At 40.2% G+C, this 144179-nt stretch overlaps 2 protein-coding genes and 3 pseudogenes across 11 annotated transcripts; 4 read left to right on the top strand and 1 right to left on the bottom strand.

Annotated features, from left to right (window-relative positions):
* The first annotated feature begins 4722 nt into the window (after positions 1-4722).
* Positions 4723-9193, top strand: LOC116540499 (cancer/testis antigen family 45 member A10-like). 2 transcript variants are annotated; one of them, XM_032264014.1, is made up of 4 exons: positions 4723-5045; positions 7005-7253; positions 7642-7735; positions 8944-9193. In XM_032264014.1, the coding sequence occupies exons 1-4, from the start codon at positions 4850-4852 to the stop codon at positions 9041-9043; spliced, it is 639 nt and encodes a 212-aa protein (XP_032119905.1). In that variant the 5' UTR covers positions 4723-4849; the 3' UTR covers positions 9044-9193. The 2 variants fall into 2 exon arrangements, 1 of the variants encoding a protein (XP_032119905.1); XR_004264472.1 differs by lacking the exons at positions 7005-7253; positions 7642-7735 and having other exon boundaries at positions 4735-5045; positions 8944-9178.
* A 17788-nt stretch (positions 9194-26981) lies between these two features.
* On the top strand, positions 26982-28853 carry LOC116540515 (annotated as a pseudogene).
* A 6463-nt stretch (positions 28854-35316) lies between these two features.
* Positions 35317-35936, top strand: LOC116540498 (annotated as a pseudogene). Its single transcript, XR_004264471.1, has one exon. The product of XR_004264471.1 is annotated as a 39S ribosomal protein L30, mitochondrial pseudogene (transcript).
* Positions 35937-57330: 21394 nt separating this feature from the next.
* Positions 57331-58861, top strand: LOC116540537 (annotated as a pseudogene).
* A 1102-nt stretch (positions 58862-59963) lies between these two features.
* INTS6L (integrator complex subunit 6 like) lies at positions 59964-120877 on the bottom strand. Of its 8 annotated transcripts, none has more exons than XM_032264060.1 (18): positions 120375-120858; positions 120161-120238; positions 95641-95790; positions 94741-94830; positions 94309-94492; positions 93925-94053; positions 91261-91424; positions 88925-89077; positions 84485-84617; positions 73623-73717; positions 72508-72618; positions 70054-70272; positions 68997-69120; positions 67510-67652; positions 65319-65553; positions 62291-62665; positions 61322-61415; positions 59964-60948 (listed from the first exon to the last, which is right to left on the bottom strand). In XM_032264060.1, the coding sequence occupies exons 1-18, from the start codon at positions 120483-120485 to the stop codon at positions 60840-60842; spliced, it is 2697 nt and encodes an 898-aa protein (XP_032119951.1). In that variant the 5' UTR covers positions 120486-120858; the 3' UTR covers positions 59964-60839. The 8 variants fall into 8 exon arrangements, 6 of the variants coding, with proteins under 6 accessions (XP_032119951.1, XP_032119953.1, XP_032119952.1 ...); XM_032264062.1 differs by having other exon boundaries at positions 65451-65553; XM_032264064.1 differs by lacking the exon at positions 72508-72618 and having other exon boundaries at positions 59966-60234; positions 60912-60948; positions 120375-120859.
* Positions 120878-144179: the final 23302 nt, after the last annotated feature.

Here is a 144179-nt window from a genome sequence, read left to right as displayed (position 1 = left end):
CTGCTGTGTGCGAGTCTTCTCCTCTGGACTGTGGCGCCCCCAACAGGTTCCCAGTGGCCGGCCGCTTACCTTCCTTCTATCTCCCTGAGGCACTACGGGATTGGTGCTTCCGGTGAGACGGGTCCCGTGCACATCACTCCCAGGTGCCCTAGGGGGCCCATTTCCCACAACTCCCAGAGGCACTTTTCTAGAAAGTTCAACCGGGGGGAGGTGCCACAGCAGTTTCACTGCCATTTTGTGATGTGACGCTTCCGCTTCTCCGGCAAGGTCAGGACTTCAGGACTGTGAGTGGAGCAGTTTTTCCCTGAATGCTTTCATTTCACCCTGGAAAGTGTCCTTTGTCCTAGGAAAGCCTCTTTTCTGGGGTGCTCTCCGTCGGGTGTGTGGTATGGATCACTGGGCTATGTGTTCCCACTCTGAGGACACCGCCGTGGGAGCCTGTGTTGGCTGTGGGGGAACATTTTCCTTGGGCACCCCGTCTCAGCTATGTTGTGGGACTGGGGGGGTTTTCTCGGGGGCTCCCTCTAGGTGATGCGAGGGACTTTTCCTGCTGAAATGACCTGAACCAGGACGTAGGGATCCTGCCTTGGTTGTCTGTGTCAGCCTTGGGTTCCGGGGTGTGTCTTCCCCCGCTCAGTCACAGCCCTGAGGGGAGACTCTGCCTTCTGGACTCTGCCTGTGCTCATGGGCCAGGGTGGGGGTGGCTGTGCCCCGGACGCACTATCACCGCTCTGTGGGGTCACTGTCGTGGGCTTTATCTCACTCCACGAGGAGCTCTTCTTTGGGTGCTGATGTCCTCTGTGGGGCGCATTTGTCTTTGGATGTTGCTCATGCTCAGCTAGGATGTGTTGGCCTCTCTTTGGTTCTGCTTGTTCCTGATGGGGATGCTTACCAAATGCTTTCTCTTGGTGCTGGGTTTTTAAATTATCTGTGGGTGCTGTCTCCCGGTGCTGCGGGGGAGTGAGGTGCTGTTCCTTGGATTCTCGAAGCCTATGGTGGGACTCGGGGAGCTCTATGTCCGCCATGATGGAGGCCACCTGACCCTGGGAGCTCTGTCTCGCCCCGGGTTGGAGTGCTTTTCCTCCGTTGGTTGATCTCAGTTCTGAAGGAGCTCTTCCCCGGGGTACTATCTGACCTTTCAACCACAGCCTGGGGTGTCTGTGTGGGAATCGGTGTACAGAAATATTCGAAGATTCCAGCTGTGCCACATTCACACACTCACTGTACAGTTAGTTTTTCATTCCAGTTGCTCTGATGGGTGTGCAGTGATCTCTCCTTATGTCTACACTTGCATTTCTCTGCTGATTAATGAGATTGAGCACATCTTTTTAAAAATTGTTTTTATTTATTTATTTATTGTTTACTTATTGATTGATACTTGTTTGTGTTTTGAAGTGGGGTCTCCCCCTGTATCCCAGGCTGGAGTACAGCGGCACTTCGACCTCCCGGGCTCGAGGAATTCTCGTGCCTCAACCTCCGGAGTTCGTACCTGGGACTACAAGCATGCACCACCATGCCCAGCTAATTTTTGTATTTTTTTTTCGTAGAGAGGGGGTTTTGCCAAGTTGCCCTGGCTGGTCTCGAACTTCTGGCTTAAGCGATTCACCCACCTCGGCCTCTCAAAATACTGGGATTACAGGTATGAGCCACCGATTCCAGCTATTTATTGATGGTTTTGGAGCACGTTTTTATGTATTTATTGGTCATTTAACTGTGCCCTTTAGGAAGTTCCTTTTCAGGCCTCTACTCCCAGATTTTACTGAGATGTTTGTACTTTAAAAATGGATTTGTAGTTTACATATATTCTGGATTTCAGTTATACACACATACACACAGGCATATATGTACATATATAAAATACATATGTAATTTTAATGTCTTCTATAAATCTGTTTTGCTTTTACACTGTCTCCATAAAATGTTTTCGACGAACAGACTCTCTTAATTTTATTAGTCAGTGTATTATTTATGGCTATTGCTTTTTATTATTTTAAGAAAAATCTTTGCCTTACCCAATGCCATGACGATTATATTGTTTTCTTCTAGGTCTCAAATTCATCTCAAATAAATTTTCGTTGAATGGAGTAAAGTCAGAGTCTGGGTGTGTTTTATGTGTTTATTAAAGTCATATTTGAGTATGACTGTTATGAAGTGTGTATTCAGCTTTCCCCCTCAAATTTTATTGGGATGTTTGTTTCTTAAAAATTGATGTGTAGTTCTGGATATGTTATGTATTCCACTCACTTTTTGTCATATATACGTACATACATACATATGTATATATATATGTGTGTGTGTGAGCTTGTGTGAGTGTGGTTAATATATATTTTTACATATAACCTATACAATCTAATCTATGATATATAATCTACAAATATGCTTTGCATTTTCACTGTCTTAATAGTGTCTTTGGAGGAACAGAAATTTTCCATTTAATTATGTCAAATTAAACAATTCATTCTTTATGGTTAGTGCTTTTGTATCCTCATTAGAAACATCTTTCCCAGTTCTATAGTTATGAAGATAATATCTCAAGTGTTTTACTAGATTGTCTATCCATCTTTAATAATGTTTTTTGGAGTGGATAAGAGTCAAGGTTTATATTTTCCCTGCATTTATAAAGTGTATTTATTAAAAGCACAGCCCTTTCCACAATGATTTACAGAATCTCTTCTGTGGTAATTCTAGCTCTTTTGTGTTTCCAGATTGTTTCCAGACTCTGTCCTCTTCCTTTGGTGCATTTGTCTGTCATTGCTCCAATACTACACTGTTTTAATTACTCTACCCTTACAGTAAATCTCATATTTAGTAGTGTATATCTACCAAATTAGTTATTCTTCTTAAAAATTGTCCTGGCTTGGCCGGGCGCGGTGGCTCAAGCCTGTAATCCCAGCACTTTGGGAGGCCGAGGCGGGTGGATCACGAGGTCAAGAGATCGAGACCATCCTGGTCAACATGGTGAAACCCCGTCTCTACTAAAAATACAAAAAATTAGCTGGGCATGGTGGTGCGTGCCTGTAATCCCAGCTACTCAGGAGGCTGAGGCAGGAGAATTGCCTGAACCCAGGAGACGGAGGTTGCGGTGAGCCGAGATCGCGCCCTTCCACCCCAGCCTGGGCAAAAAAACGAAAACCCGTCCCAAAAAAAAAAAAAAAAAAAAAAAAAATTGTCCTGGCTTTTCCAAATCTTTAATTACCATATACTATTTAAAAAAATTTTTTTTAGACAAAGTCTCACTCTGTCGCACAGGCTGGAATGCAGTGGCACAATCGTGGCTTACTGCAACCTCTGCCTCCTGAGTTCAAGTGCTTCTCCTGCCTCAGCCTCCTGAGTAGCTGGGACTACAGGCATGAGCCAGCACGCCCAACTGATTTTTCTGTTTTTAGTAGAGACGGGGTTTCACTACGTTGGCCAGTATGGTCTCAATCTCTTGATGTCGTGATCAGCCTGCCTCAGCCTCCCAAAGTGCTGGGATTACAGGCTTGAGCCACCGTGCTGGCAATTCCCATATACTTTTTAAAAAACTATCAGCTTGTCAGTTTTTGGAAAATTTATTTTACATAGTGTAATTTTAAGTAAGATTGCCATGATCATTCACGGAGAATTAACAGTAATATCTCTTAATAATGTCTTCCATTCCGTGTAAAGAATATTTTTTCCATTTACTGCAGCCTTGAATTTCTCTCAGTGATGTTTTGTAATTATTGTGTAGTGCTCCAGCACATGTTCATTAGATTTATTCCTAAGTATTTGATGTTTCTGGTACTGTTTTTAATGACATTTGAAATTTCATATTCTAATTATTTGTTTCTATTAATTATAAAGAAATACCGGTGGTTTTTATTATATCTAGTAACTTGACTAAGTTTGTTTATTAACCCTAATGATTTTATTCTTTTACATTGTCTATGTACAGAACATTGTTGTATGTGAATAATAACAGTTTCATTTCTTTCCAGTTTTTAAACCTATTATGTCTTCCTGATGCCACTGCACTTCTTAGACCCTCCAGTAAATTGTTGAATGGATAGTTGATATTTTTGTCGTGTTTCCAAACTCAGGGAGAAAATACTGATATGTCACTATTAAGTATGGTTTTTACCATGATTTTTTTGTGCATACGCTTACCACCATTAGAAAGTTGCCTTCTTTTCTAAGTTACTGATGGTTTTTGTCATGAATAAATGTTAAACATTGACCCCCCCATCTATGAAAATAATCCTGTGGTGTATCCCTGTTTTTTTTTTTTTTTACTTTTTGTTAATGTGGTGCATTATATTTATTGATTTTCAAATGTGAAATCAATCTTGCCTTTCTGCAATATGTTTGACAATGGTTGATGTATGTTGTTTTTAAGTACTATTGCATTTTGTTTGCTAAACTTTTGTTTAGAATTCTTGTGTTTAAATTCAGGGTGATCTTAGCTTGTAGTTTTGTCTTGATCTTATCATTTATTTTTTTCTAAAGTCCTTGTCAGATGTTGTTACCAGGTTTGTATGAATCTCCTAAAATGAGGACAAAGAAAAGGAATTATTTTTTCTAACAAGGGTTGATACAAATTGGTTTATAATCTTCAAAGAGTTAATAATAGTTTAATCTACATTTGATTGATGGTCGCTGCCTATTCTGCAATCATTTTGATTGATTTTGATTAAACTATTCTTCCTTCTTTTTAACTTAGCATGCATTAAAATTAGGTTTCTTTTCATGAGAACAGAGTGTTTGTTGGGGCTTGGTAAATTTTGGCTCATGATTATACGTCAAATTAATGATTCACATTCTTGGTTGGATACACATATGCAGACTGTTTGCCATTTTGTGATTGTTAGATTTTTGTCATGAGTGGGATATGTTCATTGATGTATTTCAGGAAACCATGACCGATAAAGGAGAGAAGGTGGCTGTAGAACCTGAAAATGTGTTTAAACGTCCCAGGGAATCTGACAGTCCTTCATATCAGAAAAGGCAGAAGATGGCCCTGTTGGCATGGACAAAAGGAGCAAGAGGTGGTGGTACTGGACACTCCGCCATGTCTATGGAAAAGGGTAAGTTGGCCTGACCTCATGTCCTCTTCATGCTATATCCAGTGCAGCTGGCCTCCTGCCTCTTACCTTCCAGATAAACTGTCCTTGTCAAGGTCAACAGTTTCGGCTGGCATTGCCATTAATTTCACAACAGCATTTGACAGTTGTTTACTTGCTCCTTCGTGGAAACCTTCTAGGATTTCCATTTTCCACAACGTGTATTTTTAAAAATTTCTTGTCCTTACTAGTGAATCCCTCTTTTCTTTTTTCTTTCTTTCTTTTTTTTTTTTTTTTGAGACAGTTTCACTCTTGTCAGCAAGGCTGGAGTGCAGTAGTGCAATCTTGGCTCACTGCAAACTCTGTCTCCCAGTTCAAGTGATTCTCCTGCCTCAGCCTCCCGGGTAGCTGAGATTACAGGCGCCTGCCAGCATAATCAGAAAAATTTTGTATTATTAGTAAATATGGGGTCTCACCATGTTGGCCAAACTTGTCTTGAACTCCTCTCCTCAGGTGATCCACCGATCTCGGCCTCCCAAAGTGCTGGGATTACAGGCATGAGCCACAACTTCCAGCCCCTATCATTCTTTTTTTCTACCTTTCTTTTTCTTCTCTTCTCTAAATACTATAAACATTTTCTGAATCCCAGCATTTCTCTCTCCTTCTATTCCACTCTGCCATGATGAGTCACTGAGCTACTGTGATGTCTCCATGTCTCCCATTATTGCCCCCATCTAACACACACCCTCCAATCCTGCAGCCAGGTCATCGTGTTGGCATGTAAATGACATCACGCCACGTCACTCCTGAAAATCCATCCTCAACTCTACTAAGCGCTCAGAACAGACCGTAAACCAGCTTTGGTCTGCGAGGCTCTACATGGCCTGGCCTTCTTCACCCTCTACTAACACAAGTCTCATCCATCTCCTGGCTCTCTCTGCTTATCTCCTTCACCCCATAGTGCCCGGTCCATCCTCACTACAGCCCATACCCTTAGACTCATTGCAGCCTGTAAATCCCCCTCTGCCTCTGCACAGGTAGCCCCATGTCTTTCTCCAATCCCTGCCCAAGGGCACCTCCTCAGAAGGCCCTGCCCAACCGGCGGCAGCTCCTGGGGCTCCCTCTGCTGCTGTCTCCCACAGGCCTGTGGATTGCTTCCCCAACACCAGTCCAACGCTGCTTTCTTTGATTTTCTCACTATGTATGTCCTGTCTGACTGCCCCTTGAGGGTGTGAGCTCCACAAGGGCAGACGATATTGCTCTCTGGGCTGTTTACTGCTGATCCCTAGCTCCTGGCATGCTGCCTGCCACAGACAATGAAGAAATGAAAGAGATGACAGACCTGGAATGAAAGGAAAGTCACTTTTCTGAGGCAGAAAAGAAGAAAGAGGAAGATCATATGCTAAAAGGGATTTTAGGTGATGAGTGGGTATAGAACTTTCAGCATTAATGGCTGCCTATATTTTCTCAGAATATATTTGATATAGAGAGGAGGCAGGTTGAGGTATATCCGAGTTTTCCGGCTTCCAGCTGAATAAAGCATGGTGGGTTGTATGTGAACTTGAAAAATCATGATATCAAGTGAGACTTGCTGCTTTCAACTTATAAAGCATAACAAGCTGACACTAACAGTTGACTACCAGGGACCTGTGAATATTTGTTAGAGTTATACTGTCTTACTTGGTTTCCATATGTATTTATAGAGCCAGAAACTAAGAGATGGTTTTATCATTTTATGTGTCCTGGCCTCAATTTGTCAGGTCTGGGATTTCCCCCTGGTATATCCTCCCATTTATGAAATAAATAATTCCCTAGAAACTGAGGAGCACATAGATGTACCCAGAGGTGTGATGAAAGACACATATCCCACAGCTCAACTTCTCAGTTTGGTTTCCAGATCTGTCATTCATGATGTCTATGTGGAGGGTAAAGAACGTGGTGAAACTCCAACTGATGGCTTTTTGTCAAAATTTGTTTCACCAGAGCTTAAGGCAGGAGATAGTATTCCACCCAGCCAATTGGATTCTTGGACTGATGACTTCACTGGCTTCAGCAAAGATGGGCTGATGCAGAAACCTGGTAGAAATGCACCTGTAGGAGTCATCGTTACCAGCAATTTCTCTGCAGATGACCTAAAATGCAGAGAAATACTCCCTTTTCTAAAAAGCCAAGAAGAAATTAATGCTGATATAAAATATCAGTTAGTGAAGGAAATTCAATGCTTTGGACAAAGTAAGTAGTATAAGAATGTCTGTTTTAAAAAACTAGAGGAAGTCTCCCTTTCTATAATTCAGAAGATATCTATGTTATCTGTTGAGGCTAATTCCTTGCCAGAGTTGAGTTTACCCATAATTTATGATAATTCGTCTTTTCTTTGACTAAAAAATAGTACACCTTTTTTTTTTCTTTTCTCACTGGGTTATGGTTTACAAGACTTTCATTCGTAGGTAGGTGCAGGTGTCTTTTTTTATTTTTTAGGTTTTGTATGTGCAGGTATCTTGATTTAAGGATTTAAAACATTTTAGCCCATGAAGCATGATTAATGAGGTATAGGTTAAGCAAGATTCATTTCTATTCTTCTTTGTGTTTGATAATATTGAAGTTTTTTTAACATCTTCAGATTATGAAGAAATCTTCAAATTGCTTGAAGGAGTGCAAGGACCTATAGAAGTCAAGAAACAATTTTTTGAATCCATCATCAAGGAAGCAGCAAGGTGGGTAGAGATAGGAACTGTCCAATTTCTTTAAGCATTTGGGTCCAACACATACTGGCGGTGAGTGTGGGGGCCTCTGTCTTGAATTTCTCAAACCTTGGCCCTCACTTATAGTTACGTCTGTCTCCACAGTTACTTAGGTTAATGTCGTCTGAATCTAACTCATTCTTTTAAGCCTATGGAGAATTCCATTCTCACCATAGTCTGAGGTAGACATTGTCCCTCAATTGACACTCTTTGTCTTTGCTAGATTACCTCTTTTTAAGAAATTTGTGTAGGTACATAGCAGATGCATACATTTCTGTGGTATATGAGACATTGTGATACAGACAACAATGTGTAATAAACACATCAAAGTAAATGGGGTATCTATCACCTCAAGCATTTATCTTTTGTGTTACAGATAATCCAATTATACTCTTGTTATTTTTTAATGTATAATTAAATTATTACTGACTATAGTCACCCTGTCATGCTATCAAATACTACATCTTACTCATTCCATTTTTGTACGTATTAATCATCTGCACTTCCCCCCACCCCCACTAACCTTCCCAGCCTCCGGTAACTGTCATTCTACTCTCTATCTCCATTAGTTCAGTTGTTTAAAATTTTTTGCTACCACTAATAAGTGAGAACATGCGAAGTTTGTCTTCTGTGCCTTGCTTATTGCACTTAACATAATGACCTTTGTTCCATCCATGTTGTTGCAAATGACTAAATCTCATTCTTTTTTATAGTTGAATGGCACTCCGTTGTGTATATGTACCACATTTTCTTTACCCATTCATCTGTTGGTGGACACTTAGGTTCCTTCTAAATCTTGGCTACTGTGAATGGTGCTGCAACAAACATGGGAGTGCAGTTATCTCTAAGGTATACTGACTTCCTTCCTCTTGGGAGTATACCCAGCAGGAGGATTTCTGGATCATATGATAGCTCCATTTTCAGGTTTTCGAGGAACCTCCAAACTCTTCTTCATAGTTGTTGTAGTAATTTATATTCCCAACAATAATGTATGAAATTTCCCTTTTCTCCATACCCTCGCCAGCATTTGTTATTGCCTGGCTAGACTACCTCTTACCATGCAGATGCATTTCTGTCTCCATGCTGACTGTTAAACTTCATCCTTCTATCTCCCACAGTGCTTCCTACAGCATAGGTTCTTTGGCTCTCTTCTGGTTAATGACACGTCTCTTTCTTTTCAGTTATATGAGAGGAGACTTAATTCTGCACCTTGAGAAGAAACTGGAAGAAATAACTTCTGGCTACTTGTCCAAGAAGGAACCTCACACCCTAAATGCATAATCTCTTTAATGATTGAGGAGAAAAGAGGATCAGATTGCTGTTTTCTACAATGGAGCAGGATATTGCCGAAGTCTTCTAGCGTGTGTTAGTGAATAAGATGGCCTTCCAGAGGCTAAGAAATTTCTGTTAGTAAAAGTTGGTCTTTTTCCCTAAGCATTTCATTTGAAAGGATAACTTGTTTGTTGATTGATTTTTTTTCCCTCCTGTGCTGGCAGATACTGTTAACCCATTAGGTAAATACTATTACAGTCATGGTTTCTGCAGCAGCCCACATTGTTGTAGCTGGTATTTATAACTGCCTTCTTTCACTACTCATTTCTCATTCCCTTTGCCCTGGGGAAAGCATGTCAGCTGGTCATGGTGCTTGGCCTGGCAGGATGACTCAAACCTTCATTACTGAAGAGTCTGAACCATTAGATGTCCTGCCTAGATGGGGTTGCTTTAATTTTTCATTAACTCTAATCATAAAACATAGGAGTACTAAGAAGCTCTCTAGACATATCAGACATGCTGTTCCTTAGCCCCTGGTGTAGTAGGAACCCAATATCCATTTTTCTTTCCATCACCTGAGCCAGTAGCAGGCCCCCTATTTTGTCTCTTGGTTGAGAGGAATGAAGAGTTCAAAGTGGTCAGCTTGCAGACACAACTTTCATTTGCTGTAATTTCCATTAATTCTAATCGCAAAACATGGGAGGACTAAGAAGCTCTGTAGACATATAAGACATACTCTTTCTTAGGTGTAGTAGGAACCCCATCTCCCTTTCTCTGGTGTAGTAGGAACCCCATCTCCCTTTGATTGTCATTTTCCATCACCCCAGACACTAGCGGACCTCCTTCTTTGTCTCTTGTTTGAGAATAAACTTTCCAAAGTGGTCAGCTTGCAGACACAACTTTCATTTCAATGGAATGATTTTTGGATCTGCTGTTGAAAAAAAATATTTCAATTTGTAACTAAGATCTCTAGTCCAGCAGAGCCAAATGTTTGCAAGAAGCAAAATTTTACTACTAGATACCCAGAAGTAATAGTGAGAGGAGGCCCTCATCTTGCCTCTTTCATTCTTGAAGACACAGATGTGGCTACAATAAATAGTTCCATTGAGCCTCACTCAGTCGATGTCGCCCTTTACTTCTCAGGACAGGACATCCAACCGAAAAGACCTCACCCACTTTGTGAAATGGCCCCGTTGTATCAGGTTGCAGCGGCAGAGAGCCATCCTTTATAGGTGGCTGAAAGTGCCTTCTGCCATTAACCAGTTCACCCAGGCCCTGGAACGCCAAACAGGTGAGGTTCTGTGGCGTGGAAAGGAGTTTCTCAGGCAGAGACTTGACTCTGACAGTTCTAGATCTGAGGCTTTCCGGGTGAGGGGGGCTTTTGAAGTTGATCAGTTTATTAAAATCAGTGATTCCTTATTTCATCCAGAACATGAAGGTGAATGGCCTTCGGTTTCTTGAACTGCAGTTGTCATTACATTACAGTCCTTATATATCAGGACAGCGATCTAGCATTTATATTGAGTGATAAGGATTATTATTTTTTAAATTTTATTTAAAAAAAAAAGAAAAATAGTTCCATATACTTGATGCTGGGATACAGCATTGCCACCTCCTAGATTGTTAGCCAAGACCCTTAAGGCACTACCACAAAGCTAGAATTACAAGTCAGGCTTTAGAAGATCATTCCACGGTTCTATTGAGCCAGCCACTTCAGGATGGTGAAGTACATCACAAGACTAGCCTAATTGGCTAGCATGAGCCTATTGCCATACTTCATTTCCTGTAAAGTGAGTTTCCTGTTTAAAACTGGTACAGTGTGGGATACCATGATGGTGGACACAGCCTTTCCTAATACCACAGTGTTTGTTTTCTTGAAGTACCATGGGTGAGAATGAAAATCCATATCCAGAATAAGTGTCCATTTGAGCAAGATCAAAGTGATGCTCCTTCAATTGTGGAAGCAGACCCAAGTAATCACCGTGTCACCTGGAAGCTGACTGATCACTCTGGGACATGGTGCCATATTGGGGAATCAGTGTTGGTCTCTGCAGCTAGCAGAGTTGATATAAGCTTGAAATGGGAGGTGATAGTGCTTTGCCAGCCTTTCCAGCTAAACCCAAACTCTTGCTTGTGACAATTACTGAAAGAAAAAAAAAACACATTCACCTACTCACCATTTTATATGAGATTCCCAGGGATGCCACAGTTGCTAAAGGAACAAAACCACCTGTGGTACAGCAGCTGCAGTTGGAAAAACAATTTAATTAAGTTCATGGTGCAATCACAGCTCATGGCAACATCACCTCCCCAGTTCAAGCAATTCTCTTGCCTCATCCTCCTGAGTACCTGGAACTATAGGTGCACACCATCACACCTGGCTAATTGTTTGTCTTTTTTAGTAGAGACAGGGTTTCACCATCTTAGCCAGGCTGGTCTTGAACTCCTGACCCCAAATTATCTGCCCATCTTGGCTTCCCAAAGTTCTAGGGTTACGGGCTTGAGCCACCATGTCTGGCCCAAAATCCATTTATTTCTGCGCAGGACAAATAGTTCAGTTGAAACGGATGGCTGAAGAATCACCTGTCTGTGTCTTTCAAATGCTTGGTATTACCACCAGTTACTACAGTCCCTCCAGGAAAGTAGTACTGCCTGTGAATCACAATTTTCATAAGTAGGGCAGTTTTAGTGGCTTCTACTTGGCCTTCCCATCCATAGCAGCCCTCACTCCACAGGTCAGGGGTATTCTGTGGGTATTCTGCCAGTCACTGAGTATGTCTCCAACTATGCATTCTGAAACTGGGGAACACCCAGAGGGTGGATTCACAGAACGACTCAGTCCACTGTACATTGGAACCAGTGTAAAACCACATGGATTACCTGATGTAAAACCACATGATTACCAGAAACTACAGCTCTTATTATAAGAGTTGACATTCTAATAGTGACATTTTGGGTTCCTGGAATTAGTACCAGTTCAAAGTCATTATCAAGTGATCCCTGAGAATTCTGATTATTTACTTTTCCATCATGCACTGCCGCTCTAATAACTGGCCACAGGTCTGTTGAGGAAGGTCGGGACAACAATTAACAGCGTAGTTGTTTGGTAGTGTAGCATGATCTTTCCTCAAGGGCAAGAAATGTCTCACTAAAGAAGAGAGCCAACACAAAGCTCCTCACAGATTTCTGTGCTCCCCTTACAAAGTAATTTCTCACTGCCTTGGTGAAAGTCACAACCTCTGGACCTACCAGCATGTCTGAGCAGTTGTTCCATGATAAATTCACTCTAACATTCCAATGTCTTAAAGCCATTGGATTATATGAAGAAAGTCCTTGAATTTCTCCTTAATTGACAATAGTTAACAATTGCTTCCTTATTTTAGTTAATGAACCAAGCAAACTGCTAGAGTCATCTTTAACCTCTCAGACAAAGGCACTGAATCCACAGCCTTCGCTTAATGACTCTATATCAATAAATTTGGTGTGACTTGAATTTATTTTTCTTCTACCATCATACCCCACCCTCAAGAACCATTTCCACACAAAGTCTCTAGGCTTCTGCCTATTAGCATTGGGGAAAAAAAATCAGTAGTTGTTGTAGTAAATTCTACCCCTACTAATGGGTCACACTCATGTACCTTCCAGTTTGGGGCTGGTGGAAACCTGAGTCTTACAGGGTTTTGAAGGAAGTAAACGTGGTGGGTGCAGTTTCTCAGGAGGATCAACAGTGTCTTGCAAGGCCACTATCTCAGATGAGACTACTGCAGGTCCTTCAGGCAGAGGAGAAATAAACTCTTCAGGCAGGAGCGAAGTTGTTTTTTAACCTAAAAATGTATCTCACAGAATTTAGGGATTCAAGGTACCCAACTTCATCAAAGTCTGCATATATGTCCCATTCAAATATTCAGGATCCCATTCATTCTCAATCAGTGCTCTAACATGAAGAGAAGATACCTTGAGAGAGTAGGAATTGCATTTGTGTTGTAATTCAGCCAACCACTAGATTCGACTGTGGATCTGGTTTTCCCAAATCTCAGTCCTGTGGCTACAGGAGATTACTGGTTCTTTCATGGATGTTTTATATTCTTATCTGATGATTTGGACATTTCTAATTTCTCTGCTTTTCGGTTCCCTACATTTTCAAATTAAGGAAGTTCATTCATTTATCTTGTCAACCTTTTACCTCCATCAAACATACTTTCAAAGATGCTTTCTTCCACTTTCTGTAAGTAAAGGTAGCTTTGCTTTTTTGTATGTACAGTTACAGGGTTTTTTGGAGACAGGGTCTTGCTCTGTTGCCCAGGTTGGAATGCAGTGGCACAATCACAACTCACTGTAACTTTGACCTCTTAGGCTTAAGCGCTTCTCCTACCTCAGCCTCTCTAATAGCTGGGATTACATGTGTGCACCAGCATACCTGGCTAATACATATATATATTTTTAGAGACGGTGTTTCACCATGTCGTCCAGACTGGTCTTGAACACCTGGGCTCAAGGGATCTAAGCGTTTCAGCCTCCCAAAGTGCTGGGGTTACAGGCATGAGCCACTGCACCTGGCCTAGTTATGTTTTAAAAAAATTATAGGGCTGGGACAGGCGTGGTGGTTCACGCCTTTAATCCCAGCACTTTGGGAGGCCGAGGTGGGCGGATCACCTGAGCTTGGGAGTTCAAGACCAGCCTGACCAACATGGAGAAAACCCATCTCTACTAAAAATACAAAATTAGCCAAGTGTGGTGGTGGATGCCTGTAATCCCAGCTTAGCTACCCGGAGGCTGAGACAGGAGAATCGCTTGAACCCAGAAGGTGGAGATTGTGGTGAACTGAGATCATGCCATTGCACTCCAGCCTGGGCAACAAGAGTGAAATTCCTTCTCAAAAAAAAAAAAAATTATAAAGCTTTATTAACTGTTTCTACTTGGCAGAAAATATTATTAAACAAAAAAGTTACACAAACATTTGTAATCTACATGTGACAAGCCACTTGGTGCTTGGCATAATGTTTTATGTCATTTCATGTTATGTGTTTTAATAGTTGATAACCATCTTTAGTTTCTAGTGTCTCGATTGCATGTTATCTTGATGCCCAGTATATCTTCACATAAATATATGTTTTCCAGACATACTTTAATGTATTCTTAGGAACAGACACAAGAATTTCCCTGTACTCATTGAAATCATGTAAAAAATGGACCCAATGAGTCTCAAATTTGGCATAATTACTTTTGCATAAATTCTGGCAGGTATGTACTCTTGGATACACCTGCCATAAGTGTTCTGTTATCATAGCCCTGGCTCTGAGTACTTTTATGCCAATAGTATCTTCTAATTTGTTAATCATTTTATAAGCTAGACCCTACCCAGCCTTCCTCTTTTCATTTCAATGAAGTTAAAAAAATTCTTCTATTGTTATAATATTATTGTTAATGTAAATATACTTAATCATCTGAAACATGTATTCAGGATTGGCTACATCTGGTGTACAATCAAGAAGTGAGAATACACAGTTTGCTTGTTTGGTTCTCACAAGATTTAACACGATTTCGCAGAAGCATTAAATTTTTGTTTTGAATTTTTGAGACCAATAAGACCCATGATGGCCTATGGTTAGCTATAACAACATTATACACACCTGTAAGTTCACCTAAATTTAGAAATTTAAAGCATTTGGACGTTCAATAATTTCCTGTGATCTTTCATGAGATAAATTCTTTTATATACAAATGTATGATACCTAATCACACTGAGGCAGGATAGGGAGTCAAGGAAGTGACCATGTTCTGGGACACAGCAATCGTGGTGACCATACAATCAACACCAATAAGGCTCAGCATCCCCACTGTAGTTAAGCACATTCAGGCAAAGCTATCTTCATTCGGAAATTTCCTCTGTGTTTTGATTTTATCTGTCCTCATACTGACCCTTTGCTCATGATAATAATCAAAAACACAACCCTGGTGGAGAGTTAACATCCTAATGAGACCTGTGATGTATGAACAAGCATGGGCAGCTACTGCAAATGTGCACCCAGAGGACCACCCTGAACATGCCTGCTAGCTACACCTTTTCCCACCTCCTTATGAATATTCATAGAAGACTCCCATAAAGGGAATTTCCCCAGTATTAATCAGTGCTGTCTCATGCTTTCAAGCAGTCCACCCTGAATTCTCTCTGTCTCAGGATGTACTCTCTATTCTGCACTTAAATTCGAAAATATTCTTTCACCTTTGCAATAAATTGCTCTATGCTGCATCTCCTTTGCTGTGTGTCTCTTGCTTAAATTCTTTAAGAAAATAAGAACCGAGGTCTCACATTTAGCTGCCAACATTTCTGGTGCTGTGACACAGATAGAGGTTTGTCTGCTTCACTGACTTCAGTTTCCTTTCACCTGTGGTGTGTCCTGTGGCAGTCCCAGACTACCTTGTTGCGTATCACTACTTTTTCCACTGCTGTTTCAGTGAAGTTGTGGGGAAAAAGTTTTTAAGTCGCCTACGTTCTTTATGTGAATATATGTGCTGCTGTCCTTTTAGCTGCTACTTCTGTACTATTCATAACTACACTAACTGTGTGGGTTGCCCTCAATAGTCAATACTCAAGCTATTTTGCTGCTTAGTGTCACATTCTTCTGACCACATTTGAGACTCAGCGGCTTTGCTGTTCCTCTGGCAATACTTGACTGCCACTTAGTGGCTATCGTGATTTATTTTCTAATCTGGTTTTCTGTTTACAAAATTTTCTGTTTTGAGGGGCACATTAAGAGTCCCTATCCCTCCAGGCTTTATGCATTTTCATACTCCTTCAGATTGTCCTTCAACAAACTTTCTATGCTGAAAAAAAGGTGTGCAGTCATGTAGATGCCTGGTTGCAGGGATCGTATCCAGGTATTCTAGGTATTATAATTGGGCATCACAAATGGTAAACCAGTGAGGTAGGGAAATTCTTGTCACTGAGATATCTGGGCCCCCAGCTGGCAATGGGGGCCACCTCAGTTAAGCCTGCAGATGTCCAGTTCTGGGGAGACCTAGGATGATGCATGGCAAACACCTGTGACCTTCTAGGACCTCAGTCACATGGGAATTCAAGCAAGTGCCCAGTACCACTTTGTGGTCTAGATTGGCTCATGGGGACACCCACAACCTCCTGGACTTTGGTGTATGTGTCTGTCATTGAACAATTCTCTTGGTTCCCTGGGACCCATCTCCCCTACTTGCACTAAAAATATCCCTGGGATGTATGTTTTAAAAACTGGAATGCCACTTGGTTAGGTGTGTTAAAAAAGAAAAAAAAAACTTACCTTGTTTTGTAACACTGTTTTGCCTGGATACAATTCAGCTAACAATGAAAAAGGGTCAGAGAGCTGAAATGTGAACTTTAGCATTATCCTACAGCTTGATGTTTTCTGTACAAATCAGGAAAGCGGTCTGATGTTCCCTACGTGCAAGTCTTCATGGCCTTAGAACACAACCCAGCTCTATGCAGCACCTGTGGACTTAAACCCAGTAAGACAGAAAACCATGCAGATGCACTAGAAAATCATCTTTTATTAAGGGGAAGGGACACCAGGACCCACAGTCCAACACTAGCTTCACATAGGGGCCCTCAGGGGCCCATACCTCCTTCTAAGTCCCCAGCACACCCATCCTATCCGAGTCTTCTGTAGAAGGTAATACCACTTCAACCGCCCCTTATGCTCCTCTTTATTCTCATTTGCCATGTACAGTAGGAACTAGCCCAGTTGGAATAACCTGCAGTGGGACTTCATACCATCCAGGGCCAGAGAAACTGCTCCCTTTACGGGAAGTCTAAATGAAGAAGGGACCATTAGAGTACATGCTCCATTCTCAGTGAATGTTCTAATCCAGTGCAAGCAAAACCTCAGCCGGTTCTCAGAGGAACACGGTGCAATTACCGTCGCATTCAAAGCTCTCATTTTGGCCTTTGACTTAACGTGGAAGGGTATGCAAGCTGTCCTTTCCCTTGCTACACTCCACAGAAACAACAGAGAGTCTGAGTAGCCAGTCAGGGATACATGAATAGCAAGGCAGGTGACCAGCCTGCTACCCATGAAGTGGCAGCTATTTCTAATCTCTCCCAGGACTCAGATTGGGATTACAACATGTCTGCAGGAATAAAGAATAGGGACAGACTCCACGGTCCAATGCCTCCTGGCAGGGCCAGAGGATGTCTTTAAAAACCTGTTAACTATGAGAAAGTCGAAGTAGTCACACAGGGAAAAGGTGAAAACCCTGCCCTCTTTCAGGGGTGCTTAAAGGAGGCCTCCCTAAAGTATGCTAACATAGACCCTACCTCTGCTGAAAGCCAAATGTTACCAAGACACAACTTTATTAGCCAGTCTACTCCAGATATCAGGAGAAAACCGCAGAAATTATAATTAGGGTCACAAACGCCTGTGTCTCAATTGATAGAAATGGCTTTTTGAGTATTTCATAATAGGAATCTGGCTGAGGAGGAAGGCAGAGTCCAGTGCAAGAACAGGTGAGACAAGGCCCGGGCTAAAACGATAGCTCTTTCTGTCAGTAGTGACTTGCAACCTTCAAGTCACCCCCAGGAACCTTGAGGCTTGGAAACCGATCACCAACAGGGTAACAGCCATCAAGGAGCCCGCCTTCAATCCAAGCAATCAGAGCACCAGGACAGAATACACACAGCTGCCCCCGGGCCATGCCCAGTCTGTAAACAAGACAGCCACTGGGGAATGGATTTTCCTTTTTTCCGAAGGGGCAAGCGGATATCCTCCCTCGAGATGGCACTAACTCAAGACTGAGGAGGCCCAGGGATCCAGACAGCCCCCACTGAAGGGAACATTCCAGTCACCAATCTGGAACCCTGGTTGACCCTTGATGTGGCAGGTAAGAATACTGATTTTTTAAATGATAATCTAGCCTCCTACTGTGTATTAACTACTCACGCTGGGCCACTTACCTCCAAAAGTTGTGCTATAACTGGGGTCAATAATCTACCCCGTTCTTACTAGTTTACTTCCTTACTCACATGTCAGTATCGATATCAGTTTATGGCACACTCTTTCTAACTTATTCCTGAGTGTCCTACCCTGCTCTTAGGCAGAGAATTATTAAACAAGATAGAAGCCATCATACCACTCAAAGGCACCAGTCCCTCCCAAATGGTCCTCACTGTAGGACCAACAGATCACCTCTCTATGTCTGTCAATCTTAGAACAAGTAAATCCTGCATCTGTAATGACAGGGTGATCACAAGAGCCCTTTGGGCTCAACCTGTGGTCATTAAACTATAGGATTCCAATAGGTACCCCAATAAAAAGAAATATTCCCTAATGTTAGAAGCAAAGAAAGGATTGGAGTCCTAAATTTCTAGATTCTTATAGCATGGCTATTAGTATCCTGACAATCACCTTGTAATACTCCCATTCTAACAGTCATAAAACCAAATGGGGAATATTAACCGGCACAAAACTTGAGAATCATAAACGAGGCAGTAACCCTCTTCATTCCTTAGTAGAGAACTCTTATACCTTGTGAACCCAAATTCTGGGACATTGCCAATGGTTTAGTGTACTAGACATAAAAGATGTTGTATTTTTTTTTTTTATCCCAGTGCATCTGTCCTTTCAGTTTCTATTTGCCTTTGAGTGGACAGATCCAAATACAGGGAACACCCACAGTACACCTGGGTGTTACAGCTCCTGGGCTTTTAAGATAGCCCTCATCTGTTTGCACTAGCCCTAGGCAAAGATCTTTGAAAGTTACCACTTAGGGAAGGCAGTGTCCTACACTATGCAGATGACATCTTAATATGTAGCCCTACTGAGGAAACACCTGACAAGAATACCATCACAGTCTTAAACTTTCTTGGAACAAGCAGATATAAAGTTTCAAATAAAAGGGCACAATTAACCAAACAAAGAGTAACTTACTTAGGGTACATTATAATCCCTGGGATAAGGCAGCTCTCAGGAAAAAGAAAACAGGCTATACTAGAGTTGCCTAGTTCCCAAACCAAGAGACAACACAGAACTTTGCTTGGAATGTATGGTTCTGTAGAATCCTGATTCCTGGATTTGGACCAATGGCTCATCCTTTCTCTGAGATCACTAAAGGGACTGACACTGAGCTCTTACAATGGGAAGAAGAACGAACAAGGGCATTTCAAGACATAAAAAAGGCCCTTATTGAGGCTCCTGCCCTGGAAATTCCTGACTTGGAAAATCCATGCACTTTATATGTGGCAGAGAAACAGGGCCTCCTCACCAAAAACTGGGAGAACCACCTCATCCAGTTGGCTGTGTTTCGAAGCACATGGACTTCGTGGCCTGTGGATAGCCTGGTTGACCTAGGGCAATCACAGCCACTGCCATTCTTGTGGAGGAAACCCTAAAGCTGACTTTTAGACACACCTTAGAGGTCCTCATCTCCCATCAAGTGCAGCTAGTTTCAGAAACTCGGTCACGTTGGGCAATGGAAAGGCTGGCAGGGAAGTTAGGAGGTCAGCTACGAAAGCTATAGCCCAGCTGGCCTTATTCCTCTCTGCCCATTCCCTTTATTTCTTATTTTTTATTTTTTTGAGATGGAGTCTTGCTCTGTTGCTTAGGCTGGAGTACAGTGGTGCACTCTTAACTCACTGCAATCTGCACCTCTCTCACTCAAGCAATTCTCCTGCCTCAGCCTCCGGAGTAGCTGGTATTACAGGCTCATGCCACCACACCTGTCTAATTTTTATATTTTCAGTAAAGACAGGGTTTTGTCATATTGGCCAGGCTGGTCTTGAACTCCTGACCACAAGTGACCCACTGGCCTTCGCCTCCCAAAGTGGTGAATTATACAAATGCGAGTTACCATGCTTGGCTCGATTATTCTGATATAAATATATCCTATACTATAGAAAACAAGCATGGGCTAAAGAAAATCAGAAGACCCTAAATCCTGAGGGTTGCAGGATCATAGATTTGAAACTCTTGCAATGCTACCCATGAAAAATTGTTAAAAATTTACGTAATTCCCTCCAAGTGGGGCAGGATGCTATGATCATCTGGATGGACCATGTGTTTACAGGTAAACGCCTGGCAACCACAATAAGAAGGTGACTCAGGCCTGTGAACTTTGCTTTCAAAATTCCCATGTGGGCAAACAAAACAGGTCCCCTCCTTTATTAACCTCAGTCCAGTGGCGAGGAACGTATCCTGGTGAGGACTGGCAAATTCACTGCACACAAAGGCCCTCCTTCCAGGTTTTTAAATACCTTTTAGTTTCTGTAGACACCTTTACGGAATGGGTAGAAGCTTTCCCCACCAGAACAGAGAAAGCTACAGGAGTGGCCAAGGCACTGCCAAAAGAGTTCATAACAGGATTTGGCCTCCCCTGCTCCTTCCGGAGCGACAGAGGGCCCTGTTTTCTTGCAACTATGACCCAATAGATAGCCCAAGCTTTGGAAATTAAATTTCATCTCCACTCCTCATGGAGGCCACACTCCTCACGCAAGGTTAATGGGACTAATCAAACTTTAAGGCAGACCCTGGCGAAACTGTGCCAGGGAACTTCTGGATCTTGGTATACTCTGTTGCCTATAGCCCTCATGAGAATACAAGTGGCACCCAAAGAAAAGACAAAACTTCGTCCGTTTGAAAAGACTTCTGGGAGACCCTTCCTTACCTTAGGCCTGTTAATCAAACCAGAAACCCAGTCTAATTTACAATATATTCAAAATCTAAGCCAGGGGGCAGGCGCGGTGATTCACAGCTGCACTCTTATCACTTTGGGAGACGAGGGGGCAGATCACATGAAGTCAGGAGTTCAAGGCCAGACTGGGCAACACGGTAAAACCCTTGTAATACAAAAATGCCCCGGGTGTGTTGACACGGGCCTTAAATCCCAGCTACTCGGGTGGCTGAGGCAGGAGAATCGCTTGAACCTGGGAGACGGAGTTTACAGTGAGCTGAGATTGCACTTCTGCACTCCGGCCTGGGCCACAGAGGGACACTCTGCTGGAAACAAACAAGCAAAAACAACAACAACAACAAAAAGCTGAAAAACACTAAGCCCTGTACAACAGGCTATCCAGGAATCCAGCAACACAGTGCTGCCCTCACCTGGACAAGTGAAAAACATCCCCCAAATCCTGCCTGGAGACAGGGTCCTATTAAAAATTTGAAAGGCTCCCCAGCAGATCAACTTCTTCCTAAATGGAAGGGACCTTAGTAAGTACTACTAACCACCCCAATGGCTGTCAAGCTGCAAGGAATAGCCAGTGAGGTTCACACGAGCAGAATTAAACTTTGCAATAAGCCTTTACAGGAACCAGAGGAAGCTACTAATTACACCCGCCAGTCCATAGAGGCTCTAAAGCTTCTATTCAAGAACACAATTCCAGATAAAGCCAATCTGGAAGACAAGCAACATCTTCGTTTTCTTGGCACGTGCCTGCCATACTCTAATGGCTTTTAGAGATACTGGCCTGTCTGCTGGGGAAGTAATTAACCATAGTGTTAGTCTATTAAACTTAACTCACCGCTGGGCGCAGTGGCTCGCCCCATAATACCAGCACTTGGGGAGGCTGAGGCAGGTGGATCACCTGAGGTCAGGAGTTTTGACACCAGCCTGACCAACATGGTAAAACGCCGTCTCTACTAAAAACACAAAATTAGCCAGGCGTGGTGGTGCATGCCTGTAGTCCCAGCTACTTCAGAGGCTGAGGTAGGAGAATCACTTGAACCCAGGAGGCAGAGGTTGCAATGAGGCGAGTTTATATCACTGCGCTCCAGCCTTGGCAACAAGAGCAAAATTACATCTCAAAAATACAATTTTGAAAAAATAACTCAACCTCGTTGACTTTGCGTAACTACCAAAAGTTGGGGATATGCCAGACCTGGGCATTTAGACGACTGGCCTGGCATCCCAGCACATCTCCATGGACAAACTCATTGGGCCAAAAAATAGGGATGTCAGGCCCAACGGTCAACAAAAAGGGATTTTATTGGGTCAGGTCCTAAGTTACTTATCAACAGCAGTTCAAATGTCCCAAACAGAAAAAAAAAATGCTTTCTTATCACTTTTATTCACAGCAATTCCCTTTCTGCCTTTATAATAATCACGCCAGTGCTGCCACTTTCGTAGAATTCCAGGAGAGACAGTGTAGCTGAAACTTTGTCACTGGGTCACCTATCTGAGTCAATAGCTCTGCAGGAAATAAATTAATAAACGGACACCTCACCCAGGAAACCAATTTTTTCGCTCTATGATGTCCCTGGACTGGCGCCACCTCTATTTCCTGTCAACAGAGCTACAACCTCTAGGTTTTGCTGAGGCCATCCTCTCACAGAAAGCCCTTATTCACTTTCTCTCAATATATCTCCCAGGGACTGTCAACATATCCTATCGAAAGATAACTGCCTTGCGGTCGAACCCTAAAGGAGGTATTAATGCCGCTGCCCAACTCTAGCATTCATTAATCGACCCCGTAACCACTGCCAACTTGGATGCACATAACCTTTCACTTATAGCCACCAAACAGGAGACCCCTTTTATAGGCCCTCCACTGCTTTCACCACTTTAATGCAAAATATTTTGCAGCAGAAATTTCATCATCAAACAAATTTTGGAGGTTTGCGGATCTTCGGCATATCTATAATTACCCACTATGGAAGGGGCGATGCTCGATCGCTTAGGTTTCCCTTATCTAACTTTCACATGAGCTAACACATCTCTCCCTTTCCCCATGTACCAGCATAGCAAGATTCGGCTCCCAGCAAGACCCTGTATTCCCTTAAGTTGACTACTGCCCTCTCTATTGGGATTTTCATGGTCAGCTACGGGAGGTAGAGCCTCGACATCCAGCATAACCCATTTTAGGAGACGACGGTGGCCCTCCCACAAACGGCAGAGGGCCTCCCTACACTTCAACAGCAGCTGGACTCCCTAGCCTTTATAGTCCTACAAAACCGAAAAGCCTTCAATCTCACAGTCTGTCAAAGAGAAACATGTTTGTGTCTGAAAGATGAATGCTCTTTTTATGTCAATCAATCAGTCTGGTTTAGTCCAAGAAAACATCAGAAATGTCATCACCAAGGCAAACAAAATTAACACTTTAGGAACTTCCATGGGAACTGGAAGCATTAGCTATTGTCTGCTCTGCTCCCTTTAACAGTGTCAGTTGTTAACACGCTTTTAGTTTTGACTTTTGGTCCCACTGTGTTTAAAATGCTGATTTCCTAGTCTCTTGCTTACAGCTTCTCCAGGTCCATATGATGGTTTTGCAAGGCTTTCAACCTTGGGCTGCTAATGAGCTATCTCATGTCTTGCCCACAGTCCTGTGAACAACGTGGTTCATACCCCGTTGGATCAGGCAGGAAGAGACTTTAGGGCCCAGGCTAGGCAGGAAGAATGCCCCACTCAGCAGGAAGCAGCTTTAGAAGAACATTGAGCGGCCTAAAACAACACACGTGTATTATCCACAGTTCTGCAAGTCAAGACCAGGAAGGCTCAACCAGCCTGTCTGCTGAGTGTCTCCCAAGGCCAACTCAAAATGGGCCGGCTGGGTGCTAAAGTGGAGACTGTGGAATAATCCACTTCTGAGCTTATTCAGACTATTGCTCATTTAGATCTAGTTCCTTAAGGTGGTAGGAGTGTGGTTCCCATTTTTTGGCTGGCTGTCATCCAGGGACTGCTCTAAATGCCTAGAGCCACCCTACACCTTCTCGGGAGCACTGCTTTATCCTCAGAGAGGGCCTGCTGTGTCACATCCTTCTTGTGCTTTGACTCTTAGCTCTTCTTCTGCTCCTGGGTGAGGAAAATGCTCTGCTTTTCGAGGATTCCCCTGCCAGGTCTGGCCCACCCACACCACATTCGTGTCTCAAGGTTAAGTGACTTGAGACCTTAATTCTCCTGCAAAATCCCACCATAGCAGTATTAGGATTAGTGACTGAGTATACAGGAGATGGGAATCTGGGGGATCAGACTACAGCTGTCTCAGTCAGCTCCAGCTGCTATCACAGAATGCCACAGACTGGGTGGCTTCATCATCAGGCATTTCTTTCTCAGGGTTCTGGACGCCAGAAGTCCAAGATCAGGGTGCCAGCATGCTCAAATTCTGATGAGGGTCATCTTCCTGGCTTGCAGTCAGCCACCTTGCCATATCCTCACATGTTGAAGAGGCATGGAAGAAAAAATTCTCTTTTCTCTAATTAGGACATTAATCTAATCACAGGGACCCAACCATCATGACCACATCAAAACCTAATTACCTCCCAAACAGTCTACCTCCAAATATCATCCCATTGGAGTCAGGGTTTCATTGTCTGAATCCTCAGAGAACACAAATATTTAGTCTGTTCATAATGCCTACCTACTACAAAAGGCAGAAGTGGAGAGCTGCATCCCTGGTACCCATGCCTGGAATAGCAGCTCCTGCCATATTAATAAACCCTGGTGGATCATGTGAGAAGATGTTATCTCATTGGCATTGGCCGTTTTCCACCCTCTCTTCGTGGACATTGTGAGTAAAGGTAGCATCTGGAAACTAAATGAAGAGGTTGATATGTGAGGTAAGTGTACTGTGGTAACCCCACAGGTATATCCCTCTAATTCTCAGTTTCTAGGGAATTATCTCATAAAGCAGGAGGATATATCAAGTGGCGATCTGAGACCTCTCAAATTGAGGCCCAGAAAGATAATACACCAAAATCACCTTCTTCCCCACTTGACCTTCTTCCCTACTCATGTATACGGAAAACAAGTAGGAAAGTACAACTAATAAACAAACATGCATAGATTCCTGGTACTCATGCATGTAATACCCTCTGCTTCTGTGTTAATGAGCCCTGGTAGAACAGTTGACAAGACATTATCAGGTACTGGTTGCCCATTTTCCATCTTCTCTTCATGGACATTGTGAGTGAAGGTAGCATCTAGACATTGTGAATGGAGGTAGCACCTGGAAACCAAATGAAGAGGCTGAACTGTGAGGAAAGTTCATTATATCAATACCACAGTTATATCCATCTGATGCTCCGTTTCTAGGAAGTTATCACATAAAGCCAGAGGATATACCAGGTGGCTCACAAATTCAGCTCACAAAAGACACAGCATTCAAACCGCATTCTTTCATTTATAACACTGCAAGCATGTGGAAACCAACTAGGATAGTACAACTAGTAAACAAACCTATACTGAGCCCTGGTACAAACATACACTGATCTCCTGCCAAATTAATAAGCCCTGGTGTGACAGCTGACAAGATGTTATCAGGTGCTGGTTGACCGTTATTTGTCTTCCCTTCCTGGACATTGTGAGTTACAGTAGCATCTGGAAACTAAATGAAGTGGATGAGCTGTGAGGTAAGTGCCTTATGTCAGCCATATGGGTGCGCCTTTCTGATGCTCAATATCTAGGAAATTATCACATAAAGAAGGAGTACATACCAGGTAACAATCTGAGAACCCTCAAATTGAGGCCAGAAAAAATAATACAACAAAACCACCTTCTTCCCTCATGACACTATGCATACATATGGAAACCAAGTAAGATAGTACAAATAGTAAACAAACTTACACTGATTCCTGATAGTAATGGATGAAATACCAGCTGCTGCCATATTAATAAGGCCTACTGGGACAGTTGAGAAGACATTATCGGGTGCTTGTTGGCTATTTTTTATCTTCTCTTCACGGACATTGTGAGTGAAGGTAGCGTCTGGAAATGAAATGAAGAGATAAAGCTTTGAGGTAAGTGCATTATGTTAACCCCACAGGTATGGTCCTCTGATGCTCGGTTCCTAGAAAACTATTTCATAAAGCCGGAGAGGATATGCCAGGTGGCGATTTGAGTACACTCAAATGCAGCTCATGAAAGGTAATACAACACAATCACCTTCTCCCATTCAGGACACTAGGCATGCCTATGAAAATCAAGTAGGACAGTACAACTTATAAGCAAACATACACTGATCCCTGGTACTCATGGCTGGAATACCAGCTGTTACCAAATAAGTAAGCCCTGGTAGAACAGTTGACAAGATGTTATTAGATGGTAGTTGGTTATTTTCCATCCTCTCTTCAAAGATATTGTGAGTGATGGTAGCATCTGAAAACCAAATGAGAAGATTGATCTCTGAGCTAAGTGTATTATGTCAACCCCTCAAGTATATCCCTCTGATGCTTAAGGCCTAGGAAATTATCCCATAAAGCAGAAGGGGGATACATCTGAGACACCTCAAATTGAGCTCATGAAAGATAATACAATAAAACCACCTATTTCCGTTTATGACACTGTGCATTCATATGGAAAACCACTAGGACAGTACAACTAGTAAACAAACATATACTGATCACTGATACTCATGCCCAGAATACCAGCTACTGCCCAATAAATAACCACTGGTTGAACAGTTGACAATACGTTATTAGGTTGAGGTTGGTCATTTTCCACCTTCTCTTCATGGATATTGTGAGTGACGGTAGAATCTGGAAACCAAATGAAGAGGTTGAGCTGTGAGGAAAGTGCATTATGTCAGCCCCACAGGTATGTCCCTCTGATGCTCAGCTTCCAAGAAATTATTGCATAAAGCAGGAGGACATGACAGGCCGCAATCTGAGACCCCTCAAATTGAGCTCAAGAAAGATAATACAACAAAACCTCCATCTCCCCTTCACAACAATATGCATGCACATGGAAACTAAGTAGGAAAATCCAGCTTTTAAGTGAACATACACAGATCATTGGTACTCATGGATGGAATACCAGCTCCTGCCATATTAATAAGCCCTGGTGGAGCAATTGACAAGATGTTATCAGATTGGGGTTGCCCGTTTTTCCATCTTCTCTTCAGGGACATTGTAAGTGGCTGTAGCATCTGGAAATCAAATGAAGAGATTGAGCTGTGAGGTAAAAGTATTATGCTAAATCCACAGGCATATTCTTCTGATGCTCAGTTTCTAAGAAATTATCTCGGGGCCGGTTCCTGCGTGCTGCGTGCGCTCCCGGGTGGGCCATGGGGCGGCGGTCGCGGTGCCGGAGGCTCCAGCAGCAGCAGCGGCCTGAGGGCGCGGAGGACCGCGCTGAGGGCGGCGGAAAGCGCGGCGAGGCGGGCTGGGAAGGAGGGTACCTCGAGATCGTCAAGGAGAACAAGCTGTTCCAGCACTACTACCAGGAGCTCAAGATCGTGCCCGAGGGCGAGTGGGACCAGTTCATGTGCCCTCAGGGAGCCCCTCCCGGCCACTTTAAGAATTACTGGTTACAAAAGCCATGCAAAAGAGATTCTCCATTGCTTAAAGAACAAATATTTCAAGGAATTGGAGGACCTGGAGGTGGATGGTCAGAAAGTTGAAGTTCCACAGCCACTGAGTTGGTATCCTGAAGAACTTGCCTGGCACACAAATTTAAGTCTAAAAATCTTGAGAAAACCGCCACAGTTGGAAAAGTTTCATCAGTTTCTAGTTAGTGAAACGGAATCTGGAAATATCAGTCGTCAGGAAGCTATTAGCATGATCCCACCACTGCTGCTCAACGTCCAGTCTCATCATAAGATCTTAGATATGTGTGCAGCACCTGGCTCAAAGACCACACAGTTAATTGAAATGCTACATGCCGACATGAATGTCCCCTTTCCAGAGGGGTTTGTTATTGCGAATGATGTTGACAACAAGTGCTGCTACCTGCTCGTCCATCAAGCCAAGAGGCTGAGCAGCCCCTGCATCATGGTGGTTAACCATGAGGCCTCCAGCATACCCAGGCTCCAGATAGATGTGGGCGGCAGGAAAGAGATCCTCTTCTATGATCGAATTTTATGTGATGTCCCTTGCAGTGGAGACGGCACTATGAGAAAAAACATTGATGTCTGGAAAAAGTGGATCACTTTAAATAGCTTGCAGCTACATGGCTTACAGCTGCGGATCATAACACGCGGGACTGAATAGCTGGCTGAACGTGGAAGGATGGTGTATTCCACGTGTTCACTAAACCCTATTGAGGATGAAGCAGTCATAGCACCTTAACTTGAAAAAAGTGAAGGTGCTTTGGAGCTTGCTGATGTGTCTAATGAACTGCCAGGGCTGAAGTGGATGCCGGGAATCACTCAGTGGAAGGTAATGACAAAAGATGGGCAGTGGTTTACAGACTGGGACGCTGTTCCTCACAGCAGACACACCCAGATCCGACCTACCATGTTCCCTCTGAAGGACCCAGAAAAGCTACGGGCCATGCATCTGGAGCGATGCCTTACGATATTACCCCATCATCAGAATACTGGAGGGTTCTTTGTGGCAGTATTGGTGAAAAAATCTTCAATGCCATGGAACAAACGTCAACCAAAGCTGCAGGGTAAATCTGCAGAGACCAGAGGAAGCACCCAGGTGAGCCCTGCAGATCCCACAGAAGGGAAACCCACAGATCCCTCTAAGCTGGAAAGTCTGTCAGTCACAGGAACTGGTGACACAGAAATAGCTCATGCAACTGAGGATTTAGAGAATAATGGCAATAGGAAAGATGGCGTGTGTCGTCTTCCTCCATCAAAGAAAATGAAGTTATTCGGATTTAAAGAAGACCCGTTTGTATTCATTCCTGAAGACGACCCATTGTTTCCACCTATTGAGAAATTTTATGCTTTGGATCCTTCATTCTCAAGGATGAATTTGTTAACTCGGACGACAGAAGGGAAGAAAAGGCAGCTCTACATGGTTTCTAAGGAGCTACGGAACGTGTGCTGAATAACAGTGAGAGGATGAAGGTGCCAACGGCACAGACGCTGGCTGCTGATTGGGGATGCGTGTGGCTTTTCTCAACTGCTTACATTTCATTTGGAGCAGACGCTGGCATCTGCCCTCCCCGCCTGTAGCACTGGCTGCAGGTCCCTGAGCCTGCCCTGCAGAGCTGTTAGCCGGCACGGGGCTGAGTGGTTCCAACCAGAGTCTTGAATCTGGTGGCTGGTGTCTTTTTTTTTTGCCCCATTCCCACAGCTGGGTGAGCCTCAGTGTCGTTCTCACAGCTCGTCCTCCTGGGCAGAGTAGGTACCAAGGGCCTGGAGGCTACGAGTGCTGCCCCCACCCTTGGGATTTGTCATTTGAGACACTTCCCTTAGAATTTGGTCATTTGGGGGCTCCTCTTTCATTTGCTTTACTGCCCTCCAAGTCACATAAACACAAGTTGTGAGGACCAGTTGGTTCGTGCCGGGGTTTCTTGATGGTTTCTGCTTCTCCTCCCCTTTCCCATTCCATGATGGCTGCTCTGTGTGGCCCGGTGTCCTTAAAGAGGATGGTCCTGTGTTCATCTCTGTGTGCTTCATCTCACTTTTACTTACAGGTTATTAACACAGGAATAAAAGTCTGGTGTCGAAATAAAAAAAAAAAAAAAGAAAGAAATTATCTCCTAAACATAAGCATATACCAGGTTGCCATGAAATTGAGGCCAGGAAAGTTAATACAACACAACCACCTCCTACCCTTTTTGACACTATGCATGCATATAGAAACCAAGTAGGACAGTAATACTAATAAACAAACTTACATGGATCTCTGGTACTCATGGATGAAATACCAGCAGCTGCCATATTAATAAGCCCTGATGGAAGAGTCAACAACACTTTATCAGGTGCTGGTTGGCCATTTCCCATCTTCCATTCACGGACACTGTGAGTGACAGTAACATCTGGAAACCAAAGGAAGAGGTTGAGCTGTGAGGTCAATGCGTTATGCCAAACCACAAGTATATCCTGCTGATGCTCAGTTTCTAGGAAATTATTTTATGAAGCAGGAGGATATATCAGCTGGTGATCTGTGACCCCTCAGATTTAGGCCAGAAAAGATAATACAATGAAATCACCTTCTTCCCTTCATGTCACTATACATGCATATGAAAACCAAGTAGGACAGCACAACTTATAAGCAAACATACAGAGATCCCCAGTAGCCATGACTAGAATACGAGTTGCTTCCATATTAATAAGCCCTGTAGGACCAGTTGACAAGATGTTATCAGGTGGGGGCCGGCCATTTTCCATTCTCTCTTCACAAACATTGTGAGTGAAGGAAGCATCTGGAAACCAAATTAAGGGTTTGAGCTGTGAGGTAAGTGCATTATGTCAACCCCACAGGTATACCCCTCTGATGCTCAGTTTCTAGGAAATTATCTCATCCAGAATTAGGATATAGCAATCTGACACCCCTCAAACTGAGGCCATGAAAGGTAATACAACAAAACCACCTTCTTCCCTTCGTGATATTAGGCATGCATATGGAAACCAAGTAGGACAGTACAACTAATAAACTTAAACAGATGCCTGATACCCATGGATGAAATACCAGCTTTTGCCCTTTTAATAAGCTCTAGTGGAACAGTTGACAAGATGTTATCAAGTTGTGGTTGGCCAATTGCCGTCTTCTCTTCACAGACATTTTGAGTGACACTAGCATCTAGAAACCAAATGAACAAGTTGAGCTGCAAGATAGGTGTATTTTGTCCCATCCTCCCCCAGCGAGACAGCTATGTATAAATCAGTTTCTAGGGAATTATTTATTTCATGAAACAGAAAGATTTACCACATGGAAATCTCAGATCTTGCAAACAAAGATCAGGTCAGATAATACAATAAAACTACCTTTTTACATCTTGGCATAATGAATACATGCAGTAAAAAAGTACTACAGCAGAATAAACATTCACATGTTTCTTGTACTCATAATTTTGAATCATCTTGCTGCCCTTTACAATTCTCACTTGATATTATTTTTATAGTTCACTTATGAATGTCATGCTGTGCACAGCAGGAAGCCAGACTAAGGGAGTCTTCCTGAATCTGGCTCCTTTCTACCTCAAATATTCCGAGAAAACAGAGGTGGCTATTAGAACTGAACATTCTATCTCCACTCCATCATCAAACATCCCTGTTTTTATACGACTCTACAGATCCTTCCCTTTTGTCTAGAAAAAGTGACTTTCTTTTCACTCCAGGTCTGACACTTCTTTCATTTATTCATCATCTGTGGTAGTCTGCAGGCCAGGAGTTGGGAATCAACAGTAAACAGCCCATAGAGCAATGTTCCCTGCCCCTGTGGAGCATCTTCATAGGGCAGTCAGACAGCACGTGCACAATGAGCAAATGAAACAAGCAGCATTGGACTGGTGTTGGGGAAGTAGTCCACAGGCCTGTGGGAGACAGCAGCAGAGGGAGCCCCAGAGGCCGCAGCTGGTTGGCAGGGCCTTCTGAGGAGGTGTCATTGGGCAGGGCTTGGAGGAAGAAGCAGAGCCTTCTGTGCAGAAGCAGAGGGAGAGTTCCAGGCTGTGGTGAAGGCCAAGGGTAGGGGCTGCAGTGGGGATGGACTGGGCACTACAAGGGTGAAGGACAGAGGCAGAGAGAGCTAGGGGGAAATGGATGGGACCCGTGTTAGGAGAGGGTGACAGGGGCCAGGCCGTGCAGAGGCTCGCAGTCCAAAGCTGGTTCAGGGTCTGTTCTGAGTGCTTAGGAGACTTGAGGATGGGTTTTCAGGAAGGACATGGCATGATGTGATTTACTTGCCGATATAATTAGCTACAGGGTTAGAGAGTATGCCACAAAAGAGGGAAACACAGAGCTAAGAAGGTATTGTACTACCTTGGTGAGAGATCATGGCAGTGTTCACTGGAGGGATAGAGAGAAATGGTGGGATGCAGAGTTTATACTGGGCATCAGCTGCTGGACTTGCCAAGAGATTGGAAACGAGAGAATAATAAACAAATCATAAGAGAAATCATAAGTGACTTTAAGTATTTTGAGGTGAACTATTAAGTAAAAGTATACCAGGGGTGTTCAGGAAGTGTTAGGCAACCGACTACAGGAGCTGAGTGCTGCCAACTCTTCCTGATTCTGGTTCAGTGACCTTATGTCCACAGTTTGAACTAGGCCATGGTGGGATTATGTGTACTGTGGACAGCTGAAAACTCTAAAACCAGGACTTCTGAATCCCCCATACCTGTGAACAGCTGCTTGTTACACCTTTGTGGATGTTTCACCTAATGGATGCTGTCTTTAACTGAAATGATGAAGGCTGAAAGTAAAGTATTTTTGGAGAGAGGGAGGTCAGAAATCTGAACGTGTAGAGCCACTTGAATTTTGGATGCCTATCAGACACTCTATAGAGATACCACGTGTGTAGTTGTATTTGAGTCTGGATTTCAGGAGCAAGTTGTAGTCTAAAGTATAATGGTGAGAGTTCTTATAGTGTGAATCATTTAAAATTCTAAGACAGCATGGCATCACATAAAAAGATACTATAGTGAAACGAAGAGAGCCTAGAATCAAGCTTTGTCGCCCTGAAATATTTAGAAATGGGAAGGAAGAGGAGAAAAACAAAAAGGAGAAGGAAAATGAGTCTCTAGTAACAGGGTAAGTAAGCCAGGTGTCTGGGGACCCAAGAAGCTTTCCATGCAGGAGGGCGTAAACAACTATGCCACATACTGCTGAGAAATTGATGTCAAAGTGCAGCAAACACAGGTGACCTTGATGATAATAGTTTCATTGCAGTACACAAAGAAGAAGCCAGACTGCACTGGGTTAGAGAGGAATGTGAGCACAGGCAGAAAGTGAGCAGACCCATCCTCTTGTTGCACCCATCATCTCCTTCTGCCTCAGGAACCTGCTTTATTCATCTCATGCTTGCAGAAACTCCAAATTGTTGCACCTAATTAGAGCATTGCCCTTCCACTTGCAAATGCACTCATATCTGTTCATTCCTCAAGGACATGACTACAAATGTCCTTTGACATGGCTGAGGCCCAAAAGATTGGATTCCCCCTCACCTTCCTGTTGGTGTAACCACAGGGACATACTCTTCCTTCTCTTAGATGATGAGTGTCTCTTGGATTCTCTGGAATGTTTCTTTTTGCTTTGATGCCCTGTTGCAACCTGACTAACGTCATCACTTCTTGTTTGCTGAAAAACATCAGTGAACATATTCCATTAAAGGCAAATCCAACCATTGCAAAGTCACAGTCTTCTTATGCACACACAACCATGCATTTATATAATTAATATAAGTTTTAGTCACAGGTCAAAGATTTATCCTCACTCAACAGACATGATGCTCTCAGAAAACGCAAGCTAATTATAATGTAGTCTCAGTGAAACAAGGGAAGGTAAAATAAAAGGTGTTATCCAAAGTCAAACATGGTACACTCATGATTAATCAGAATGCTTGGGGAATGAGTGGCTTTCATCAACCAAAGGAATAAACATATGGTTATCTAATGAAGTACGCATGATTTTATCTCAGACATTGTTAGGGAGGAAAAAAAAAGAAATGTCTTTTTTATATTTTAGTGCCTTAAACTTACTGATGAACAAATACTGATGAATAATTTATTGGATGATACATATAGATAATGAAGTGTAGGATAGATTGAAAAGGTAAATTTTCCCATCTTCAACCTTATAGAGATTCAAAAAAATTGGCCTTGAAGCTAGGCAGGTGTACCAGGTGTTTTGCAATCTTGGTGGTAGATAAAACATGAAATTGAAGGATATAGTAGGTTATCTAAAAGCTATTTTCATCAAAGGATAACCAAAGAATATGCTCCTGCCTACCAGAGGTACAATGAAGAGGTGGTACTATTTCTACTGAAACTATTCCAAAAAATTGAAAAGGAGGGACTCCTGCCTAACTCATTTTATGTGGCCAGCATCATCTTGATACCAAAACCTGGCAGAGATACAACAAAAAGAAATCTTCAGGCTAATATTCCTGATGAACATCGATGCAAAAATCCTCAATACTGGCAAACTGAATCTAGCAGCACAACAAAAAGCTTATACCTCATGATCAAGTAGGCTTCATTTCCAGGATGCAAGTTTGTTTCAACATATGCAATCTATAAATGCAATTCATCACATAAACAGAACTAAATACAAAATCCACATGATTATCTCAATAGATTCAGAAAAGGCCTTTGATAAAATTCAACATTCCCTTATATTAAAAGCTCTCAATAAACCAGGTATTAAAGGAACATATCTCAAAATAATAAGGGCCATATATAAGAAACTCACAGCCAAAATTATACCAAATGGGAAAAAGCTGGAAGCATTCCTCTTGAAACTGGCACAAGTCAAGGATGCCCTCCCTCACCAGTCTTATTCGACATAGTATCAGACATTCTGGCCAGGGCAATCAGGCAAGACAAAGAAACAAAGGGTATTCAAATGGGGAAAGAGGTGCAAAATTATCCTTGTTTGCAGATGACATGACCCTATATCTAGAAAATCTCATCGCCTCAGTCCAAAAGCTTCTGAAGATGATAAGCAACTTCAGCAAACTCCCAGGATATAAAATCCATGTGCAAAAATTGCTAGCATCCCTATACACCAAAAACAGGCAAGTAGAGAGCCAAATCATGAATGAACTCCCATTCACAATTGGTACACAAAGAATAAAATACTTATGAATACAGCTGACAAGGGAAGTGAAGGGTTTCTTCAGAGAGAACTTCAAACCACTGCTCAAAGAAATAAAAGAGGACACAAACAAATGGAAAAACATTCCATGCTCATGGATAGGAAGAATCAATATTGTGAAAATGGCCATACTGCCCAAAGTAATTTAGAGATTCAATGCTATTCCCATTAAACTACCATTGACATTCTTCCCAGAATTAGAAGGAACTATTTAAAAATTCATATGGAACCAAAAAAGAGCCAGAATAGCCAAGACAATCCTAAGCAAAAAGAACAAAGCTAGAGGCATCACACTACCTAACTTCAAACTATACCATGAGGCTACAATAACCAAAACAGAGTTTTACTGGTACAGAAACAGATACATGGACCAATGGAACAGAATAGAGAACTCAGAAATAAGATTGCACAGCAATAAACATCTGATCTTCGACAAACCTGACAAAAACAAACAACGGGAACAGGTTTCCCTATTTAATTAATGGTGCCTGGAGAACTGACTAGCCATATGCAAAAATTGAAACTGGACCCCATCCTTACCTCTTATACAAAAATTAACTGAAGATGGATTAAAGACATAAACGTAAAACCCAAAACTATAAAAACTCTAGAAGAAAATATAGGCAATACTATTAAGGATATAGGCACAGGCAAAGATTTGACAAAATGCTAAAAGCAATGGCAATAAAAGCAAAAATTGACAAATGGGATCTAATTAAACTAAAGAGCTTCTGCATAGAAAAATGAACAATAATCAGAGTGAACAGACAACCTACAGAATGGGAGAAAACTTTTGCAATCTCTCCATCTGACAAAGGTCTAATATCCAGAGTCTACAAGAAACTTAAACAATTTACAGGGAAAACTTCAGGGCTGAACGTTTAGTAGCCTCTAAAGAGAGCAATCACTACACTTATGGCTGGGATTTCGCTCTTAGTTGCTCAGAGGCCCCCAGGCATACTACAGACCGTGAAAAAAGGTGTGGAGTCTCTTATTTGTACAGATTGGATTCATCACAAATTCACTGAATCAAGAATTCCAGATAAAGTGTTTCAGGCCTCACCTGAAGATCATGAAAAATATGGTGGGGATCCACCGAACCCTCATAAACTGCATATTGTTACCAGAAAAAAAAGTACAAGAAGACGTCCATATTGGGAAAAAGATATAATAAAGATGCTTAAATTAGAAAAAGCACATACCCCTCAAGTTCACAAGAATATCCCTTCAGTGAATGCAAAATTGAAAGTGGTTAAGCATTTGATAAGAATCAAGCCCTTGAAGTTGCCACAAGGACTTCCAACAGAGGAGAACATGTCTAACATGTGCCTCAAAAGCACTGGGGAATTAGTAGTGCAGTGGCATCTGAAACCTGCGGAGCAGGAAGCAGATGAGGCCTAGTGCCCGAGCAGCTTCCAATTGTAAAATCCAAATTGTTTTTATTTAAAGATAGTGAGAAAGTGTTTTCATTAAAATATGTTTTAAAAACCAAAAAAAAAAAAAAAAAAACAAATTTACAAAAGAAAACCAAACAATCCCATTAAAAAGTGGGCAAAGGACATGAACGGACACTTCTCAAAAGAAGACATTCATGTGGCCAACAAACATATGAAAAAAATTTCAACATCACTGATCATCATAGAAATGCAAATCAAAACCACAGTGAGATAACATCTCATGCCAGTCAGAATGGCCATTATTAAAACGTCAAGAAACAACAGATGCTGACAAGGTTGTGGAGAAAAGGGACAGCTTTTACACTGTTGGTGGGAATGTAAATTACTTCAACCATGTGGAAGGCAGTATGGTGATTCCTCAAAGATCCAGAGGCAGAAATGTCATTTGATCCAGCAATCCCATTACCTAGTATATACCCAAAGAAATATAAATCATTCTATTATAAAGATACATGCACACGTATATTCATTGCAGTATTATTCACAATAGCAAAGACAGGGAATCAACCCAAATATCCATCAATGATAGACTGGATTAAAAAAATGTAGTACATATACACCATGGAATACTATGCAGCCATAAAAAACATTAAGATCATGTCTTTGCAGAAATATGGATGGAGCTGGAAGCTGTTATCCTCAGCAAACTAACACAGGAACAGAAAACCAAATAGTGCATATTTTCACTTATAAGTGGAAGATGAATGATGAGAACACATGGAAACCTGATGGGGGCAACACACACTGGGGCCTGTCAGGGGGAGGGGTATTGGGTAGGGAGAGCATCAGGAAGAATAGCTAATGGACACTGGGCTTAATACCAAAGTGATGAACTGATAGGTGCAGCGAACAACCACGACACAAATTTACCTATGTAACAAACTTGCACGTCATGCATATGTACCCCAGAATATAAAATAAAAGGTAAAGAAAAAAATATATACTCCTGCATATAAAGTATGCAGGAGCATATTTAATAAAATTTATATTTATTTTATTAATAGTACATATATTTATATCTATTATGTAAATTTTATTAATATTTAATAAAATTTAAATATCTCCTTTGTCTTCATGTTTTTTTTTGTTTGTTTTTTTTTTGAGACGGAGTCTCGCTCTTGTTACCCAGGCTGGAGTGCAATGGCGCGATCTCGGCTCACCACAACCTCCGCCTCCTGGGTTCAGGCAATTCTCCTGCCTCAGCCTCCTGAGTAGCTGGGATTACAGGCATGCACTGCCATGCCCAGCTGATTTTTTGTAGTTTTAGTAGAGACGAGGTTTCACCATGTTGACCAGGATGGTCTCGATCTCTTGACCTCATGATCCACCCGCCTCGGCCTCCCAAAGTGCTGGGATTACAGGCTTGAGCCACCGCGCCCGGCTGTCTTCATGTTTTAATGGTGAAGTTAGAGTTAGTATGTCTCTCTTATATACAACACAAAACTCATATTAAGATCTCCATTAGGACAATCCAATTATGGCAACATCACCTAGTGCTTCATATTCCAAGAGGAATACTTAGTCATTTTTTATTAATATAAATTGTATTAATATGTAACAATATATTATTATTAATAAACATTATTAATAAATATATTTATATTTGTTATATAAATTTTATTAAATATAATATTTAATAAATTATATTTATATATAATTTTGATTTGAAAATTTTCCAAACCATTTTCATTTTCTATGAGAGCTGAGAATGTGTGAAAACATTTTTACTGAACATTTACCACCCTCCAGGTACTGTTCTAAATGCTTTACATGTATTGACTCAATCCTTGGCCAATCCCTATGAGTGAGGTGTAATTCTTATCTCTTTCCTTAAGAAAGAGAAAATAAAGGCACAGAAAATCAAGGAAAAGTCTAATTAATTGAGGAGTTTGGGGAATGTGGTGGAATACCTTCAGTCTGGTTTTGTTACAGAAGAGGTAATTGCCTATCTGTGTCCTTATACCAATGGTCTGTTCCACGACTGCAGATGCAATCCCCTTTGTCTTCATGTTTTAATGGTGAAGTTAGTATGTCTCTCTCCTAGACAACACAAACATCACATTAATATCACCATTAGGACAATCTAATCATGGCAACATCACCTAGTGCTTCAGATTCCAAGAGGAATACTTAGTCATTTCTTAGAGCACTAGAGACTTGGATAACAGAAACGGAGACAGTAGACTGCAATCTCGATATAAAGGAGTTATTGTGGTGAGTGGGAAAGAATATAGACTCTGGAGTCAGAAAGATATGCGTTCAAACCCTGGCTCTATCTCCTAACATGTGTCACGTGGGGCAAGCCATTTGACCACTGTCAGCCTTGATTTCTCATTAAAGGGGAAATAGTAATACACATCTGCAGAACAATTATGAGCATTAAATGTGACAATTAAAAACATCAGCTCCTAGTACAATGAATCCACTCTTGGACCAAAATGTTCCCATTTTATGTTCACATGAGAATTCCTGTGTCATATTCTTATCTTTTAAATCAAGAGAATTAACACATATAGTTTATATTCATCTTTCCAATGAGAAAATAATTATACTAAGAATGTCACAATTAGGGCAGAAATAGAAAGTTATCTTAACTGCCCATCATTTGTAAACACATAGCTAACTGTATGAAGTTCTTGAGGTGGAGTTGGCTGACTCGTTTGAAGTGGAGGAACCAGCATCTGCAGATATGCGTCATAGCTAACTATGTGTGTGTGACTGGAACACTCTGATTAAAAACTGGAATGTAACTGGCAAAGAAATAGACACTATTCTCCCCATTGGAAGGGTGTAGGCTCTATGGCATTCTCTTATCATCCAGGGAATGCTGACTAGTGGGCCTAACCCTCTTTGGATGACTTGCTTAAATCTGTAGATATTTTTCCCTGGAAAAGCATGCTTACACACAAACTTGGTGTACAGTTTCAGAATTGTGACCAGCCTAAGATTTGATTAATCTAGTGAATAGATGACCCCACTTAAATCACCAAAATGGGGATATAGAGGGTATGTAAAGTGATATCAATTATCCTGGATATTATCAGTTTTGTGATTTCCATATAAACAAGGAATGCTCTGCTGAACTCACAGCAGTAAGCAGTGTGATATAGTACTTGTGTGTGCAATCTCTGAAATCTGACAGACCTAGGTTCTGTCACTTTTCCAATTGGTTAAACCTGGGAGAGCTGCTTAATTGTGCACTCTAAGATTCTATTTCCATAAAATGAGCATAAAACAGTATCTAACTCATGGTGCTCTTGTAAGGATTACCAGAGATAAAGCACAAACGGGATAGTGTGTGTGCTGGTTGATACAGACTTTCCTTTAAGCTTGAAAAAAATAAACTTGTGGGATTCAGTGAAAATGGGAATTCTAAATATTAAAATATAAAAAAAAAACTACTCATGCAATAAACACCTTCCTACAAACTACATATTTTTAAAATCAATAAAACCCGGTACAAAAAACTTGTCTGGTTTCAGCATACCAAATTTCCTTCTGGTTAACTGGTCGAAATGACTGCTACTTGCAATATCATAAGCATTTCTATATGTCTAAGATTTCAAATTCTCCTTTGTGAAACCAATCATTTTTCATTCCTGAAGTTTTAAATTGATGTATTTAACACAAGCAAGCAGAAAGAGGGGAATGATGAAAATTAGAGAAGAAAATGAATGAAATAAAAAACAGAAAAATCAATGAAATCAACAGTTGATTCACCAAAAAAGTGAAGTAAGCCTAACAATCTTTTAGCATGATTCACCAAGAAAAAAAGAAAGGACTACACAGGTGATCAAAATCAAGAATGAAAGGGGGATTATTATTAGTACTGACCTTATAGAAATTAAAAGGAATATATTATGAAAAACTTTATGCCAACAAATTAAACAACTAAGATAAAATAGAAAAAAAATTCCTAAAAGACAAATTACTGACTCAAGAAGAAATAGAAAATCAAAATAGGACTATAGGAAGAAAAGGGATTTAATTGGTAATTTAAAATCTCCTCACAAATACCAGGTAAAGCAAGGTGGCTTCGCGTGTAAATTCTATCAAACATTTAAGGAAGAAATAATACGAATACTTAGCAGTGTCTTCAAAAAAACAACGGAGGAAGGAACACTAGTTCATTCTGTGAAGCCAATATTACCCCAATATCAAAGCCAGACAAATATATCACAAGATATATTTGCCTGTCAGCTCCAAATTCACCCTTTTATCCCGCTGTGTGAGGTTCTGCGTTCCTCTGCCTATGAGTGGTGCAGTTGTTACTGAAGGCCACCTTTAGAGGGCGCCAGAGTCAGCTAAGTGGAACGCTGCGCTTCCTGGTTCTCTATGCTGGCATCTGCTGAGTGCGTGTTTTCTCCTCGGGATTCTAGCGCCCCACACAGGTCCCAGTGTTCGGCTGGAGCAGGGCAGGCGGTGGCTGGCAGCTTCCCTTCCTTCCATCGCCCTTGGGCCGTGCCAGATCAGTGCTTCTAGTGAGATGCCTCCCCATGTGCATCACTCTCAGGCGCCCTAGGGGGCAGATTTCCCACAACTTTCAGAAGGCAGGTTTCTAGAAAGTTCCAGGAGCGATGAGGCACCACCACAACTTTATTGGTATTTTGTGAGGTGCTGCCACACTCCTCTGGCAAGATCAGGATTTTTTTTTTTTTTTTTTTTCATTTTTATGTTTGAGACAGAGTCTTGTTCTGGCTCTCAGGCTGGAGTGTGGTGGCGGCCAACAGGGCTCACTGCAACCTGGACTTCCTGGGCTCAGGTGATACTCCCGCCTCAGCCTCCCAAATAGCTGGAACTACAGGCATGCACCACCACACTTGACTATTTTTTGTAGAGATGGGGGTCTTACTATGTTGCCCAGGCTGGTCTGAAATTCCTGGGCTCAAGCAATCTGCCCGTCTTGGCCTTCCAAAGTGCTGGCATTACAGACGTGAGCAACCACACCCAGCAATGTCAGAATTTCGACATTGGTGATAGAATGAATATGATACATTTAAACATGGGGGGTGGGGGAGGTTATTTGAGTATTCCATTTAAGCTCTGTAGTGAGGAGCTCTTTCCAAGGCACTGTATCTGAGCAGTGTTTCAGGAGAAACTTTTTTGAGGGTAATCTATCTCAGCTCTGGGTTAAAGGGATTCTTCCCTGGGTACTATACCTCAAATTCCCAACGGTATATTTCCAATGAGTTTTGCCAATGTGGCACCCCAACAAGTTCTCTGCCGTACATTGAGTAACAACTGGACCTACCTGATATGTGGAAATCCTTGGTGGTGGTGGTGTGAGGGTCTCCTCATATGCTCTCCTCAAGCCTGCAGATGACTTTCATGGGTTCCTCTATCTCAGTAAGGGGGTGATGGATCTCCCTTTCGGCTTTAACTTACTCCTGGGAGAAAGTTCTTCTCTTACCTGGGTGCCCTACCCCAACCCTAGGTGAATGCTTCCTTGTGGGCTCTGTGTCATCCCTTTTGGATGGGGCTGTTTCTGTGGTGCTGTGTCTTAGCCCTGGAAAGCATTTTCCATAATGCTCTATCTCAGTCCAAAGGGGTGACTCTTAGGGGCTCTATCTCAGCACTTGGGGAGGAGACGTTTCCTTGGTTGCTTCATAACTGCAGTTGGAAGGCTCTTCCCTGGGTTCTGATCGTAATTATGTTAGGGGATGCCTTCCTTGGTTGCACTATGTCAGCCATGAAGTGAAGGAGCTTCCTTAGATGCTCTGTTTCCCACCTCAAGTAGGGGAGGACCATTCCTTGGATGCTGTATCTCAGCCCTGCAGGGGACTCCTCCTCATGTGCCCATCAAAGCTCTGTGTGTGTGTGTGTGTGTGTGTGTGTGAGAGAGAGAGAGAGAGAGAAAGAGAGAGAGAGATTGCGTGTGTAAGGGGGGCACTTTCCTTTGATATTCAATCTCTTCCTTGGGTGCTGTATATCAGCTCTAGAGTTGAGGTTTCTCCTTGGATGCTTTATCTAAAGCCTAGAGTGGCACATCCTTAATGCTCTAACTCACCATTGCTGGAATTTTTCTTAACTCTGGGAGTAGAACTTTTCCTTGCATGCTGTATCCTCAAGTGGGGGAGTAATTCTTTGTGGTCTTTTAACTTCACCACCCAGGGGTTCTTACTTGTGTGCTCTGTTTCAACTCTAGGAGAGGGAGAGTACTTGTATTTTAGGTGCTCTATCTCTCCTATGAGAGAACTGAGATCCTTTTTAGGTGCTCCAATTCATTATGGAGAGGACTCTTCTGTGGGCCTGTGTCTCAGCCCTGTGGGGAAGACTCTTCCTAGGAGCTCTAGCAGCTCTGCCATGGTGCGGGGGTGTGGGGGTGGGGAGGGACTCGGTCTTGGTTGCTCTATCTCAGCCTAGGCGGGATTTGTCTTTGGGTGTGCGTTCTCAGTTTTGAGCAGGAAAATCTTCCTTGTGGGATCAAACTCAATCCTTGGGCGATTCTGCCTCAGGTGTTTTCACAAGGCTAAGGAGGTGGGTTGGTATTTTCTTAACTGTTCTATCTCAGCGATGTCTGGGAGGTGGGAGGTGGAGCTGGGAGGACTTCTTTGGGTGCGCTATCTCAGTTGACTGTACTGACCACTTCTTATATCTGCTCTTTCTGTATTTAGAATTATCTTTATTTCTTACCAGCCAATTTCTTGTTGCTCTGTTCCCCTGTTATAGTTAATAATTCTATATATTCAACTTTCCCTGTTTGAATTACTGTGTGGTTTCTCTCTCTTGATTTGATGAAGTCTGAAACAGAATTGGTACTGTGGATAGTCCCTGGAGTAGAACCTTTAGATGAGATTAGGGAATTTATCTGGTTGTGCCTTTGAGCTTAAATACAGCACCCTGCTTCTTGCCAAAGGGAAATTATACAAAAGTATCAAGGTATCACGATGGGTGATTGTGATGAAGTGCCAGTTGAAGTGATGTGGAGCGGTGTATCAATCTGGAGCCACTGTATCAATCTGGTTCCAAATGTGTAGGAGTTGCGGTTGCACCATATCCACACAAACACATGGTATAGACTTTCGTTAGTTTTAGCTATTCTGCTGGGTGTTTAGCCATATCTCATATGGCTTTCATTTGCCCTTCTCTGATGATTAATGAGTTGGAGCAACTATTTATATATTCAGTGGCCAGCAATTTGCATGTGTCCTTATGAAGTACCTTTTCAGGCACTTTTGCCCATATTTTATTTGGTTATCTTTTTCTTAGTGATTTGTAGGAGTTCTAAATTCAACTCCTTTATCAGATATTATATATAATATACATATATAATATGTATACTTATAATAAATATCTTCTATGAATCTCTGGTTTTGCCTTTTCATTCTCTTAATAATGTCTTTTGATGATTAGAAGTTCTTAATTTAATTAATTCCAATTAGTCTTTCTTTTTTAAACCATTAAAAATCTTTGCCAACCCCAAAGTCATGAAGATGATGTGTCAAGCTTTCTTCTAGATTTCTAACCCATCTCAAATAAATTTTGGTATATGTAATGAGGTAAATGTCAAGGTTACTTAATGGACTTATTTAAAAGACTATCATTTCCACCAGATATGCAGTTATATTTTTCTGTAAATATGTATGTCTGTTTTTACTTTTCAAAAATTTTTTCAACTTTTTTTTAATCTTTCCCCTTTTTATTTGCTGCAGGGTGGCCATAATCCTCCATGGAACAGAAATGTAAAGACCATCCCTAAACCAGGTCCAAGCATCTTCTTTGCAGGAGGCCCCAGAGACATCACCATTGACTGGCCAAGTTTCTAACTACAAGGGAAAGCCAGGGGAAATGACCACTTTCTTTATACCTCTCCATTATGATGCCTTTCCATCTTTCCTAAGCCCTGGCTCTCTGACATCTAGCATTAAAAAATAAATTAGGCTTCCTTGGAATGGAACAAGCATGGGTCTTGTCTGTTTCCTGTGAGTTTCCAGGTACAGGTGGATTCTTCTCCTCTCTCCGATGGGCAGCCAGATTGGATCCAGACCCTAATATTGTTGTTATCATCATCATCATTGTCTGTCATCATTGACATCAGTAAGGAATTAGTAAGTCCTTTAAGTCAGGCTAAGGAATCTGGAGGCTTATGGACAGACTTGGAAGGCATGTGCACCCCAAAAGCAACTGCAAGTTGCAGTGCACAGACCGGAGGCAGTAGCCAGCACAGAGCCCACTGTCCCCTTCCAGGGAAGAGTTGATTGTGGTTTGGGGAAGGAGAGAAAGCTCCAGGACTGAGAGCTACTGGGAGCAGCATGGATCGACTGAGATAATGTGAGGAAAACATCCAGCGAGATGCTGGCACACATTAGTTGCTCTGTGAACAGCAGAAGTTTCTTGTTTTTTTTTTTTAAATAAACTGCTGCAGCTGTTGAGAAGCCCCTGCCAGTCTTAGACTATGTACAAAGGGCCTAGTTTCCTTCATGCACAGTCCTGGGCCCCTGAGAGGGATCGAAGAATAGAAGAATTCATCTCCAAATCTGAGGCCTGAGTCACAAACTTTAAAGGAGAAGGGGGAAATCTGCACAGAATTGGAGGTGGCAGCCTCCCCTTCACGGCTATGTGGGACTCACCACCCAAGGCACAGTTTGGTTCCCATCCCAGGGCACCAGGTGCTACCATGGCTGGAGCCCTCAGTCTACACATGAATCCGACAAGTAGTATGACAGCTTCTGGTTGATCAATGTGTGTTCATTCTATTCCCCCAGTTGTGCAGGGTCAGAAAGTGTTCTAAATGTTGTTTCAAAAAGAGTGAGGTTTTAGCTAGATCAGGCCCTGTGAGGTGTTGTTTTTATTCTTTTAAACACTTTTTATATTGAAGAAATTTTACGTTTGCAAAAGCGTTTCTCAGGAATAGCAGGGAGCCTCCATAAATCCTTCACCTGCCATCAGGGGCTCCAGGCAGGGCAGTAACATGATCAGAATTCTGTCCTCCAACGGGTTGCTGGTTAGGGCAATTACAGGCACCAAGACCAGTTAGGAGGTGGATATCAAAGTCCAGGGATGGTTGGCTGAGGTCTGAGCTAAGGCAAGGTGAAGCCTGGTCTCCCTCCTGGGGACCAGCAATCAAAGTGCCCACAGCCTCCAGGACTATACCAGGAAGAAAGAAGCCCCCAGCAACAACAGGGTAATGGTTACTGGGAGTTAGTCTGGGCACAAGCACCAACCACCATGTGCCAGTGGGACCCTGGACACATCATGATCTCTCATTGCCTCAGTTCCTTTATCCGTAAAATGGGGAGATCTCACTGCCCACCTCACAGAGCCATTGTGAGGATTAAATGAGCTAGTCATAAAAATAACAAAAATTAAAAAATAAAATTTAAAAATAAAAAAATAAAAATTAAAAATTAAAACAAATGAGCTAGTCGTGCTTGGAACAGGGTCTTTACATCTATGTGGTGCCAGACAGTATCAATTCAGCATAAAGGGCTTCAAATGAAGATAATCCTAGCAATCCAGAAGTGGCCAGAATCCACTGGGCACCTCCTGTGTGCCAGGCCTGGCTCAGGGTACAGCACGCGTCATCTCATTTCATGCTCTCAACTACATAAAAGGTGGGGATGTCACCAGCCCCCATGTCCAGGGGAGAGCTTAAAGGCACGCTGGGTCCAGGAACCAGCTGGGAAAGACTCGGCCAGATACTCCAACCCAGATACTCCAAGTCCAAGTCCACACTTTCAAACCCTATGCCATCCTGCCTCCAGGGCTGGCAGGGTGACCTTGGGGAGTGACTTACACCATCACCTTTCAGTGTGGACACACTCCTCTGGGTGCATAAATGCTGCTCTGCTTGTTTTCTGCGAAGCCGCCCGGCTGGTTCATGGGTCCATGCGGGAGGTGGCCCCAGTGCATCCTGCTCCTCCCGGGCTCAGCTGCTGGTGCCCGCACAATGCCGCTGCTACTCTCAACTTTTATTTTATGTTCAGGGGTACACGTACAGGATGTGGATGTGCAGGTTTGTTACATAGGTAAACGTGTGATCCCATTACCTAGATATTAAGCCAAGTGTCCATTAGCTATTCTTCTTGATGCTCTCCCTTCCCCCACACTCCCTCTGACAGGCCCCAGTGTGTGTTGTTCCCCCTCCCCCCAACGTGTCCTTGTGTTCTCATCATTCAGCTCCCACTTGTAAGTGAGAACATGCAGTGTCTGGTTTTCTGTTCCTGTGTTAGTTTGCTGAGGACAACGGCTTCCAACTCCATCCATGTCCCTGTAAAGGACATAATCTCATTCCTTTTTGGTTGCATAGTATTCCATGGTGTATATGCATCACATTTTCTTTATCCAGTCTATCATTGATGGGCACTTAGGTTGAGTCCGTGTCTTTGCTGTTGTGTGAGCAGTGCTGCAATGAACATACATGTGCATGTATCTTTATAATAGAATGCTTTCTATTCCTTTGGGTATATACCTAGTAATGGGATAGCTGGGTCAAATGGTATTTCTGCCTCTAGATCTTTGAAATCTCCCCACTGTCTTCTTCCACAGTGGTTGAAATAATTTACACTCCCACCAATAGTGTAAAAGCAGTAATTTTTCTGTGTAACCTCACCTGCCTCTGTTGTTTTCTGACTTTTTTTTTTTTTTTTTGATGGAGTCTCACTCCCATTACGCAGGCTGGAATGCAGTGGTGCAATCTCAGCTCGCTGCAATCTCCACCTCCTGGGTTCAAATGATTCTCCTTCCTTACCCTCTGACTGGCATGAGATAATATCTCATTATGGTTTTGATTTGCATTTCTCTAATGATCAGTGATGTTGAGCTTTTTATCATATGTTTCTTGGCTGCATGTATGTCTTCTTTTGAGAAGTAAATGTGCATTTCATTTAAGTTTTTGAATTTAATATAAAGTTGTTCATAGGAGTTTCCCTTCTCTCTTTAGAATTTTTCTGGATCCATAGTTATGTCATTTTTCATTCCTGTTATGTATTTGTGGATTTTTTTTCTTGACCAATCTTCCTAAAGCTTTGTTTATGCTACAAGTTTTCAAAATACTGACTTTTGGTTTTGTTTATTTTGTCTTTTGCAATTTCTTTTCTATTTCACTAATTTCTGCTTTATGTTTACTAGCACCTTCTTTCTACTTCCTTTGGGTAAATTCTACTGTTCTTCATCCAGTTTCTTATGTTAGAGCTCAATCTTCAGGATTTTTTTTTTCCTTTTCTAATATAAGCACTTAAGACTATAGTCTTAAGGTCCACTTTCACTGCATCCAAAAATTTTCATATGAAATATATTCCTTATCATTCATATCTAAGTACTTATTAGAAGTCTTAAAATTTCTGAATACATTTTGTTGCAGTTACTATTGACTTCTAATTCAATTTCGTTTTGTTTAAAGAGTATGTATGAAAGTAGGTATTTGAACACTGTTGAGACTGTGGCCCATTTTTGCATGCATGCTTGAGAATAGTTTATATTCTGATTTTTGGGTGCAGGTTTCTATAAATGGCCACAAGTTAACTTTGTTCATTGTGTTGTTCACATTTATGTGTTTATTATTTTTTTCTGTTCAACTTAACAATAAATGAGATAACTACATTTAAAATCTTCCACAATAATGGATTTTTCAATTTCCCTCAATAGTTCTACTTATTGTTGCTTTATATATTTTTGAGACTATTTTATTACATGCATACAACTGTACAATTGTTAAATGTTTCTGGAGAAATGAATTTTGACCTTTACATAGTGACGACTTATGCTCAAATAATGGATTTTATTGGTCTCCTTTATCTGTTATCAATATAACTTCCTCATCTTCCTTTCTTTTTTGATATTTGATATTTTAATCCAAACACATTGCTGTTTGAATTAAAATTACAGGATCCACGAACATGTAGAAGGTAGTATGTGGTAAAAATGCTGAGCTTCACATGAGCTCACATCTAGCTCTGGTCCTGCCTGTAACCACTCAAAGAACCTAGGCAATTCATACTTCCTCATCAGAAAAGTGAGGGAATTTGATTGGATGAGTGCCAGACTTTTTTTTAACTTTTATTTTAAATTCAAGGTACAAGTACAGGTTTGTTACACAGGCAAACTTGTGTCATAGGATTTTGTTGTACAGATTATTTCATCACCCAGGTATTAAGCCTAGTATCCATTAGTTATTTTTCCTGACACTTTCCCTCGTGTCACCCTCCATCCCCAGGTAATTCCCAGTGTCTGTTGCTCCCTTCTTTGTGTCCATGTGTTCTCATAATTTAGCTCCCACTTATGAGCAAGAATATGCAGTATTTGGTTTTCTGTTCCTGTGTTAGTTTGCTAAGGTCAATGGCCTTCAGCTCCATCCATGTTTCTACAAAGAACATGATCTTATTCTTTTTATGACTGCATAGTATTCCATGGTGTATATGTACCACGTTTTCTCTATTCAGTCTGCCGTTGATGATCATTTAGGTTAATTCTTTGTCTTTGCTATTGTGAATAGTGCTGTAGTGAACATTTGCATGCATATGTCTTTATGTTAGAATGATTTATGTTCCTCAGGGTATACACCCAGTAATGGCACTGCTGGGTTAAATGTCAGTTCTGCTTTCAGCTCTTTGAGGAATCACCATGCTGCTTTCCACCATGTTTGAACTATTAGGTTGATACAAAAGTAATTGCTTGCTATTTTTACCATTAAAAGTAATGGCAAAACTGCAATTACTTTTGCACCAACCTAATAATTTGCACTCCCACCAACAGTGTATTAAGTGTTCACTTTTCTCCACAACCTCAACAGCATCTGTTATGTTTTGACTTTTTACTAATAGCCATTTTGACTGGTCTGAGATGGCATCTCATTGTGGTTTCAATTTGCAATTTGCATTTGTCTAATGATCAATGATACTGAACGCTCTGCTTTTAAAGGGCTCATGTGTGTAAGTCAGACCCATTTGGAGAATCTCCCTATAGTAAGATCAAATGACTAGTAAGCTTAATTACATTTGCAAAATTATTTTTTCCTGTAATATAAACATGAGAGTAACACCAGAGGGTAAAGGTCATGGGGACCATCTTAGAGTTCTTCCAAACAAAGAGAGAAGCTAAATATATCAAGAGTTGAATCCATGAATTTTGGGCCACTTGCTCTTGCAAAGTACTTATCACTCTAGGACCTGTCTGAGTATGATCTTTATATATCCTTTCTTTTTGATAATAGGGTGCTTCTGTACCTACCCATCACTATGATTTGGGGGGTCAGAAATCACCCTGGTTAGGATGGGCAGCTCAGCTGGCATGGTAATGTGATGTCCCATAGTCAGGGGTTCAGTCTCTACTAAAGCCCTGTAGTAAGCCAAATGTTTCTTGAAAGTACAAAAATGGCAATTATTTCTCTAGGAAATTAGTGCCCGTACAGCTGGTATCCTGTAATCATGGAGAAATCTGATTATTTCCCTTTCCCAATGCACCATCACCCTAGTAAAGGGCTTCAGTCACCTTTGGGTAAGAATGAGAGAACGAGTAATAGTCTATACAATTTCCACATATAAAGGGTCCTTCTTCAGGAAGACCCCCACTTCATGCATAAATTTTTTGGATCTTTAACCAAGTCAAGTCTGGGATTTGATTGATTCAGTAACCCTTAATGATAATGAGAGTAAGGAGGGATATGTCTGAAATGCAGAAGATCCTACTTCTGTATCCAGTGATGAAAGCCAATGGAAAGTACAACAACCTAATTAAATCAGGACTGCTAATGGCCATGAACCATGAACCTCGAACCTCGGGAATGGAGTTTTGAATCATCCCATCAGGAAAAGGTTTATCACCAGAGAATATGCTTGCTGAGGACAAAGGGAGTATGAAATGGGTAGTGGAAGGAGTGACCACATGGCCATATGAAGAAACAAGGACTGTAGTAATTATGAGTATTACTTCCTTATCTTGATATGAATGTTTACATACATATGAACCAAATATTTTTGGTTCTCATCCCCTTAGCTGATAATCTAAAATGTATTAACCAAGATTTAACTATATTTTCAGTATTTAAGATATAGGATATTAAAGGTAGAGTATGAATCAGGTTGAAGAAAAATGTGCAATATCTAGAGACAAAAATTAGACTCTGTATCCTCTTTTTGTAAGCAGGGAAAGTTTTCTCATGTTAGGCAGAAAAATAACTTTGTTACTGTGTTTATTTAGAGATAGATATGGCTTAAGGAGATGTGCATGGGTACCAGAATGACAAGAGGTACCCTTTGTAATGTGTCAACTTGGCTAGGTGAATTCATTACAGACAATTCTCTTTTCCTGTATGTTTCCAGTTAAAGTGTATGACAGGGAGATACTCTAGAGATTCAAGAATGTGGTGGAGGAGAAACAGCAGTCATTTTGTAGCTCATACCCATTGTTGCTGACCTGCTGATTCACCTTTTGGCATGAAGCAGCAGCTGTGCCTGCAATTCTTCTAACTTCCACTGGATTCTCCTTCAGTTTCTCTATCTTTAGGATAAGGCCTTTGAGTTTAGCTCCATTAGGCGGGGTCCTGGATTACAGAGAATACCCTTGTCACCAAGGTCAGAGGCAACAAGAATAAGGTCAGAGACAAGAAGAATGGAGATGTATTTGTCTGTCCTTATAGGTTTTCAGATCATGTTTGCAGATTTTATTAATTGCCTATTCTTTTTTTCTTATGGAGAATTTGTAACCACATTCCATAATTACATAAGGTAATTTTTTTTGTAACAGCAGCAGCAACAACAAATTTATGTATCACATACTTTTTCTGCTGCTGCTTTTTTTTTTTTTCTTTTTTTTTGAGACAGGGTCTCACTGTGTTGTCCAGGCTGGAGTGCAGTGGTGCAAAACCTCACTGCATCCTTGACCTGCTGGTCTTAAGAGACCCTCCCACCTCAGCCTCCAGATTAGCTGGAACTACAGGCACCTGCCATCATGCTTGGCTAATTTATTTTTAGTATACACAAGGTCTTGTTATGTTGTCCACACTATTCTCAAATTCCTTGCCTCAAGCAATCCTCCTGCCTCTATCTCCCCAAAGTGCTGGGATTACAGGCATGAGCCACCCTGCCTGGCCTTTTCCTGCTTCTTTAGTTGAACTTTGATTGTTGTAGGCAGGAGGATGACTAAACCCTTATTAAGCCTCCTTATACCACTTGCTTTTAAAGTTTGGTAGTTTTTTCCTGTGCTGATATATTGTAGATAACCACTTTTTGGAATTCTTTTATAATTTCCTTGTTCCATTCAAGATTTTCAAACCAAGTATAAATACAAATACCATTACTACTGGTAAGCGATTTCTTATAAAAAACACGATTACATTTCATGATTTTCTATTCGGGAATTTGAGCAGGACTGGGATCGGCCATCATTCTGCTTAACATGGAATCACCTGGCATCACTCAGTGATAACCAGATGGCAGCTAGGCTGCTCTGGAAAGCTTTGTTGTTGTCATAAAGTACACATGACATAAATCTTTCAATTTCACAATTTTAAAGTGTATAATTCAATGGTATTAAGTACAATCACAATGTTCTGCAACCATCACACAACTATCTAGTTCTAGAACTTTTTTCATCACTACCCCAAAAGGAAACTCTGTATCAATTAGCAGCCGCTATCCATTTTCCCCTCTCTCCAGCCCCTTGCAACCAGTAATCTACTTTCTGTCTCTGTAGATTTCCCAATTCTTGATATTTCATATAAATCGAATCAATCATACTATATGTTCTTCTGCCTTCTTTCACTTCGCATAATGTTTCCAATGTTCAGCCATGCTGTAGCATGTATTAGTACTTCATTCTCTTTTATGGAGATTATTACTCTATTGTATGTATATATCACGTTCTGTTAATTCACTCATTAATGGACATTTGGGCTGTTTCCACCTTTTAGTTGTTATGAAAAATGCTGCTATGAACAATTGCATACAAGTTTTTGTTTGAACACCTGTTTTAATTTCTCCCTATTTTAAACTTTTGTTTTAGGGTTAAGGGTACATGAACAGGTTTGTTATATAGGTAAACTTGTGTAATAGGATTTGTTGTACAGATTATTTCATCACCTAGGTACTAAGTCTAGTACTCAAAAGTTATTTTTTCTGCTCCTTCCCTCCTCTCACCTTCCACCCTCTAATAGGCCCCAGTGTCTGTTGTTCCCCTCCTTGTGTCCATGATTTCTCATCACTTAGCTTCCATTTGTAAGTGACAACATGCAGTATTTGGCTTTCTGTTCCTGCATTAGTTTTCTAAGGATAATGGCCTCCAGCTCCATCCATGTTTCTGCAAAGGACATGATCTCATTCTTTTATATGGGTGCATAGTATTCCATGATGTATATGTACATTTTCTTTATGCAGTCTACCATTGATGGGCATTTAGATTGATTCTATGCCTTTGCTGTTGGGAATAGTCAACACCTATTTTATTTTCATCAACTTTTATTTTGAGTTCCATGTTTACGTGCGCAGGATGTGCAGGTTTGTTACATAGGTGAATGTATGTCATGTGATTTGCTGCATAGATCAACCCATCACCTGTGTATTAAGCCCAGCATCTATTAGCTATTCTTCTTAATGCTCTCCCTCTGTCCCCCTCTCGCAAAAGGGCCCAATATATGTTGTTTCCCTCATGTGTCCATGTGTTCTCGTTGTTCAGCTCTCACTTACCAGTGAGAACATGCAGATTAACACCTATTTTTCAGTTCTTTTGAGTACATTCATAGGAATGGAATTGCTCAGTCATATGGCAGTCCAATGTTTAACACTTGGAAGAAATGTTTTCCACAATGGCTGTACCTTTTCACTTTCTGAACTGCAGTGTATGAAGGTTTCAATTTCTCCACATGCTCAACAATGCTTGTCATTTTCCATTTTAAAAATTATGGCAACCTGGTGTGGTGGCTCACGCCTGTAATTCCAGCACCTTGGGAGGCCAAGGCAGGTGGATCACGAGGTCAAGAGATGGACACCATCCTGGCCAACATGGTGAAACCCCAACTCTACTAAAAATAAAAAATTTAGCTGGGCATGGTGGTGTGCACCTGTAATCCCAGCTACTCAGGAGGTGGAGGTAGGAGAATCACTTGAACCTGGGAGGCGTAGCTTGCAGTGAGCCGAGATTGTACCACTTCACTCCAGTCTGAGTCTATCAAATATATATATATATATATTTGATATATATATCACTCCAGTCTATATATATGGCCATTCTAATAGGTATGAATTGTGATTTTTATTGTGATTTTGATTTGTGTATTTCTAATAACTAATGATGTTGAGATCTCTTCATGTACTTCTTGGTCAGCTGTATGCATTCACTGGAGAAGGGTCTACTCAACTCCTCTGTCCATTGTTCATTTTTTGTTGTTGAGAGTTCTTTTTATATTATGGATACTAGGTCCTTATCAGATATATGTTTTGCAAGTTATTTGTGGTTGTCTTTTCACATTCTTTTGTTTTGTTTAGACAGAGTCCCATTCTGTTGCCCAGGCTGGAGTGCAGTGGCACAATCTTGGCTCACTGCAACCCCCATCTCCTGGGTTCAAGCAATTCTCCTGTCTCAGCCTCCCAAGTAGCTGAGATTACAGGTATGTGCCACCACACCTGGCTAATTTTTGTATTTTTAGTAGAGAGGGGGTTTCACTGTGTTGATCAGGCTGGTCTTGAACTCCTGGCCTCAGGTGATCCGCCTGCCTCCCAAAGTGCTAGGATTATAGGCGTGTGCCACCATGCCTGGCCATTTTCACTCTCTTGATACAGTCTTTTGATACACAGTTTTTAACTTTGGTAAAATCAAATTATCTATATTTCTTTTTTTGCTTGTGCTTTGGTGTCTTATCTAAGACGTCATTGCCAAATTCGAGATCGTGAACCTATACTCTGAAGTTCCCTTTTAAGAGTTTTATGATTGAAGTTCTTATATTTTGATGTTGATCCATTTTAAGTTAATTTTTGTATGTGAGGTAAGGGTCTAACTTCTGTTATTAGTTTCTGGTTTGACTCCATTATGGTGTAAGAAGATACTTTATAAGACTTTAGTCTTTTAAAATTATTGTCATTTGTTTTGCAACCTAATGTATGGTTGATCTTGGAGAATACTCCATGAGCACTTTTGAAAAATGTGTACTCTGCTACAGTTGATGGAGTGTTCTGTAGGCATCTGTTTTTACTTTTTCTTTAATCCATTAGTTATTTAAGAGTGTGTTGTTTTATTTCCACATATTTATACATTTTCCAATTTTCCTTCTGTTATTGATTTTCAGTTCTATTATATTTTGGTTGGAGGATATACTTTGTGTGATTTCAGTCTTTTAAATTTTATTAAGACTTGTTCTGTAGCTTAACATACCTTCCATCATGGAGACTGTTCCACGTGCATTTGACAATAATGTATAGTCTGGTGTTGTTGGGACAAGTGTTCTATTTATGTCTGTTAGACCTAATTGGTTTATAATGTTCAAGTCTTCTATTTCCTTATCCATCTTCTGACTAGTGCTTCTATCCATTATTGAAGTCTCCAACTATTATTGTAGAACTGTGTATTTTCCCTTCAGTATGTCAATTTTTGCTTCACTTATTTTGGAGCTCTCTTGACTGGTGCATACATTTACAATTTTTACAACTTCTTGATGGGTTGGCCAACTTATGAATACATAAAGTCCTTTTTGGTCTCTTTTAACAATTTTTGGTTTCAAGTCTATTTTGTCTGATATTAGTAATAGACACCCATCTCATTTTTGGTTACGATTTGCATGGAATATCTGTTTTCATCCTTTCACTTTCAACCTATTTGTCACTTTGTATTTAAGGTGAATCTCTTATACACAGCATATAGTTGGATCACTTTTGTAAATCATTCTGTCAATGTTTAATGAACAGCTTTATTTTACACCATGGAATTCACCCACTGAAAGTGTATAATTAAATGGTTGTTATATTACATTATTAATTTTTAAAATTATGCTAAAATCTGTATATCATAAAATTTGTTATTTTAACCAATTTTACATGTACAATTCAGTGGTTTAAAAAAATATTATTATTATATTTGTGGGGGTAAAATTTATTATCGGTGGTAATTGTCAGTTTCAACCAGCACCAGTTATTGCTCCCAAGCTTTGTAAATGGGAGCTTTGTTAATGTTGTCTTTAAAATTCCTTCCTGTTTCTTAGCTGGGAGAGGAGGCTGCACAACATAAAGGGTGAGGGGAGGAGCAAGCCAATGGGAAGAGGCACTTGGCCTTAACTCAGAGACGGGGAAAGATTGTCACTCTATTTTCTTTCAGTGGCAGTAAGAGCTTTATCAAGGTACTTAGTGCCATCAGCTCTTGCACTGGGGAACCCAGGGCTCCAGGTCAGCAAGAGACAGGTCCTAAAAGACATTAAATTGTGGGAAGACAGCTGAGGAGGTAGGCCAGCCCCACAAGGGAGAGGACACTGCCTATATGGATTCGATGGGGGCACACAAAATGATACTTCCATTCCCTAAACCTTGTAATCTGCAAATGTGATCTTATTTGATAAAAGGGTCTTTGCAAATGTACTGAAATTAAGCATGGCAAAATTAGATTAACCTAGATTTCAGGTGGGCCCTACATCCAATGACAGTCCAGTCTCTTACAAGATAAAAACAGAGGGAGATTTGAGACAGTCATAAGGGCAAGGCCATGGGAAGACAGAGGCAGAGATTGGAGTAATGCTGCCACAAGTAATGGAAGGCCTAGAGTTACCATGAGCTGGGAGAGGCAGGAAGGAGCCTCCCACTAGCACTTGTGAAGGGAACATGGCCCTGCCCACACCTTGATTTTTTGCTTCTGACCTCTAGAACTGTGAGAGAATAAATTTCTCTTGTTTTAAGCCACTCAGTGTGTGTAAATTTGTTACTGCAGTCACAGGAAACTGATACACTGTCCTTCTTGGTGGCGGGTCCTAGGCCCTCAAGACGTCACTCAAGGTCAAGGTCCGCTTCCTGATATGATTCCTGAGCTGCTGTAGAAGGCGCCATTGAGATAGGACTTCTGCATTGTTACCTGAGCTCAGACCACTCACCCTGGGAGGGCCAGCTCAGAAGGGTGGTGACAAGAGGAAATGTAGTGGTGGGGGTGGCAGGTGCAGAGGGGAGGCAGGCAGCAGCCAGGGGTCCTGGGGCACCAGGGTCATCAGCAGGCTGAAGGGCGAGAGCTACCATGACAGTGGTGGCAGTGGCTGTGGGGGCTATTAGTTTTCAATAAAGATGGGTCTCACTGCATTGCCCAGGCTGTCTCAACTCATGGCCTCAAGTGATCTTCCTGCCTTGGTCTCCCACAATGCTGGGATTAAAGATGTGAGCCACCACACCTGGCCTTTTTAAAAGGAATTCAATTCATTGGTTTTAATTACATCCAATATGTTATGCAACCATTACCACTACCTATTTCCAAACTTTTTCATCACTCAAACGGAAACTCTGTAACCATTCAGCAGTAACTCCACATTATCCTGTCCCCTGAGCCCTAACTTAAAAGCCAAAAGTAACCTATGTGGTTATCTTGACTAGTACTTTATGTTTCTTCCTAAGATTTCTAAGTACTCTCTTGTGTCCTTTCATTTCATCCTGAAGAACTCTTTAGCACTTCTTGTAGGCACTACTAGTTGCAAACTCCTTCAAGTTTTGTTTATCTGAGAATGTCTTAATTTCTCCTTCATTTGTGAAGGTTAGTTTGACCAGATATAGAATTCTTGGTTGACAGTTTTTTATTTTCATTTTTTATTTTTTTCCTGTAGCACTTTAAACATGGCCTTCTGGCTTTCATTGCTTCTAATGAGAAATTGGTTATTAATCTTAGCAAGGATCTTTTCTAACTGACAGGTGATTTCTCTCTCACTGCTTTCAAGATTCTTTGTCTTTGAACAGTTTGTCATAATGTTTTTCAGTGTGGATCTGTTTGAGTTTATCTCCCTTAGAATTCCTTGAGCTTGTTGCATGTGTAGATTCATGTCTATTATTAAATTTTGGAGTTTGGGGCCAATGTTTCTTTAAATATTCTTTATGTTACTTTCCCTCCTCTCGTGGGTATCCTATTGTGTATATATTGTTATGCTTGATGATGTCCCATAAGACTTTTAAATTACGTTCATTTTTCTTAATTCTCCTTTCTTTCTACTCTTCAGACTGGATAATTTCAATTGTCTGATCTTCAAGTTCACTGATTGTTTCTTTTGCCCAATCAAAGCTGCTGTTGACCCCTCCTCCTGTCTTCCTCCCTTCTCATCTTCTCCCTCTCTCCTTCCCTCTTCCTTCCTCTCTCTCCTTCTCTTTTCCCTCATCCATCCCTCCTCCCTCCTTACCCCACTCCTGAAGAGCATGCTACATGGAAGATGGACTAGTTACTTGCTCCAATGGCAGATGAGCATGGTGTCACCCCAGCCCTGAGTGCTGGGAGCCACCTGGCCTGCATCCAGCCTCCCTGATTGCCTCTTGTCCAGCCCCGCACCTGCATCTGTGTGCCCTAACACATTGCACACTGAGCAGCCATGGGCCCTGAGCAGCCACCACCCCGATCACGCACTGGCCCTCCTAGCAGCAGCACAATGAATGATTCTAGAATCAAGAATGTGGACCACATAGCCCCTGTGGCTAAAAGTTACAGAGGGACCCTCAGGCACCAGCCAGCCTCTGACACTTTTTATGGGTCTCTGTTTGCTGTTTTTCACCCTCTAAATAAAGAGCAAACACTGTAAGAAATGCCAACAGTCTTACATTCAATTTCTCATGACTGGCCAACTGTGTATTGCCCTTGTTAACTCTGTGTAGCAAGACTGTGATGAATTCAAGCTTTAAAAGCTACCTTCAGTGGCTTCAAAAAGGAGAAACGGTGCCGTGGCATTCCAAAGAAACCCTGGCTGTGGAGTGAGCTGCAAGTATGCCAGTGGCTTCTCTGCACTACCAAGTTCAGTCTGGTGAAAGTGAATCTCCAGAGGCTTAGCATGAGTGGCCAGGTGTTGTATAACCTTGGCAAGGAGTACTTCTGGAGCTTGCATTTGACTTTGTGTATGACATTTTCTGGGAACATCTGGACCACATGACTGAAGAAAAACACAAAAAGACAAAAGATCTATATAAAGAAAATTCATGCCTCAACTCAATTCCTCATTGGATTAAAAGCAATGCATTAGGTTTTGACATATAGCAGGTACCATATTGAATGCAGACACACAATTACCCCAAAGGCAGCCTCCCAGACAGCATGTATCCAGCTTCTGCACCCAGCGTGCTCAGCTCTGAAGAGGAGTTTCAGATGTCCTCCAAGTCTCAGCTCAGCTCTGTCAGCCTCAACTGTGCTCCATTAGTCAGGACTTTCTAGGCAGCTTGAATTTGTTCACCAACAATTCTCGGAAGCCTAAAGACCACAAATCACCTGATAATGGTGCAGACATTTAAAGCTGTCTGCTTCTTTAACATTTAAATCACGAAGCAGACAGCTTTGAGAGCTCAGGCTCACAGCACCAGTCCTGGAACAACCAGTCATCCTTGCTGGATGTGCAGCAGGTTCCTTTCTTCAAGAGCTTCAAAGACAACTGCAGCCAGTCTCTCTGCCTGAAAAAGTTGACCATGCCTTTCAAGGATTACATCCAAGAGAGTAGCAATCCGGGGCAGCAAGGCAAACCAGTTAACTTGTGGCTGTGCTGTCCAGCTTCACAGAAAGTGGACCTATTCACCTGTGGCAGTTTCTTCTGAAATTTTGTCAGACAAATCTTGCCAGTCATTTTTTCAGCTGGAATAGGGACAGTGGGACTTTAAGCTTGCCAACCCTGACAAGGTGGACTGCCAGTGGGGAATCAGGAAAAATAGGCCCAAGATGAACTACAAGAAGCTGAGCATGGGTTTACACTACTATTATGACAAGAACATCATCCATAAGCTGTTGGGAAAGTGCTATATGTGCTGCTTTTTATGTGACCTCCAGAACTTGCTGGGGTTCACACCTGAGGAACTGTACACCATTCCGAGCTTCCAGCCCAACACAGAGGTCTGAGGTCTCTGGAACCACCATGAATCAGCCCCACGCCCATGAACTGAATGGGAAGCCCATCCTGACCAACTACTCCAAGCACCCATGATTGAATATGTCCAGGAATGGCTCCAGCAGTGGCTTTATTACATCTAAAAACCATACCTCTTGACTAGGCTTTCTCTCGTGTGGCAGAGAAGGCACACCTAATACTACTCGCAGTGCTTTTAAGTAAAAATGGTCGAGAAACAGGCACTTGGTAGCCATCATGGCTCCTAGCAGGCTATGGGAAGGGATGGTGCTGGGTGTTTGAGATTCTCAAAGGAGTGAGCATATCATGGACACACACAAATCATTTTTCCATTTTCTTTCATGTTTTGCAACCAGGAAGAGAAAATGCAAAAACTGCCTCTTTGTTTGAGAGGGGTAGGAAGGTGGAAAGTAAACAGCCATGCCATTTAAGAAGTCAGTTTGTTTATATTATTATTATCTGAAACAGGGTCTTGCTTGTTGCCCAGGCTGGAATGCAGTGGTGTAATCACAGTTCACTGCAGCCTCCACCTCCTGGGCTGAAGCAGTCCTCCCACCTCAGCCTCCTGAGTAGCTGGGTCCACAGGTACGTGTGACCATGTCCAGCTAATTAAAATAATATATTTTGGAGAGATAGGGTCTCATCACGTTGCCCAAGCTGATCTTGAACTCCTCGGCCCAAGTGATCCTCCAACCTTGACCTTCCAAAGGGCTGGGATTACAGATGTGGGCCACGGCACGTGGCCTCAAATTTCTTTTTTCCGCAGCCATTCCAAGGGTGGGTTGAAATGCTACAAAGCTCTCCTACCATGTTTCAATGACTTTTCTCCTAATTCAGCATTGGCTTGGCTGCTGTGAACCTTTTACTGTATTTTAGAGTTCTAATAAACTTGATTCTGACAGTTTTCCCCCAGTGTTTTCCATGTTTCTTGAAAGTGACCACCCCCACTACTCTGCCATTTTCACTAACATCACTCAATTCTGTGATGTTTTGAACTTTAAATCCTTACGTTAACATCTTAATTTAACAGCATACACTTTTTTCTGAAATAACAAATTATAAGAAACATGTAACTAGAAATTTATCCAGCATTAATGAACTTGTAAAAATCAATAAAATGATTTATTTTATATATGCAAAGTCAAAATCTCTTTGTACACTTTAATTTTTGCAAATTCATACAAACATAGCAATATTGCTCCATATAAACTTTTATATAAACATTAAAGGAAATATATACATTTATTTGTTCTTCTTGTGCTTTCGAAGCACAGAATGTATAAGTCCATCTGAAGACTTTTTATCATCACATGCAAGAACAAATGTCAGAGGTTGGGGGCAGCCTCAAGTGCACTTTGTAATGTCTCTAGACAAAAGAGAAGAAAGTTGGAGGTAGATTGTTTGGTGACTCTCCCTGCCCCTTCCCACAGAGAAATAAGTTACCCAAATAGCAGCTTCTTACTTCTTTGATTCAAACTATCCTGAATATTGCATGATTTAAAAGGCACAATTAGGAATTGTTGAAAACTTTGTTCAGCACACATAAGATTGCCATTTCTTTTCTGTACACCTGTTCTTTCTGAAGGACACAGTAAGAGCACCAAGCTGTGTTCCACTTGGAGGTGGCCCCTAGACACTCTAAGAATGCCCAGAATGGCAAAGTTCAAATGAGTAACCTCTTGTTACCTGTGGTAGGGGCAGTGGTGTTTACTGAATTTAGCCTGCTGGATTAATAATTTCACCTTCCTCAATTGAGGAAAACAAAACAAAACAATTCATACTTTAAAAAATTATTAAGGCAAAAACCCAGCTTTCACTGCCAGATAATCATAAAATTCAAAAACCCCATTGCTTTTTCTTAGCATCTTGAAGGCAATTCCCTTGACTCAAACATTCCAGGAGGCTTCAACAATATCACGTTCCAACCTACAGCATAGAAAACTTGTCATTTTTTTCTCATTGGTCTTTGCACTAACATGATGATCTGCTGTTGATGTGATTAATGTTGTTGAGAAGGTGGTGGGAATCTATTTTTTCTAGTACCTTCTCAAGGTACTGAATTAGGACTCGTCTTTTAAACCTGAAAATAAAGAGAAATTTTACTAACCAAATGATACTTAAAGTATGTATGACATTCAAGGCATTGTGTGGTATACAAAGTGCAGCTTACAATCTACATGGAAATATAAAGATTATCCTCATGGAAAGATATGGTTTAGAGCAAGTACCAATAGTAGCAATTGAGGGCCCAAGCCTACCTCAGACTATGATAAAGCTAGAAGGATGAATGAGTTGAGTTCAGATAATATAAATCCAAATACTTCTGGAGACAGCCTTAACTATGAGTGAGGACCAGAAACGCAAGGCAAAGCCTATTCCTCTCTTTGTCCTGCATTGGGCCCTATTGCTCTAAAAACAAAAACAAAAAACTAAGAGTTCCTGTTTATGCCCACCTTGCGGCTTCCTTGATGGTAAATTCAACAAACTGTTTCTTCATCTCCAGAGGTCCTTGCACTTCTTCAAGCAAAATGAAAATTCTTTCATATTCTAAAGAAATAAAAAAAAAACAGTGTTTTTATAAAGATGAATGAGAATAAAATTTAATTGTTGTACATCCTTAGTAATTGTTGTTTGTGAGTGGAAAGTTAGATGTAGTTTGTATTTTAAACATTTAGATCAAAATATCTACATGCATTTACTAGGGAAACTCATGTTAACACCAACCATATGTAGCAGGCTGAATAGTAGCTGCTTAAAATTGTCCACATTTTAATCCAAGGAACCTTATATGGCAAAAAAGACTTTACTCTGCAGGTGCAATTAAGTTAAGGATCCTGAGATGGGGAGATTATCCAAGTTTATGCATGTGGGCCCAATGTAAGCACAGGTGTCCTTATAAGATGAAACAGTAGAGGTAAGGTCAGAGAGAAAACATGTAAAGACAGGAGCATAGGTCAGAGACGAGAAAAAGTGCTAAGGCTGTTTTCATGAAGATGGAGGAAGGGGCCATGGGCCAAGGAATACAGATGGCCCTTAGAAGCTCAAAAAGGCAAAGAAAGAAATTCTCTCTAGAGCTAGCAGAAGGAATGCTGGCCTGCCAACACTATTTTGGCCCAGCAAAAACAATTTCAAAATTCTGACTTCCAGAACTGTAAGATAATAAATTTGTATTGTTTTAAGCTAGGAATCTTTTGATAACTTGTTACAGCGGCAAAAGGAAACCATTACAACAAATAAGGGGGGAAAAAAGAGAAAAAAGTATACTGCATCTTTTTAGTTAAAACAAGAGGAATTGCCTTAAATTATGTGAAAGCCCAGCATCGCACCCAATGTACCTCAAGGGGTAGCTTGAATCTACAGTGAATCATAGAATGAGAGGAACCTCCTGGTGTATTGTTCATAGATGTTCTTTCGCTACTTACTTCGTCCAAACTTTCGAACTTCTTTCATTAATTGATGTTTTATATCAGCATTGATTCCTTGTGCCATAGCAGGAGTGATTTGCAATGTATTCGGCATAGTTTCCAATGTAGATGCTTCTGTCTCTTTTTGGTCATCTACAGAGGGATTGCAGTTTTTGGCTCCTCCTACAGATGTGTTACTACCAGGTTTTTGAATCAGCCCATCTTTGCTGACACTCGTGAAGTTGTCAGAAAGAGAATCCAATTGGTTGGCTGGCATACCATCTCCTGTCATATTTATAAGCTCTGATGGAGCAGATTTTGACAGGAAGCCATCAGGTGGGGTCTGACCATTTTCCATCTTCTCCTCATGGCCATCATGAATGATGGTAGCATCTGGAAACCAAATGAAGAGTTTGAGCTGTGAAGTAAGTTTATTACGTCAACTTCACAGGTACAGCCCTCTGATGCTCAATTTCTAGTAAATTATCTCATAAAGCAGGATATACCAGGTGGCGACCTGAGATCCCTCAAATTGAGGCCAGGACACATAATACAGTAAAACTGCCTCTTATTTTCTGGCCCTATGAATACATATGGAAACCAAATAAGACAGTAAAACTCTAAACACACATTCACAGGTCCCTGGTACTCATAGGTTAGTGTGAGCTTGTTATGCTTTACTAGTTGAAAACAGCAAGTCTCAGTTGACATCATGACTTTTCAAATTGACATACAACCCGCCATGCTTTACTGAGCTGGAAGCCAGACAACTTGGATACACCTCAACCTGCCTCCTCTCTACATCAAATATGTTCTGAGAAAATAGAGGCGGCCATTAGTGCTGAAAGTTCTATATGCACTCCATCACCAAAAATCCATTTTAGTGTATGATCTTCCTCAGCCTTCATTTCTGTGTCAGAAAAGTGACTTTCTTTTCACTACAGATCTGACACCTTTTTCATTTATTCATCATCTGTGGCAGACAACATGCCGGTAGCTAGGGATCAGAGTAAACAGCCCAGAGAGCAACGTTCCCTGCCCCTGTGGAGGTCAATCCTCATGGGACAGTCAGACAGTACATGCACAATGAGCAAATGAAACAAGCAGCATTGAGCTGGTGTTGCGGAAGCAGTTCACAGGCCTGTAGGAGACAGCAGCAGAGGGAGCCCCAGGGACTCTGGCTGGTCGGGCAGGGTCTTCTGAGGAGGTGCGCTTGGGCAGGACTTAAAGGAAGAAGCAGACTCTCCTGTGCAGAGGCAGAGGGAGAGTTCCAGGCTGTGGTGAGGCCAAGGGTAGGGACTGGAGTGGGGATGGACCAGACAGTACAGGATGGGACAGAAGCAGAGAGAGCCAGGAGATGAATGGGACTCGTGTTAGGAGAACGTGACAGAGGTCAGCCAGTGCAGTCTCGCAGACCAAAGCGGGTTCAAGGTCCCTTCTGAGTGCTTAGGAGAGTTGAGGATGGGTTTTCAAGAGCAACATGGCATAATGTAATATACATGCTGACATAATTATCAGGCCACAGGGTTAGAGAGTATGTGATAGACGGGGGCAAGATAAGACATGAAGCTGGGATAAGAAGGCATTATAGTAGCGTGGTGAGAGGTCACAGCAGTGTGCACTGGAAGGATAGAGAGAAATAGTGGGATTTAGGAATTATGCTGAACATCAAGTTTCCTGGACTTGTGAAAGGGATCAAAGTGAGGGAAGAATAAGAGAAAAATCATAATGACTCTACGGTTTGTCACTTGAACCACTGGGTTAACAGTGCTGGGGTGTGGCAGGAGCCAGGGTGCAACTGCCCTCCAGGGCATTCTTTCTGACTCTGGTTCAATGACTTCAGGTTGATAGCTTGACATTGAAAAATATTAGCATTATTTGCATGAAGGAAATCTGAAAACACGACAATCTAGAGCTTCTCTAACCTACTCAACCCTGACAGACGTTAAAGCTTTACCAGCACATATCTGGATGGTGCTATTATCTGCAATGTGGAAGGCTATGAGTAGAGCTGTTTTGGAGAGGGGCAAGTTCAAGAGGTCAGCTGAAACTCATGAAACCTACTGAGTTTTATTTGTCTGTTAGACACCTGAGTGGAGATGCATGTCCACAATTAAATCTGAGTCTGAAGTCGAGAAGCAAGTTATAGTCTACAGGTATAAATATCAGAGCTATTAAAATATAAAATTTAGAGCCCCAAGAGGTATAAATATCAGAGCTATTAAAGTAAATATCAGAGCTATTAAAATATAAAATTTAAAGCCCCAAGACTCCATGGGGTCACCTAGGAAGAGAGTGCAGTGAAGAACAGGAGAGGTCCCAGAATTAAGCTTTGAGGCCCTATGATATTTAGAGGTGGAAAGAAAAGACAAAACCAGAAAAAGAGGATGAAATAGAGTTGCTATTAGTAGGAAAAGAAAGCTATGAGCTTATGGTGTCTGAGAACCCAACATACCCACGGGAGGATGGAGTGAACAACTGTGTCAAATGCTGCGGAGAAGGAATGGCAATGTGCTACAGACACTAGTGACCTTGATGAGAATGTTTCAGTGGGGTTGAGGAGGCAGATACCAGACTGCACTGGGATAGAGCGTGAATAGAGTTGAGAACACATAGAGCAAGTGCAGATCCACTCTTGCTGAGTTCACTTGCTCCTACTGCCAGGGAAACCTGGTTTATCCTCCTCATCCTTGCAGCCACTCCAAAAGGTTGCAGCAAACATGCTCACCTCTCTCCATTTCTCCATTAATTACTGTGGTATTTACTTGCTAAGCAATGTATTCATTACTGTTAATTACTATGTTAATTACTATGTGTTAATTACTATATAATTATAAAGTTTTTCACCTCATGTAGAATGAGATCCTTGAAATAGGGTCTCTGCTCCTTGTGGGGCTTATTGTACCTACCACATAGATGATTTAGTAATGGCTTATTTAATTAACACAAACTGAACACAAAGGAAGGAATACAAAACAGAAAATAAAATTATTTAGCGTCTTAGTCCTCTAGGAGCCATAAGGAAATCACAACCACTACTCTATACCTGTATGTACAAGGGTGGGTTTTATGAGGTTTGGATAAGATGGGAACCACAAGGCTGAGGGTGGTCCCTTTCCGCCCACATGGTTAGTTACAGTAGGTGGTGTTTGTGGTTTCCTCAACAGCAGGGACATACTCCGCCTTCTCTTAGATGACATAGGACTGTTGGGTTCTCCTGGACGTTTCACTTTGTTTTGTGGCCCTGCTACAAACTCATCTGCTTCATCAATCATCATTCCCTAAAAAACACATCAACGAACGGATTTAATTAAAGACCAAAATTCAATTATTATAAAACTGCAAGCACTCTTAATATGCATACATAATCAATCTTGCATTATGTCATTCATGTCTTTTTTCCTTTCATTTTTTAAAATCCCATGCCAGATTAACTAACACCAGTCTTAATCATGGGCCAAAGATCTACCTTGCCCCACCTCAACTTTGTTCTTAGAAAGATGCAAATCAATTTTAATACAATTTAAATGGAACAAAAGGAAACTAACATACAAGATGCTGTCCCAAGCAAAGCATCCTACAATAATGATTAATCAGAAAGCTGTCCTATAAGCAGTATTATTCAACCAAAATGAGAGAAGTACAAACCATTTTTCATCAACCCTTCATAAGAGAAATAATGTCCTTTTTTTGTGCTTTAAACTCATCATTAAACAACATTAATTACCACTGTACAGAATGCTACATGTAGATGTTGAAAGGCAGGCAGGTGGAAAATGGAACTCCCCAATCTGCAACCTCACAGGGATTCAAATATGCCCACCTTGATGGTGGGCAGGCAGTGAGGAGGCTTTTCACTCTTGGGGGTGGATAAAAGATGAGAGGCAGCAGTATAAAAGCTTAACCAAGAGCTGTTCTTGTCCAAGAATAATTCAAGAATATTTGCACTCATTATTTGAATAAAATCGTAATAAATGACTTTTCCACAGGATTTTTTACTCATAAACAATACAAAAATGGAAAAACATTTTCACTGAGAATTTACTACATTGTCTGTTCATGTTGCAAACAGCATGTATGTACTCATTTAATATTATGCAGAGTTCTATTAGTTATGTGTAATGTTTTTTTGGGGGGATGGAGTCTTGCTCTATCACCCAGGCTTGAGTGCAGTGGCATGATCTTAGTTCACTGCAATCTCTGCCTCCCGGGTTCAAGTGATTCTCCAGCCTAAGCCTCCAGAGTAGCTGGGATTACAGATACCCACCACCACGCCTGGCTAATTTTTGTATTTTCAGTGGAGACAAAGTTTTGCCATTTTGGCCAGGCTGGTCTCGAACTTCTGGCCTCAAGTGACTTGCCTACCTTGGTTTCCCAAAGTGCTGGGATTACAGATGTCTGGCCTAGTTAGGTGTAATTATTATTCCCAGTGCTACAAAATGAGGAAAGCCAGGCATAGAAAGATAAAATGAGGATTTAGGTGAGGTGGACTACGATTAATTGAGGTGAGGTGGAATACCTTTGAACCTAGTCTTGTCACAAAAGAGATTATTGTGTGGTCTGAGCCTTAATACCAATGGTCTCCTCCACGAGTACAGCTATAATCCCATTTGTTTTCATGCTTAAATGGGCATGTCAGTGTATCTCTCTCTCTCTCACACACCCCCCCACACACACCCCCCCCCACATTTAGATCTTTAGTAGGACCATTCAAATAAAATAACATCACTTAGTACTTCATATTTCAAGGGACACATTCATCATTTTCTAGATCAAGCACTACAGATATGAATCATGGAAACAGGAAATAAACTGTGATTTCAATATTCAAGAAATTAGTGTGTGGTGGAATGAATATAGACTCTGGAGTGAGAAAGACATGGATTAAAATCCTTGCTCTTACGTGATATGTCACAGGTAAGGTGTTTGATCACTGTGGCCCTTGATTTCTCCCTTTTAAAGGGCAAACAGTAACATTCATCTTACAGAAGAGTTGTGAGCATTAAATGAGATCATTTAAAACACCAGCTCCTACTATGTACTCAATATATGGCAGCTCTGACTTTATTCAACCAACACACTCTTGCAACAGGAGGCTCCCACTAAGAGCCTTGGTGTCATATTTTATTGTTTAAACAAACAAATGGAAAACCTCTGATTTGTATTCATCTTGCCAAAAAGAAAATTCTATAGCAAGAATATCCCAACTTAGGCAGACATAGGCATAGGTATCCTACCTTCTTATCCTGTTTAAATGGATTCCCAAAAGTATGCAGTCTTTTGGGTTGGTCTGGATCAATCTCTCGTAGTGGAGAAGCCAACGTCTTCAGATATTCCTGATAGTTACCCATTTGTGCAACTGGAACACTATGAAGGGAATCTGCAAAGTCACAGAAAAAGGCATTGATGCTTATAGCTGAAGTGTATGGTCCTTTCGAGAAGTCATAATATAGTTTGGTTTAGCAGTGTGTGTCTTGGCATCAAATAGTGTTTAAAGTCTCAAATCTAGCATTCTAGGATCTAGAAGCATCTCTTCATCTCAATCATTACTTAGCCTACCATTACTACTGCCTATAGGCTCACATTGCTAGGATCAGAACAACTCCCTTACCTTCAAACCAGGTTTGAGAATGGGCTGACCTCCCCTACACCACCACCCCAACTCAAATCACCACGTATCTTTTGCATTTCAAGGAGTGTAGGCTCTGCAGCATTCTCTGATCATCCAGAAAATCTTGGTTAGTGGGTATTAATCACGAAGAATTTGATTAAATCTGTAGGTTCTCTTCCTAGAAAAGCCCTTTTACACACAAAACTTAGTGTATAATTTCAGGGGATTGGCCAGGATAAGATTTGCTCATTTTAGTGAACAGGTGACCCTGTTTAAAATTAACATAATGGAGTAAATGGGAATTTGTAAATAGTCACAATTATCCTGGATAGCATTAGGTTGATTACTTTCATGCAAATGAGGTATTCTCTACTGAATTTATCACAGTAATCTGGGTGGTATAGTGTTTGGGTGTGCAGATTGAGAAATATGACAGACCTAGGTTCTGCCACTATCCAACCGGCTAAACTTGGGCAAACTACCCCTAAAATGCTTACTTTCAGTTTCCATGTCCATAAAGTGAGCATAAAAACAGTATCTATGGCCGCGCATGGTGGCTCACGCCTATAATCCCAGCACTTTGGGAGGCCGAGGTGGGCAGATCATGAGGTCAAGACACTGAGACCATCCTGGCCAACATGATAAAGCCCGTCTCTACTAAAGATACAAAAATTAGCTGGGTGTGGTGGCACACATCTGTAGTCCCAGCTACTGGGGAGACTGAGGCAGGAGAATCACTTGAACCCAGGAGGCAGAGCAGTGAGCCGAGATTGCACCACTGCACTCCAGCCTGGGCAATAGAACAAGACTCCGTCTCAAAAAACAACAACAAAACAGTATCTGTTTCCTGAGGTTGTTTGAAGCTTTCAATAGCTAAAGCATGGCAAGTGTAGTGTACGTGCTGATTAAGTACACTTGCCCTTAAAGCTGAAAAAAAAAAACAAACAAAAGCAAAAACCTGTGCCTGTTAAATAGACATAGGGATTCAGTGAAAACAGGCATTTTAAACATTAAAATACTATAAAATAACCTACTCATTATGCAATAAACACCTTTCTGTAAGTCACGCCTGCCATTTTCCTAAAAAAAAAAAGTATTTCACAGTTCTTTTACCTTCATCTTGTCCAACAATAAACTTGTGCGTTTTCAGCAGATTAGATCTCATTCTGGTCAGCTGGTCTAAAAGACCTCTACGGGGAATATCATAAGCATTTCTGTATGTCTGAGGTTTCAAATCCTATTTGAAATGAAACAATTTTAGTTATTCTTGAGGCTTTTAATATAGAAATATAATAGTTATCCCTCTTAAAATGTTACTGAAGAGTGTTATGCCAATACAACTGACTACAGTGGAATTTTCCCAGTGGCAAGATTCCACTTGCTAGCCTTGCTCTGTGTTCTAACACACCTACAGGGTATTAAAGCCACTGGGACTATCCGTTTTCAAGTATGTCATTTAAAACCCCAAATCCCGAGATTGATACCTGTGGCCGCCTTGCAGGACCACTGCTGGTACTCTAGACGTATTCCTCTGGCAGCCATGGAGGGGAGGTGAACTGCTGGATCTCCCTTTAGGAAAGCCATGGCTGATCCTGCAAGGAGTGCAGTTAGCAGAGAGCCTCCCGCTGCCGTGGTGCCGTAGGGATCCGCTGCACCACTGAGCTGAGGCCATGCCCTTCCCAGGCTGCCCATGGTGACAGCGAATGGCAGCGTGTTAGGGCCTGGTCAGCTCTGCCCAGCGTGGCCCTCCTCTATGGGAAATCTTGGTGCCAGAGGTTCCCCTTGGGCTGGCTAAGGCTTTCTCCAAGCTACACCAGTGTCTGAGCTTCTTCACAACCAATCCTCCTTAGTTCCCCACTCCTCTCACAGGTGCTACGTCAGCTTTGTGGCCTGGAGGCTCTCCCTGCCTACTCCAGCTCCCTCTCCCCTTTATCTTCCATGGGCATTACCCCCAAAACATTTCTTGTCCATTTAATTCCACATCGATATCTGCTGACAATTCCTAAACTCGTCCATTAACTACTAACTTCAAAATAGGATTGTCCATTATTTCAAAACTAAAGGAATATGAAAGACATAAACGTATCAGACAAGTTCAAACAAGTACAAACTATGTTTGTTCAAATAAATACAAACTATTTATTTGTTCAAACAAATACAAACAATTTACCTTGTTTAAGAGCCCAACTTGGAAGCCAGCAAATTCTTTGGTATTCAATTCTGTCAGTCTAAGCGCAGTTTCCCCTGTGATTTCTTTCAATAGTTTTCTAAAATTTTTATTGTGAGTCAAGGACATGCCACCTCCGGAATGATTTTTCACTTTAATTCCAGTTTCCTGGGGAGGTTTCTTCCCCACTGATGCTAGTATTCGTTCTGACTCTAGTTTGGTCTAAAATGAAAGTACATAGTATGTTATAAAAACAACTATATTACCACTGTCATTTTTACTACTTAAGAAAGATAATACTTTCAGAACCCCGCAGAAAAATTTTCAGTTACAAATCACAGAAAAATAGATAATTAAACATTTTCCTGTGCTTCTCTGCACTACCACAGCAAACAGATAGGGGGCTGGAAAGACAAAAAAAAAATACATTTTTTGTCTTTTCTTTGTCTAGTGTCAAAATTATAATAAAAACTATGAATAAGAATTTCATTCATAGACATTTGAAAGCAAATTTTAGTACTATAAGATCTAGTCTAAGTGAACAAGTTCATTTCAGACCCAGACATAAAGGTTAAGACTTTGTATTTATACATGTAAACTAGTGCTAAAATTCAGATCATATTGATTGGAATTATATCTGAAAAAATTAATCTGTTTATCTCTAATATTGGACTATCCAAAAAGGTCTTAGATGATAATGCTTAATTTAACAGATATTACCAAGTAAATAATTTATGAAAAGCCACTTATAGGCATTATCACGCCATATTGATTAAAATTGTTTGAATGTATTATAGCAATATATATTTGGCATATTTTGTGTTTTACATACATCTGAAATGGTTCAAGAAACACTGGTGACCTAGTTATTAAATTAGTAATTTGAGCTATTACAAATTAGCTATGATCTTCTCTTTTTCTGTAAAAGATGGAATTCTACCAATGTTCTGTAAACCCAAAATAATTTTGGATTTCTTGCGGTTTGGTCGGAGATATTTATTAATTTTCCCTAATTATTGGAATTAAGTCTATTTTATTATTTCTAAACAATTCTTAAGACATGAAATATGAGATAAGAGCAAATTAAGGGTCTGTTTGCTTAAATGTTCTTAAAAGTTCATTCATAAAATGATACATGTGCCCCAAAAGGTCCCAGAACTTGCATTAATAAAGACCTCTGTGCACTATTCTTCCTTGTGGCATACCTTGCTGATACAGCCTTAAAGGCTTAGGTAAACACCAAATTAAAAAAAAAATCAATGGATCAATAGATAGATAAATAAATAAATAAATAACTGAACCAAAACATTTACAACAACAACAAAAAATCTATTAGCAGAGAGGAAAGGGGGTTGGGGGGACACTTGGTAGATTAGAAATCTGGGGTTGCCTTTACTTTCTTTTGTACTTATAAGCACACTGGACTGGTAGGAGCTGGTAAGCTCCAGACCATACTTAAGGTGTTGTCAGTTCCTAGCAAGGTGTGTCGGCATCCCAATTGTGGAGCCACTTTGGTTCTTTAGTGAAATCTGATGTTATGCTCACTACTCTCCATTTTCTAAAGGCCAAACTTCCAAACACATCCACCTTGAAGCATTATCACCACTGCAAATGCTACTACTGTCCCCTACCTGGGAATATCTTTGCGCATATGGTAAGTAAAGCTGCTGCATTAATTTGTCATATAACATAACACATTCATATGGTAGTAAAGCACTAACTCAGTAGTTCTCAAATATTTCCATCCTACAAGAATGGGCTAAGTAGAGGTGAGAAGTATGATAAGGAACGGTGAGTGGAGGATGAGGTACTAATAGAGAGGGGCAGGCAAGGGACAAGGTGAATAATGGCGAATGAGGAACAGGTGGAGGGTGAGAAGAGGGGAAACTGAGCTCCACTCTTCAGGTCCCCTTGGGGTCTATAACCCTCCAGTGTGAGGAACACTGGTCTCATCTCCCCACTCTCCAGGGAAAAGCATATAGCTATTTATCCCAGGGCTAGTATGTGAGTATAAGTCCTTCACATTAATGACTCATTAAATGACTTGCCTGAAAACTTATCTTAGGCAAGTCATTTAACACATCATGCCTCAGTGTGCTGACCTAAACAGGAGGGATGCTCTAGCCCATAGTGATCTGAGGAGGAACTAGGTTGAAGATAGACAAAATGTGACCCATGAGAGAAGTCTATTAAGCTTCTGCCCCATATCAACCAGCTTGTGGGTAGGACAAACTGGCAGGCAAAAGGAGAAATGGCACAGCATCAAATGATACTGACAGACCCTTAACTGTAGCTTAATGGTGAAGCTAGAAGCCATAGAGAATCACATTATTACTAATCCATAAAGTGTAGAGATATATACACATTTAATTGGAAAAATTACAGTTACACTAAAGAATAAGGAAATGCACTTCTGAGGGCAAAGGATTTTTGTTTGTTTGTTTTTACCAATACTACCTGTTGGCTGAGTTTTTTAAGGTAAGAGATAACACTGTAACTAAGTCCACAATCTAAATTATCTGATATCAGATTTGGAGCTCCCATCATCCTTAGTGCTTTCTTTAATGGCTATAAGGAAACAAAATACACAACAGTAAGAATAGAATAAATCTTAAAATACTCAAAGTTCAGTTATAAGGGGCAAGGGGACATGATTCATTTCTTAGAAGTCAAGGTGCTGCACATAAAACCAAACATGGAACATTAAAAAGTGGCAATGAAAATAGCAGAGAAGTAAGGAGCAGAAAGTAAAAAAATCAGAAGAGAGCGGGATAAGAAGAGCAAGTGACAGCAAATTCAGACAAGCGAATTGCGTTCAGTCTTATTTCCCAAATCATCAAATCATTTCACATTGCATTTTACTGTTCGCCCCATTCCTGCCATGGTAAATAGTAACACACCCCAATTTCTCCTCCCACTGAAACCAATGGTACCATTTAAGATTCTGCCTTTTCACCTCTAGAAACTTGGCTTAAAATTTACCACATCAACCTCTGAAATTATTTTGGTAATCTTAATTTAGATTATATTACTAGTTCAAAATCATGAATACTTCACATTATAAAAACCAAAATGAGGCCAAATCATTTCTTAATCTTTTTGGATTCTGCCTCCCACCACCAGTGCCCCAACTTCATGCTGTGTCTAGGACACATTTAAGAGGCAACAGGCAACTGTAACATCTTCAGATTTTCTTTTTCCAGAGGGAAATCCCATACTGAGAATTTCTAGAGTTAAAAAGGGAAGTTGATCTAGATATGAATAGATATGAATCCAGATCTATTTATTCTTAAATTCCAATATTACAATTTCATAAGGTTACTTTACATAAGAGAAACATAGATGTGTTTTATAAAAACAACCATGGCAGTTAAAGGAATAAAATAGAGAAAACAGTTTTCTTTTGTGCCGCCATGACATCTCCAAACTCTTACACATGATTTGAGAAGACAGTGACGACACAAATATCTGTAAAATAAAAAGATAACTCTCTTATTGCAAAAGTAAAGCTTTTGATCATGACAAGAATCATCATTGATACAGTTAATACATATATACACACAAATACATACTAATAGGTAGTATGGAGGCAGAGTTTTTAAGTAGCTGTCAAAAGCCTGTCGCCACTTCAGATTTGGCTTAAGCTTGTGAACTTTAAACAAGTCATCTGTAAATAGAAAAATAAAATATTACATCATTGTAGTCCTGAGTTCTAAGGATCTAATCAAGCAACCCTCATCTAGAAACTTCAACTTTTAATGTAGATAAAAATTTCACTGGTGTTTACTTGATTATCTTTTTTAGTGGTTGTATTATTTACCAAAATTATATACAGTATTTTTTCTAGAAAATGAAGTAAATACTCGTTACATATCCCTCTTCCATCCACAATGCTACATAAAATACAATATCGAAACAATGATTTTGATCCACTTGAAATATTTTCCCAACCTCTTCCATATTAGTAACTCAAGTAATTTTCACCTCAGGGGCAATCCATAGTCACTGGTTGATGGAATAACATTTATTTCTTTATTTCATTTAAACATAGAGGGTGTTACACATTTTGCTGAAAGGTCCAGGTAAGAGACTTTACAAAGTATGTAAGAAGAAAAGCTAAGCCTATAATTTCTAGGCAGTGATGAGCAAGCTCTAAAACTATATTTTGGACCAGGCACAGGGGCTTACACCTGTAATTCTCACACTTTGGGAGGCTCAGGCAGATGGATCACTTGAGCCCAGAAATTTGAGACCAGCCTGAGCAACACAGTAAGACCCCTGTCTCTATAAAAAATAAACAAATTTAGCCAGGTATGGTGGCATATGCCTGTAGCTGGGGAGGCTGAGGCAGGAGGATTGCTTGAGCCTGGGAGGTTCAGGCTGCAGTGAGCTGTGATCATACCACTGCACTCCAGCCTGGGTGACAAAGCAAGACCCTGTCTCAAAAAACATAGTAAAATTAAATAAAATATAAACATTTGGATTCTTTTTAATCAGTCTATGCTTTATTTAGCCATATTTCACTGCCTCTTCATTTTTTTTTTTTATTTCCATGATCACACATTTTGAGCCAAACTTTAGGTCACTCATTGACCTGAATTCATCAGGTGATAGTAAAAGCACTAGAAGTAAGTACAGATGTTAGGTTGAGGTTTAAAATTCTGTACAACTGGGCCGGGCGCGGTGGCTCAAGCCTGTAATCCCAGCACTTTGGGAGGCCGAGGCGGGTGGATCACGAGGTCAAGAGATCGAGACCATCCTGGTCAACATGGTGAAACCCTGTCTCTACTAAAAATACAAAAAAAAATTAGCTGGGCATGGTGGCGCGTGCCTGTAGTCCCAGCTACTCAGGAGGCTGAGGCAGGAGAATTGCCTGAACCCAGGAGGCGGAGGTTGCGGTGAGCCGAGATCACGCCATTGCACTCCAGCCTGGGTAACAAGAGCGAAACTCCGTCTCGGGGAAAAAAAAAAAAAAAAATTCTGTACAACTAAACATGTTTCCTGAATACCATGTACTAAAAATATTTGAACTAAAAATATTTACCTAAAATAAGTAGACATTCTCTATCTTTTCACACTTAAATTTAATTATTTTAATAATCTAAATCCATTTATATATACTGCATGAAAACTTCCTTCACTTCTCATTACTTCCTTCCCAATGTAGGAAAAAGATACTTTTTCTAATATAAAAATTAAAAATAGGAATTCCCCAGACATCAACATGAATCTGCCACACATACTATAGGTACCAAAGACACTATAAATTCATCCTTTATTTTGTGTCTTAAGGTTTTATTAGTTTTTATTTGAAAAAATAATTTTACTTACAGAGACAAAACCATCCATATCCCATATGCATAATTTCTTTACAAATAGGGCTATTCTTTGAAATTCTGAATTACTTTAGTTAAGAAAAGCGACTACCTATTTCCTTCCTTTTACTGCTATAATAAATTATTCACTCTTGCTGAAGCAAATTTAAATGAATTTACAGAGCCATAAAATGTAGGTCTTTTGTTAAAGATCTAAAGATATTTCTGGTTCATTGCAGCAAGTGGGGCCTTTAAAAACCATTCATATTTTGACAGAAAGGAATGAGAAACCATGGATATATCCTGTTATACCATGTCTTTATGTGGAGTCTGTTGGGAATTAGATTTTGGAAACTAACGGAGAAAGGTAAATACTGAAGAAACTTTTAGATACAAATAGATTAGATAATCGAGTGAATAATACTCTTTGTATTTCTAACAAGGCCAAGTGCAATGATTCCACCAAGGAGCTCCTTTAGGCTAATTATTTTCTGCCAGAGTTTTGAAATGGGAGTCAGGAGAAGAAAGAAAATCTTCTGCAGTCTAGATTAAGGGTACAGAGCTCCTAGGGTGACACTGCCTTAGTCACTACCTCTGTAGCTCAGCAAATGATTTCCATGGCATTGAATACCCATTCACATGGACTCTCTAGGATAGTTCAGTAAAGGTGTCATACAAACAATTAGCTGATCAACATTTGAAAGAAATGGTGATGACAGTGTAGAATGAAAGTAAAATGATACTGCCAACACCTCAAAAATGACTGGTATTTTCTCTTCCAGTTCCTTTCTCCCCATTTCTTTCTTCAAAGAGACGGAAGACCTGAGTTTGAGTTCAAACTCAGCCACTTCCTTAGCTCAGTGAGTTTGAAGAAATCACCTTCGTAAGCCTCCATTTCATCTAGAAAATGGGTTAGATGATCATTGCCTTACCGCAAGACTATTCTAAGGAACTACATAATGTATGTGTAAAAGCCCTGTATAAAATGAAAAACGAAAAAACAAACCAGTGTAAGCTGTGAAGTACCAGAGACACAGTGATTGATACACATCAATTATCCTGCTTCTATTCTCTATTCTCATACCTCTCCCTTTCTTCCTCCTGATAACTGGTTTTAATATGGAACTAAATTTTATTTTTTACACAAGTCCTCAGTTCTTAATTTAAAAGAACAAGTGGATTGAATGTGGTGTATTTAAGAAAAGGAAAAAATGTTGTTACAAATGCTCTAATTTTTGCAGTTATTGGGTCTCATTAGAAAAACTAATTTCCTAATTGAGAGAGAGTCCTTTGCTAACTACGACAATCTGGTGACCTCTTTCTTGACATGATTCTTCTGATAGCTCATTGATACAATTAAGTCTAATTTATCTATTACAGAAAATGAGATATTTTATATTTTCTGGTAAGTAATTAAACTTTTGTGACCTTGATTTGATTGAAATCTAGTATTAATAAAAACAAAACAAGGGACACTATTATGAACAATTACTGTACTATGCAGTAATATAGTGACGCTTCTGGACTTATGAAGTTTGTGTAACTTAACCAGCCCTTTTACTAACTGTCCATGTCCACTCAAACTGCAAAATTATAAAATAGCCTTACAATAAGTATATTCTTAGTATAATATAGCAGTGCCTTCAAGAGCTACTAAGTTAAGGTAGATATTAATATGACAATAATAATAACAGCATTTATTGAGCACTTACTATTTGCCAGGCAAATAAATATATATACATTTCAGGAATGAAGGAAAGAATCAAGATATTCTCAGATGAACAGAAATGAAGAGAATTTGTCACTAGTAGACCTACCCTTAAAAAAACAGCTAAAAGATGTTCTTTAAACAGAAATTAAACATGAACAAACCTTTAAATATCAGGAAGAAAGAACAGGATATGCCAAAATATGGTTTAAAACAATACACTTTGATCTGGAGTTTTCTAAATTATGTTTGACAGTTGAAGCAAAAGTTATAACACTGCCTCATGTATTTCTAAATGTACATAAAATAGTTCAGATAACTTTATTATAAATGGAGAAGGGTAAGGGAATATAAAGAGATAAAATTTCTATATTTCACTCAAATTAGTAAAATAATGAGAATGAGTAGACTGTGGTAAGTTATATATATATAACACCTGGAGCAACACTAAAAAAGCTATCCTATCAGATATACTTGAAAGTAACTACAGGTAAAAGAAAATGGAATTCTAAAAAATGTTTCAATAACCCAAAAGGTGCCAGAAAAATGAAAATAGAAAAAAGAAAAATAGATAGAACAAAGAGAAAGCGATAATATAAGATGGCATACTTAAGTCCTAACATAACAATAATCACATTAAATGCAGATATCTAAACACACCAATTAGAAAACAATGATTGGCAAAGTGGATTAAAAAACGTGATCCAGAAATGTGATGTCCGTAAGAAACTCACTTAAACATAACAGTTATAGGCAAGTTCAAAGTAAAATGATGGGAAAAGATATATCATGCAAATGTCAAAGAAAAACAGTGGATACATTAGTATCAGATAAAGCACACTTAAGAGCAACGAAAATTAGCAAAGGTACATACATTACATAATGATCAATCAAGGAAGAATACACAATGATTCTAAATGTGTATGAACCAAGTAAAAGCTGCAAAACAGGTAAAGCAAAAATTGATGGAACTGAAAAAGAAACAGACAAATCCACAATTATAGTTGGAGACGTCAACACTCCTCTCTCAAAACTGATAGAGCAAATAGACAGAAAATCAACAAGGATATAGCAGAACACCATCAACCAACAGTAACAATTTAACACTTGTAGAATATCCTATCAAACAACATGAAATCCTACGTTATTCTTAAGCACTGCAGGAACATACATTAAGACAGAAAATATCCTTTGCCATAAAGCAAATAGCAGCATATTTGTAAGAGTAGATATCATATACAGATGTGTCCTCTGACCACAATGGAATTCAATCTAGCAACTAGTAACAGAAAGATAATAGGTACGTTTCAAAATACTCGGAAATCAAACAATACACTTGTAAATAATCTATGGGTCAAAGAAGTCTCAGGAGAAATTAAAAGACAAAGTAAAATGAATGAAAATGAAAAACAAATTTGTGGAAAGCAGCTAAATTAGTGCTGAGAGAAATTTAAAGGACTAAGTATTACTTACAATAGAAAAGAGGAAAAGCATGAAACCAATAATTTAAGATCCCATACCAAGAATTAGGAAAAAAAAAAAAAACAAAAACGCAAAACAAACTTAAAATAAGAAGAAAGGAAATAAAGAAATCAATGAAATTTTAAAAAGAAAAAAGATAAAATTAATGAAACAGCTGGTTCTTTGATGAGATTAATAAAAGTGACAAACATCTAGCAAGGCTCACAAAGACAAAGAAGACACAAGATCCATATCATCAATACCAGGAATAATATAGGTGATATCACTAAAGACTCTGTACTCATCAAAAGGACAATCAGAAATTGCTAAGAATGACTCTACACACACAAATTTCACAGTGTAAATGAAATGAGCAAATGGACTGATTCCTCAAAAGGACACATAACCACATTTCACTCAATGAAATATATAATCCCTCAATGAAATATATAATTTGAATAACCCTATAACCATGAAGGAAAGTGAATTAACAATTTTAAAACTCCCAACAGGAATGTTTAGAAGCAGACAGTTTCACTCAGGAATTCTATCAAATGTTTACAGAATAATTAATAACAATTTTAAAACTCCCAACAGGAATGCTTAGAACCAGATAGTTTCACTCAGGAATTCTATCAAATGTTTGCAGAATAATTAATACCAATCATACACAATCTTTTCCAGAAAACAGAATAGGAGAAGCACTTCCCAATTCATTCTATAAAGAGCTGGTATTACCTTGACACCAAAACCAAAGATAACAAAAAAAGAAAACTACAGGCCAATATCTTTCATGAATATAGACATAAAATTACTCAACAAAATATTAGCACATAGAACTCAGTAGTATATATGAAAAGAATTATATGCCATGACCAAGTAAGATTTATTTCAGGGATGGAAAGGTGGTTCAATATTTGAAAATTAGTCAGTGTAATCCATCATAGTAACAGACCATAGAAGTAAAATCATATGGCCATATCAAATTATGCAGAAAGAACAATGAGGGCGGGCCCAGTGGCTCGCGCCTGTAATCCCAGCACTTTGGGAAACCAAGGCAGACAGATCGCCTGAGGTCAGGAGTTCAAGACCAGCTTGGCCAACATGGTGAAATCCCAACTCTGACTAAAAAGACAGAACTTAGCCACGTGTGCTGGTGCATTCCTGTAATCCAGCTACCTGGGAGTCTCAGGCAGGAGAATCACTTGAACCTGGGAGGCAGAGGTTGCAGTGAGCTGAGATCGTGCCACTGAATTCCAGCCTGGGCAACACAGCAAGACAAAAGAAAGAGAAAAAGAGAGCGAGAGAGAGAGAGGAGAGAAGGGGAGGGAAGGAAGGAAGGAAGGGAGGGAGGGAAAGAAAGGGCAGTTGAGAAGCTGTAACACCTACTTATGATTTTTAAAAACTCAGAAAAATAGAAATAGAAGGGGAACTCTTCAAGTTTTTTTTTTTTTTTGAGGCAAAGTGCTGCACCGTCTCCCAGGCTGGAGTGCAGTGGCGCGATCTCAGCTCACTGCAACCTTCGCCTCCTGGGTTCAAGCAATTCTCTTGCCTCAGCCTCCCAAGTAGCTGGGACTACAGGTGCATGCCACCATGCCTGGCTAATTTTTGTGTTTTTTTAGTAGAGATAGGGTTTTGCCATGTTGGTCAGGCTGGTCTCGAACTCCTGACCTCAGGTGATCCAACCGCCTCAGCATCCCAAAGTGCTGAGATTACAGGCATGAGCCAGTGCACCCAGCCAGAACTCTTCAACTTGATAAAGAAAATCTAAAAAAGAATTGTGCTTAACGAAAGAATGAATACCTCCCCTCCCCAACACATAACACTGGGAACAAGGCATAGTTGTCAAGCACTGAAGGAACATACATCTTACCACTGCCAGTCAACACAGTGCTGGAAGTTCTTTACAGCACAGTAAGGCAAGAAAAGAAAATAAAAAGCACACAGATAAGAAAGTAAAAGGTAAAATTGTCTCTATTTGCAGATGACATAATTGCCTATATTGAAAATTCCAGGGAATCTACAAAACTCTCCTACAACTAATAAGTGAGTTCAGTAAAGTTACAGGATACAATATTAACATAAAAATCAATTGTATTTGTACATTCTAGCAGTGAATATATAGATACCAACATCAAAAATATAATACCATTTGCAATCACCTAAAACACGAAATAAGTGTAAATATAACAAAATATGCACTGTATTTGCATGCAGAAAACTGGATAACACTGATGAAAGATCAAAAAAGATCTAAGTAAGTATTCACAAGTCACCTGTCAGAGGACTAGTATCTACAATATATAAGGAACTCTCAAAACTCAACAGTAACAAAAGCAAACAATCTAATTAAAATATAGGGAGAAGTCAGTTTGCCAAAGAACATATACAATGGCACATGAGCACATAGAAACCACAATGCTGTATCACCATACACCTATCGAAATGGCTAAAATTTAAAAAATACTAACACCAAAGCCTGGTGAAGATGCAGAGAAACTGATTCACTCATACACTGATGGTGAGAATGTCAAATGGTATAGCTACTCTGGAAAACACTTAAGCTCTTTCTTAAATAACTAAACATGCAACTACCATAGGATCCAGCAATTGCACTCCTGGGCATTTATCTCAGAGAAGTGAAGACTTATGTTCATAACCTATATGTAAATGTTTACAGTAGCTTTACTCACAATAGCCAAAAAGCATAAATGACACAGATGTCTTTCAATAGGTAAACAGGTGGAGAAACTGTGGTATATTCATGTTACAGTATGTAAACTCAGCAGTGAAGAGGAACAAACTATTGATACCTGCAACAACCTGGAGGAATCTCTAGAGAATTACACTGAGTGAAAAAAGCCAATCCCAAAACATTACATACCGAATGTTCCATTTATATATTCTTGATATAATAAAATTGTAGAATGTAGAACAGATTAGTGGTTGCCCGTGGTTAAGGAGCAGGTGGGTACAGGAGGGAGGTAGATGTGGCTGTAATAAGGGCCACATAAGGGACCTTTATGGTGAGGAAAATGTTCTGTATCTTCACTGCATCAATGTTAATATCACAATTGTGATACTGTACCATAGTTTTGCAAGACTTTCATTTGGGAAAACTGAGTAAAGAGGACATAAGATATTTCTATATTATTTCTTTTTAAAAAATGTTATTAAAAATTGTGTTTAGGCTGGGCACAGTGGCTCACACCTGCAATCCCAGCACTTTGGGAGGCCGAGTTGAACAGATCACTTGAGGTCAGGAGTTCAAGACCAGCCTGGCCAACATGGTGAAACCCCATCACTACTAAAAATACAAAAATTAACCAGGCATGGTGGTGTACACCTGTAATCCTGGCTACTCAGGAGGCTGGGGCAGGAGAATAACTTCAATCCAGGAGGCGGAGGTTGTAGCAAGAGTGCAGTGATCATGCCACTGCACTTTGGCCTGGGCAACAAAGAGAGACTGTCTCAAAAAAGAAATCGTGTTTAAAAACATGTAATACTTACCATCTTAACCAGTTTTCACTGTAAAGTCCAATTAATTGTAAGCATATTGCTGTGCCACAGATCACTAGAGGTTTTTCCACTTACAAAACTGAAACTCTATTACCCACTGAAGAACAAGTCCTCATCTTCCCCTCACCCAGCCCCTGTTTCTATGAGTTTGACTACTTTAATACCTCATATAAGTGGAATCATACAATATTTGTCATTTTGAGATTTGCTTATTTCACTTAGCATAAGTCCACTAGGTTCATCCATATTGTAGTATGTCACAAAATTTCCTAAGGCTGAATAACATTCCATTGCATGTATATACAACACATTTTCTTTATCCATTCATCTATCAATGGACTTTTTTTTTTTTTTTTTTTTTTTTTTGCTAATGTGAATAATGCTGCAGTGAACACGGGTGTGCAAATATACCTTCAAGATCCTGGATTCAAGTCTTCTGGATATATACTCAGAAATGGAATTGCTGGATCATATGGTAATTCTATTTTAAATTTTCTGTGGTACTTCTGTTTTCCATAGTGGTTGCACCATATTACATTCCCAAGAGTGCACAAGAATTCCAGTTTCTCCACCTCCTTACCAACACTTGTCATCTTCTATTTTTGTGATAGTGACCATCTTGAGGGGTGTAATGTAATGCCTTACTGTAGTTTTGATTTGCATTTCTCTAATGATTAGTGATGTTGAGCATCTTTTGATATGATTGTTGGCCATTTGTACATCTTCCTTGGAGAAATATCTATTCAAGTCCTTTGCCCATTTTTCTAACCAGGCCACTTAGGGTTTTGTTACTGAAATGTAAGACTTCCTTATGTTTTTTAGAAATTAAGACCTTATAAGATATATTATTTGCAAATAGTTTCTCCTATTCCTCAGGCTGCCTATTGATTGTGCTCCTTGATGCACAAGTTTTTAAATTTGATATAGTCCCATGTGTCTAGTTTTGTTTTTGTAGCCTCTGCTTTTGAGGTCATCTCTTTCTATATTCTACATTTTCTATATTATTTCTTACAACTGCATGTGAATCTACAATTCACATGCAGTTTATTTATCTCAAAATAAAAAGTGTGTAAGTGGTATCATGTAGTAACTGTTCTTCTGTGTCTGGCTTATTTCAATCAGCATAATGTTTTCTAGAATAGTACCTAAAGTAAACAATACTGTCTTGTGTACTTAAAAGACCAGTAAGAGGGTAGATCTTATCAGGGCAGGAGGAAACTTTTGGAGGTGACTGATAGGTTTATGGCATAGAGTGAGGTGATGGTTTAATGGGTATATACTTATCTCCAAACTCATCAAGTTGTATACATTAAATATGTACAGCTTTTTGTATTTCAATAACTCAATAAAGTAGATCCAAAAAGTGTACTTAAAAAATAGAAAAATAATACCATTAACAGTTTAAGTGAAAATTACATAGTCTAATCTCTTCACTTTACAGTTGTAGAAATGGAAGTCATAAAGACATATTTAAGAAAAGAGATAAATAAATCTGCAAAACGCAGACTTTTTTTTACTGGCAGTCTTATTAATATGAAAGATATAACCTATATCTTATGTTAATGACAATCAACTCTTAGAGAACATTCCTGTTAGGTTAGACTGAGAAGTAAAGTAGATAGGTTATATAAAATAATCATACTAATATATTTATGATGACTCAAACTTCTTAACTCAACATTTAAAAGTATTGCAATTTCAGCATATTCATTGCACGTTGTATTTATAGCACTAAAAGTCTTACAGTTTTAATGATCACATGAAAACTTAGTAAAGGTTTGACGCTTTTTGCAGAAATTAAGAAACTCGACCAAATGTTACAATTAGAAGGATACTGTGCAGTATTACATTACTCTAAACAGATGTGGCTCTTCAAATAAAGGGGAAAAAAATCTCCATACACATTTTCATTAGTATCTGAGTAACAGCTTCTTGAGTTGTTTCTTTCAGAATCTTGCTATGGAAACCACAGTTCTACAACCACAGTCATTGCAGAATTTACTCTGGAACCTAGTTCCTTAACTCAATACTCGGCCTAAAACAGATACCTCAAGATCATTTATCTTATGAGGAGAAACAAGTACAAGCCAGTACTCGCACCCCATGGTAGCTCTCTTTTGGTATTTTTTGGCCCAGACTAGTGTACAAAAAAGCCAAGTGCACTTCAAACTGGGGGTTGGGGGCAGGGCGTGCATTGGAAGTTGCAACCTGAAGAACAGCGTAAGAATCCCGCAGTTCCGCAGTGAAGGTCAAGTGTCTCTTCTGTTTGAAGTAAAAACAACAAAAGAAAACAAAACAGAAAACAATATGCAAATTCTATCCTTTCAAATCAGTTTTTTACTTTCATCTACATTTAAAATGCTTAGTCCATTATTGATTTTTCATTTCTATTGTCTTTTATAGATGATTCAATGGCACATGTTTCACTTACCTAAAAGAGGAAGTAAAACTGGGTAGTTATAAGGCATCACAAAGAGGTTTACACAAGTTAAAGTTGTACTGGCTTTTAAATAACCAAATGGATATCCAAGTTCATTGTACTTTCCACTGCTAGTAACAAATACCTAAGAGGAACATGAAGTAATGCACAGTGATGAAAATAAGGATTTTATGTCAAACCAAACCCACAGTAACATTCCATAGCAGCATCTATGGCACAATTTGATTGTAGTTTAAAAATAGCAATAGTGGTTTTAGCCTATGGTTGTGTCAAAATGTATTATAGTAGGCCAGGTTTATGTACTAGGATTATAAGTGGCTCACGGTTGTAATCCTAGCACTTTGGGAGACTGAGGTGGAAGGATTGCTTGAGGTCAGGAGTTTGAGACCAGGCTGGGCAACACAGGGAGACCTCATCTCTACAACAAATTTAAAAAATTAGCCAAGTGTGGTGGCATGCGCCTATGGTCCCAGATCCTTGGGAGGCTGAGGCAGGAGGATGGCTTGAGCCCAGGAGGTCGAGGCTGCAGTGAGCCATGACTATGCCACTACATTCTACCCTGTATGGCAGAGCGAGATCCTGTCTCAAAAAAAAAAAAAAAAATCATATTAAATACGAGTGTTCAGATTGCATCTTTTCTATAAATTATATTAAGAAATGAAACTATACTACGCAACAACCATTCAGAGACCACAGGCCACATCAACAGTACCCAAATATTTACTTACTTAGCACAATGAAAAATAAAGTTGAAATACTGCTAAGAGGAAATCAGCCACTAAAACAAATAAACTTCTCAAAAGAACAAGTGGTAACCAGAACAAGTGGTAACCAGAGTGCAGACTGTGATGAAAATAGAACATGGTCCCATGCCTGAAGCATGAAATTACAGAAACAAATCCTACTTAAAGGATTATATAAACAGTCTTCATTGTACTATTATTAAGTCTTCGCTCTATTCCTCTTTCTGCCCCCTTCCCCTATCCCTTTATTCATTTTTCATTCAATAAATATTTACTGAGTAACCTATTACAGTAAACCAGTCATTGGTGCTAATTATTTTGAGGCAGCAAGGAGATACTTTGGGTCAATCTGGAAGGCATTTTCTCTTATAAGCTATGCCGATAGTGGCCAAGTACAGTGGTTCACACCTGTAATCCTAGCACTTTGGGAGGCCAAGGAGGGAGGATCACCTGAGGTCAGGAGTTTGAGACCAGCCTGACCAACATGGTGAAACCCTATCTCTACTAAAAAATACAAAAATTAGCGGCGTGGTGGCGTGCCTTTAATCCCAACTACTCGAGAGGCTGAGCACGACAATCACTTGAACCCGGGAGGTAGAGGTTGCAGTGAGCATTGTGCCACTGCACTCCAGCCTGGGCGACAGAGCAGGACTCCGTCTCAAAAATAATAATAAATAAATAAATAAAAATTAAAAAGTTATGCTGGTAAACATTCAATGAAGATTAAAACATTGATCTTGATTCCATACAACTATCTTCTTACTCCTTATTGATTACCTGATGTGATTCCTGTATCATTAGCCCCCATACAGTTGATACGTTGTGCTTGGGTCCCCTAGCTGCCATGTTTCCTCTGTTCCATGTTCAGAGTCCTTGCTCCAAACTATCAATATATACCTTTAGAGACCTGGACCTTTACTTTTCCAAAGTCCTTTGGCAGGATCGTTTACAACAAAAGTCGAACCCTGACATTTAGCAGAATCCATTTGCCTTGCTAGTTCTTGGTACCAGCAATATCACCTACCAATTTACGACTTTCTTATAATATTAAGTTATCACCAAGAATAAATTGATATAATTTATGTAATGTAATTTATGACCCCATAGAACATGAGTTGTACTAAAACATGAGTCTACTAGATTTTGTGTCATAATTTGAACCATAATAGAGAGAACTGCAATAAAGCATGCTGGATTTTATTTCCTAAGAGTGTATATTAGAAGAGAGGAAAAATTCATCAAAGAAAGATTAAAAAAAAAATCACATGCACAAGGCAGTCAAGGGTCAGATCTATGATTCCTATGAAAAGAAAAGCACTGTATTTTGTTTCTTTCTTTCTCTTTCCTACCTTCCTTGGCCCCTTGAGTTTTTCCTCCTTATCAGCCAAAGATTCATGAATTTTTAGGGCTCTAAAGAATCTTTAGAGCTAGTTCAGAGAAAGTAAGTGCCTAGTGCAAGGCCACACATTTGGTGACAGAACTAGGGTTAGGCTCCAGTCTCCATTGTGGTTTTGCCAAATTTCCTGGCTCCTGGTTCATTTTATTCTTTTTCACTCCCACTAATTTATCACATTAAGAATACTCTAAGCCAGGCATGGTGGCTCACACTTGTAATCCCAGCACTTTGGGAGGCTGAAGTGGGCAGATCACCTGAGGTCGAGACCAACCTGACCAACATGGAGAAACCCCCCGTCTCTATTAAAAATACAAAAATTGGCCGGGCGTAGTAGTGTATACCTATAATCCCAGCTACTTGGGAGGCTGAGGCAGGAGAATTGCTTGAACCTAGGAGGTGGAGGTTGCAGTGAGCCAAGATCACTCCATTGCACTCCAGCCTAGGCAACAAGAGCGAGACTCTGCCTCAAAAAAAAAAAAAAAAAAAAAAAAAAGAATACTCTAAAACAAAGTAACATAAGGTACAGGAAAAAGGCATATGACATATTTAAGGGGTTGTACAGGAACGAGGACAGCATTTCTTAAGTTTCTCTAAAGAAGGTTTCCAAGCAATGTACGTAGCAAAGAGGGGTTATTTGAGGGAAAAGCTATAGTTTGTATTTGTTTTCATTGTAAAAATGTTTTTCAACCCATATATTCAAATGTCATATCTTTATTTTAAATTAGCAACCTGTTATCCATATCTCTACATTTCTAGCACTTTGTGGGCAAACTATAAGTATATAGCTCAATGAATGCTCACAAAGTGAATGTACATGTGTAAAAAGCACGAATCAAAAAGCAGAACATGGCTGGGCACAGTGGTTGATGCCATAATCCCAGCACTCTGGGAAGCTAAAGTGAGAGGATCACTTGAGCCCAGGAGTTGGAGACCAGCCTGGGCAATACAGCGAGGCTCCGTCTCTATAAAACAATAAAAATAAAAAATTAGCCAGGAATTGTGGTATGTGCCTATAGTCTTAGCTCCTCTCGGGGGCTGAGGTGGGAGGATCCCTTTGCTTGAGCCAAGGAGGTCGAGGCTACAGTGAGCTGCGATTGCCTTACTGCACTCCAGCCTGGGCAACAGGTTGAACCCTCTCCAAAAAAAAAAGAGAAAGAAAGGAAGAAAAGAAAGAAACAGAACAAAACCAAACATCCCCTTGTGTCCTCTTCTGTCCACTACCTTGCATCCCCCCAAGGGAAACCACTATCCTGACTTCTAACAGAGTAGGTTAGTTTTACCTCTCTCTGAAAGTATATAATATGGAATTATACAATATGTGATCTTTTCTGTCTAGCTTCTTCACTCAGTATTATGTTTATGGGATTATTCTGTTTCTTGTGCTTTTACATTCTTGCTTTAGGCCTGCTCCTTTTTTCTAACTAGCTGTGACATCTTGGGAGAATTTAAGTAGCTTACAGACAACTTGTAGCAATAATCTCACATTTTAGGATAAAACAGATGGCAGTCTGAAAGTGTTCCTTGCATAAATAGAGCCTAACAGTTACTGATTGCTATATAGTCCTATATAGCAATAGAAATAGAACATACATCTTTACAGTTTAGAAATAGAACACACATCTTTACAGTGTAGGACTTTTTTGTTGTATCCACATAAAAAGGCTGTGACTGCCATCTCTGAATTTTTACAAATTAAACTCTACAGGTGACTCTATTAACCAATCAGTAAGTCCTTTGAGCTTAAGGGTAACATTTGGAAGAACCAGTGTATGATATCTCTATGCATTTGTCTCATCTAAGTTGCAAAATCGACACTACACACATTAGTGTGATTTGTACTATAGGAGTTTTATCACATCACAGTAATACAGAAATTAGTTTCAGGGCTTATGGTTTTTTGCCTAAACTATCCTATACTTCCAATCTGTCAAGTTCAAAGTAAGGGCTGAACAACTTGCTTCAGCTGTAGATGCCATACCTGAAGTGAATTACATCCTTTAATTAGGGATTGTTAAGCTGGGTTCCACGGATAAACTTCAAGGGGTCCTCCAAATACTCAAATACATAGGTTTCATCAGACTCTATTCCTTTAAATGGCAATATACAGTGGACTAATGATTCATATTAGTCTGAAATTATTTGCTTGGCCCTGTCGTTTATTTGACAGCATTCATGAGAAACATTATTAACAGTCAGTCCAATTATTTTCAGATTAACCTTTGAAGCTTCTTAAAATAATTCCCAGATCCTAGAGTGGTTACAGATATTTGGCTAATACGTAAGGATAAGTACCTGCCAGCAGGTATGGGGAGACTTTCGTTCCAAGATATACTGAGTTAAGGGTGAAGGTTCAAGTTCATATTTGTCAAAAGGAAGTTTGTCTATTACCATTGGCTCACAATCTACACAGGAGAACCTCACAACAGGATGAGATGTTCGTGGAGGCTAAAACAAAGCAGAAAAAAGTGGTTAGGTCTCAAAGCAAGCTTAGATTTCTGACAATTCTGCAAGTCCTTTTATATCTTGTTATACTATCACTGAGATATAGACTATCATTTTGAGAAAGAGGATTACTGGATCTCTAAGAACCATCAATGGCTCCCATGGGAGAGAGGGATCAGATTCTTTACGATCTACTTGACATCAGGAAGAGGAAAGGTAAATTACAACACTCATAACTAGAATTTCAGTGAATTGAAAAAAAATTATTTTGAATATGTTTAAGAAGTTACTATGATTCATAGGATGAACGTTGAATTTCAGATCAATTTTGTGACCTCCAAGAATTGCCTGCCCTTCATTCCTTTTTACCATGAGGTTACAGATCGTCCAGATACTGCTGAGGATGAAGAAATCCATACAACTTTCTAGTAAGGTAAGGAGAGGGCTAAAGCCATTAACAAGCAAGATGAAAAATAGTAGAGGCATAGAAAGGGCAAGACAGAGACTGATAATAAGCCAGTCATAACGCCAGGGCCCAGACGGAGATTTGCAGCATTGCTAACACCAACGTGTTTGCCTTGAATAGCTGGAGCTGGGGATGCTTTGCACTGGGCTGCAAACGCCTGTGTACCTGGGGTACTTGAGCAGATTAATGGAGAAGCCATTTAATTAACAGGTTTAGCTAGTGTGATTGGAGAGCACCAGAGAGAGAAAGGCGAACAGCAAGGGCAATATGGAGAAAGAAAGACACAGGACAAATCCCAGAGACAAGGTAGGAAGTGGGTCAGCCTATTCTTTTTGAGAAATCTGTAAGGCTAATATGAATATGATAAAATATCTCTGCTTCCTTTATAAAAAAGAAAAACACAGTCATTTGACTTTCTAATTTACAATTATAAGATGTCTGGGGGTTGAGAAAAAAAGCTCTCAAATGAACTTTTAAAGATGGAAGAATGGTAACATGAGCTATATGTGAATTACTTGGAAAGTCTTTTAGTCTATTTTTTTCCCCAACTTCATTTTAATTAACCTTGTGAAAGGTTTCTGACTCCTTAGATTTGAACAGGTAAAAATGCAATAAAGACATAAATGAAGCTTTGTTGCTAGCAAAAATGAAGTAAATTTATCATAAAGCCTGTACTCTGGAGTGTGGAAGTGCTGAGGTTTGACAGGTGTAACACCGTGAAGCCCAGAAGAGAGGGGTGGGACATCTCCCCTCACCCACAGCAGGGGCCTAAAGGGCTCTTCGGTCTTACATTCAGGTCTTTCATGACTACTTCTAAAAAAAGTGCAGAAGCCTAAAAAAAGTAATCCAGGAGAAAATGCAGTTCACTGTCAGAAATTTCTAAAACTGAGACAGAATATAGATGAACTGAACTAGGAAGATGTTAAATAGAAGAAGTCATGATTTGTTTGTGTCCCCTCCCAAGCCCACACAAGGGAGATTACTCAGGCCTTCTTACAATTTGCAGGAGGGGAGAAAAGAAAAAAGAGAGTTGGTTTCACATCTTCTCCCTTATTACTAGACAATGCCCTCCATACAGAAAAAAAAAAAAAAAAGCCAATTGATCTGGCACTAGGACCAACTATAATAGCAAAGCCTGTCCTACTAAATACAGTGACCAAAAAGACAAGTCCTTGCTTAGAGATCATTTTTAAAATATTGCTTAATTACCTACCATTAAAAGGTATATTGCTACAAAAGTCCATTGATTACAAAAAGATGAAAAGTGGGAAGAAGTAGAATTTTGAATAATGTTTTTAATATGTTCCCAGAACCTATCCAAGGTGTAAACTATGTTCAACCTTCCTGAGGCTATGTATGAAAACCAAGGCCAATACTTTTCAGACGTTGTGTTTGCCACATACATCAAGTCAGCTGCTCTGAAATGAAAACCTAGTCGCAGACTACAACAGCATCAAAAACAGCAATGTTTTAACATCCAAAAAGGGTAGCTCAAGTGGCAAAGAAAACTGAAGAATGACACGTGTCAGAAAATAAAGGAAGTCCTCCCTTGCTTTTAGGCACAAAGCTAGACTTCCAGTAAGAGACAGAAGGCAGAGGAGGGAAGACTTACTTTCCTATGGCATGGATTAAAGGGCTATAAGCCATTTTTAAAAGTTCACTGTAATCAGAAAATTGAAAATCCAGAATGATGTTTACCTTTTTGTTTTATGACACTTACTAGTGAAGGTAAATTCTGATCTGGCCAAAAAGATTCTGGAATTGGCCAATGTCCAACAGGAACACCAGTTTTAGAGTTAGGTCGTACATAAATGAGTTTATGACAACTATGCCATGGCTGAGCAGCAAATGAATTGCTTGGCCTAGATGAATCCATAAGTCCATCTAAAAGTTAAACAAAAGACAAACTAAGGCGTGAATTTCTTTTTACAGCTGCTGATCTTCTTGTACAAATTTTCCAGCTGAAAGCAAAGTCCAAAATAAAACAAGAACAATGATTCGTGAAAAACGGAAGAAGAAAAAAAAAGTGACTCTACTAGGATTTCTAAATGTTCTCTCTGGCAACTTTTTTCATCTAATCTATCCCTTCTAACCCAACACCCCCCACTGCTCTTCACCTAGTAAGAGAATATGCAGTTATGCAGAAAACTATTGTAAAACTAGTTCTAAATTTTCTCAGACTCAGATGCATAAATTAAATACATCAAAACACTACAGTTGTTTTTCAAGAATTCAATTACTAAATTAGGCAAATGAAATTGTTCACTCCCTGGTATAGTTTTTACATTTCTGGAATCTGACAAAAATAGATCATAAATTCCATTTATATATTCTTTCTATTTCCAAATACATGAAAAAGTATTCTTTATCAAACAATTAGACCCAATGACCACAAAGGCAAAATAAAAACTAGCCAAATTCACTTAAAGATAGAAGAAATGCTGACAAATGTGTATATAGTTGAGGGGAGCACAAAGCAAATACATCAAGTTTATTGTGGGCAAATTCACTATGGTTTCTCCATCTACCATCAGAATTCCAGGGACACTGGGCATTGTATAATACTGAATCATGTATCCTGAATGCATTTTAATGATTTAAACTAGCATATTTCATTTCCTTAGCCCCCCCCCCCCCCCCCCCCCCCAAAATCAGGGCAAGGCAGAGTTATATAACCTTTCAATAATAATATTTGTAAAAGATATGTTTTAATGATTTGAGTCTCATTTTTCTTAAATTACCAGTCATTTGAATAACTTATTTAAGCATTACTTTAAACAAGTAATTTCTTTTTCTCTTTCTAATTTCTTGACATTCGAAAAGGGCAGCTCAAGTGGCTAAGGCAACTGAAGAATGACAAGTGTCAGAAAATAAAGGAAGTCCTCCCTTGGTTTTATTCCAGTAAGAGACAGAAGGCAAAGGAGGGAAGACTTAGTTGCCTGTGGCATGGCTTAAAGGCCTCAAAGCTAAGAGATTTAATGGGTCCACTGTGCACTAGGGAAGAAAATGTATAATGGCTTTCGAGGACCTCCCTGAAGTTGAGCTCACAATTCTGACAATGTGTATTTTTCTGAGGAAAGGGTTTGTTCATCAGAACCTGAAAGGTTAAGAACTCGGGACAAAGGAGAACTGGAACTAGAAAAAAAATCTGAGCCATTTACATGACACCAAATCCCACTAGGATTTCAATATGTAAGCTCCCAGTTTATGCTAAGGTAGTGAGTACGAAATTTTGGATTGCTAGCAGTGTAACATGCCCTTCCTACACAGTTAATTTACAATAGGCTGTGGGGTCTCAGTCTTATGGCAGGTGTTCTTAACTTGGAAGTCCAAAAAAACCCTGAGATTATATACAAAATTGTGGGTGTGTCACCTATGTGTATATTTATAGGGAAAAGGGTCTATATTTTTTTCCAACAGCTCCTCAAAAGGATGGGGAACTAAAGAGCAAAATAGTAACAACAACAACAAAAGATCAGAAGCCACAGGAGCCACTGCTTCAGACAGAAATGTGTAGCTTTCTGCCCTTGCATTTGGCTTCTTTGTTCCTGGCGAAGGCAATTAAAACATATAAATCAGGCTAGACAAGCACTGTGGTAATAATAATGGACTCTATACACGCACGCGCACACACACACACACACACACACACACACACACACACACACACACACACTCTTTCTAGGAGCTCTGTTTTTGCAATGCATTACCATGGTGCTTTGAAATCCATTTGCATTCAAGTAATCACAAACATCCATTCACAAACTATCTGGAAATTCACTATGATTTTACTTCCTCTAGGCAAAAGTCAGTCTACTTTCATCAATTTTAGTATGTCGAACGTTCCGTGAAATCTCATTTGGAAAAAGTTTGCTTAACCCTTAACTTCAAAGTGAAAAAGTGACCAGGAAAATACTAGTGTAGGATCTTAGAGAAGATAAGCAGCTCCTGGATAAACATTCACAATCTCTTGCTGAGGTGCAGAAACTAACAACACAGATTTCATAAAGAGGGCTTAGCATATTTGGCACTCAAAAAACCAAAACCAGGTTATTTCTTAAGTGCATACCACAGTGAATCTCCAGACATTTTGTGAATAGAGAGGTGAATGAGTCAGTGTCATCCAAAGACTGGGACCAGGGAATATAAAATGCACCAGGAAAAGGAAACATGTTTTTAGGGACATTCAACATGAAATTAAAGTTGTTAGAATTTGGCCACCTGACACATATACATAAGCAGTGAATGGATGGTAGTTGTTTGGATGGATGCTTGTAACCACTCAAATGCATGTGGATAGTGAAGATTGTGTCTGTACAATTTATTTAATATCTTCTCATTCTCCTATATAACATTTTAGGGTTAAAAGAATTATCTACTATACCTTCTCCAATAGGAAGTGGATCTGGTCCCGTTTTTTCAAAATTAATAACTACACCACTCTGAACTTTTTGAACTAGAGATTCTAAACATTGATTCAACATTCTTTGTGTTCTGACACAGTAGGAGCGACCTATCCCAGAAGGAAAAATAAATAGCATAAGTTTGATCAAATAAAATATGATTTCATAATACAAGCATTTAAAAATCCTAAAATATAACTTGAAATAATCATAACTACATTAGCAGCCAATATCATACCAATGATGACCTTAAGCAACAGCTAAAAGACTTTGAAGGAAAACAAGTAAAGACTGAATACGGCATTTAATGAAAAATATACTCTGTGCTCTGAATTCTTCTCAGAAACATTAAATATTGCCAATACCTCCTGTGACCTCACACATCTGTGTGATGGCAGATTCATCAGTTGGTACACTCCCTAATTGCTCTGGTTCGGTAGAAGCCACTCCAGGCAAACGCAACACCAGGGCAAATAACCTTTGATCCCAACGAAAAGGTTCTTTGGTTAGTTCACTTCCAGGCAGAGGGGAATTCAAAGGAAGATGGAGCTGATAAGGAAAAAATGTGAAAAATGTTCATCATAATCATAACAACCCATGTAAAAATGAAGAATTAAATGGTTCACTTTTCTTTCATGCAACTCAATAAAATTAAGCAATCTTTCAAGGATTACCAAGATGGGTGATTTGACCAAACTTATTCTTAACTGGAAATGCCTCCCACAGAAATAGCTGCATGTTCCCTGCCACTTAAACAAAAAAAAAAAAAAAAAAAAAAAAAAAAAAAAAAATCTCACCTCTTCTTGAACACCAGCAGTACTTGTTAACTTGTTTCCATCTGTGATGGTAATTAAAATAGATGGTTCTAAAAAAAATGGATTTCTTCCCTAAAATACATTTAAAAAGCATTAGAGCCATGTAAAGTAATAAAAGTGTATTCAAACTTTTACACTTGCCTTTCTAATGATCTCTTAAGTAAATGATAACATTTGTCTGGATAAATAAGGAGGAAATGATTAGGGAACAAAATGGGTGGGTATCAAAATAACAACCTCTGAAGAGGTAACATTCAGCAATAACCTGAGGAATTCTTATAATTCAGGAACTCCCCAAACCATTAACTTTCAAATACCTCTCTCACTCTGCTTTCCAAGTAATCATGAAATAATATTACAAGATTATACTGGCATTACCATCCACCCTCATGAATCCATTCACTTCAGTCAAAATCCTGGCACAGATAGGACACTAGTAACTTACACGCTGCAACCTGGAGAGTGACATTGGTTACCGTGAACACAGACTTTAGAGGAGGAGAGGACAATGCGAGCAACAGCAAATGCTACTCTGCCTTCTTATCCTAGAGTTTTTTCATCAAAATGGGAGGGACAGAGGAGTTAAGGACATTAAAAGTATCTTTCCAATTGTCTTGTTCTGATATTTCTCAGCAGTTTATTCACACCATTCTCAAATATCTGATTATCTCATGGTAGACAATTTTAGCTATTCTATTATCAAGCCATATACGAGAACCAAAAAAGAGGGATTTTTTTAAAGTATATATTTAAAAGGTAATATGAATCTAATTTGGGGGGGGTTATGAAAAGTAGCAAAAAACTTAGTAACCATGCCCAATTTTAAATTCTTACCCCAAGCCACGAAAATAAATTAGCTGTACTCACTCAAATTTTTTTTACCTGTCCATAATTGTCTATTCCAGATATTAATCTATTGAGATTTAACAAATCAAATGAGGATCTTAGAGCCTGACCAAGAGTAGTCAGTCCAGAAGCCTGAAGATTTTTTAGTTCGCTCATGAATGTTGCATGATTTTCCTTCCAACCAACCTGCAAACCAAACATTTACAAAGAATTTCTTGATTACACAATGAACAATATATAAAATGCAAACAACAACTAAACAGAAAGTATCACAAGTCTAAGAAATTAAATGCTCCTTAACCTAGTTCTATTCTATATCTTCACTGATCAGGTATAACTAAAGCATGCAGTTTTGGAAAGACCTGCTAGGTTTAATAATCAAAAGCAAAGAACTAAAGCAAAAAATACTTCGTCCATTGTGGCTGAAGGACTGTGGCTCAAGAAGTCCAGTTCTCTGTTCAGCCTCAACCAAACCTGCCAACACACCTGTTACCCTAGCTTGATGGCAGTGATGATGAGAGTCAGGGGCAGAGGAAGGAGTAGTTATTTTTTAAATGCATTGTCCTTGATAGAGACAAACAATTAGCTATATTGAGTGTTTGAGCTACATTAATTCTTCTAACCAAAATTCTTCCACCCAAGCAGTATTTTCATTTTTAAGCAATAGTAAAGGGGGAATAATAGGAAAACAGCCACACTTATTTGGATATAACCCTTCTGGCATCTTCAAGTATTCAGAAAGCTCAAGATCTAGAATAAGGGGAGAAAGAAAAACGAAAAGTTTTGGCAAAGAAGCAGCATCCCCTAGCCACTCCCAGCAGCTATGAACAGCAGCAAAGAACCAAAGATCCAAGGTCAACAGCCAACATGCTGTGATTGATTGGTTTGTAGAATAGAAGGAAGGAAAGGATCATGCTGACTGGTCTGCAATGGCTATAAAAACAAAACAGCAAAAAATGCTGAGAAGAGAAGCTAAAAGAAGAAGGTGGCAGCTAACAGGAAGTCACAGGGGAATGGGCCAGCAAGGGAGAGAGCAGACAGCACAGCTTGGCCACAGAGTGGAAGAGCTACTTGAGCCTCAGTGAGCCGGAGAACAGCAGTGTGTATGCTGAATGCTGAAGTTACGCCAAACAGGCCAGTACAGCTGGAGGTAGAAAGCAAGAGCAAATGATACTGAGATAAACTAAACCATTGGAATTTCACATTTAGCTGAAGGCATATAGTACATTACTCATGCAACTATATCACTCTTTTCTGGTTTCATTGTCTTCCAAAGCAATTTGGATTGGTAGAATGACTGAGAGGCAAGAAAGGGGGCAGGTTATTGCCTATGGACCCTGTTATGAAATATCTGTGTGACCTTGAGCAAACCAGTTGGCTTGGAGGAAGATCTGATAAGCAGGGACACTGTGTCAGGCTGAGAATACCAACTTGCAAAGAGTCATTCATATCGTAATCTGTCAGGATGGTGCCTCCTAGGGTTAAACAGAACACAACCTGCATACCCATACAAGGTCAAGGTGATCTTGGTTAAGATTCACTCCAGGGGCCAGGCACGGTGGCTCACACCTGTAATCTCAGCACTTTGGGAGGCCAAAGCGGGCAGATCACGAGGTCAGGAGTTCTAGAGCAGCCTGGCTGATATGGTAAAATCCCATCTCTACTAAAAATAAAAAATAAAAAAACAATAGCCAAGTGTGGTGGTGCATGCCTGTAGTCCTAGCTGCTTAGGAGGCTGAGGCAGGAGAATCGCTTGAACCCGGGAGGCAGAGGTTGCAGTGAGTCGAGATCGTACCACTGCACTCTAGCCTGGGCAACAAGAGCAAGACTTCATCTCAAAAAAAAAGCTTTCCAAGTGCTCCTTTGGCCAAATTGTATATATGACTTTTCGTACTGAGAATATAGGGGATGAGAATAACACTTTATGGCCCAAGGAAAGTCTTATTGAACTAGACAAACTAAACTTTAGTGAAAAGGATGCATTATGATTTAAAGTATCTTTTCAAATATCTGGAACTATCAGTGGTTAATTATAAATCACACTGAATTAGGAAATGAGATTTCTTCTTTGGGGTAGAAGAGAGAGGTATACATTTGGGTGGAGGATAGGATCAATTCTTTCTTTTATTTTTAATTATTTTTGGAGACTGAATCACACTCTATCGTCCAGGCTGGAGTGCAATGGTGCGATCTTGGCTCACTGCAATCTCTGCCTCCCAGGTTCAAGCAATTTTCCTGCCTCAGCCTGCAGAGTAGCTGGAATTACAGGCGCATGCCACCATGGCTGGCTAATTTTTGTATTTTTAGTAGAGGCGGGGTTTCACCATGTTGGCCAGGCTGGTCTCAAACTCCTGACCTCAGGTGTTCTACCCACCTCGGCCTCCCAAAGTGCTGGTATTACAGGTGTGAGCCACCACGCCTGGCCCTTTCTTGTATTTATTCATCAGATTTTTACTATCTATGCTATACTTGGCAGAATGCTACGTGCTGGGGAGATAGAGAAGAATTAGCTCTTGAGGAGTTCCTGCCACAAAGGAATAAGAGATGCACTTATGGAGACTGGAAGAACAAGTGACCAGAGGGTGAGGGAAGGCTTCTCACTGAAAATGGGACATTTGAGAAAGCCTGATGGGATGAAGCAAAGATCATGAGACTCACTGATGTGAGGGGTAGAGGGGACTGTCCAAGGGAAGAGAACAGATCTCATAAAAGGATAGGACTCACTGGAGAACCACCAGTAATCTGAATATCATTGCTCTGGGCACATGGCAGGAGGTAAGGCTGATTAAAGATAATTTGGGCTCTGGCTATAAGTGCTTTGTACACCATGCTCAGCAGTTTGGATTTTATCTGCTGGCCCTGGAAAGAACTCAAGGTTTTAAATCCAGGGAGTGGTATGATCAGACCTGTATTTTAATAAGATCTCTGCTGGTAGTTGGAGAATAAATTGTTGGGTGGAGGAGAGGCTGAAGCTTGAGGCAGGGAAACTGGTTTGGAGACTGCTGAAAAAGCTTATGAGAAAAGTGATGAAAGCCTGAGTTAGGGCAGTAGGGATGGAGAGGAGGTTGCAGATTAAAGAAGTATTTCAGAGGTAGAGTCCTAAGGATTTAGTAGCTAATTAGAGGGGCAGGTAAGATAAAAAAGGGTCATGCATTAGGTTGAAGTTTTTGGCTTTGGCAAACTTGTAAATGGTGGGTGGGGATCCTTTACCCTGAAGCCACTATAAAAATTGATTCTTGTTTTTGGAGTTACTTCATTTAGCAATCTTATTTCCACACTGGAAACAATAGTTATATATTAAATTTGAACTCCTGAAGGGCCATGTGGTAGTTCAAGGTGTAATTAAAGAAAAATTAGTGGACTATTTGATTTGGTAAAGGGCTAGGATAAAATTTGGGTACCACTTTATGACTCATCAGTATTTAAAATAATGTGTCCTGATTGTTAGTTGTGTTATTCATCAATCTGTCAGAATATTACTACTCTTCAAATTTTCCTTTAGAATATGGAATGAAAGCACTTTACAAATATTAATAGTTTACTTATCTCTCTCTCTCTCTCTTTTTTCTGAGATGGAGTCTCACTCTGTAGCCCAAGTTGGAGTGCAGTGGCATGATCTCGGCTCACTGCAATCTCTGCCTCCCAGGCTCAAGCAATTCTTGTGCCTCAACCTCCCGAGTAGCTGGGACTACAGGAGTGCGCCACCACGCCTGGCTGACTTTCTGTATTTTAGTAGATTCGGGTTTTCCCCATGTTGCCCAGGGTGGTCTCAAACTCCTGAGCTCAGACGATCCGCTTGCCTTGGCTTCCCAAAGTGCTGTGGTTACAGGTGTGAGCCACCACACTCAGCCCAAATATTAATAGTTTCTATGTCTAAATCTCTGACATTCTGTTTTTAGGTTAATTGCTATTCTTTGCAATGAATTGGATGATATGGGAATTTATAATGCCATTCCTACCTAGTACTACAAAGTATATGAGCTACATTTACTATCAAGAGCAATGAACTCCTTGGCGGGGGTCCAGCTCCCTATACCAAATGTCCCTATGTCCATTGCTCAACATGCTGAAGAAAATAAGGCCCACAGATTTATTGAAGTATTTAGAGAATCTTATTAATGTGACAAATTTCTTCCAAACAGTTAATTATAAAGAGATAGTGAGTATACCTTTACACTCTCCACTCATTGCTTATATTTTTTCACAAATGAAGTCAGGACAGCTAATTTGCCTCCTTAATGTGTTTTTTTCTTTCAAATTACTATACTCCAAAGATATTCTATTCTTATGTTAGTAAAAAACCTTCACTCCTGATAATAACTTCCGTACATTCTTCCAGAACTTTACTGCTTACAAAGCACTTTCACACTTCACATTGGCTGAGGGCAACCCTATAAAATAGGCATGGCATCACCACCCCTATTTTAACAAACAAGGAAGAAGTGAAACATAGGTATGTCTTGTTTATGTGGTGGAGAGTCACATTCTACAGCTGATACAGTAGCTTTTAGCTACATGTGGTTGTTGAGAACTTGAAATGCGGCTAGTCTGATGGAGATGTGATGTAAGTATAGAATACATTTGGCATTTCGAGGATGCAGAACAACAAAATGCCAAAAATCTCATTATTTTTATATTGCTTACACGTTGAAATGACGTATTGGATATTTTAGGTTAAATAAAATATTTTAGTATAGTTTTACCTGTTTTTCCTTTTTAATGTGGCTACTAGGAAATTTTAAATTATGTATATGACTGACATTAAGTTTCTATTGAACACTGATGCTCCTCAGGGACCTGAAGGTCAGGTATGAGAGCTTGGCCTTAAAGCAGCAGACAGTAGACACACTACAGAGTCCAAGGCAGGGGGAAACAAGAAAATCAGTCTGACAGTGACATACAGGACAGCCTGGAGGAAAGTGAAGCTGTAGTGAGAAGAAGCTAGGAGGCTTGAGGCCAGGTACAAGGGCTCACGCCTGTAATCCCAACACTTTGGGAGTCCAAGGCCGGCGGACTGCTTGAGCTCAGGAGTTCGAGACCAGCCTGGGCAACATGACAAGACCCCCCATCTCTATAAAAAATGCACACACAAAAAAAAATTGCTGGGCATGGTGGTGCACACATGTGGTCCCAGCTACTCAGAAGGCTGAGGCAGGAGGGTGACAGAGCCAGGTCCTGTCTCAAAAAAAAAAAAAAAAAAAAAAAAAGGTGGTGGGAGGAAGCAGCTAGAAGGCTGGAATAATAAGCCACACCTGGAGAATCAAGACCTGAATTAGGATGGGAATGTAGATGAAAGAGTTAAATGAGAAACATGTGAAACAAATAGGACAGGATAAAGCAAGGGGCTAAAGGACAGACAGTAAAAGATGATTATAAGAAGCCTAAAGAATGGAGGTTTACGACAAAGGAGTAACTTGGGATGGGTAGAATTCTAAGCTAAGGGTTTATTCTCTTCACAGGTCAAATTTTAAGTCTCTCCGAGGTAAAATGATCATGATGATCACTAATGATAGCTAATATTTATCAGGGCTTACATGTTAGGAACTCATGTATACTAAGCATAGCATATAATATACATCCTTCTTACATGAACCTCATAACCACCCTCTGGGTAGGTGCTGTTATTATCTCCACTTTATACATGAGGATACTGAGGCTTGGGAAGGCGAAGCAACTTGTTCAAGCCAAACAACTGTGAAATGGCACAGCCAAGATTTGAATCCAGGTAGCGAAACTTCAGAGCCCACCCATTTAAACCACTGAACTAGAGACTCTTGCACACATTCTGTATATCGGCATACCTCATTTTATTGTGCTCTGCTTTATTGAGCCTCACAGAAATTGCATTTCTTTTTTTTTTTAATTTGAGGTTTGTGGCAGCCCTATATTATCAGTGCCATTTTTCCAACAGCATGTGCTCACTTCGTGTTTTTCTGCTACATTTTGGTAATTTTTGCAATTTTTCTAACTTTTTCATTATTATGATCTTTTATGGTGATCTATGATCAGTGAGCTTTGATGTCACTATTGTAATTATTTTGGGGCACCATGAACCATACCCATATAAGATGGCAGTGAACTTATTGTATGTGTTTTAACTGCTCCACCGACCGGCTGTTCCCTGTCTCTCTCCCTCCCCTCAGGCCTCACTATTCCTTGAGACAGAACAATATTGAAATCCGGCCAGTTAGTAACCCTACAATGGCCTCTTAAGTGTTCGAATGAAAGGAACAGTTGCACTTCTTTCACTTTAAATCGAAAGCTAGAAATGATTAAACTTAGTGAGGAAGGCATGCGAAAGCTGAGATAGGTAGGCTAATAGGCGTCTTGCACCAAACAGTTAACCATATTGTAAATACAAAGGAAGCTCTTGAATAAAATTTAAAGTGCTACTTCAGGAAACACAGGAGTAAGAAGAGAAACAGCCACATTGCTGATATGGAGAAAGTTTTAGCGATCTGGATAGAAGATCAAACCAGCTACGACATTTCCTTAAACCAAAGCCTAATCCAGAGCAAGGCCCTAACTCTTCCTAGAGTTGATGAAATGAATCTTCAACTCTATGAAGGCTGAGAGAGGTGAAGCTGCAAAAGAAAACTTTGAAGCTAGAAGCAGCAGCCACTTCCATATCATAAAAGTGCAAGGTGAAGCAGCAGATGCTGATATAGAAGCTATAGCAAGTTATCCAGAAGATCTAGCTAAGATCACTGACGAGGGTGGCTACATTAAACAACAGATTTTCAATGTAGATGAAGCAGACTTCTACAGGAAGAAGATGCCATCTAGAACTTTCATAACTTGAAAGGAGAAGTCAATGCCTGACTTCAAAGCCTCAAAGGACAGGCTGACTTTTTGTTAGGGGCTAATGCAGCTGGTGACTTTAAGCTGAAGCCAGTGTTCATTTGCCACCCTGAAAATCCAAGATCCCTTAAGAATTATGCTACATCTCCTCGGCCTGTGCTTTCACAATGGAACAACAAAGCCTGGATGACAGTACATCTGTTTACAGCATGGCTTACTGAATATGTTAAGCCCACTCTTGAGACCTAATGCGCAGAAAAAATATTCCTTTCAAAATACTATTGATCATCAACAACGCACCTGGCCACCCAAGAGCCCTGATGTAGATATTCAAGGAGATCAGTGTTGTTGTCATGCAGGCTAACACAACATCCATTCTGTAGATCATGGGTAAAGGAGTCATTTTGACTTTCAAGTCTTATTACTTAAAAAACACATTTTGTAAGGCTATTAAGAAGTACATTTTCTAGAACTATAGCTGCATAGATACTGATTCCTGTGATGCATCTGGGCAAAGTTGAAACCCTTCTGGGAAGGATTCAACATTCTAGATGACATTAAGAACATTCGTGATTCATGGGAGGAGGTCAAAATAACATCAGCAGGAGTTTCAAAGAAGGTGATTCCAGCCTTCATGGATGACTTTAAGGGGTTCAAAACTCCAGTGGAGGAAGTAACTGCAGAATTAGCAGAAAGAGCATGAGAACTAGAATTAGAAGTGAAGCCTAAGGATGTGACTGAATTGCTGCAATCTCATGATCAAACTTTAATGACTGAGTTGTTTCTTATGAATAAGCAAAGATAATGGTTTCCTGTGATGGAATCTACTCATGGTGAAGATGTTTTGAACATTGTTGAAATGATAACAATAAATTTAGAATATTATATAAACTGAGTTTATATATTAGTGGCAGAGTTTGAGAGGATGGACTCCAATTTTGAAAGTTCTACTGTGGATAAAATTTTATCGAAAAGCACTGCATGCTACAGAGAAAACGTTCATGAAGGGAAGTGTCCACCAATGCGGCAAAGTTCATAGTTGTCTTATTTTAAGAAATTGCCACAGCCAACCCATCTTTCAGCAACAACTACCCTGATCGCTCAGCAGCCATCAACGTCAAAGAAAGACCCTCCACCAGCAAAAAGATTATGACTGGCTGAAGGCTTAGGTGATCATTAACTTTTTTTAAGCAATAAAGTATTTTAAATTAAGGTGTATACATCGTTTTTTAGGCATAATGCTATTGCACATTTAATAGGCTACAGTATGCTGTAAATATAACTTTCCTATGAACTGAGAAAGTAAATAATTCTTGTGACTCATTTCATTGTGGTGGTCTGGTAATTGAACCCGCACTATCTTCATGGTAAGCTTATATTTACTTCACAGATATGTCTTGTTAGAGTAGTTTACAAGTTTAATAAAATTTTCAAATTTCATTTTCATTTAAGCCTACTTTATCTGACATCTAAGTACAGAACAATTAGGTGTGGAGAACAGTGCATTAGGAGTTAGAAGGGCCTGGTCTATTCCTAGCTGTCACTAACTCGCTTGGCAAGTGGTCCAGAGTAAGTCACTTGATTCTACTGGAGCTATTTCCTCACCCAAGGAATGAAAGCACTGAAAAACCAACTCTACGGACTCTTGCAGTTTTTTATATCCTATAATTCTATATGTTCCTTTAATATAAATCGGACTTATGTATCTTATAATTCTATGCCCTGTAACAATCCCTTATGTAAATCTGACTTACAGAAAGAGAACACCTCCTGTCTCAGTAAATATGTTAATTCAGGCTAGGTTTAAATTTTCATAGTCAACTGAAAATGTCTTTTCATGCCAACAGAAAAACATAGGCCTTTTTATCTATCGGTGTGACCTGGGTTCTTGTCCCAGCTAGATCTGATTAGCCACTAGCTATTTATTCTCCACTTACATCACCACAGGAAGGAGAGAATTTGCACTTTTCTCCTCAGAAGGGCAAAGCCTAAAAGCAATATTTCTATTACCCTCTGCACCCACATTTCCACCTTCTCATCTGACTGGTTGGTTTGCAAACAGGAAACTGGCATGCTCTATGCGGGCCTGTTGCTGAAGCTCTTTTGAATATTCTGGTATGTTTTCTGACATGTGGTGCTTAAGGGGCAGAACCGGCCCCTACAACAGACTCATAGGGGAGGTTTGTCAATATGTGAACTACTTGGAAGCCTTTCATGAACACACATCTAGGCTATAGCCTATCGTCTAGTTTTGATCAGGAATAAAGCTGTTATTTGGAACTCTGGCTGGCTTCTGTGTCTTATTTCTCAATAGATTTCAAGTGGAGGAGGGAAAGGAAGGCGTGTTATGTAGCGGCTCCCCTAAACCTCAGTATCCCAGTACTTGTCCTTCCTGAATTTCATCCCATTTTAGCCAGGCCATTTCTCTGATTCATTTATTTTCATTGAGTTTTATTTTTTTTAAATAGAGAAGCCTTTTCCTCCATTTAAATCTTGCCAGGAAATAAAAACAAGTAAAAGAGATAAAAGCAGATCAACTGTCCTCAAAGGGGATGTGGGAGTGGTGTTAGAGGCCTTTCCGAAAACTCCTGTTCTATCTCTAAAGGTCACTTGCAATCTACTTTTCCAAAATGTTAGCAACCTTGCTAACATTTGGAAAATGTTATAATGTTATAACACAGTATAATGTACAAGTTTAATAAACGTGCTGTTAATTTCCCCAGCCAAGGTCACCGATAGAGATATTTAGGGCAGCTGTAACCTAACTTACCACAAGAAAAGTAACCCTTACAAACTGTATGTGAATTGACTATTTATAAATCAAAAATAGTTGAATGATTAAGATTCTCTAGAGTGGTAGCTATTTAAAGGGACTAGCAGTGAATTTTTCCAAAGAGCAAAAAGAATCCTTGTACATTATGAATTTTTACAAGCTAGGCTCCTTCACACAGCAGTGACAGAACTTGCTGCTGGGAGGCTCCACTTGCTGTGTCCCCCTGACTTGGTTCTGAGCCACTGCACTGATCAGTTTTAGGCACATACATCCCGCAGCCTATCTATCTGGACATTCCCCTAAGGAGCAGTGCAGTCCAATTCAAATCTTTCTAGCTTGTTAGGAAATCCTTCACAATGAATGAATGAAAAACCTTTCTGACCTCCAGAAAGCCAATGTATGTTGCTTTCCTCTCCTTGACAAAACTTTTTATCTTTTATTAAAGGAAATTAAATCAGCCTGGTAATATTCGCCATTCGTAAGCCCAAGTTAGAGGTCTATCCCGGACGTTGGGATCTTCTAGGTAGTTATACAAACTAGATGATTAACAGATTTGAGTATTTTCCCAGATGTCGCAAGTTAAAGCCAAGGAGTCTAAATTTAGCAGGGCCATCATTTCTCTTGTTGAAAGATAAACTATTTTCCTTTTTCCATCTGCTCTCCATAAGTTTGGGGAAAACTTGCTCTGTAACAACCCAGAAAATTTGCATAAATCAATTCCAAAAGTATTTTTCAACCAACTTACTTTCTTCTTCAATTTAGCATTCTGTCATCTTTGTCATCACAAACTGTTCCCACATTGGTAAACTCACCAGTGAGATGGAATGACATGAAAAATAAGAAGCCCTGCTTTTCCAATCAACTCTGTCTCCTGAGGAGACAAATGACTTTTCTCTTGGTCTTTGCCCTGAATATTTGGGCAAGTTAAAACTTCTCAACTTCAAGAATTTTCTCCTCACAATTAAAATGGACTCCAATTCTGATAACAAAGACAAGGTTTACTTGCTCTCTTAGGAAACAGAACACTGTGACAGCTGAATCACCTTAAACTGTAAATAGCTTTGTAAAATGATATTTACAGCTAGCACACTTATAAAGGAGGTTGTTACAATTATGAAGTATACACTAAAAATACATTATATCATTATTAGAATGAAACTGTTTGCCTTCTTGTACCTCCTCTAAAAACTTCCTTTTTGCTTATATTTTCTGACCCTGACAAAATTTTTTCCCTGATACTCTGATAGCAATTTGGTCTGACTTCACTTTTTTTGTGCTTTTCTCACTTGACTCAAGGTACTAATATACTTCAACGCTCAAAGGACGTATTTTACTGTTCTGTATTTTAAATGTACTAGTGTAGCTTTAAAATAACTTTTTAAAGAATACCCAGGCTGGGTGCAGTGGCTCACACCTGTAATCCTAACACTTGGGAGGCTGAGGAGTGAAGATCACTTGAGTCCAGGAGTTTAAGATCAGCCTGGGCAACATAGTGAGACCCCTCTGTCTACAAAAAATTAACATACAGATTAGCCAACGATAGTGGCATGTGTTTGTAGTCCCAAGTGGCAATTGCTTGAGCCCAGGAGTTTGAGGCTGCAGTGAACTATGATCACGCCACTACACACCAGCCTGGGTGACGGAACAAGACCCTATCTTTAAATAATAATAATAACCAGTTCTCTTGGATTCTGTTTTGTAAAAGTTGCTTCTGCAAGGGCTTTTCTTAGTGTCTTGAACTTGCCAAAATGTGCAAAGTCCATTTGATCTGATAAAATCAGTTCTCTCCCTGAGAACTCTGAATGCTATCATTCTGTGATTCGATCTACCAATTTTCCTCCATATGCTTCAGGAGATACTACCAGCCAAGACAACATAAAACAAATCTATCTTACTTGAGTCTTCTGCTTTTTAACAAAGTTCTTAAGGAATTGACCTCTCCCAATATATTGCAGAAAGGTATTTAACAGTCTGTGGCCTGCTGCACTGATCTTCAGCAGACAGTTAAAGACTTGCATGATCACATCATTTAACAAAATTGGATAAAAAAATGATTCACAGTTTGATTCCACTGACATATAGTTTACCATTTTGTGTTACTGATCTCTTTAGAGTAATACCTAGTATGAGGTTTCTAGGCATAAAAACAATCATAACGATTTGGAAAATTTGCAAAACACATTTATGTTTTCAATTCTTACCCCAGGGAATTAGGATAAAATCGTGAAGCAGCATACTTCTCAAAGTTTACTGGAAAACATGATAAGATCAAAAGAAATCTGACCTTCACCAGTGGACAGTAACACGTAGAAACCAATAATTTTAGAAGCTTTTCTCCTCCCTCCAAAAGTCAATTGCACTGCTACTGAAGCAGAAACATTTTAGAACTTACTAAACTTGGTCATATGTAAATGTGACAAGTTTCCTTTCCCAGTCTCAGACTACTTCAACTGCAGCTAGCAACTAATACTTACTATCAGAAGAAAAAAAAAAACTGCTATTGTGAAAATCACACATTCAGTTGGTTACATTTTGGGTCATTTTATGGACAAATACACAAAATAATAAAAAATTTTGGTCTTGGAAAAAACATACATGGACAGGAATGAGACTAAGCCACATAAGCATTGCAGAAAGTATTGCACATATGAGATAGCCGAATGGCCATGTATTACTTTCTGAAGATTACACAGCATCTCTTTCCCCAGGACTAATTTTTTTAGGAAAAATTCTTCAATGAGAACACATGGACACATGAGGGGAATAACACACACTGGGGTCTGTGGAGGAGGCTGGGAGAAGGGAGAACGTCAGGAAGAATAGCTAATGGAGGCTGGGCTTAACACCTAGGTGAGGGGATGATCTATGCAGCAAACCACCAGGGCACATGTTTACCTCTGCAACAAACCTGCACATCTTGCACATGTACCCCAGAACTAAATAAAAGTTGATGAAAAAAGTAAATTATTTCAAAAAAATTGTTATGAGCTACTTTTTATCTGGTAAAAGTACCATGCATTCATTGTCTAACATCCCAACAAAATACAAAGTCAGTTTGTCTGTTCACCAAACCCTCACTTTCACACTTCCAAAGTAACTATTGATAGGACTCTGTCATAAACATTATTAAATTGGTCGCAGCAAACAGAATCAATAAGATGGAGAGACATTTACCAATGTAACCACTAAGTGTGTGATATAGCACATTAAACATATCCAGGACCTGTTTTCTAAAATTAAAAGTTTTTTTTTTTTTTTTTTTTTTTTTTTGAGACAGGATCTTGCTCTGTGGCCCAGGCTGGAGTGCAGTGGGGTGATCATAGCTCACTGCAGTCTTGTACTCCTGGGCTCAAGTGATCTTCTCACCTGAGCCTCCTGAGTAGCTGAGATTGCAGGCATGTGCCACTATGCCAGGCTAATATTTTTTAAAATATTTTTTGTAGATACATGTTTCCCAGGTTGGTCTCAAATTCCTAGGCTCAAGAGGTCCTCCCACCTCAGCCTCCCAAAGTGCTGGGATTACAGGTGTGAGCCACCATGTCTTGCCTAAAGTAATTTTTAAGTCACTCTGAATTCCAAGCCTCAATTATTCCACTTCCTGCCTTTCAGTTATACAACTCTCTCCTGTACTTTTTCGGAAGGAGCCCTGGAAATAATCTAGTCTAATCCCTTCATTTAACAGATGAGGAAACTGACACCATAAAAGGTTAAGTGAATTGGCCGGGGTCATGTGTGTAATTAGTAACAGATTCAGGCTAAGAACACGGATCTCTTGCCTTCCAGTACAGCACTCTTGACAGAGCTACTGAACAGACAATGACACAGTTTGCCATATTACATGACAGTGGATGGTGTAATCTAGACAGGATGTACTATGTCTACTTTTAAAAATCTGATTTTATAAAAGTACCTAGAAATAGCCTAAATCTACCTCTAACATACAACTCAAAGGCATCACTATGAAATGCAGTTTACAATGTCTATATACCTGTGTAAGCTATTAAGAAAAGTGGAGAGATTTGCTCTACATATTGTCAAATCCTCCTTCAGGAAATAAAACAGAAGGGGTCTCCACTTTTCAATGTCATGGCTATATTAAAGGCTAGATATTCTCCCTGTCATCGTATTGTCCACTGTCTAGTTATGTGTGCTGTCTTTGGCAAAGACAAAAATTCCAAGAGGGACTGGCCCTTCTGATTAAGCTGCAGTGCCTCCAGGCAACTTCAGGCCAATTTAAATCAAACCATCTTGGTCTAGAGTTCAGGGTAATCAAACACTAAAGGTCATACTCCAGCTCCCAGCCCCACTTCCTTCTGCAACTTCTCATCATTATAATAGCATTTTAAAGCATGCTCTGTCATGTCCTCACCCTTAAGTGACACCCTTAATGGAATGCTTTCAGTTCACTTCCTCTCCTCCCCCAGGCCTTCAGCTCTCCTAGCTCTGTATCTCTTCTTCCTTTGGTTAACTGATGTTCTAAGATCTGGCATCAGGAATGGGGAGATACACTCAGAGGGTAGAAGAGACAGTGCAGGGCTTCTGTGGGAAATAAGTTTATACCAACACGTGGAACAGATCCTAGAGATCTCAGAATGGCGGGCTGGGGAATTTAGACTTGACCTCATAGGCATGGAGAGACTGAAGGCTGTTGGGGAGGGTGATATGATAAAATCAACATTTTTAGAAACTTAGCAGTTGATGTGAGTGGAGATGGGAATTTAGGAGGCACCTGGGAGTCCAGTTAGAAGGTTGGTACAGTGGTCAAAGCATAAAAACATGAGACCTAGATTAAAGTGATGGCAGCAGAAATTGAGTCAAAGGAACACATGTAAGAGAAATTTCAAAGGGATGGCAGATAGGCCAGAGAAGATGGAATGCAAAACAAACAAACAAACAAACAAACAAACAGAAACAAAGCTGAATAATGACAGAGGAGGCCTGACTGTGTGTTGATACCAGGATAGATGGTGGAGATGTGTGGAGATGTCCTGCAGTCAGTTGAGATGCCTGAGTGAGAAGATGAAGACGGTGAAGCATCAGTGTGCGCTGGAATATTTGGAACCATGAATGAAGCAGGATACACTCAGCAAGGGAAAGACTTTGGAAGACAGAGAAAGAATTATCAGAGAGGGGATGGAGCAACAGATTAAAGGAAGTGATAAGTTTCTGGAAGGGAGAGGTAGTTAGTTTCAAATGTAGTCAAGGACGAACAGTATAAATATTAGTAACTTTGCTCAAGTAGCTCAACAGTAAATCTTAGGACCTTAATACATCATATTTACTCTTCTTAATAGTACCATTTTTCAGTTGCACAAACAGAAGTGTTTCAAGTCTTTTGTTCAATTGCATTCAAATCCTGCGTTTGGCTCCTGGTACGAAGTTCACCGAACTATCTGAGCTACAGGGCAGGATATAGATAATGAACGAGCAGCTGGCATTAAAGAGTAGTATAACCAGGGGAAAATGGCTTAAGATATAGAATTCTACTTTTTCTATAAACATCTGGCACATCAAAAGTCTTCATGCAATGTTTCTCTGGTTAAGACCCCACTGACTGACATCTCTATTTCTTCTCTAAAATCCACTCTTCTACCCTAGGCCATCTTTCCTTCTAACCCAGGAGGAAGAAAAAACAATGATCTGGCTATGACAGGGGTGTGGCTTGAGGAGAATGGGAGAAGTGGTTGAAATGAGGACCACACCAGCAGATAAAGCTCAGGCTGATACACAAAACTCTGCAAAGGCATAATGGTAATCCAGGCCTTTTAAAAAACCATGTCTACCTTCACCAGAGGATGTGGATTAGAAAAGACAAATGACTACTGTGGAGTACACTGAATATCTTTCTTTTCGCCATAAGAAAAGCATTTATCAGGAGACTGGTAAAGTGAAGAAGGCATATCAGTTTCTAGTGGCTATTATTAATAGATAGCCAACGACTACCCTGCTGCTTTTACAAACCTACTACTATTCCTATAGGGCCTACTCAGCCTACTCTCCCAGCTCACATCCTCCAGTCCTCAACTATCTCATACTCCATCAACTGAGAGTCTCAACAACTCTACATCTATCACTAGTAGGGGCATAACTGTGGGATATCAAAGGCCAAAATGTTATATAAACAAATGCACCACAATATTCACCTAGCAATAGTCAGAGAAATATTAAAAATAATAGCACTAGCAGTAATAATTTTCATTCATTGAATGCTTGCTACAATACCAAGCACTATTACATTAAAAGCAGCTATAAATAACAGCATGATAATTATGTTTAAAAGATGACGGCTCTAGGACATGCATCATAATGAGAAAATACCAATTAGAAGTTATCAAAAAGAATGTCTGTCACAGTTGATAGGAAAAGTGAAGCGGTTAATGACTGAATAGACTGGAATAGAGACAGACTTGGGTTACTATTGGCTGTGTAATTAACCTCTCTGGGGCCTGGTTCCCTTACCTATAAAATGAGGATAATAATAGTACCTAGTAATACCAGTACACAGACTGACTAGGAAGAGAAACTAAATAAACATTTTACATTCATTGGCACATTGCCCTGTACATGAGCATTACTCAATAAATGTCAGCTGCTATTATTTGAAAACCATTTTGAGATTGTTCATTATTACAAGGAAGCAGATATATGTCAAATTATATCTGAAATACAGGGATATGCTATATAAGCTAGATAACACCTTTGACTATAAGATGGGATTTACGAGGATCCAAAACTAGGGCTATAAAATGGTCCTACCTCTTACAGACATTATTCATCAGCATATCTATAAATCCACCCAGCCTCAGAATTAGACATTGGTGCTTATTCCTTAAATGGGAGCCACTATAGTTACCAAAAAAATAACAATCAATCACTCCTGTAACCTCCACTAGGAGGATTAAGTTTTGAGAAAGTTAACGACTGTCAGAAATAAGAATCCTAGGAACCCTCCAGTCCTCTCCTTCCTTTTAATGCTATTGATGACTTGCCATGATATAAGACAAGGGTTCTGCTGGGCAACATCAAGAAAGCCTTCAAAAATAGCAGTGATACAAATTCCCTTTGTTAAGTTTTACACTATGCCAAACTAGAGAATTTATTCTTTATCCTGCACTTCCTAAAGAAAACTGTTCCTGAGAATTCTTGGGAAAAGTAGCTATGTAAATCTAACAAGGGACATGTTACATATTTCTAATAACACTGAAAGCATGAAACATTTAGTGCTACTGTTGAGCATATATTATAAACAGAATTCTGAATTACTGCAGTTACATTCGTTCACATACATATTCCACTATACTTAGCCCAGGAAAAGACTTCTAACCCAACCAGTTGGATCACCAACTGCATCCAAAAGACTAAGCAACCAAACTGGCTTTCAATACAAACAAGAATGGGATGCTTTCATATTTTGCCCCACGGGCAAGGGTTATCAAGCCATCAACTCTAAACTGTATGATAACCTTTCATGCACAAATGAGTCCTTTATGGGAGGGATGTTCATTTTAAACAGAACTTCTAGAGAAAGGATCATCCTTCAGAAACAATTCCTAGGATATGAACATCATAAAATATCTTAAGAAGAAATATAGATAAACACTGCTGTCTAACAGAAACATAGTAAAAGTCAAACATGGGATTTTAAATTTTCAAGTCACCACATTAAAAAAAATAAAAAGAAACAAGTTAGGTTAATAATTTACTTAATATATCCAAAATATTATATTTTACACTGTCTGTTGCAGCACCCACTGACAGACTAAACACCTTTCAAGTGCTCAATAACCATACGCGGCTAAGTGGATGCTGCACTGAACCGTGTAAATGTAGCCAATCTATGAATAGGAATAATTGACATATGTGAAGAGCCACGCCTACCTCCACCGTCACCTCAGCCCCTCACCCTCTCTGCTGGAGCCCTTATTGCGTCCCCACCCCTCATGGAACCATAGTCCACACCAAGTTGTGAGGAAGAAGGGGGAAGGAATACGTTTTCAACAAATCAAGTTGGAAACTCAAACCCATTTCCCATTAGAAACAATGATAAACACAATAGGTCTATGGCTAAGTGACATTAAGGATTAAAAAGGCTTTCCTGGGGAGGAAGGTCTGGGAACCTAATCACTACTTCCAACGTTGTATCCAGGAGATACTGTGTTCCAAGCTCCCAATACACAGTTACAAAGGGACTGCCTGGGTCTCTCATTTGCACTCTTTTGGTAAAAGAGAACTAGGAGGAGGCCATGTTTACAAAGAGTTTTTCATTTAAGGACTTAAATGAAACGTGCAGTTTCCTTTTTTTCACTGCCCTTCTCACTCCCATAAGGAGGGTCCTTCAATCCTGCCCTTCCCTAGAAAACATATTTCTTCCTGAGATGTGGAACCGCTCCCATATTTTTTCATTCTGTGAAACTGAGAACCCTGTGTTCTAAATCATAATTACCTTCCCAAAGCAAAGGCAAACTGAAAAGGAAAATATCTGCCCTTTCCTTTCCTGTGCCCACCCCCACCCCAATCCCAACTGTAGGCCAAAAGCTCTCAAGTAGCAAGCACTATTACAAAACGAGGCAATTTCAACTACAACCTCTGGGTTTCCCTAGCCTTTTATTCTCCTTTCCCTTTAGCTCACTTAAAAGGTAATTATAACCAAACAAGCATACAGAAAAGCTTTGTCCTATTTCTCTTCGATTCCACCTATGAGCTCTGCATCCCAGAAGAAATGTACAAACTCTAGCTTGCAGGTTTCAAAGCTTTTCTGTGGTCTGGTCTTAACTAGTTATAGTCTTGAGACACATCAGATTCTCAGTCCTGTACATCCTCCTCCCTCGCCTCCAGGTATTTGGTTAAGATTCATTTGGTTAAATGTTATTTGCTCTTGACGTTTCCCATATCCTAAGCCACCTCCTCTAGTCAGCTTTTTCCAGTGACTATCCTCAAGACCTTCAATGACAAGGACCATGTCTTTTATTATTCTGGTCCCTCCTTAGGCCAGGTCTTTCTGGTTTCACCTTAGGCCCCTATAACAGAGCCTGGTGCAGAGGGGATGCTCAAGAAGTATATGGTAAATGAATGCCTAGACTGCTGTAATGTCGATCCACTGTTAGACTTGTCTTTTGGTAATGCCATTTTGATGATATCACTACAACTGATCTAATAAAAGTCAGATCAGTAATTACATGCCGGGGAGAGATGGATTGCAAAAAGATGCAAGAGGCATTTTCCTGGTTGATGGAAATGTTATATATCTTGGCCTGGGATGATGGTTACAATGAATGTATAAATATAAAAATGCATCATATCATTAGAATTCATGTATTTTACTGTATATAAATTATACTTTGATAAAAAAGGAAAAAAGGGAAATATATACACTTATCTTGTAAAAAATACATTAAGATCCTACCATATTATAAACTTGAACTTATATAAAAATGCTAGGGGCAATAAACATTAAATACAGCAAATTGTTAATAGTGATTACTCTCTGGGGAAGAGTACTGGGAATGAGGTAAGCTTAGACATGAGGGGAATAAGTAGCTTTGACACTTAAATATTGCTTGAAATCTTTTTTCCATTTGTTGAGTACCTATTAAAATCTAAACACTCCCTTGGGTACTAGGGATACAAATACCTAGAAGTTCAAATATTTGCCCTTAAAAAGCTCACATTAGGGAAGTCAACATAAATACTAATAGTCACCATATAAAATGCTAAATGCTATATAGTTAAGGTGTGGACAACATGTTAAAGGATCGCAGAGGGAGTTGTTATACTGCTTGGAGTAGGGAAAAGGCAGAGGGACAAGATGACTTTTGAGAACATAGAATAAAGACCTGAGGTATGTCAGGCCAACCAATATGTCCCAGGCAGAGGGAACAACATTTACAAATGGCACAGAAGAAAGTGCCATAGTATGTTGGAGAGGAGGACCTATTTTCTCATTGTGGCTGAAGCCTCAGGTCCGTGAGAAGAGAAGAGACGGCAGAGACATGATTAGATGGGGCCAGATCATGAAGGGCCTTGGAGGCCAGGCCAAGAAATTTACTTTTATTGGGAAATGTAATGGAGTGCCACTGAAAGATTTTTTCATAGGGGAAGACTTTATTTTACTTAAAGAATGATCAATCTGAGGGCAATGCAGGGAAGGAATCAATGGAGAGCAGAACTGGAAGTACGGAGAACAATTGAGTGGCTGCTTGCAAGTGAGAAATGATGAAGGTTGAAACATGGAGCAATTAAGAATGAATGGATACAAGAGAGGTTGAGGATGCAGAACACACAGGCCTGCCTCCACAATTTTGTCAGTCATCTTCCCTAGTCATCTTCCACCTGATCCCTAGTCTCAAGGTTGTATTGCCCAGAGATCTAGTCTTCTACCATTAACTCTCCCCTTTTCTTCTTTCAAAATAATTATTGCTGCATGCCTCAAATGGCCAGTAAAGCAAGGTGGATAAGAAAGCAAGATCATGGGAGAAGCAATCCATCGTACAAGTCAATGCACTGTCTGCATGGCATTTTGAATTTTAAAAGCATCTTTCATTGTCTAAGATTGCTCTCACAGGCCATGTTGCTACCATTTCACCGTTAAGCTTTTCCATAGCTTCTTAACCACAATGAAAGGCTCCCCTAAAAGTCACTCCTTTTGCAAATAAGGCCTATAAAATATATTCATGGGCATATGAAAAAGTTACGTCTTAGTTAAAATTCCAAAAAATGCCTCTAACACATATCATTTTAAAAGCTTAAATTTACTTCCTAAATCTGTAAGATGAAATGTTGCTATTTTCTGATACACGTTGGCAAAGGCATGCAAACACCAGTAAGTAAAACTAGCTACAGGATGTGAAAAGGCAACACTCAAGGGAAAATTTTAGTTTTTCAAATGTATGTTTTCAAATTACAGATTTAGGATATTTCTTTGAAACATTATCTTTTCCTATTTATAAAAAACTTCTGGCCAGTATTTTATACATGTGTTTCAACTATTTCTAGAAAAGTGACTCCATTTTATGTTTAGAAAAATAATTTCCTTCAACAAAAAATAAATAATTTTAACAAAGTAGCTTCTAACAGAAAACTATTTTGAATACTTTTGTTAGTATATACCCTACTCTAATGGTTTACTTTCTTCCATAGTGATAGTAGTACAAGCCTACGTCTTCTATTCACTGAATAAAAGGAAATAATGATTCATAGCAAAACAAAACATACAAGACAGCAGAACCGCAGCCAAGACTAATAAGAACTATTATACAAAAAAAAAAAAAAAAAAAATTCCAAAACATAACACTTTAAAAAACCACAGGTTAGTTTTATAAGGATACGTTAGACATTTTAAAATGTTAAACAGGGTTTCATGCTAGCTGTGTACGCTGAAGATACCACGGCATAAAGGTAGGGTAAACACTAGTAACACTGTGCATAAAACTTGTCTAGAAAGCAACATAACAGATGTAGCACACAATGCTTGCATTTCATATACTTTTTATATGGTACTCAAGTCAAACTTTATTCCATCCATGCAAACCTGGACTGCAAGTAACAGATATGGCTAATTTTAAAAGAACACACAGCTATATAGTAAGGGATATGCGGTAAAAAGTTCCAAAGTCTGGTGAAATACTATATTCACATATTCAACAGTATACATTAGTGAAAAATTCCAGTCACAGTAACTTTTCACAAGATTTATAGTCAGAGCTTGTAAGTGGATATACTGGGAAGAGTTACATGCCTATTAAGAAAAAATCTTCCAACCAAATGCACAACTCATGCCTGTTATAAACACCAACAGGACCAAACCTTCCAGTAGAAAATAAAGTTCATTTTACAATGTTTAGACTTGGAGACAACCAAGACCCAGAAGTAAGCAGTTACTGTGAGAAAGGAGAAACAATGGCCTTTAACCTTAGAGAAAAAAAAAATATATATATATACTCACATTCTGCAAAAGAATAAGCTACCAATAAAATCCTAGCCAACATCACTTTGCTGAAAAGACCTCAGGCTCCTAATGAGAGTGAAGTTTTTAAGTAGTAACTAAGATGCCTGCTGACAATCAAAGAGAGACCTATTTGATAATCAGTGTGACAGAAAAGAGACATTTATGGCTCCCAGCTATTAGCAAGTGAAAGACTAGACTAAATTTTAAGAAAAAAAAAAATCACCAGATGTTCTAAAATTTCAGACTTCCAAGCTGGTTAGATCCTAAAAGCAAAAGAACAAATAGTTACCACATGCTGAGAGGGTTGGAGGCAGGCTGGCAGGAGAGTGATTGAAAAGAGACTCAGAAAAAGAGAATGCTACCAAAATATGGCATATTATTAATAATTCAGGTATAGAGAACAAAATGACAAGAACATCATTAAGATCATTAACCTTTTCCTAGGACATGTAGTTATCATCTAAGAGTACAATGAAAAACTTTGGAAGATAGACTAAGAAGATAACCAATGACTAATAGTTAAACATATTACAAAACATATCTTCCCATATATCTGACCTACATATTGAAAAAAAAAAACATCAAACTCAACTTGGAAACTTGCTTTTTGCTTTAGGAAAAAAAAAATGTAGTATATAAAATGACAGGATAAAAAGAGCTATCTGATGAAATTTCCAGTAAAAACAAAATCCAACTTTTCCCGTCTGTTCTATAGAACTATCTGGAGCCCTTAAAATAGCATGGATGAATTACACAGCCATTAAAATTTTTAAGTATGAAGACTATGTGGCGACCTGGAATAATTCATGGCACAAAAATAGGTGGAAAAAGCGGAATACAAAGTAATATGTGCACTGTAATTACAATGCTAGGCTAAAAGATGTAATGATGGTTAAGAATGAGGTTTATTTCCTTTCCCAAGTTTCTGTAAATACTGTTTCAATAAGTTTTATAGATGGAAAACTATCTTTAAACGATACTTCTTGGCATATGGAAACATGATAAATAAGTTGTTCCTTTTTTTTTTTTTTCCTGAGACATAGTTTCACTTTGTTGCCCAGGCTGGAGTGCAGCAGAGTCTCAGTTCACGGCAACCTCCACCTCCCAGGTTCAAGCAATTCTAGTGCCTCAGCCTCCCACGTAGGTGAGATTACAGGCGCTCGTCACCACGCCTGGCTGACTTTTTTTTTAAGTAGAGACGGGGTTTCGCCATGTTGCATAGGCTGGTTTCGAACTCTCCAGCTCAAGCAATCCGCCCACCTCGGCTTCCCAAAGTAATAGGATTACAGCACCGCACCCGGCCAATAAGGCAGACTGATTTGTAGTTTTTTATTACTTCGAATTAAGGAGCATGTCTTCAAATCCATACTACAAATGGTGGATTCTTATCTGTATTAGCAGTCAAAGGGTATAGACATTCAGACGTAGGATGTTTAAACATCTGCTTTTCTATGTGGAAAAAAAATAATCACATCCTTTTGGGAAAACAGACATTTAAAAAAAGCTTACAGCATTTTGAAATATGTCTACTCAATTTTTCTAAATGGCTAAAATAACAAACTGAAAACAAAGCATCGAAACCAAAGCAGTTTTAAGGGGAACCTACTAATTAAACTGTTAACCGGAGTTACAAAATTAGTTTCTCTTTGGTTTCTTTCTGCCTGAAGGAACACTCTCTTTGGCCGACTATTCAGCTTGCTAGGTTCCAGTCATTAAAACACCTCACTCTACAGAAACGGATCACAACACATCAGACTGCGTCTCCCTAGCACCATTAAGATTATTCTGAGGAAAACAGAAAAAGCCTAACAAAAGACGTCAAGGATTGTAGAAATATTTTTAAATTTTCAATATGCAAGCAGGACTCCTATGCAGGTTGATTTAACAGTTTAAATTCTATTTTATCTGGCCACTGCAGGCAAAGCAGCAGTTCTTTATCTGTTCACCATAGGAACATAAATTACCCCACAGAGGCTGTCCTCCCTACTTTTCTCCTGTAGGTCAGAATCAAATCATCGAACTTGACTATTATAAATGCTCACATTTGAGTCCTCCTCTTCCTTTCTTTCTTGCCCCTGGATAAATTCCTACGTGGCTAGCACAAACCTAATTTATGATATAAATAGGTAGAGCGGGTCCCCAAAAAGCTCTGCCCCTGTGGGTTCGCACTCGGCACGTCCCCCTACGTGTCGTTGCTTCGCTGGAATTTCCAATGAAACAGTAACAGTAGCTAAGGTAACTGAGAGCGGGGCTGAACCTGGCCAATTCCGGAGCAGAAACGCAGTGACTTGCTCCGGGTCTGGGGGTGGGGAGGCTGGCGGCGCGGACAGATTTCCGATTGGGCGGGGGTGGTGAGAGGCCATCGAGTGCAAAGACGGTTGTCTGGTCTTTGAAGGCCGGCGGCTGGCTCTGCCACGCTCTCAGCAGGAAGGGGAGGGGAGCGGGAGGAAGAGGGAGAGAAGGAGAAGCTGCGAAGAGCTCGAGGAGGGGCAGGAAGGAGGGGCCGGAGGAGGAGCCCAGGCTCCGGGAAAGCCCGCGCGCCCAGCCCGCAGGACCTCGGGGCGGAGTCGCAGGCTCCGCCCGGACCCCGGGCAGCGGCCGCCACCACAGCCTGGCGCAGTGCGCCTCGAAGGGGCGGGCCCGCCTCGCAGCCTCCCTCCGGGTTTCGGGCCCTCCTTCCCCGCTCCTCCCTCCCCTCCCTCCTTTCCATCTCAGCAGCGCCCTCAGTCTCCCTCTCGCAGGCTCATACAAAAGCAAAATGTCCGCCATGTTCCTAGGCGGCTGCGGTTGTAGCGCCACGAGCTCGGCCCTCCTGCGGTTTCTCCCCGGGGCTGCTCGTCGCCAGTCCCCTCTCCCCGACCCCAGGCGCGACAGCTACTCCGAAGCCGCCGACGGCACCACTCCGCCCGCCCTCTGCGCCCCCCCGCCGCCCGCCCCGCCGGGCGACGCAGGACCGTCTCAGGCGGGGGCAGGGGTGTAAGCAGCCCCCGCCGACTTGCTCCCGCTTCCCGCCTGTCCCCCCACCCGTGCCCCTTTACCTTGATACAGTACGGGGGTTCATCGTAGGTGACCAGCATGTACCTGTCTCCACGGCTGGCCGGGTCCCGGGCGCGCAGCTGCGGGGCGAGGGATGACGGAGGGGGTCGCGTAGGAAAGGAGGGGGGAGGGCGATACAAACGTTACAGAAGCACCTCAATCCACACCCCGAAATCCCTCGGGAGCTTTCCCATTTCTCCCCTCCCCTCCCTTTACCTTCAAGAATAACTCCACAGCGCCTTTGGCAATGTCTAAATAGGAGGTGCCCAGGTCAGTGCGCTGGTTCATAGAGGCGGACGTGTCTACGAGGAACAGCAGGATGGGCATCTTCCCCCGCACCCCTGCCTCCGCTTCCCACTCTCCTGGCCCTCTTGCTTCACTGCCACGTACGGCCACCCGAACCCTCAACTCTCGCAGAGTCAGGGGGCAAGGAGCAAGAGGAAGAGGGGGAGACGGGACGGGACGGATGGGACCGCTCCTGGCCTCCTCTTTCTGCAGCCCCACCTCCTCTCCCTCCAAGGGAACTTGAAAGTGTGAGCGTGTGTAGCCCTCGGGGCCCTCCCCCTTCCTCTCTTCTGCTGCCACCACTACTGCCGCCGCCGCCGCTGCCAGGACTACTGCCTAAGCATCCGTCCGCGCTCACTAGAGCGCTGGCCCCAGACTGAGCGCCGTCTCTGTTCACTGACAACTTCTGTCTGCTCACCTACCATCGGTACCATGTGACCAGAATCCATGCCATTGGCTGCCAATTATGTGTTATTTGCATATTCATTAGATGACAGGACTGGGGGAGGGACTTGGGCGAACGCTGGGAGTTGAAGTTTGAACCCAGGCAGAGAGTAAGGGGAAGTATTAAGGACCCTCGCTAGGATTTTCCTTTAAAATACTTGGAAACAGTTCGAATAATTAGTTCGGGTGGTTTAGATGGATTTTTCTATCGCTCTACAAACAGGATCATTCGAAAGGAAGAGTGAATTTGAGCAACAGTTGTACAGAACTACAGAAGCAGATGCTTGGACAGTCTGCACAGAAAACGCTTTGCTAACTGCAATCGATCAATCCTGCCAGTGGAGAAGACGAAAATATTTCAGAAGCAGCAAACTTCTTTCCTGGCAGGACATACTCGCATTCCTTTAGATCCCTCCCACTTCTTGATCAGTATTTGTGAGTCCGTTGCTGGCCTTGCATTCCACATATATCTACTTAGAAAGGAAGCTAAAGTTTAAACTCAGTTACCTAAACTGGCCTTTTGTATGCACAGACTTCTTCAGTTTCACTAACCCCTTTGAAACATTGGCCTGCCTGTGATAATTCCACCACTGTTCTCTCTGCGCAGCCTTTACACTTGGGAGGTTTGCAAACCTAGATTCTGATTCAACTCGCACATTGATTGATTGATTGATTCATTCATTCCTGTATTTATTTTTATAAATAAATAAAGAGGATCTCACTTGATGACCTAGGCTGGAGTACGGTGGCCCCATCATAGCTGCCTGCAGTGTCCAGCTCCTGCGCTCAAGCAATCCTCCCACCTCAGCCTCCTAAGTAGCTGGGACTACAGGGGTATGCTCTTAACTCACGTTTATTGAGCATCTGTGAAGTGCCAGGCACCCATGGTAGCCTTGTTTAATCTTTCAATTAATTATGGCAGATGGCATTATATTCAATTTTCGTAGAGGAAACTGCAGCTCCCTGAGGCTAGGGTAACAACGATGGATGCTCTCAGGTCTGGCTCTGTGAAGAGACTCAATAAGTGGCCAACCACACTTGATTGACTACTTCATATGACACAATTTTTAAATTTGGACATGTGTATTCCTGGCAATTACTATGCACAATGTGGAATCCGGATCTTCAATGAGTTTGCAATTTCATTGAGGAGAGACGATGACATATACATGTATAATATTTTACATATTCTGGCTGGGTGCAGTGGCTCATGCCTGTAATTCCAGCATGTTGAGAGGCTGAGGTGGGTGGATCATTTGAGTTCAGGAGTTTGAGACCAGCCTGGCCAGCATGGTGAAACCCTGTTTCATCTAGACTAAAAATACAAAAATTAGCCAGGCACCTGTAGTCCCAGCTAATTGGGAGGCTGAAGCAGAAGAATCACTTGAACCCAAGAGGCAGAGGTTGTAGGGAGATGAGATCACACCACTACACTCCAACCTAGGCGACAGAGCAAGATTCTGTCTCAAAAAAAAAAAAAGGTATTTTACATATTCTATGTACACATTATATCTGTGTGTGTATATATATAATTTCTGTGAATTATATGTTTATATATGATATATACACATTCAATAATATTCTCAGAGAAATAAGATTTTAAAAGAAGTCACATGGCAGTATGTGAATCAGGGACAAACATGGATGCAAATTAAAAAGGGCTATGGAAACAATGGTCTAGTGGTCTAGAAATTTAGGGGATTTTATGAACAAGGCACAAAGGAGGAAGAGAGGGAATATGGATTGGAAGGAATGGTATGAACAAAGATTCAGCCAAAGATAGTACTATGTATGGTATATTTAAAACCATTCTGGTGGAATGTAGGAAATTAATGAAGAATTAAGGATGAAAAAGATACTAGAAATCTCCATTTCCATTCTGATACAAATATCAATGTAGAAGGGCAATGCCTACATGGGCTAGGGTACAAAAAGTACAGGACTGTTGGGGGCAGTGTGTTAGTTTTCTACTTCTGTGACAAATTTAGCAGCTTAAAACAACACAGGCATTTACTATCTCACAGTTTCTATGAGTCAGGGGTCTGGGTTTAACTGGGTTCTCTACTTAATCTCATACGGCTGTAGTCAAATTGTCACCCAGGCTGTTTTTATCTGGAGATTCAACTGGAAAAGAATTGGCTTCCAGTCTCATTCAGATTTCTGGCAGAATTCACTTCCTTGGGGCAGTATGCTGGTGACCAGAAGCCACCTTCAGGTCCACCTGCTCTGCAGGTCTCTGCCACATGACTTTCTCCACTGGCTGTTCACAACATAGCTGCTTCTTCAGGGCCAGCAGAGAAATCTCTCACTCCAAGATAGAACCTTATATAAAATAGATAATCTCAAGAGTGGTATCCATCACTTTGCCATGTTGTATTGACTAGAAGCAAGTCACAGGTCCCACCCACACTCAAGGAAAGGATATTATACAGGATGTAACACCAAGGGGTGGAGAACATGGGACCACATTACAATCCTCCCTAACATTAGATAGGGATGGGATTTTAAGATGGGGATGGGATTATTACCTGGAAACAAACTGCCTAGTTCACAGTTTTTGTGAGACGGAGTCTTGCTCTGTCACCCAAACTGCAACATAGTGGCGTGATCTCAGCTCACTGCAACCTCTGCCTCCCAGGTTCAAGCAATTCTGCTGCCTCAGCCTCCTGAGTAGCTGGGGCCATAGGCATGCGCCACCATGTTAGGCTAATTTTTGAATTTTGAGTAGAAACAGAGTTTCACCATGTTGGCCAGGCTGGTCTCGAGTTCCTGACCTCAAGTGATCTGCCCACTTCAGCCTCCCAAATTGCTGGGATTACAGGTGTGAGTCGCCATGCCCAGCCTGTTAAAGTCAATTCTGAGTAATACTATATAAGCTTTCAGCCTACCAAATAAATGCATTGGGTTGACTGGTTGCTTAAACTATCCTTTGGTTAAAGAATTACAAGATTTCCTATTAGGAGTTTATATTTTATTTTGTGAATATCTATATGTGTATGTGTGTATGAGACAGGAGAATAAGGACTGCTGAGTCATGATATCCCCCAGTTTACAAATGGTATTTTAAGATGACATTTTAAAATCTCCTTTATACTTTCCTCCCAACTTTTCAATGAGTATGCCTTACTGTTATAATCAGAAAAGGGGCTATGTTTAAAATTACATTAAAAGAATTGTAAAAAGTTCTTCCAACGTGAATATTACTGAGACAATTTTCAAAAATGACTTACCAGCATTAGTGAAGCACTAATAGTCTCAGTCACGCAATGCTCCTGTGGTTGAGGATACACACGGTCCCACAGAGTGACCTTCTAAGGACAAGAAATTCTCCCCATGCAGGTGAATGCCTTTTAATATATTTATTTTTTTCTAACAGGACATATTATTGATTCTTTTTGGCAAAATCAAATGGAATTAAAATCATGTTAGCATAGAATCTGAAAAATACTTGTGTCTCAGTATAAACTACAAAAATGGCAATATACAAAAAAAAACCATGTAATGGATTTATGGGCTTATTCAGATTAAACCAAACCCCAAGCTGTCACCAAGAAGCTTCTCTTTGTCACTTCCTGGAGGAAAGTAAGCTCTTTATTATGCTAGAAAGTGTGTAGACTTCTCCACTGTGTTTCTTTGGCACACATCAACACTAAACCATACAGCGCCCTTTCTACATCTTTCTCTGCTACAGAACATCAGCCTCTTCATGTAATAGGTTCTTTCTGCCTCGGGTTTGTTTCTTGTACTAGAATGTAAGCTACTTGAGAGCAGCTAGAGTCTATAACCAATGCCTGGTGCAAAGTACTTGCTCCGTAAATGGTTATTAAAAGAAATTGTCAAATGTACTGTGTTTTTCATTTTTTAATCGCCTTTCCAGGTGCTTGGATATTATCCTGTAGCTCCTTTCCTAGGGTTACCCAGCCCTCCCATGTTGCCCCCTGCCTGCCATCTGTCACAGGAGCAGGGTGGTAGGCCCCGCTGCCTCTTCCCTATGGATCCAGGGCCTTTTGGAATTGGGCTCCAGGCGGCCCCTTCAGGCCAAGGCATTGAACTGACAGTCTTCACTGCCTGCCCAAAACTCTGCTAACTTCCCTTTTGTTCTACTCATGCTTCCTTATGAAATGGCTGTTTTTGGGGCCACTGCTCACTGTTTATCGCCTTCAGTCAAATCGTCTTCCCAACTGCTTCCAAATTTCAGACCCTATGGCCTACATTAACCGTCCTGTCTTCTTTTCAATTTTCTCACGTTTTTTGAACTTGTGAGCTCTTGAAACGAGTTTCCTATTTCCTCTTCAAGTTCTTGCTCTTCATCTGCCTTTCATTCACTAGTAACCCCTAAATAAATTCATTTTAATGCTACACCGTACTCCCCCATGTCTGGAGTTACCAGATATCTCTCAGGAAGGAATTCCTACCAAATACTCCTCTCGTGGCCTTCATTCCCCTCATACAAATGTTCACAGACTTTGCCCCACGTTTACATTTAATGTTGTGGTATGGTCCATTACCATACAGCTGATGCTTTGTTTCGGCGAGAGTTAGTTTGATTTTTTACTCTCCAAAGATTTGTCACCTCTTGTCTTTAAGCAGTTCCTAATCACTATATATATATATATATATATATATATATTTTTTTTTTTTTTTTTTTTTTGAGACAGGGTCACACTCTGTCACCCAGGCTGGAGTGCAGTGGTGTGATCACAACTCACTAGAACCTCAACCTCCCCAGCTCAGGTGATCCTCCCACCGCAGCGTCCCGAGTAAGTGGAACTACAGGTGCTTGCCACCATACCTGGCTAATGTTTGATTTTTTTTTTTATAAAGATGGGGTCTCACTATGTTGCCCAAGCTGGTCTTGAACTCCTGGACACAACCGATCATCCCAATTCAGCCTCCCTAAGTGCTAGGATTATAGGCATAAGGCACCAGGCCTGACCCTAATCACAACATCTTGACAAAAAGACCTTACTTACCCTTGTTACTACACTCTCCCAAAGCCCGCCTTTCATGGTTTAGAAGGGAGTGAAATCTCCCTGTCTGGTTTCTCTGCCACCTTCTCTCTCCTCAAGCCCATGCAATCTTTCTCTCCCTACACTTCATGGAAATGGCTCAGAGGACCCCAATGGCCTACTTTCGGCCAACTCCAGTGGTGTGTTCTGCATTTCCTTTGTTGACTGCAGAGCTATTTGTTACATGCCTTCCTGAGTTCCTACTCCCACCTACCTTGTTTTTCATCTCCTGCCATTTCTCCTGAGGTTTTCCCACACCTCCGACCATATGTTTACACCTTCACTGAATCTTAAACCTGATCTTTGTCTCACTCCATGGCCACCTCTTTTCCTCTCACTGTGTCTACAAAGGACTGTGTTTTTCCACGATCTTTATTCATTTAGTCATTATTCAAAAACTTCTTGGGTGGAACTTCTATATGACAGGCAATGAGTATGCATGTGGGAAAAAGGGAAACAGCATATTTTGCAGTGGTTGAGAGCTTGGATTTGGGGGTTCAAATTCCAGCTCTGCCATTTGCCAGCTATGTGACCTGGGACAAGTTTACTTAAACTCTTTCTGCCTCAGCTTCGTTATCTGTATAACGGTAATAATAGTATTTATTTGGATTGTAATGATGATTAAATGAATGAATACTTATTGTTTTATTTATTTATTTATTTTTTTTTTTTGTAGAGACATGGTCTTGCTATGTTGCCCAGGCTGGTCTCGAACTCCTGGGCACAACCATTTCTCCTGCTTCAGCCTCCCAAAGTGTTGGGATTACAGGTGTGACCCACCATGCCCAGCTTATAAAAATGCTAAACACAGAGTAAGCTCTATTTGTGTTACATAAAAGCAAGAAGAGCTATAGTTCTGGCCTTTGTAGAGCTTACATTCTAGTGGAGAAAATAGTCAAAAGAATAGATGTGATATTATATTGAGTGCTGTGAGAGAAGAAATACAGGGAGTTATGGAAGCACCAAGAAGGAAATTATATTCCAGAGGGGGTGGAGATGTCAGGGGGGCATACAGAGAAGGTTTCTTGAAGGATCTGACTTTGCTTAGGAATTAGCCTGGTGAAGGAGGCTGGTGGGGGGTGAGGAATAACACAGGCAAGGAGGAAGAGTGTCCCGGGCAGGGAATAGGATGTGGATGAGATGGTGAGAGAGACTGACAGAGACCCCTTGGAAAAAAGGAAAGTTCCGTGTGACTGTAATGTAGAGGAACTGGAGTGGGGGAATTAGGAAGAAGGGAGAAATGAATAGAGACGAAGAGGTGAGCAGGAGGCAGATAATGCAGGGCCTTGTTGGCCCTGTAAGGAGTTGAATTTTATCGTGGAGTCAACAAGGAACCATTGAAGCATTCTCAACAGATCAGGTTTTGGTGATATCATTGTATCTTTAGCACAGAGAACAGGTTAGATGAGGACAAAAATGGAATCCAGAAGACAAGTGAGAAGTCTATTTCCGTAATTTCGGGGGCTGAATTGTAGTGGTGACAAGAGGGTGGAGGGAAATGTATGGGTGCCAGGTACATTTAGATGGTAGGGTAGTCAGATCCTAGTCATTGACTGACATGGGGTGTAGGGAAAGGAGGAGTCATGTGTGACCAGCATTTGGACTTGGGTAATAGGGAGATTGTCGGGCCACTCACTGAGACAGAAGACAAAGGAAGAGATGCATCTGGGGGCAGGGGTGGGCTATTCACAAATATTTTTAAAGCAGTGCCAGGCATTGTTCCAGGAGCTAGATATACAGGCCAAGGTTCCCTGTCTTGGGACATTTATAATAAATAAATAAATATCTAGTATGTCAGATGGTGATAACTGCCATGGAATAAATAAAGTCAGGTAAAAAGTTAATCTTTGTGCAGGGGGTAAGGTGAGTTTGACGTGTCTGTGGGCCACCCAAGTAAAAATAACTAGGAAGCAAACTGGCTGAGTAAAGTATAAAAATAAACCTCAAGGAGGGGAGAAGCTGCCCAGGCAGATTTTGGGGGAATACACTAGAGTTGTGAGTGCTTCATTTTTTAGGCACTAACTATGTACAAGGCAAAGGCCTTGGCACTTTGCACATCTTATCTCAAGGCACCAATCTTGGGAGGTAGGGCCAACTATTCTTCCCAGGTGAAGGTGAAGAAACTGGGGTCCCTGTGCCGGTCACCTGCTTAACCTCTGAGCCCAAGCTCTTTTTCTCCATTCTGCAGGAGCAATACCAGAACAAGAGGGTATGTGCTGAGTGTTCAAGAGCCCAGACACACATTAGAAGAAGCCCAGCATGGAACCAGCTCACCAGGAGAGAATCTCAGGGAGTCCAGGCACTGCCCCGTAGGGCAGCAGGATGTAGAGGGGCCAGACAGAGGACAGTGCGAGTGAGTCATCCAGGCATGAAGACTGCCCTCCCCCAGCCCACAAAAGACTGGCCTTGGATACCCATCTTGTAGGACTGCATGGGACCTGAGTTTGCTGTGATCTGCCTACGGACACTTGTTCTACCCGTGCTCAGGAAAATCTCTTTCTGAAACCTGATGAAAGAAGGACTGGTGAGGGGTGAGGGGTGGTGGCAATTTTGGGGTCCCCAGAGAGCTGAGCTGAGAGCCAGAAATCTGTTGATCCAGGGCAGCCAAATGCCTAGCACAATCCTTAATGGCTTCCTTCTGCTCAGGGCCCAGGCACAGCAAGTTATATGGACATTTATAGACTTGGTTACTCCGAGAGGTGGCGTAGGCTAAAAATAAAAATTGCTGGTGATGAAAGTTGGCCCAGGGCAGCCCACACAAAGCTCCCCAGCGAGTCATGCCACTTGGGTAACTTCCTCTCCCAAGTCAGGGTGTTGGAGCCTCTGGGCTGAGTGAGGCCCTGGAATCTTGGTCTTTCCCCTTCACATTTTCTGTAGTGTTCCCCTTACCACCCTGAAGCCACTGTCCATGCCCTCCTGTGGAACTCACAGGCAAGAGGGGCATTATTCTGTGCGTGGAACACCAGGAATGTATGCAGGGCATAGAGGGTAAATTCTAAGCATGCTGGTGGGGAGGACCTTGCCACAGACAACCTCAGCCTCTCCTGCCTCCAGAAACCTAGACACTTCTGTCTCTCTCCTCCTCCACATGCACCAGACTACCATGTACTATTCAATTCCTACCTTCTGTATCACTTCAATTCATCCCCTCACTGCTTTTCTCCTGGCTGGGTTCTTTGCATCTTATTTAGTCCATAATACTGACATATCTGTAGTTTCCCTTTTAACTTCTGGGGAGGATTAGTACCGTGAAAAATCCTTAAACACCTTCTACACCAAGACATTTACACGAACAAAAAAGAAACATTTTGATTCTTGCTAAAGCATAAGTTTCATCATTCTTCCCTCTTCTACTTAAGGCTACATTTTCTAAATGACAACATTTAAACTATGTTTGAACATGTCCTTTATTTTATTTTTACCTTTTATTTTATTTTAGGTTCAGGAGTACATGCGAAGATTTGTTATATAGGTAAACTCATGTCACGGGAATTTGTTGTCCTAAGCCTAGGATCCAAAGGTTATTTTTTCTGTTCCTCTCTCTCCTCCCACCCTCTGCCCTCAAGTTGGCTCCAGTGTCTGTTTTTCCCTTTTTTGTAGAACATGTCCTTTAAAATGTAACAATAGTAGGATCATATTTTTACTTAGGTGTAGTGAGAACCCCTATACCTAGTTTATTTTTCATAAATCACTTAATTTTCCCAATTTTGCCAGTTTCCCTTCTACCACATGGAGAATGAGGAACTCTTGATAGCAGAGCTGGCTAGCCTTGTATGGCCACAGAAATCACTTACTTAGTGTTCAGTTCATCAGATATTTACTTAGGCCTGCTCTACTTGACACTTTGCTAAATGCCTGGGATGAAAAGATAAACAGGACACAGCTTCTGCCTTGATGAGCTTCTATTCCACTGGGGAAGGCCAGAATAGAAACAAATATTTTCAGTACAATGTGGTAAATGCTCTGAGAGAGAGAGAGAGAAATGCACAAGTTTCCATGTGAACACAGAAGGGTAGGACTTAGCCAGTTATCAAGAAAAGCCTCGTGGAGGAGGTGGTATCTGAACTTGACCTGAAAGGAAGAAGAATTCGTGATGAAAAAGGGAGACAGTTGAAGCCAGGTATGGTGGCTCACGCCTGTAATCCCAGCAGTTTGAGAGGCCGAGGTGGGCGGATCACGGTGGGCGGATCACTTGAGGTCAGCAGTTTGAGACCAGCCTGGTCAACATGGTAAAACCTTGTCTATATGAAAAATACAAAAATTAGCCTGATGTAGAGGTAGGAGAATCTCTTGAACCCAGGAGGCAGAGGCTGCAGTGAGCCAAGATCATGCCACTACCCTCCATCCTGGGCGACTGAGCGAGACTTGGTCTCAAAAAAAAAAAAGAAAGAAAGAAAGAAAAAGAGAAGGAGTTGTCTCCCCAATAAAAAGACTGGTAGGAGCCAGGGTCTGAGGTCTTAAAACAGATTAATGTGTGTGGTGGCCCCAGCTAGTGTTCTGTTAAGGGGCTCTTTATTGGCCACTGCACCCATCCCACAGCTGCTGTGAATGTCGGCTGCCCCCTCCCCTTCCCTAGAAAGTTGCCCTCAAGAAAGGGAGGCTCTTTGGCACCAAGTCACATCTCCCCCCACTCCCCACAACCTGCAACCAATGACGGCCTGACAAAGATGGGATCATTTGTGGTATCATCCATGCTTCCCAGCTTTGGGGAAGCAGCTGAACCCTGACTCCAAGTGAGTCCACATTCTTGCTTAGGTTCCTCCCCTGCCCTACCCTGCTTCCTGCACCCCCTTCTTCCTGAAACTCTCCTGTAGTAAATTACAAGGACCTTAATCCCTGCTTCTAGAGAAGCTTACCTCAGATAGTATGTTCAAAGAACTTCTAGACATACCTTGTACTTCTTGGCACACCTTGTACTTAAGGTGTGAGTTAAGGAATAGTTGGAAGATTAAACCCAAGAATTAGGCAAAAAGCCAGATCATAGAGGACTTTGTATCCCATATTAAAGACTTTTTGAGTCTTTTTAATTATTTTTTTTAAAAAAGAGAAAGAAAGAAAAAAAAGAAGAATAAAAAAAAAATGAAGGAGAGGAAGGAAGAGGAAGAGGAAGAGGGAGAGAGAACGGAAGTGTTGCTTTATTGCCCGGGGTAGAATGCAGTCTAAAAATGGGTATTGAAAACCTCTTTTATGCTTAATAATGGAAACAGGAAAAATAAAATAAAAAAATAAAAATTGATGAGGGAAGAAAATAACAAACAAGCAGTCAACCAATATTTCATTTAAACCTGTGAGTAGGTGTGATGTGGTACTGATAAGTGTGTGTATTTTGTGTATTTAAAGTGGAGAGTTCTATAAATGTTTATTAAGTTTACTTGTTCCGGATCTGAGTTCAAGTCCTGGATATCCTTGTTAATTTTCTGTCTCGTTGATCTGTCTAATATTAATGTTGAAGTCTCCCATTATTATTGTGTGGGAGTCTAAGTCTCTTCATAAGTCATTAAGAGCTTGTCTTATGTATGTGGGTGCTCCCATATTAGATGCATATATATTTATGATCATTGAGTCCTGTTGTTACTATGATCCTTTTACCATTATGTAATGTCCTTCTTTGTTTCTTTTAGTCTTTGTTACTATTAAAGTCTATTTTGTCAGAGACAAAAGTTACAACTCCTGTTTTTTTTTCTTTTTCTCTCTCTCCATTTGATTGGTGAGTCTTCCTCCAACCTTTTGTTTAGAATCTTTGTGTGTCCTTGCTTATGAGATGGATCTGGACACAGCATGCCAATGGGTTTTGACTTTTTATTCAACTTGCATGTTTGTGTCTTTGATTGGGGTGTTTAATCCATTTAAATTTAGGATTAATATTGACATTTGTGAGTTTAATATTGTCATTTCATGCTAGCTGGCTATTTTGCCCATCAGTTGATATAGATTCTTCATTATAAAGATACTCTTTATCTTTTGGTAAGTTTTTGGGATGACTGATTCTGGTTGTTCCTTTCTGTGTGTAGTGCTTCATTCAGAAGCTCTTGTAAAGCAGGCCTGGTGGTAATGAAGTCTCTGAGTGCTTGCTTGTTCGCGAAAAATTTTATTTTTCCTTCCTTTATGAAACTTAGTTTGGCTGGATATGAGATTCTGGGTTGAAAATTCTTTTCTTTGAGGATATCGAATATTAACCCCCACTCTCTTCCAGCTTGTAGGGTCTCTGCTGAGAGATCTGCTGTGAGTCTGACAGGTTTCCCTTTATGGGTAACCTGACCTTTCTCTCTAGCTGCCCTTAGAATTTTCTCCTTTATTTCAACCCTGGTGAATCTAACGATTATATGTCTTGGGGTTGCTCTTCTTGAGGAATATCTTTGTGGCGTTCTCTGTATTGCCTGGAGTTGAGTATTGTCCTGCCTTACTAGATTAGGAAAGTCTTCCTGAATAATATCTTGAAAAATATTTTCCAGCTTGGATTCATTCTCTTCATGACATTCAGGTACACCTATCAAACGTAAATTAGGTCTTTTCACATAGTCCCATATTTTCTGTACACTTTGCTCATTTCTTTTTACTTTTTCCTCTCTAATCTTGCCTTCTCGTTTCATTTCATTAAGTTGGTCTTCGACCTCTGATATCCTTTCTTCTGCTTGATCAATTCAAGTGTTAAAACCTGTGCATACTTCTTGAAGTTCTCTTATTGTATTCTTCAGTTCCATTAATTCACTTATATTCCTCTCTAAATTGTCCATTCTCGTTAGGATTTCGTCAAACCTTTTTTCAAGGTTCTTAGTTTCCTTACATTGGGCTAGAACATGTTCCTTTAACTCACAGAAGTTTCTTATTATCCAATTTCTGAAGCCTAATTCTGTTACTGGAATGCACTCATTCTCCATCAAGCCTTGTTCCCTTGTTGATGAGGAACTGTGATTCCCTGTGGAGAGAGAAGCATTCTGATTTTCAGTATTCTCAGCCTTTTTACGCTGTTTTCTTCCCGTCATTGTAAATTTATCCACCTGTCGCCGTAATTACCGACTTTCAAATTAGGCCTCTGAGTGAACGTCCAACTTGTTGATTCCCAGCGCCGAAATACGAGCAACCCACTGCGCCGGCCAGAACAGCGGTGCCAAGACTCCTGGTGCTTTTCTGCCCGGGAATCTCCGGTCTGGCTTCCCTCCTGGGTCCCCCTTTCAATCAGCTGAATGGGCGACTCTGTCTTCTCGGAGCTCCAAACATTGACCGAAAGGGGAACAAGTCCCGTTCACTCCACTCCGCGCCGGGAACCGCCGCGCCAGCCACAAGAGTTGTGCTGGCAACCCGTGCGGCTCCTCCGCTGGGAATCTCCTGATCCGTGAGCAAAAAAAATTCGTCTGAAAGTGTGGCATCCTCTCGTTCTCTGCGCTTTCACTGGGAGGTACAATCCCGAGCTGCTAGTAATCAGCCATCTTGGATCTCTCTCTCGAGTCTTTTTAATTTTTATATTGAGCCTTTTAAAGACTAAAGCACCCTTCCTCAAATCATGATTCCCCCCCACTTAACAATGGAGCTTCCCCACCTTTGGTGAGTTACTCATTTAGGTAAGGCATTGGGGGCTACTGCGTTCCTTAGCTAAATGCCTATCTTTCTCAAAGTGATAATTCATTAAGCCATGAATAGTTTAATTCACCTTAAAGTACGATGCGGTGTGACAGATTCATTTTTAAAAGATGGCCATACCTATACATTTATCCCACCCCACATTCCCTTACAATGTAATGTGACTAACACTCTTCCCACTAGGAGGTGAGATCTGTGTTTCCCACTCTTAAATGTGGGGAAGGGGGCTTATAACCACGCTGGTCAGTGGTGTACAGCGGCAGCAATGCTGTGTGATGTCCAAGGCAAGCTTCTAAAAGGAAACATGGCATCCATCTGGATCTCTTTCTCTCTCTCTTTTTCTCTCTCTGTCTGAGTGCTCTCTTTTGGAACCCAGCCACTATGTTGTGAGGAAGCCAGGCCACATGAAGAGGCTCCATGTTAGTGTTCTGGCTGACAGTCCCAGCTAGGCTCCCAGCTGACACCAGTCACCAGCCTGACATCAGTTGTGACATATGTGAGTGAAAGAGCCATCAGATGATTCTAGCTCTCAGATTTTGGATCTTTCAGCTGAGGACACAGACATCATGAAGCAGAAACAACTTTTCCTTGCTGAGCCTAAGTCTGAATTCCTGAGCCACAGAAGCCATATACATAATAAATGATTACTGTTGCTTTAAACCACTAAGTTTGGGGGTAACTTACTTTGTAGGCAACTAACACATTTTTCTAGGCTCTGAAGTTATGATACCCCTTTAAAATCAGCTCCTCTGGCTTCCCTACTCAGGTTAATGCTATCTCCAGAGTTCTTTCAGTGACTGAGCTTTTTTAAACTCACCCTTATCTCTGCAGTTACATAGAATTAGTTGTCAGGTCCTATAGTTTTTCCTTTCTACAGTGTCTCTGCCATTTATCCTTGTCCTTGGTACTTGCCTTTCTCCAGATTAAACTAAGGCCCAGCCTTAATTGTTCTTATACTCCTGCTCTAAAACCATCAACTTTCACAAAAACACAACTTCCAGATGGAATTTCAGATATCTATTCCAAATGTATATATTCTAAACATATGTATCCTGAATATATATATATATATATGGCTACAGAAATAATGCTTCACTTGTTCATTGTAACAAGTTCAGATTTGTGATAACACAGATGTGTACCCAAAAAAGTAAATGTCTCACTCATCAGAGGTAATTACTGTTAACATATGAAATGTTAATTCTAGACATTTTTCTAGGTGTGAGAATGTGTGTATTCTAGGTATGTATGTCTATGTCTATATACACACATGTCACAAACATTTTTGCAAAAATAGGACCATAGCTCACATATTGTTCTGCAATTTAGTTTAGAGTTTTCTTTTAACCTAATGTTACTTCCTGGATATCTTTTTGTGACAGCACATGCAGATCTACTTCATTCATTCAAAAAGTTGTATAGTATTGGACCATCATTTAATGTTTTCAAAAGGATACTGATTATATAAGTTATAATATGCAATTGGCTATTCATTTCCATGAGTTCCACATCAGTTGATTCAACCAACCACAAATGGAGAATATTTTTTAAATAAGAATCAACAATAAAAAAATGCAAGTTTTAAAACAATACAGTATAGTAATTATTAATATAGCATTTACATTGTTTTCATTATTGTAAGTGATCTACAGATTATTTAAAATGTATGGGAGGATGTGTGTAGATGATATGGAAATACTGCCATTTTATATAAGGTACTTGAACATCCCCCAACTTAGGTATCTGATGGGGTCCTTGAACCAGTCCCCTGTGAGAGGGATACCAAGGGACACCTGTATACATACCATATAATACCATGCAATCATTAAAATAGACAAGGTAGATATTTAAAGTGTTGACACAAAGATGTTCAACATATAACTGAAAAAGACAGAAGGTATAGTGTGATTCCATTTTTGTATATACGCATAAAATATCTGGAAGTATATACACCACAGAAGTTATTTCTAGGAAGTACAAGAGTCTGTGAATAACTTTAATTTTTTTCTTTGTTTTTCAATTTTTAAAAAAGCTGTCAGAAAGGAGATTTTCCATTTTGAAAAACATTGCATAAATGTTGTAAATGTTAGAAATGTGCTACATATAGATAAAAGGAAGAAGGAACAAGATGGGAGAAATGATGAGAAAGCAGTTAGAAATCTGCAGCTGGCACGAATTCACATCTGTTAACTGTGGGAACTAACTGCACATACATAATTAGACTTAAAATCGAATGGACTTTACAAATACACAGACCATTTCCCAATGTTTAACACAGCAGAAATACACTTAATTGCTCCTTGACAAACATGTGTGTTAAATTAAAATTCTGGTTAAATTAACTCTAGTCTAATAAACTACCAAAACAATGAGATATTTGAAAAAATAACAATATTCAATTAAAAGATAAAAAGATTTCCTTGGCTTCTCATCATTTAAGGCTATTTCCCAAATTTGCTTGAACATCAAAATCACTCCAGGAAATAAAATGGAGATTTCTCAAAGAACTGAAAGTAGATCTACCATGCATTCAATCCGACAATCCCACTACTGGGTATCTATTCAAAGGAAAAGAAGTCATTATATGAAAAAGACTTTTGCACGCATACATTTATTGTAGCAGAATTCACAATTGCAAACATGTAAAACCAACCTAAGTGCCCATAAACCAATGAGTGGATAAATAAAATATGGTATATACTGAGTATATATGGAATAGTACTCAGCCATGAAAATAATAAAATAATGTCTTTTGCAGTAACTTGGATGGAATTGGAGGCCATTATTCTAAGTAAGTAACTCAGGAATGAAAAACCAAAATACTATATGTTGTCATTTACAAGTGGGAGCTAAGCTATGGGTACACAAAGATGTACAGAGTGGTTTAATGGACATTGGCGACTCAGAAGAGAGGAGGGTGAAAGGTGGAAGAGGGATAAAAAACTACATATTAGGTACAAACGTACACTACTTAGGTGACAGATGCACTAAAATTTCAGACCTCACCACTGTGCAAGTCATTCATGTAACCAAAACCCACATGTAGCCCTAAAGTTATTGAAATTAATAAAAAACCAACCACGAACAAAATCACTCTAGGTATTGTTTAATTTCAAAAAAAAAACAGATTAGAACTCTGTATTTTTAACAAGTTCTCAGGTGATTCTTCTGCTCAGAAAAGTTTAGAAAACATTGGCTTACAGAAATAAATACAAATCCTTTACCTGGACTTTAAAAAAAATCTCAATCATTCCTGCCAGCATTTCCAACTTCTTGTGAGGTATAATGCTGCATTGTTTCAGTTACTGGAATATGTTGGATATCACCTGGGAGGGATTTTTTTTTATTGCAATAGAATTCACATACCATAAAATTAATCTTGTTGAAGAACACAATTCAATGGTGTCTAGTATATTCACAAGGTCATATAGCCATCACAACTCTCTAAGTCCAGGACACTTCTTCACCTCCAAAAGGAAAGCACTCTATAGCCACTAGCAGTCACTTTCTGTTTCCCCCCTCTTAGTCCATTTTCTGTTGCTTATAAGAGAATACCTGAAACTAGGTAATTTATTTTAAAAAACAATTCATTTCTTGCAGTTATGCAGACTGAGAAGCCCAACATTGAGGGACTGCATCTGGTGAGAGCCTTCTTGCTGGTGGGCACTTTCTAGAGTCCCAACATGGCAAGGTGGCTGAGCATGCTTGCTCAAGTCTCTCTTCCTCTCCTCATAAAGCCACTAGTCTTGACTGGGCCCAGTGGCTCACATCTGTAATCCAAGCACTTTGGGAGACCGAGGTGGGATGATCACTGAGGCCAGGAGTTCAAGATCAGCCTGGGCAACATAGGGAGACCCCATCTCTACAAAAAATAAAATTCCTGGCTACTTGGAAGGCTAAGGCAGAAGGATTACTTGAGCCCAGGAATTGGAGGCTGCAGTGATCACTGCGCTCCAGCCTAGATGACAGAGTGAGACCCTGTTTTTATAAATAAATAAACAGATAAATAAATAAAACAAGTCACTAGTCTCACTCCCATGATAACCCATTAATCCATTAACTATTTAATCCATTCATGATGGGAGGGCTCTCATGATCCAATTGCCTCTGAAAGGCCCCATTTCTCAATACTGCCACTTTGAGGTTAAGGTTCAACATGAGTTTTAGAGAAGACATTCAAACCATAGCCACGACACTACCAGCTCTGAAAACCACTAGTTTGGGCTCTATGGATTTGCCTATTCTAGACATTTCATGTACATGGAATCACATACTATGTGACCTTTCATGAGTGGCTCCTTTTACTTCACATAATGCTGTCAGTGTTCATCCATGTTGTAGCATGCATAGTATTTCATTTCTTTTTATGGTTAAGTATTATTCCATTGTATAAATATAACACATTTTTATTATCTATTCATTAGTTGATGGACATTTAGGTTATTTCCACTTTTTAGCTATTATAAATAAATCTGCTGTGAACATTCATGTCTGGGAAACTTTTAAAACTAAAGAAATCCCAGGTCTCGCTCCACACCAACAGAATCAAAATATCTGGAGGGTAAGAAAAGGTGGTGCTTGGACATTCTTTAAAATAATAATAATAATAATAATAAGCTCACCAAATGATTCTAACAAGCAGCCAAGGTTGAGAATCATTGAGCTAGATATCTTAAGGCAGTAGTCTTAAAATGTGATCTTTAAACCAGCAGTATTGGATAGGATTTGTTAGAAATACAAATTCGCAACCCCCACCCACATTTGCTCAATCAGGATATCTGGGACATGTGCCCAGCAATCTGTTTAAAGAAGTCCTCCAGGAAATTCTGATGCACACTCATTTGAGAACCATTGGGCATCACATTAATATCTTAAAATCCCCCAAATTCTGAATATCAAAATAAATTTGGAGACTTCCATTTATAGAAAGATAGAGTAGATATTCCCCCCCACCAACACACACACTATTCTTCCCACTAAGTACAGCTAAAAACTTTGAACTTTAAAAAACAGAACAAGCTGGGCACGGCAGCTCACCCCTGTAATCCCAGCACTTTGGAAGGCCAAGGTGAGAGGATCACTTGAGTCTGGGAGTTTGAGACCAGCCTGGGCAACACAGAGAGATCCCATCTCTCCAAAAAAAGTCAGCTGGTTGTGATGGCACACGCCTGTAGTCCTAGCTATGTGGGAGGCTGAGGTAGGAGGATCGCTTGAGTCTCAGAGGTTGAAACTGCAGTCAGATGTGATCATGCCAATGCACATTAACCTAAAGAGACAGAGTGAGAGCCTGTCTCAAAAAATAATAATAAAAACATAAGACATTGAAAAGTGGAAAGAAGGTGGCAAATGGGGTAGGGACCTTGGACCTATGGCACCGCATGGTAGTGATTTCTTTCAGTTTCCTTTTTGCCTCACATATCCCAGACTGAGTACTAGGGAAACTGGTAACCCCAAGTGCCAAAAGGTGTAGACAAAAAAGCCCCAAAGACAGCCTGGTCTCTTTAGCTGGAGGCCAAGGAAAGGGGCAATCTAGCAAGAGTGGAAACTTTTAGGTAATAACTGCTCTACTCCAACCAAACCCCATAGAAAATACTGTGACATAATGCATCCATGCAAGTAAATTCCTAGTGGGGAACCTAGACTTTCGTCCCTAACAGGCTTAACAAGGTGCTCCAGTGCACCTTCCAGGGTGGTGGCAGAGGAGGCCTAGTGGAGAGTCAGGACTTCATCACACCCAGTAGAAAATAATCCACTGCACACTCCCATACCTGCCTTGTGTCAGTGACTCCAGATGAAAAGCTGTATTAAGGCATTGTAACCCCTCCCAGACAGTTAGTTAAAAAGGAGAGCATATGAGGACCCAGAACTACGAATGCTTCACAGCAGTAATGACCTCATCACCCCCCACAGGTATTAGTGGAGGCCAACTGGTGAGCCTGGACTTCTTCCATCTGTCAGTAAGAAGGCAGTGTCTCCCTTTTCCCTGCTAAAACAGTGTTATAGGAAACCAGCTAAAACCAAAGGTTTAAGAGCCAAAGTCTCTCACATAATATAAAAATGTCCAAGATTCAATAAAAACTCACTTGTTATACAAAGAACCAGGAAGATCTCTAACAACGGAAGAAGATAATCAGTAGATGCCAACTATTGTTGATGACAGAGATGTTAGGATTAGCCAAAAAATATTTTAATGGGTTATTATAAAAATGCTTCTAGAAGGGCCAGGCATAGTGACTCATGTCTGTAATACTAGCACTTTGAGAGGCTAAGGTGGGAGAATTGCTTGAGCCCAGGAGTTCAAAACCAGCCTGGGCAATATAGCGAGACTCTGTCTCTACAAAATGTTTTATTGAAAAATTAGCTGGTTGTGATGGTGTAAGCCTGTAGTCCAAGATACTTGGGAGGCTGAAGTGGGAGGATTGCCTGAGCCCAGGAGTTCAAGGCTGCAGTGAGCCATGATCACATCAATGCACTCCAGCCGGGGTAACAGAGCAAGACCCTGTCTCTAAAATAAATAAATACATACATACAACATGGAATCCTATGCAGTCATAAAAAAAGAGGAAGACCATGCCCTTCATAGCAATAAGGACGGAGATGGAGGCTATTATCCTAAGTGAACTACTGCAGGAACAGAAAACCAAATAATGTGTGTTCTCACTTATAAGTGGGTGCTAAACATTGAGAACACATGGACACAAATAAGGAAACAACAGACACTTCGGCCTACATGAGAGTGGAGGGTGTAAGGAGGGAGAGGATTAATAAAACTACCTATTGGGTACTATGCTCATTACATGGGTGACAAAATAATCTGTACACCAAACTCCTGTGATATGCAATTTACCGATATAACAGACCTGCATATGTACCCTGAACCTAAATTAAAAGTTAAAATAATAGAAAATATCAGAAAAGAAAGATGTAAAGACAAAACGAAATTGAAATTTTAGAGTTGAGAAACACAAAAGGAATACAATCCACTAAGAACCCTAAATGTGTATGCACCGAACTGCAGAGTGGAAAAACTAGTGAACCAAAAACTGACAGAACTGAAAGGAAAATTAGGTCCACAGCTGTAGCTGAGATTTCAACACCCCTTTTTCAACAAGCGGTAGAATGACCATGCAGAACATCAGCAAAGACATAAAAGAGCCCAACAACACCATCAACCAAAAGAATCTTAATAACATTTATAGAATACTCTATCCAACAACAGGGAAATGCACGTTCTTTTCAAGCACCCATGGAACATAATACCAAGATAGACTATACTCAAGGCCGTGAAACAAACCTCAACAAATTTAAAAGAATTAAAAGTGTTCAGAGTTTATTCTCTACTGCAATAAGATCTAACCAGAAATTAGTAAGAGAAAGATAACAGGAAAATTCCGAAACATTTGGAAACTACAGAACACATTTCTAAGTAATCCATGTATCAAAGAAGAAGCCTCAGGGAAATAAAAAATACATTGAACTAAGTTAAAATGAAAATACCACATGCTATAATTTATAGGACCCCACTGAAGTAGAGTTAAAGAGAAATGTATTGTACTAAATGCTTACATTAGAAAAAAGGATCAAATCGATAATCTTAGCTTCCACCTTAAGGATCTAGAGAAAGAAGGGCAAAACAAAGCCAGCAAGGAGAAGGAAAGAAATAACAAAGAGCAGAAATCAGTGAAATTGAAAATAGGAAAAAAAAAGTACAGAAAATCAATGGAACAAAAGCTTGCTTCTTCGAAAAAGTATATAAAATTAAAATTAACAAATTTCTAGCAACACTGGAAAAAAAAAAAAAAAAAAAGCCCGGGTGTGGTGGCTCATGCCTATAATCCCAGCACTTTGGGAGGCCTAGGCAGGTGGATCAAGAGGTCAGGAGTTCAAGACCAGCCTGGCCAAGATGGTGAGACCCCGTCTCTATGAAAAATACAAAAATTAGCCAGTTGTGGTGCCAGGCGCCTGTAATCCCAGCTATTCGGGAGGTTGAAGCAGGAGAATCACTTGAACCTGGAAGACAGAGGTTTCAGTGAGCCAAGATTGCACCACTGCACTCTAGCGTGTGCAACAGAGCAAGAGTCCGTCAAAAAAAGAGAGAGAGAGAGACAGAGAGAGAGAGAGAAATAAAGAAAGAAAAAGAAAGAAAGAAAGAAAGAAAGAAAGAAAGAAGAAAGAAAGAAAGGTGGCACAAATTACTAACACCAGGAATGAAACAAGGTATCACTACTGACTCTGTAGCCATTAAAAGAACATAAAAGAATACTATAAACAACCGTACATGCGTATATTTGAGAACTTAAAGTGGGTCTATTATTTGAAAAGCAAAAATTGCCAAAACTCACTCAATATAAAATAGAGATTTTGAATAGTACTGTAATTTGAATGAGATTGGATTTGTAATTTTAAACCTCCCTAAAAATAAATCTCCTGGCCCAGTGGTCTCACTGGATATGTTTACCAAGTGTTTAATGAACAATTCACACAAATTATCCACATATCTTCCAGAAAAGAGGAGGGGAATGCTTTTTCAACTCTGTTTATGAGGCCAATTTTTCCCTAATATGAAAACCAGACAAAGTGCAAAAACAAATAATATCACTATAGACCAATATCCCTCATAACTTAGACACAAAAATACTAAAAAATATTGGCAAATAGAATTCGGCACTACGTAACAATTCTACACCATAACCAATGCAGTGTATTCCAGAGATGCAAGGCTGGTTCAGTATTTAAAAATTAATCAATGTAATCAACCACAATTACTGTCTAAAGGAGAAAAACCATATGATTCTATTAAGCAATGAAAAAAAAAGTATTTGACAAAATCCAACATCTATTCATGATTTTTTAAACCCTCAAAAATAGGAAGAGAGGATAATTTCCTCAACTTCATAAAGAGCATCAACAACAACAACAACAACAAAAACCCAGCCTTTCATGTTAGCTGTATGTTGTTCAGCTAACATCTTTCCCCATCTTACTTAACGAGGAAAGAACGAATGATTTGTTTTACAAAGATGCAAAAGCAATTCAATGGAGGAATGATAGTTTTTTCAACGAATGGTAATAGTGTAATTAGATATCCATAGGCAAAAAAATTAACCTTGATCTAAACCTTATACCATGCACATAAATTAACTCATGACCCCCAAAACACATGATTCACTTAAAAAATTGATAAAATGGACATCATCAAATTGAAAAACTTCTGCTTTGTGGAAGAACCTGTGAAAAACCTGACAGACTGGAAGAAAATATTTGCAAACCACATATCTAACACAGTACTAAGTGTCTAGAATATATAATGAATTTTTAAAACTCAACAGTAACAAAGCAAAAAATTCAATTAGAAAATGAGAAAACCAAATGAACAGACATTTCACTGGAGAGAGTATACAAATGAAAAGTAAGCCAATAAAAAGTTGTTTGTCTTGGCCTTTTCTTGTGCTGTTATAGCAGATTAGCTGAGATTGGGTGGTTTATAAAGAACAGAGATTTCTTTCTTTTTATTTTACTTATTTTTCAATTGATAAATAATGATTATACAAATTTATAGGGTACAGTTCTGGAGTTTGGGAAGTCAAAGTTTGAGGACGCTGTGTCTTGTGAGGCCTTTGTTGCTGCATCATCCCCTGGTGGAAGGTGGAAGGGCAAGAAAACATGTGTGAGAGAGAGAGGAGGGAAGGGGATCCAAACTAATCCTTTTATCAGAAATCCACTCCTATGACAACTAACCTACGTTCATGGTAACTGCATTAATCCATTCATGAGGGCAGAGCTCTCATGGGCCTCATCACTTCTTAAAGGTCCCACCTCTCAGTACTATCGCATTGAGGATGAACTTTTCAACACAAAATCTATAGGGGACACGCGCAAGCCATAGCATTATTCAACATCATTAGGCAGTAGGAAAATGAAATTAAAACAATAATAAAGTATCATTATAGTACAGTTATCAGAATGGCTAAAATCAAAAGAAAATAGTAACAACACCAAATGCTGGAGAAGATGTAGAGAAACTAGATCACTCATACATTGCTGATGGGAATGTAAAATGGTATGGCCCCTGAAAAACAGTTGGGAAATTTCTTTAAAACCAAACATATACTAATTATATGACCCATGATAAGTGCCATCCCTGGGCATTCATGCCACAGAAATAAAAACTGACCTCCACACTAAAACCTGGCACTATCAGCCAGGCTTGGTGGCTCATGCCTGAAATCTCAGCACTTTGGGAGGCCAAGGTGGGCAGATCACTGGAGGCCAGGAGTTCAAGACCAACCTGGACAACATGGCAAAACCTTGTCTCTACTAAAGAAGAAAAAATACAAAACTTAGCTGGGCATGGTGGCACATGTCTGTAATCCCAACTACTCAGGAGGCTGAGGCAGCAGAATTGCTTGAACCTGGGAGGCAGAGGTTGCAGTGAGCCAAGATGGCACCACTGCACTCCAGCCTGGGTGACAGATGAGACCCCGACTCAAAAACAAAACAAACAAGCAAATGAACAAACAAACAAAAACAACAATAAAACCTGGCAATATTAAGTTGCAGTGCTCCAGACCAGGAAATGAGAATGGTGGTATGGGCCTGACCCTTTCTAGCCCTATTTCCACCTATTAAACTTTTACCAATCCTTAAAAATATTTAAATATCAGCAATTTCATATTTTTTACCTAAATGCCTCTGTCATGGCACC

Source organism: Sapajus apella, unplaced genomic scaffold (assembly GCF_009761245.1).
Source record: "Sapajus apella isolate SASKATOON/1434 unplaced genomic scaffold, GSC_monkey_1.0 scaffold141, whole genome shotgun sequence".
In the NCBI taxonomy this organism is placed as follows: Eukaryota; Metazoa; Chordata; class Mammalia; order Primates; family Cebidae; genus Sapajus; species Sapajus apella.
The sequence above is the reverse complement of the archived record's forward strand: the minus strand, read 5'-3'. Positions and strand labels throughout refer to the sequence as shown.

Bases quoted from the DNA above. Each gene is read 5' to 3' on its own strand.
- LOC116540499 (XM_032264014.1), top strand. From the start codon at position 4,850: ATGTTCATTGATGTATTTCAGGAAACCATGACCGATAAAGGAGAGAAG. The intron at 7,254-7,641 runs GTAAGTAGTATA...TAACATCTTCAG, and splicing joins AATTCAATGCTTTGGACAAA to ATTATGAAGAAATCTTCAAA. The intron at 7,736-8,943 runs GTGGGTAGAGAT...CTTTCTTTTCAG, and splicing joins ATCATCAAGGAAGCAGCAAG to TTATATGAGAGGAGACTTAA.
- INTS6L (XM_032264060.1), bottom strand. From the start codon at position 120,485: ATGCCCATCCTGCTGTTCCTCGTAGACACGTCCGCCTCTATGAACCAG. The intron at 91,425-93,924 runs GTATAGTAGATA...TTTAACTTTTAG, and splicing joins TCCACTTCCTATTGGAGAAG to ATGGACTTATGGATTCATCT. The intron at 70,273-72,507 runs GTAGTATTGGTA...CTTTCATTTTAG, and splicing joins TTAAAAAACTCAGCCAACAG to ACCAAACTAGAGTCAGAACG.